The sequence below is a fragment of the Cricetulus griseus genome, chromosome 4 (genome assembly GCF_003668045.3).
Source record: "Cricetulus griseus strain 17A/GY chromosome 4, alternate assembly CriGri-PICRH-1.0, whole genome shotgun sequence".
In the NCBI taxonomy this organism is placed as follows: domain Eukaryota; kingdom Metazoa; phylum Chordata; class Mammalia; order Rodentia; family Cricetidae; genus Cricetulus; species Cricetulus griseus.
In genome coordinates, this window is record NC_048597.1 from 229,175,847 (window position 1) to 229,320,025 (window position 144,179).

General features: G+C 47.1%; 1 protein-coding gene across 9 annotated transcripts; it reads right to left on the reverse strand.

Annotated features, from left to right (window-relative positions):
• Positions 1-5,295: 5,295 nt before the first annotated feature.
• Ano10 (anoctamin 10) lies at positions 5,296-116,318 on the reverse strand. Of its 9 annotated transcripts, none has more exons than XM_027415467.2 (14): positions 116,163-116,318; positions 107,396-107,555; positions 104,194-104,391; positions 103,080-103,214; positions 94,286-94,405; positions 90,906-91,475; positions 88,086-88,141; positions 87,482-87,556; positions 85,874-86,056; positions 81,516-81,707; positions 79,262-79,390; positions 30,455-30,571; positions 6,015-6,108; positions 5,296-5,853 (listed from the first exon to the last, which is right to left on the reverse strand). In XM_027415467.2, the coding sequence occupies exons 2-14, from the start codon at positions 107,532-107,534 to the stop codon at positions 5,564-5,566; spliced, it is 2,298 nt and encodes a 765-aa protein (XP_027271268.2). In that variant the 5' UTR covers positions 107,535-107,555; positions 116,163-116,318; the 3' UTR covers positions 5,296-5,563. The 9 variants fall into 9 exon arrangements, with proteins under 9 accessions (XP_027271268.2, XP_027271269.2, XP_035299966.1 ...); XM_027415468.2 differs by having other exon boundaries at positions 116,080-116,222; XM_035444075.1 differs by lacking the exon at positions 116,163-116,318 and adding an exon at positions 115,225-115,372 and having other exon boundaries at positions 90,906-91,301.
• Positions 116,319-144,179: the final 27,861 nt, after the last annotated feature.

Below are 144,179 nucleotides of genomic sequence, written 5' to 3' on the forward strand. Positions count from 1 at the left end.
AGGTCTGCTCTCTCCCTGGCAGCCATAATGCCTTTGCCTCAGTCACTGCCAGCCTCTGCGCTCCTGTAGCCTCTCTCTCTCTCTCACTGGTGGTGCGTTAGGTCCCTCTCCACACTCAAACCACTATTGCTGCTGCATCCAGGGCAGTGACTTGCAAAGCCCAGGGGGCAGACCTTAGGCGGCTTGAGAGGCTCCTCCCTTGGCATACGTGTGACTCTTAACACAACACAGTGAGCCTCGGAGCACTCACTGGATTGTGTGAACCTCCCCATAACCCGTTCTCACACATCCACACAGACTCCCCATAACCCGTAATCACACATCCACACAGATGTCTTTTGCCAGTATCCTCCTACCCCCCCCCCCCCCGCAGTCTTCCCACTGACCCTTAGGTAGTCACGGTTCTCTTTCAGCAACCCATGCAGGCTCAAACACATGCTTGCAAATCTTCCAAACATACCCCTCTCTCCCAGGAACATGTTTCAGTCCCCTCTTTGACTGAACACCTATGTACATCCATCTAGAGAGTATCACAGTCTCCCAAGCGCCAAACACAGACTTTCCCTTGAAAATCTTCCTGCCCATCAAATGGCAACTGCAGAAGTTTTGTGAACCAGAATTCCTGGTAGCAGCCTGCATTAGTGACTTGTCTCATCCAGCAACAAAATACCTGACTGGCAGCCTAAGGAAGGCAGGGTTTACTTTGGCTCCAGTGAAATCCACCATGGCAGGGAAGACAGGTGCTTGAATTGCTGGTCATGATGCATCCACAACAGGAAGCACAGTTGGATGCTGGTACTCTGCTCTCCTTTTATTTGTCCACAGTTGGGGGGGGGGTGTCTTTCCACTTCAGCTAATCTGAAATCCCTCACAGACCTCCCCAAAGGCTAAGTGTAGACAATCCCCCACAGATATAGACGGAAGACTGTCTCCTAGGTGACTCTGGATCCTGTTCCAACATTATTCAAAAGTCCAGAACCTGTGTCTCATCTGAGGCTCAAAGCCATGTCTTAGCTGTGAGCACCTATACAACAAACCAATTACATCGTTTCAACACACAGTGTTTAGAGTGAGCAACCCCATACCGAAGAGAAGCATGGGTGTATGGTAAGGAGGACCAGACCTAAGTGAGACAAGCCTTTGGTCCTGCAGCTCCATGTCTGGCATCTGGGGCTTACTATGTAATCTCTGGGCTCCAAAGGGCTTCCAGCTCTGCCCTCCTGCACACACAGCCTCCGTCTTGGGCTACACTCCATTCCTGCAGCTTTGACCTCTAACATCCATGGGTCTCCACCACACATTGGGTTTTATCTTCACAGCTTTGCATAGTAATCTTTCAGGACCTTCCTTCAGGGACACTGACTGCTACAGACTGCCTGGCCTCAACAGTACAGTGTGGACAATGCTGCCAAGTTCTGCTGCCAGCTAGGTAAGCCGCGTGGACCCCTTGGACCACTGGCATCAAGAGCTGACCCTGAGCAGGGAACCCCTCCTTTATGCACAAGACAGATGCTTCCATGGGTGGGGCTTTCCCTAGGGCTCCCTACCCGGAGCACCAGCTTCTCCTGAATGCTCAGCAGGTTGCTGTATGCATGCTCTTTCTCTGAGACTTTCACATTTGCTCCAATTTTTCCTCATGAAACTGTGACTTTTTAAAATCTTTTTGCTATGTTTTTGCTTGTTTTCTACTCTGGGTGTCTATTAGCTGTGGTTAAGTAGCCATAGCTTGAATGTTCTCTTCAACTTTCCTCCATCAAGCCCCTCAGTCCATTTCCTTCAAGTTTGGCTGTATTCAAGATCTTGGGAGATGGATAGAATGAAAACGGATTCTTAACTAGAATATAATTTGAACGGTCTCCAGCCCGGTCCCTAAAAGTCCTTGTCCCTCTGGAACCTCATGAAGGGGCCTCCTCAGCCCTTGTCTCTCTCAACATGTGTCTTCCAGGTTAACCTCCAGAATGTCCATTGATCTCCGCTTACAGGAGTCAACAGATTTTTCTGGCCCAGAGTTCCAAAATCACATTTCTGTCACAAAATTATCCCAGAGACCCAAGAAACAGAGTCAGGTGGACCTTGGCAATGAGCCTGCTTCTCAGTACCGACTTCCTATAGTTACCTGTGTTGTTGCTGAGATAAAATGTCTGACAAGGACCATTTTAGATGGAGGCTTATTTTAGCTCATTGTCCTGGCCATGATGTCATGGCCCCAGACACTTAAGCAAGCAGGTACATTGGGTCACAGTCAGGAGGCAGAGCGATGAATGGTGGCTCTCAGTTTAGCTTTAGGATGGATTTTCCCAGGCTAAACAATCCCTTGAAGGGGAGGTGGTAAGATCACCCACATTCATTGTTCTCTGGGCTCCTGGGGACTCATTGTGTCAAGTTCACAGTCAAATCAGCACCGCACCCCCCCTCCTCTGCACCCATCCCAACACTCTACCTGTGAGTCCCGAGTTCTCGCCCTTTTGTTGTTCCTCTGGTGCCTCTCTCTGGTCTGGGACTCCACCTTCACTTACTGAGTGTTCCTCATTTCTGTTGTCTGTTCTCTACCCAGAAATGTAAAAGATACTTTTCAACTAAGCCACAGTGATAGAGATGGCTTTATGGTTAGAGCACTGGCTGCTCTTGCAGACGCCCGGGCTTAGTTCCCAGCACCCACGTGGCGGTTCAATCAACAATGACTCCAAGTCTAGGAAGTCCAATACCACCTTCTGGCCTCCTTGGACAAGACAAACACATGGTGTACAGATACACATGCAGGCAAATACTCCATACACACAAAAATAAATCTTTAAACTGTGATGTCTTACGGGCTGCTTAATTTCTGAGTATGGGGATGAGTTTTCTAGCTGGATTCTTTCTATCTTCATTGGAATGCAATCACTTCAGTCTTTTTAAATGTACAAAGCTTGTTTTCTGGGACGATGCATAACCTATGTTTTGGTAAATGTTCTGTGTGCACCACTGGGTACCCACACCTCAGCTGGTTCTTCACCAATTCTGTCCTCTGTCAGTCCACTTATGCCGCTTTGGCTCCTTACCTTGAGACACTCGGGGACAGACCTCCACGCACAGCCCTGGTGCCCACTTGGAAAAACCTGAACAAACCTCTTCCCTTGGCTTCCTTCCTTTTTGTAGTTTGGAGGGAAATGTGCTCCCAAACTGAAGGCATAGAACCTGAGGATGTGGCTGCCCTGATAACAACTCCAGATTATCAGGTCCCCGTCTCCTCAGACCACCCTTGAGTGGAGCATGAAGGCAGGCATGGAGTCCCCAGGGCCCACGTCATCTGGTCATTGATGGAAGTGCTGCATCCGGCCTGGTCCTCATAGACTGCAGGGCCCTCATCCTGTGACCTTTCCCCTTTCCTCGGGGTGTTTGTTTCCTGCTGGAAGGGGGCAGGAACTGTGGGGCTTAGGGCTGGATTCTCAGAAGGAAATCTGTGAAGTAGAGTGCTATAGGCAATGGGTGCCCTCATGGCAGCTGGCAAAGGGTAGGTCACTTAGGTTCTCTGTACCTGCTTCCTTCCCATCGAATGGAGCCAGCGTGAGGAAGCTGGGGGAACCCTGGCTTCATACTTTGAAGCCTGGCTGGGTTTCTTTCAACATTGCTCTCATCAAAGTTTGTTCAGAGTCTGAGATTTTTAGCTGCTGTGGGGGGAGGGGGTTTCACAGTCTGCCATAGACAGACAGTCAAATAAAAATGGGGGACACATGCCTGATACCCTTCCCACCCGAGGGCCACCTGGGGCTGCCTGCACAGGCATGGTCTGCCAGGAACCACCACGGGGTGCTCTGGACTGGCACTGAACAACCCAGCAGAAAGAGCTTCAGGGAGGGGTGTGATGGGAGGTGCCCAGGTGTGTCTGTGGCTCGGAAACACATCTATCTGTCCGTGCACATGGGGCTGTGGAGGTTGATGTGAAGTGATTTGGCCTAGGGCCAACCCCATTGCCATCCAGTTCTACTGACCTGTGGGACTTGGTGGCAGTTGTATCTCGAACTTGGAGGTGGCATGTGGTGGGAGGAGGCAGTCCTCCAAACCTTCCTTAGTTAGGCAAAGTGAGGCCTGGCCTCCAGGGCCCCTGGGACAGGGAGTTAGGTCTCCCTTTATCTAGGATCCAGAGCCTAGGACCCTGGGATACAGCCCTGGAATCTTCTGGAACCTGCTGGAGCAAGGACTTGGACACTGAGGTAGCTGTCCCTAGGAGCACCTCCCTCCTGGTGAGGGCTGCATCCAGACTCAGCTGCTTCATGTCACGTCTTGCTGGGAAGTCTTCCAGGCAGGGCCTGTGAGACAGGCTTGTGTGAGAGACTGAGCTGACACTTGCCTCCCTTGGGCCTGGGGCTCTTGAAGCAAAGGCCTTTTTCCCACGGCTGGCCTACATGGTGACTTTTGTGGCAGCCGCTGGGTGGCTAGGAGAATACGAGGTATGGAGTCCAAAGCCCCCCACTCACATTTCCCGGGGTGTCCCTTTTCCTCTTTGGGCCTCAACCACCCTGCTCTGAGAAAAAAAGGTTTGAACTTTATTCTAGCCTTTATAGGCCTGTCCCTGGTCCTGTCCTGGGTACTGACTCATGGCACTCCTTATCCCAGCCAAGTGGGGGGTGGACACCATATTATCTGAGCCTGTTGATGAGAGCTGGGGGACTAAGGGGAAGATCTTGGGGTCCCAGGGCTCAGGTCGTCTTTGGTGGCTGCCATTTACTGGCTGTTTAAAACATGAGCCAGATCTAGAACGTTCCATCAGGAACCCAATAAACCACTGCAATAGCGTTCCCTGGACTGTCTCTCCTTTCAAGGTAAAGGACAAAGGTCAGAGTCAGGGCTCCTAAAAACAAGTGATACCGAGCCAGCTGCCACCACCTATCTGGGTAAAGTGGAACATGCAGGTGCAGACCACTGAGCTGTGTGGAGCAGGCTATCAGAGCTCATGCTGGGAGGAGCTAGATGGCTAGCCTGCTGCCAGGAGAGCTCACAGGGTCCAGCAAGGGCATCAGCTCCCACCCTTATAGGCCTTGCTTCCTGGCTGGGCTGTCATACCTCAAGACAGTGAACACTGTAGGTTCAGGTGGGAGGCAGCCAGTACTGCTGGCAGTAACACCACTCTCTCTGCTGCAAGTTCCGGCCCATGTTGGGCTTCCCTCAGGTGTCAGCAGCAGCAATGTCCCTCGAAAACCTGGGCCTGGCTGCGAGCTTTGGGACTTCACTGGACTCCTGGGATCCCCACGTCACCACCTAGCTCAGGAGGCAGCTGAAGTGTTTGTAGAGTCTGGGAGGAAACAGGAGTCGGGGGGAGGGGGAGGGGGTGTCTTTAATAGCTTGTTTAGTGCCAGTTAACACAGAACCAGGAGGAGTCAAGGTGTGGGGCCCCCTTAGCATGGCCCATGTGAATCAGCATAATAGGCATAGACCCTAAGCCACCACTCCCTCTCGGGGCCCTGGTGGGGTTGGAAGTGACTGGCACCTACTGTGACTGCCATGTGGAAAGCTGGTGACTCCTTAGGAATGAAGTTCAGGGCAGCGGGGGCTCTGGAGCAGTGAGGTGGCTGCTGGGGTGTGTTCACCTAGGAGGGGCCAAATGAGAGGGCACCATGGAGCTACCAAGGGTCCCAGCCTCTCTTCCCATGGAGCGGACCTTGCAGGGTAAGTGTGCCCCCTGTGTGTCAGCCACTTCACACAGCCAAGCATCTGGCCTGAGTTCAGGCTGGTACCCCCACCCTGTGCAGGTGTGAGGCGGGTATTCCTCAGCAGAATTTGGGGATGGCACGGCCAGCACACTGGGGCTCAGGGAGCTTTCTTCCCATCTTCCTGGGACTCCTCCTTCAGGTTTTCTGCCACCATCTTCATTTGCTGTTGAGAGAGCACAGGACAGCCAATGAGTCATGCACGTCTAAGGAGTGGCATGGACAGGGCAGAGGCCCCACTCTGCAGATTCTCAAGTCAGAGAATTGGAACTCCAGGAAGGAGATGCCCCAGGCTCCTGCCCACAGCCTACTCCCTGAAGTCCTCACCTGGCTTGGAGAGAATGTCTAGTCTGGGTGGGGTCTGCTGTGATGCTGGGGGCCTGAGAAGCCTCTGGCTTCTCCCTGGATGGAGTGGGAGGTCCTGGGCCCAAGAAAAGACAGAACACCAGAGTAAAGCCAAGTCTTTACTCTGTCCCTATGAGCCTAGAGACTGTACAGCTTGGCCTCATGAGCCCAGGCACCACATCTGTGCAGAGAGCACTGTGCCCCTGATACAGGCAGGTCTCTCCCCTTTCTCAGTTTCTGCCCCCACAGTAGCCATAGCCTCCCTGGGGAGCACCTCTTCCTGCAGCACTGGAGAGTGTGGCCATCTCTGGTCTGCTGATTAGAGAACACATGGGAATTCGGCTTAAAGCAGAAGCTGCTGGTAGCAGGCATTTTAATACCCATGGTAACCAAAAGTCTTCAAGGATGAACAGCACTGGACCTGCACACACCAGGCTGGCCCCTGGGCCTGCACGCTGCACAGGCAGAAGGGACTCCAAGGCCATAAGCAGTCTGTCCCTGCTTCGAACATCTTCGAAATGCATGCTTCTCTGAGGCCTGCAGCTCCTCATAACCTGACAGAGATGGCTCTGGGGTCTCCCTCGCCCTGTTCTACATCCACACAGGGACAGAGTAGCTTTTGATGGGGGAAAGGCAGGTAGAGTTGGGTGACTAGTGGCTAGTGCAGGGCATATGTATTGTGCAAGGCTGGGGCACTGGGTAGACACAGGGCTGGCTCAGGGCCTAATCCCTGCCCTGTGATGCAGTTGGTTTGAATTAATCCACAAACCTTCAGAAACAAACCACAATGTTTTGTGCACCTTCCCCAAGGTGAGACCCTAGTTTGTCACCTTTTCTATCAGCATCCAGCTTCTCACAGCCCTCCATGACTGTCGGTCACCGATGTGAAACTGCCCCAGTCATGGAAACCAACACTACAGCCCGGGTTCACCATGGCCCTGCCAGCTGGTGTCACTAAATACCCATGAACATTTAAATTGTCTTTATGACAGAAAGAATGAACAGATGGGTGGAAAGCATCTACTTCCAGGTTGACAAGTGACCCCAAGAAATGGAAGACTGTTAATTTAGAGCAGAGTAGTGTTGAATCTAAGCAGACCCTGGCATTTCAGGTGAGGGGAAGCCCCTGTGAGGTGCAAGCTGCTCCTTTTGTATCTGTGGCTACACCGCAGCCTCATAGTGCAGATGACCAGACATACAGTAGCAGGACACAGAGGAGCCCTCAGCTCACTTGCAAGGAGCCCCTGCTGGGATTCAGCCCAAGGCAAATGGGATTTCCCCCCTGAATGACCACACCCTAAGTGACCATGTCCCCATTTGACCTTGTAATTGCTACACCCATGCGGGTTATCCCCCAAGGACCACAGTCCCTCTCTCGGGGTTCTCCTACAGCCTGCCTAGCTCAGGACTGTCCTAAGGGACCGGTGGTGTCTAAGGTCCCAGAGTCTGATGCTCTGCTGTGACAGGGTTTCAGGGTGCTCAGGCTCCACACAGTCTGGCCTTTATTTGCCCTAGAGCAGGGCCATGACCAATAGATCCTAGTGGCTCAGCCAGCTGAGCCAATGTCACCCCTGTGCCTCCCTCTGTGGCTGGTCCTTCAGAATTAGGTCACCCTCACTGGAGATTCCTGATTGAGTTGGGCCCTAGCTGAAGGACATCTCAAGGTTATGCTTCAGCTCTTCAGTTTCTCTGTAGCAACTCTGGCCCAGGGTATATGGGGAGGAAGGGAGCAAAGCCACCCCTTTAGACTCTTTGGAGACCCTGAAATTAAAACCTTCGTAAACATCAGGGAACTTAAGATAACAGAGTTAACCTTTCCCTATAAAATAGCAACAGAGTGAAGAAAGATCGGAGTTATTTTAACTTGTGATTCATTCAAACACTCATGCTCCCAAGCTTAGCCTGGGGGAGGTGTGCATCTGGGTCCTCTTCTCCCTGTGAGGAACTACAGAAAGATCTGGGACTGTCCACATTTCCCCCAGACCTGGGACAGCTACAGTGGACCCTGCTGACCCGGACAGCCCCTCTGGCCTCTGTACTCACAACACACTCTTCCCTCGCTCAGCCCACATTAAAATGTCAGGAGACCTTCCCTCTGTTAAAAGCACTTGGAAATCTTCCCATCACAACTACTGCCCAGCTTAAGATTTCGAAGCACCCTAACACCTGGCTCCCAACACTCACATTCTGAAGGAATCCGAGTGGCCATAGGCTGGCAGGTCAAAGCTCAGTGCTGTTTAGTGGAGAGGAACCCTCCTGGGGTTTCAATCCCTTGGAGCACAGAACCCTGTGGCTACAGGGCGCTGGGCATCTGGTCTCCAGGGATTTGGGTAGACACTGAAAGGGGTCCTTGAGGTAGTTTGCTTAGTTGAGCCATAACATCTGTCTCCTGAGAGGCTTCCAGGAGCGCTGGCCTGGGATAGTGATCCTAGTTCACACTTACTCAGTGCTCACCTCAGTCCTGATTTAACTGACTGGGGCAGGGCAGTTATCTGGGCTTCTGACCATAACCCAAAGGCTCCCATGAGTCCTTCTCAAATAGGTAACACAGTGTCAGCCAATTCAGCATTATATAAGACATCACATACCTGCCTTTGCCCACCTGAGAGAAACAGGAGTGTTGGGACATTCCTTATGCACAGTGAACACATATGATGCCAGGATCACCAGATTTTGATATATGACTTTAAAAAAGTATTATAAATTCATATGGACTACATAGCATGGCCCTGCCTCAAAAACAAAACAAAAAAACAAACCAAACCAACTAAACACACACACACACACACACACACACACACACACACACACACACACACACAAATCCAGACCAATATTCCTAAAGTCACTCTGCAGAAGAAGAACCCAGGAAAACTGTGAGTCCCTAAACAGAGTTCTCCCAGTGAACTGGCTGGAACAAACAGGATCCCCTGAGGACTGGTCCCCACAGCTAGGTCTTAGGACAGGGCTCAAGCGTCCCTCATGAGTCTCATGACCATCATGACCCTGCCCTGGGATTCAAGCCTTTGTGGACCCTCCTACCCTGCAGTGTGAGCGAGACCAAGCCACTCACATTTAGCCAAAAGGAAGTGAGATATGACACTTGCCGGGTTCTGAGAGCCCGGGCTGTGTTCTAAGTCCCTTGCTATGTTCCTCCTGTCTGTTCCCTTTCTTCCCAGCCAACACACAGATATTTCTGTCTACTTGGTTTACTTTCTTTTCTCTAGTTCCCAAAATCTCTTCAGATCAGCTCCTGGCCTTATTAATTCAATGAAATGGCTCCCTGTAAGGTAACTCAACCAACCATGGCCACACTAGTACAAACAAGGGTCATAAAAAAGTGACCTTTGTATGTTACAGTAGCACTTAGCATCCCTTCACCCTCCACCCCCCTTTGAGATTTACTTTGCAATCTGGGCTGGCCCCAAACTCGAGATCCTCCTGCCTTCACTTCCTGAGTGCTGCTGTTACAGGTATGTGCCAGCAAGCCTGTCCATTTCCTTGAAATTCCTTCTGCCCTGGGCTGTGTGGCCATGTCTTTCCGGCTCACACTCCTCCAGCAGGCCCTCTGAAGATGGCATCTTTCAAAATTCTATTCTAGGCTTCTCTTGTCTCCATCAGAACTCTGATGATGGAATGTTCTGGTAAACACCTACAACTTGTATAATACAACTGAGAGCCTGGATATCTAGTATGGCTCCATCCAAACTAATTTCCTTGTCAACAGTTGTAGACAGTTAGGGCTCCGGACAGCAGCAGCTCTAGATGCTGAGACCACCTGTGTCCATGGCCTTGGCCAGCACTGATGTTCATACCCTATGTTCATGGCTATCTGTAACCTGGACTTCTGGGATTGACAGCAGCCTGTGCAAGGCTGGCCTCTACTGATCTATGCTGGCCACCTTGTGTTCCCTGCAGCTACTGTGGAGGGATCTGACGGCCTCCTTTTTGGTCTCTCTACCAGTTTCCAATGCCCCCTTTATATCCTGGGAAGCCAACAAAGCCTGCTGTGCCTACACCATGGTGCTTCCCAGAGAGCTGCTGAGAGTGAAGGACACCAAACAATAAAGCCCTGCTCATTACCTCGTCCCTATGCATCTGACAAAAGACCCTTCCATCAAAAAGCAGAGTCGGAAGGGACTTGAAACCTGTTTTGCACCAGCCCTCCTGAAGCATGTATCCTCGAACGTTTCCAGTTGAAAAGAAATACTATCCCAAAGTAGGACCACAACCAGAACCATCAAAGTAGGTTCCAGTAAGAACGGTATTCATTATTTTGCCGTATGTCCCATGAGCTCCTGGCTATCGGTCCCAGATTTGGTGAGAACAGCTCCCACTGACTGTACTCAGCCCTTTCCTGAGACCGCTGACCCCCTTCCTCTCCTAACTCCATGGTGTGGGTGCCACCATTGTTCCTCTGCGTTACAGGGGCAGTGTTTGCCCTCTACTCAGAGCAGACCCACCTCTCCCGAATGCCTCAGTGGGGAAATGCATGTCTGGAACTCACCCACCATTCAGGGCCTCACTGTGGGAACCTGTCACATGCAGGATATGGAGTTCACCCAGACCCTGAGTCAGAACCCCCATTTAAACAAGATTCCCAGAGCTGGGACATGCTCTACTGTCCTTAGACCGGCCAACCAAAGGGCACTAAGTAGCTCCTGCTTATACCCTGCTCTGTGAGCACACCAAGGCCCCCACGTCCCTCAGTGTGGAGTCTGGTGTCCAGCAACGAGGAGGGAGGCTAAGGGCCTGGGCCCAGGAACTCAGCGGGAACACAGGGAAGCAGAGCTCAGCTCAGTAGGAGCCAGGCAGCCTGGAGAAGAAGAGCCTGGGGTAGTGGCCTGAGATGGGCTGGCTTTAGAGTTCAAGGCTAGCCTGGTCTACAGAGTGAGTTCCAGGACAGACAGGGCTACACAGAGAAACCCTGACCAGAAAAAAAAAAGGGGGGGGAGGGGAGGGGAGGTGAAGGGAGGGAGGGAGGGAGGGAGGAGGAGGGAGGGAGGGAGGGAGGGAGGGAGGGAGGGAGGGAGAAAAAGCAAACACAGACAGGCGAGCAAAGAGTGTGTCGTGCAGCTGGGGAGGGTCTGTAAGCAGTGGCCTGTGTAGAAATGAAAGGAAGCCATGATGCGCAGGCCTCCCCCGTCTTTGTGGCCAAGAACCTGCTGTCCCCATGCCTGCTTCCTGCAAACCCTCCCCTTCCTCCTTCCCGTTTCCTGTCCCCTGTCTCCTCTCCTCCCTTCCTTTCTTTCATTTAACTTTTGTGACTGATGAAAAAAACTAAAATGAAATGTGAGATGTTTGGCTGCTCCTAACAGATAACCTATTCTGTTCTGGCTCTGGAGCCTGCCAGCTCTTCCTGCACTCTGCACGCTCCAGCATTCCCTCTTCAGGCCTAGGCTTCTCCTACTGGGTGCACTATTTTCTCTGGAGCCTGTAAGGAGGCCCCGTCCTTCACTCTGGGCACTGGCATTCCAAAGTCTCCCCTTTCCCGCTCTCCCTGTCGGGTGTGATTCGCCATCCTGTCTTCAGTTTCAGGTTTCCCCACTGTGTGCACACTCTCCTGACACCCACAACTTCTGACCAGCTTGCACCTCTCAGAACAAGAGTGCCGCTCCTGCTGTTTGCCCTCTGGTGGTCATACTTCCACTCCAGGGCACATAGTCAAGTCATCCTCCCAGTCTCCCCATAGTCACTGGCTCCTGGATGGTGATGTTTAAGTGTGGGTCTGCTGGGTTCCCTTTTTTCCCTGACTTTGCATATGAGTATGTGGTGTCTGGAGCAGTAGCAGCCACCTTGAGACCATGAGGAAATGAGCTCACCAAGGATGGCTGGCTGTGAAAACAGAAAAAGCCTGCCTAGGCCTTAAATATTGCTCAAGTTCACATAATGATTTTGACTCTTTAAACCACCCAGAGCTATTCTAGGCCATTAAGCCCTAAAACCTCTGATTCTTCTGGAAATTACTGGGTGCTCTCTCCACTGAGCCTGTGGGTACAACTCCATGGAGTAGGCAGGCCTGTCCAGACCTTGTGCTGTCCCTGCCCACATCAGAACTTGAAAGCCCTCAACCACACTGCCAGTTTTTAACGGGCTTATCCTGGGGACTTTGAGATACTTTCTACTCTCAGTTCTAAGCCTGGCTTGGAACACTGAATGTGTTTTGCCGTCCACCCCATGTAGCTGGTTCCCCTGCAGATGGTCTTGACCTGCACTGCTAAGTACTTCAGGTCCTCAGGAGTGAGCTCGCTGCTCTGGGGCCCCAAGGCTCTTGTGCACCTTCCCGGGGCCCCCATCAGGCTCCCACCTGCTGGAGCTCCTCCATCTTTGTTTCCACTGCTAGGAGATGAAGCCTGACTCAGAACCCTCCCCACTCCCATCCAGCCTCTCCAGCAGACCAGGAAGTCCCCAGGGATGGAGCCAGGCACAAACTTTCTACCACACTTCAATGCACAAGATGGGAGTTTGTCCTGTGCTTAGGTGGACTGGCAGACTAGCTGTTCACTCAGGAAATCCCATCCAGGAGCCAACTGGCTTCTCACTGGGCCTCTCGTGGTGGAAGCCTTTTGTCCCTGTCCCCACATAGGGGTGGCCTCCCCAGGTTTCCTCCAGCAGGGTTGTGATCCTCTCTCTGTGTGTTCAGCCTTCCATCACAGAGCCAGCTGCTTTCCTCACAGTATCTAGAGCTTTCACTTCCCTATGTACAATTCTTCTTCCCTGCCTCTCGACTCTCAGTCTTTTCCTGCTGTTTGTTTTCCTGGCTTACTTTCTGAGCTTTTTCCATCTTGCAAAGGAATCTTCTCCAGTGAGAGGCTGTGCACCCTATTCTACCAAGATTGGCTACAACTTAAGGGAAATAATAACCAAACCCTGCATTTCCCACCCTGATAATTTCCCGCTCCCAGCTTCCCCACCGACTGCACGTGCATGCACACACGTGCATGCACACACGGGCATGCACACACGGGCATGCACACACACACACACACACACACACACACACACACACACACACACACACACACGGTATCACACACACAGGCACAGTGTGCACACCCACACACACACACACACACACATACAGAGTACACAAAACACACACATGCGACAAAATGCTCCTTCACCATGAACATGTGGACCTAGGAAAGCAGGCTGCCTTTCTCTTTCTCAAGAGGCCTCCATGCTTCCCAGCCACAGGGGGACAGGGCGGGGACAGATGTTCAGAGAGGGCCCTTCCTAGGAGCTCCCTTGCTGCCCACGGTTTCCGGCTTTGTGGATTTCAGGAAATGGAAATCTGTGGGGAGTCTTGACAGGGTTTCTGTTCCCACCAGTGTGTAGAAGGCAGTGGTGGGACAGAAAAGGCACAGAGTGCTAGGGCCGGGCACTGAACTCCAGGGGTTAGGGGTTCTTCTGTTTCCCTCCCTCCTCCTCCTCCCCTTCTTCCCAATGGGATCTTACTCTGTAGCCCAGACGGGCTTCAAACCCTTGCTCTTCCATCTCTGTCTCCCCAGTGCCAGGATCCCTTCCTTTGCTTGTGGCTTCTCAGCACACAGAGAAGATTTGAAGTCTCCCTGTGCCTGACACCTGTTCCTTACTTTAGGAATTCTATGAATCTCTGCTGCCTCAAGGTCTCCAAAATTGGCCTTATTTCCCCTAGGACTTGCACTCAGGCCATGGCCTTCTTGGGGATCCAGTGTGGGTCTGCACTGATTTCCCTGCCTGTTGGCATACAGCCCTTCTAGAGACATATGCTACAACCCTGCGCCCCTGCAAAGCTGTGTACAGAGCCAAATGCAGCACTGTGCATGGATGGGTGGCTCCCTGCTCTGCCCTGCTTCTCTGCTCCATGCTGTCTTCACTGTGGCTCTACCACACCCTGACAACATTAGCACGAGTCTTCCATTTCCTTCTTCTCCTTCAGAGCTTGGCTATCCTCAGGTCCTTTATTTTTCATGTCAATTTTAGAATCAGGCTTATCAGTTTCTACAAAAACACAGATCAGGGGCTGCCACAATCCTCACGATAAGACAGTCAACGCGTTTTTAGTATCTGTCACAGGCAGACCCTGCTGTTCTATGAAGGCGCAGAAGCATGACCTATAATGGATGGACAGTCATATTCCAGGCTCCTGGTGCTCTCCTGCAGGGTTAGTTTCCAGACACACGGACTGTGTGTCTTTATGTAGGGGATTTGTGTGTCTTTTTCCTCTTCATTTCTTAGCTTGACTCTGCCAGAGTCTTTAGCACAATATTGACTTTCCTCCTGTTGGTCCTCACAGCAAGGGGCCAGCAGTCACCCACGCAACGAGATCATTTCCAGATGCACCATCCATGTCCTTCTCAGGTTGAAAAAGTTCAGTTGCTGGGAATCCCACAGTTCAGTGATGTCATTCCTTGTCTCTAAAATTTGTCCTGTCTCTGGTCTTCATTTTATGTTTATTGATAAGTCCTTAAATTTACTAATTTTTCCCTAGTCTAACATATCATCTGCCGTTAATTCTACTTACTGTGTTTTCTGATCTAAGGCTTTAATCTTTAAAAAGCAGATGCACATGTTTAATCATTCATGTCTTTGTGTAACTGTTAAAACACACAGAATATAGCTTTAATGACCCACTAGCATTTTGCTGACTGATTCTGCCACATGCTTTAGCTTTGGGTCAATTCAAACTGATCACCGACTCTCCTCACAACTGTGTATGTGTGTGTCTATATTCAGGTAAATTTGTGTATTGTTCTGGGATACGGTTATAAGGTCATGTCTCTGTGGTTTGTCAGGTGGGTCCACTGGAGAGCTCAGTTAGGAGTTATCCCCTACTAATGGGCAGGCTTTCCCGAGTGTCCTCCAAGCTCCCCTCAATTCTGAGTTTTCTATCTGCTACAGGCACAGCACTGCCCAGCCCTGCACACCAGGCTTAGTCCCCTCTACTCCTGATGGTTCTTCCCCTCTTTCCCTGGTCGGTTTGCTCACATGCCCTGCTGGTCTTTGGTAGACCTCTGGGGCTTTCTATATACCTCACTCTTCCCTAGTTCTGTCTGTCCTGGTCCTCAGCAGCCTTGGCCTCCCTGACTCCTCATGCGGCAAACCTGGGTTCAGACAGATTAAGGGGCCCACTTGTCCCTGGAGCACTGGGCAGGTGTTAAGTTCTATTTTTAAGCTCACGTCAAGATATTTAAATTATTTCAGTACTTCTGATACTCACTCTCCTGTAAATAAGTGTCTAATGAGTAACCACTGCCCTCTCTCTTCCTTGCGGTCCTAGCTGCCTTGAACAAATGGACTGTCAGTCAAAAGCTTGTGTCATCACCAGACATCTTGAACATCCCACAATGGTTTGATGACTACAAATGAATACAGTAGCCACTGGCAGCACAGTCTCAGCCAGGTCTGCCTCAGTTTGTACTAGACATGTTCGGGGTCACACTCTTCAGTGACATTGGGGTGACTGCAATCATTTCTACCTGGGGGCAAAGTGGGAGCACTTCCCCTGGTGGCCTGGAGAGGCCTGGAGAGGGGTACTAAAGGCCAAACACAAACCATCTGCATACCATGTGTGCTACGATTGGTGCAAACACAAACCTTTATTTGCATATGAGTTGAGCTCTTGGTGCCGCAGCGCCTGTGAGTGCTCTGTAGAAGGTTGTCTCTCCGCTCCCAGCAGCTCAGGCTCACTACTCCTCAGCTCTGGTTCTCATCGGCCCTATGCTGCTTTCCATTTCACAGAAACTTCTCGATTATTTAGGTGGTTAGCTGACATTCTTAGTGGATTTATGCTTTCACACATTTTCCCTTTTAAAACAGAATGGTTTATGGAGGAGGGCCCTCCTTCCCCTGCCCAGGAACAGCTGAGGGTTGAACTTGTGGAAAGAACCCAGCAGCTTATACTACAGGTTTCTTCTAACTGAGGAACACTGGCCCCACAGAAGAGAGAATGGGGAGGTATCAGGCCAGACGAAGGCAGAGATGGAACTACAGTCAAGGCTGTAACCACAGTCAAAGCTGTAGACGACGATGCTGAAACAGCTCCACTCTCTTGGGCCATCTTTCATGGCAGCTCAGCCTGCCTGCCTGTCTCTTGGAAGGAACCTGGGTATGCATCTCTAGTATCAAGCCTGTTGCTAGTTGAACAAATTTAAAGTCAGACCCAGACTGTCTTGTTCTTTCACTGCTCTTTCCCCATCTTCTTCTTTCTTGGTTTTGGTTTTGGGGGCAATGTCTTAGTCGATAGCCCAGGCTGGCCTCATACTTGTGATTCCCCTGCCTCGGGCTTCTGAGCGTTGGCAGCCTGTGTTGCCATCCCCAATCCTTCACTCCCATGCAGCAAGCACATCAAATGCTGAAGCAAACATTAGCTCCAAAGTTTCTCATGGTTTTAAATAAATGAAGGCTTAAAAAAATGGTTAAGATTTGTACTATAGTTTTTAGCTGCAAACTGAGTTAATATGTCCTAACCCTGAACAAACTCCAACTCCCTTGTGTTGCTTGGATCTTCTGGCAAGCTGTTTCTAGGTTTTCAGGATTCCAGTGCTCTCCTCTCAAGAAACCTGGCCACTTGGTGAACTCTAAACACCTAGGCACAAGCTCTCTCTCATGGGGTGTGCATGTGTGTGCGTGTGTGTGTGGGGGGGGAGGTCCTAGGGAATCAAATTGGCATTCTTAGGAGGATCTGTGTGTGGGAGGCGGGGCAGAGGTGATATGATGGTGGCCATCTTTACTCAGGAAATCTACAAGGGCTGAATGTTAGTGACCCACCATTCAAGTCGGAACCCAGACATCACTGTGGTGCACAGAAAGGTGGGGCTTTGGGAAGTGGCTGAGCCATCAGGAGTTAGAACTTCATTAAAGGGATTAGTATTCCCAAAAAACAGACTTGATGGGCTGGGAACACTGCTGAGTGCCAGGGGCAGAGTACTTTCCAAGCATGTGTGAGGACTAAAGCCCTGATTCATTCTCTCTCTCTCTCTCTCTCTCTCTCTCTCTCTCTCTCTGTTTCTCTCTCTCTCTCACACACACACACACACACAGAGACCTGATCAAGCCTCCCCCCCACCTCCAACTATGTGAGCTTGCAGCAGCAAGGCCATCTTTGAGACTGTGAGCAAGGCCTCTCCAGACACAGAGTCCAACAGAGCCCTAATTCTGGCTTCCTGGTCTGCACAACTACACGTGACACACATATCGCTTGTATTCAGACTTTGTCACAGCACTGAACGGACAGAGGTGGCATCCTACTGACTTTCCAGGAACTCGTCATGTGGTGACTTTATGGGCTCCCAGCTTGCTTTCAGTTCACAAGAAACTGGCAAATGATTTCTTATCACATTTTAATCTCTAGGCTTTTGTTCAAACTAGAATTTCAGCCTAAAATATATGGTTCTCACTGCCTAATTAGTGACAAATTCATAAGACACTGTTGAGTCTCACTAGCCACTTTGCCAGGGGTAATTGTCTACTTCTTTGGAACTGGAGAAAAAACAATTTTCTTTTACTTACTTCAAGTAGCATAGTAGTTAAGATGAAATATCTAATTGAAGGTGTGATGTGAAAAAAAGAAGGAAAAAACAATGAAACCATAAACCAGAACTGGCTCCCTTGTCAGCTCCCCAGCCCTAGCCCCTGCCCCGCCCCTAGCCCAGCTATGCCTAAGGCTACAGGGTGCCCTTGGGGATCATGAAACAGCCTCTAACTGGGCAGATAGAGAGAGTCTAAGGAGGAGCCAGACTGAACCAAACCCATGGGGTTTATCAGGAGCAAGGGAAGGAAAGGGGGGCAGGGAGGAAAGGAGGGAGAGTTTCTTTAAGTGAAATGCATTGTTTGAATTCAGGGATGAGAGTGGGGTGGCTGCAAACGTTCTGGCACTGAGTGAGCACTTTGTGTTTTCACGTCCTTGGTGGTGTTTCTGTAAGAAGAAATGCATTGGCTGCACAGTCAATTTTCATTTCCTCAACTTTGCTAAAGACCCAGGCTCTGGCTGAATTCTGGAATGAGGGGCTTTTCTTTCCTATGTATCCCTAGTTCCCTCCTCCACCCCCCCCTTCGTTCCTGTTCCCCTCCCATTTTTTTAGACAGGTGCTCACTCTTTGGCCTGGACTGGCATGGAACTCACTATGTAGTTCAAGCTAGCCTGAAACTTTCAGCCATTCTCATGCCTCTGCCTCTGGAATGCCCTACTTGCCTATCTTTGGGTTCTGCCTTACCATCAGGATAAAAGCAGGCTAACCCCACATGTATCTATGAAGAACATGAACACAACACATTGAGAAATGCAGCTCTTGGGTCCCAGGACAAATCCCATCTTCTTGGAAACTGCTCCATAACACCTTCCCAGGGCTCCTGTGCACCCTGGGGTGGCATGGGGCTCTGTTTCCGGCTAAGTCTTGAGGACTTTTGTGGTCTGTGCTGACTCAGCACACAGGACATAGCCACCACACATCAAAATCCAGAACGGAAGGTACTTTCACTCCCCATATGCAACAATTTGCGAACACTGGAGTCAGTTAGAACTGACTGTGACCACATTCTTGGGGGCTGGGGACCTCAGCTGCTACGCTGACGAGTCAACAGCACTGTGTGAGAGCTGTGTGCTGTACACAGCTTGTGGCTGACAAGGATCAGCTATGCTTGATACAGGTGGACTTACACAATCTGGAAACCTCTTCTTATCCTTCCTGACCAGCCTAGAAAGTCAAGATGCCAATTCCACCACAACATTCCAACCTCCTTCCCCACCTTTGGGAACATGGTACCTATAAGGATGGTGCTGGCTTCTCCCACGGCGAACCCTCCTGTGACAAACTCTGGGTCACCCCACCCTACAGTTCATAGGCTGAGTGTAGCCATGGGGATTCTTCAGGGATCACCTGGCCAAAACCAAGGCTATTGGACTTGTCACCGTTTGCCTGTCTCTCCCACACCATAGCTCAGATGTGCCCCAACCTGATGGAGTGGCCTTTGTGTGTGCTGTGGATATGTCTCATTACCATTGGTTAATAAAGAAGCTGATCTGGCCAATAGCCAAGCAGAATAGAGCCTGGTGGGAAATCCAAGCAAAGGCGTGAGGAGAAAGAAAGCGGAGCCTGGGAGAAGTCGTTCAGCTGCCAAAGGAGAAATATGTCTGGGAACCATTGGTAAGCTACGGCTACATGGTGATATACAGACTATACAAATGGGTTAATTTAAGTTGTGAAAGCTAATTACTAAAAGCCTGAGCTAACAGGCCAAACAGTTTGAAATTAACATTAAGCCTCAGAATGGTTATTTGGGAACTGGCAGGCAGGAGAGAAACCTCCAGTTACACAGTCCTCAGAGTCACAAGCTTAAGAGCTCTCCCAGAATGCCTTGGCCTAAGGATGCTGCCAAAGACTGCTGGTCTTGCTGGGCGGTATTTGTGCATGCCTTTCATTCCAGAAGCAGGCAGATCTCAGTGAGTTTGAGGCCAGCCTGGTGTACAGAGCTAGGAGAGGCCAGGACAGGCTCCAAAGCTACACAGAGAAACCCTGTCTCGAGAAACACACACAAAAAGAATGCAGGTCTTTTTCTCTGACCTTCCGTGCAGGCCTGGAATCTCCCTGGAGAACAGGACTAGGCTGTGGAAGCAACAGTTATGTCACCTTTTTGTGGGGGTTCACCTCAATAGGTCAAGGGGAATGATGTCATCCACATATGCTTGCATGCCTCACGTCTCATCCATAGCTGGAGGGTTCTTTGAGGAAAAAGCCACACACACTTAAATTTTCCCTTCCTTGTTTGCACTTGTTAAGAATGTGGCCAAGACTTCCAAACCTAACTGCACAGTAGGAGGGAAGGCACAGCACTCCCTCAGAGTAGGGTAAGAGGGAAGGTGCTGCACTCCCTCAGAGTAGGGTAAGAGGGAAGGTGCTGCACTCCCTCAGAGTAGGGTAAGAGGGAAGGCGCTGCACTCCCTCAGAGTAGGGTAAGAGGGAAGGCGCTTTTGTGATCCTGTAGCACAGCAACATTTAAAAGTGACCTAAGCCAGGGGAGGCTGTGCACACCTAGACACAGCTACTTTCATTCCTGTGGCTGAAGGATCTCGACTTGGCCAGCACGGGCAACTTAGCAAGATGCTGTCTCAGAGTGAAGAGGCCCCGTGTAGCAGTTCCGTCCCTAGTATCACACGCCCATGTACATATAGGCATGCACACATACCTAATACACACATGCAGCACACATGTACACACACATGAACATACAACCATTCACACATGCACTCACACATAAACACAGGTGCATGGGTATGCACACACACTTGTGTACGCACACACTTGTGTACGCATACAGGAACACATAAACACACAACACACATATATCTTTGTCACTTATAGAGGAAGAATGCTTTCTTTTGAGAACAGTCATTCAAATCCCAATTGGAAGATCAGGGTTGACTGTCAACCTTCCCCTTGCCTGCTGTTACCAGGAGAAAAAACCACCCATACATTAACATACAAATAAATAATGCACAAGTTTTGTATGGTGCATACTTGATAAAAAGTCAATATATTACTAACATTTCCTCATGTCCCCCCCCCACCAAAAAGCAACCTAGATTTAATCTGTCTCTAATCAGAACAATTTTTCTCACATGTGAAAACAGAGTAGGCGCTGCCTCTCAGACGTGTGGCAGTTCGTTTTCTCTAATGCTGCCAGGAAATCCAGACTTGCAAATTAAAAAATATGCCTGTCAGTTTCTGCCAAGACAATGCAAACAGATGAGTAAAAATTTCCTTGCAGGAGTGAGGCTCTTGGAACCCAAGTGAGGGATGGAAAGACTCTAGACAGCCACTTACTTTTCAAATCACACAATAGGAGCTGCCTCTCCCCTACACTGGCTTGGGGTCAAGACCAGCACTGAGCCTACACCTTCCTGGCAGAACTGCCCTGAGGGCTCTAAACCAGAGCCAGCAAGAAAGCCGGACAAAACCACTCACAGATGACCAGTAAACACTGGCTTTTTCTCAGTCACATTCAGGGAAACAATACTGAGGAGAATCTTCAAGGGAGAAGAGTGGGCTATTGCAGCAGCACAAGAGAGAGACCAGTAGAATTAGTGGTCTGGTTTTCTGATGTCTGCTCTCCCCACTGTTCCCTAGGATCTCATTCACATTCCATGTCCTCTGTAAATGGTATTACCAAGAACACCTGGGTAACTGTGTTACAGTGAAACCACCCGAGTCTTTCTTCATTGTCATTACAGAAACCACAGGCTCTGAAAGACCCCTGGCCAGTCTCCTTGTCTAACTGGGATTCCAGGTTTAAACAGGGCAACTCACCAGGCACTCATGGGCCAGTCCAGGGAGCTGGACGTGGGTTGATACAACAGATCAAAAGACAGATTACTTCAAACACCCATTCTGTGTACCTGATATGTGGAATTTTATCTGCCCATGTATGTCTCAAACCCAGGACAATGGCTGAGTTGTCCATTTAACATATCAAAGCAGACACTGGCCACCAAGCTCTCTCTGGGTCCCTCAGTCTCCACCTGTTACAGGGCCCTGCTGACTGGCACCACCTATCCTAAACTTCTCCAGCCCTTCCCCCAGATGCCCATACTTAGATAACCCGGCCATTTTGGTTACCTGGCCCTTTTTGGTTACCTGGCCCTTTTTGGTTACCTGGCCCTTTTTGGTCTACCGTTCACCCTCTTGGCCAGTCTCTTAGCTCAGGCTGCCCCTCTTGGTTCTCGGCTCCTCTCCTCTCTCTCCTCACGTGGTCCAGCTCGTTCTGGTCTCCCCCAGGTGTCCCCGCCTCTGGCTATGCTCTCCCTTTTATCTCACAGTAACCCTTCTCCACCATACCGAGGAGCAGCCATGCTGTTCCTTTTTCATTCAGTTCAGTATAAAGCTAGTCCCAGTACTCCAGAGGCTAATGCAGGAAGGGCAAATTCAAGGCCAGCCTGGGCTACAGAGTGAGATCGTGTCTCTAAATAAATAAATACGATGGCATAGGATGAAGTGAAGGTTGGAATGAGCAGGTCTGTCTTTCCAAGCCTTGTGAGGATTGAGATGCACGGCCAGGAAAGGAAGCAACTAGACTGTAAATCTCAAGGCATCCAAGTAGCAAGCAAGCCCCCACCTCTTGGCCCTGACTAACCCAGTACACAGCATAAAGAGGCAGACATAGCCCGAGATGATTTGAGAGCAACACTGGCATCTAAGTTCAATGACCTCCACGGAATGGATAGGACAGTGGAGGAAACACAGCCAACGATCCTGTCCCAGCTCGTGACTTCCCGGAGTAAGAGCACACCTCTGGCTGGGTGTGTCCACTTCCAATATGGTTCCCAGTCATCGGTGCCTCTTGGTACTTACGCCTCGGGGGGTGCCTGCTCAGTGTGAGTCTCTGTGGTCTGTGTATTCGGAACGCTGCAGCCATGATAGGATGCCTTTATGCAATCTCTATGAATATCAGGAAGGGAGGGGAGCTAAGAGAACACAGGCCTCACAGCCCTTTTCCTTGAATTACAAGGAGAAAGAAACTTGGTGTGCCCACCGTCCAGCTTCATCAACGGTTAACATGGCCAAACTTGGGTCATGGATCACCCAGCTAGCCTTTTTTTCTGGTTTGCAAGTATATAAGAGATCAATCATTACCTCACACCTAAGGTAGGTCAGGAATGTGGGAGCAGCTGGGGGGCTTTGGTCAGAGCTCCCGAAAAGCCTCTGAGAGTGGAGTCAGACTGTGGTCTTCCAAGCTGGCATGAGACTGAAGGAGGTGACCGTAAATGGACAGACACGTCAGTCAGCAATCTGCTTTTATAAGTGTACCATTCTTTTCTGTTGACAAACTGTGTGCAGAACTCAGTACTATGACAGAGGCTACAGGGTCCACACATCTGGGACTTTACAGAGAGTCTGATATGCTCGGGGCTGTTGGCAGCAGGCCATTTTCCTTGTCATATGGGTCTCTGTTGACTACTTGAGTGTCCTCAGGACATGGCAGCTAGCATTTCCCAAGAGCAAATGGTTTAGGCGGCAGAAAGCCTTTGTTTTAATAACCCAGCCTCTGAAGAGACATTTCCATTACTGCTGCAGGGTTGTTCTGGGACAGGGGAACCCCACAGAGGTATGATACTGGAAGCACAGATGATTGCAGGCTCTCTTGGAAGCTCACAGCACAACCAGAGACGTGTTCTCACGCTGTAAAGTCAGCGGTGGAGTCATGATCATCTCAACAGGGCTTTGTGCTATTCCCACTTGCCAACCATACAATGCAGACAGTGGCTGACCTACGTCATGTTTAAGCTTTGATCGACACATGTGGTCATCCCTCAGTGTCAGTGAGGGGTTGGCCCCAGGGACACTGAAGTCCTTGCACCAGTGAGCCAGCATCTGACCCACATAGCCTCCCTCCCCTGGTCAGCCACCGGTACCTACTATAACGAGGACACTACGCAGACAGCTGTGTGGTATAACCCTGCTTAGGAAACAATGGCTAGGGAAACACATTGAACCCACAGACACAGAGGGCTAACTGAAGTATTTGTAGGGATGAATTTTAATTACCAGTATTTTCATTTTGCATTACAATATTGTCATTTATGTCTTTAGAACTATTATTAGCGTGATTGCTTCCCCTTAATTAGGTGGTTTTTCAAATAATTATTGAATTCAAACATTCCCTGTGTTCTGCCTCCTATCCTTGGGTGTGTGTGTGTGTGTGTGTGTGTGTGTGTGTGTGAGAGAGAGAGAGAGAGAGAGAGAGAGAGAGAGAGAGAGAGAGAGAGAGAGCAAATGTGCAGGTTTCTAGAGGTTCCTCTAGAACCCCGTGTCCCCTAGACTATCAACCTTGACATTTTGTCACACTCTCGTCTGTGGCAGCACATGTCATATTATCCAGTCATCTCTGCGAGATTCCCAGGCAATGTGAATCAGTAGTGAAGCTAACATAACCTATTCCGTTTAAAAGGATCTCCGGTCTCAGTAATTAAAAGTTTAAAAATGTGTTTTTCACAGGGTGTGTTGAGTCCATCTGTAACCCCAGCCTTTGGCAGACTGAGTCAGCAGAATAGTAAGTTGGGGGCAGCCTGGACTGTACCCCGAGACTCCTCAAAAGAACCACAAGTGTCTGTCTTGTGCATGTAGAGTGTTTACCAGTGGCTATGATGTGCAGACATAGAGGGTAACTCAGAAATCAAGGACTAGCACTGAGTAGTTTATAAAACATACCCAGGCATGACCCTGCCCCCACTGGTGCTCACTTAGTACTCTGCTCCTTGAGGGGACACAGCCTGTGTCCAGGGAGAACCTTTCTGAGGAAGACTCAAGTCACAGGCAAGTTATCCCTGAACGATCACCACCAACAGTAAATCTTTTCTTCAATAATTTCCTTTTACCACTGTAAAATATATGTAGCAAAGCTTTTCACCTTGGCCGTGTTTCTTCTGTCTCTTGGGATTTTAGATTTTGTTTAGGAAACAATGAGATCAATGGCTACTGACACAGGCTGTTTACAGAGAAAAGCAAACACAGTCCTTAAGCTCCTAAGAGCTGCAGCCATATTTGAAGGAATGTGTGCACTTTGAAGACTTCTCTGGTGAGAACGGACAATACAGAGGGAAAGGGGTCAGAGCAGGGTATGGGATGTTCCAGAGCCTGTGTTTGCTGGTTTTCAGCACAAGGACACAGGGCAATGCTTCAGAACTCCACCTGGCTTAACTCGGATTATACTGTAGACCTCGTGAGTGCTCCTTACTGCTGATGGGGGCGGGAGAGTCTGAGTTTTATCAAGCTAGCACTGGGGTCCTTCTGCAGGGCTCACGTGGGAGTCCTCAGAGCACATTCTTTCCCCTAGTGAGCCCAGAAAGGCAAATGACTTGTTTCCATTTTTGACTGTGTCTATTTTAAGACTCTTACTTTGTCCAAGGACATTGTCATTTATTTAATACACTGGCTTCTGAACTATGTGCGTGTCAACAAAGTCTGAGATATTTATCAAGAGGCTACTGGATGCCAGCCTTGTACTGTGTAGTTCACTGCCTGAACTGGAGAACTTGAGAGCTCACAGAAGAGAGGCAGCCTAAGTACAGTGGTCCACATCACCGTGGCAGGAGACAGAGAACGAGACTAGACCCCAAAGTGAGAGGGGTTTTGTCGTGGCCCTGCCAGTCTCGGCTCCAAACCACAAGGGCCATGAGGTTCGGCTTGAGTGGGGTAGTGGCCGTAGGGCTCGGGTGGCTTTTGGTGGAAAGATTTGTCGTAACAGAGGGGTGTGGCAGAAAAGAAGAGAATGAGATGCCCAGGAGCCAGGGTCTACTGGAGCATATCCCTTCCCCTCCTCCCCTCCACTCTCTTTATACACACACAGAGGTCAGAGGAGGACACCTATCACTTCTCTACCTCATTCCCTTGGGACAGCATCCCCCACTGAACATGGAGGTAGCCTCGGTGATCCTTCTGTCTCTGTACCCCACGGTGCAGGGACAAAAGCCTGACATGGTCCCACTCTGAGGACCTCTGTGAAGTCACTGGTGTGGGAAGGCTTTCATTAGTGTGCATTTCATATTCTCCCCAGGACACACCAGCTGCCAGAGTCAACACCTACAATTTCCCCAACTGTGGAGGGCCATGGAGTCAGGCGCGGCTGCTTCTAAGGTTATATCCTATTTTCCTGTCTGCTGGGAACAGGGAAGCTCAATTGAGAAAATGCCTCACCAGACTGGCCTGTGGGCAAAGCTATGGTGCATTTTATTAGTTGATGATCATTGTGGGAGGGCCCAGCTCTATGTGGGTGGTACCACCTCTGGGCTGTTGGTTCTGGTGCTGTAAGAAACCAGGCTGGGAGCCGGGCATTGGTGGCGCACGCCTTTAATCCCAGCACTCGGGAGGCAGAGGCAGGCAGATCTCTGTGAGTTCGAGACCAGCCTGGTCTACAAGAGCTAGTTCCAGGACAGCCTCCAAAGCCACAGAGAAACCTGTCTCGAAAAAAAAAAAAAAAAAAAAAGAAAAAAGAAAAAAGAAAAAAGAAAAAAGAAACCAGGCTGGGCCAGTCATTAGGAGCAAGCCAGTAAGCAGCACCCCTCCACAGTCTCTGCACCCAGCTCCTGCCTCCAGGATCCTGCCCTGACTTTTCTCAGCAATGGAGTGTGACCTTAGAGTTGTAAACTGAAGTAAACCCTCCCCCCCACACACACACAAAATTGTTTATGGTCATGTATTTTTATCACAGAAATAGAAACTCTAAGACACCACCCAGAAGTGCACCAGAAGTCATTTTATCCTAGAATTCCTTGCTGGGTGACCCAAGGGCTCACACATGAGGAGGCCTTGCTCTCACGCAGCGCCCCCGTGCTCCTCTCACCATGACATCTCATTACATCCTCACTGTGACATTATGACTGGCAGGAGGCACCATCTCTCCTAGCTCCAGTGGAATAATGAGAAGACTGTAACACAGGTAGGTCGAGCTGCTTGCCCAACAGCATCACAGGGCTGTGAGATGAATTATGTGACCCAGGAAGAGAGGGATGAACTGGCTCAGATGGTGCCTGAGCTCTTGAGCCCCATAACGCTAGGATCACCTACTGGACTTGGCCTTTAGGCCCTGCCAAGGCCCTGGCACCCGGCACTCTGAGTTCCAAACTCTCACAACTGCCTTTTCTTTATTTGAATCAAAACAAAAAATTTCAATGAAGAAACTTAAAATTTTAGAAGTCTTAGATTTACAGAATGATGCAACAGGCAATGCAGAGACCCCTATACCCCGCTTCAAACATTCCACTCTGAATTTAAGAGTCTAATGCCCCCACATCCTCATCCTCTGCTGTGAAAGCTTACATGCTCCATTAAAAATGTGAGGACACAGAAGTGGGGAATGGATGCATTCAGAAGCTCTCAGGAGATGTTGGAGAAATGGTTAAAATGTATTTAACCCCAGAAAACCAAGACAATGTCTATTCTTCCTATGCTGGGGAAGGAACCCACACACACCACCACACATGCCTGGCAAGTTCTCTGCCTCTGAGCTCTATCCCGGCTGGACAGGCAGTGTCTGGTGAGGACTGACCACCAGCCCTTCTGAGCCATATACCTGTGCTGAATATTGTCCTTGTCTTGTTCTTTGAGCTTATTTCAGAGGCTACCATCTTTCTGGGAGGCTCTAGGAGTCTGTCCCTACTCTGTGGCTCATGTATACGCGCTGGACTCAGCAAGGTCTGGCCACCCAGAGTGGCTATCTAAGTGGCTTCTGACTGCTTGCTCCCAGGTATGTACTGGACTCAAGTTACCAGATGGTTCTTGGCTAGTACTCCTTTCTATTTTTAATTGAATCTTAAGATTACTGGGCACTGCATAAGGCAATCGGTAAAGACCCAAGAGCATCCTGTGGTGGTGGTCCCCATCCAAGCTCTTCCTGAAGACCTCGTCTGAGCTATTGCAACACCAGAGCAAACGAGCCCTCCCTGCTAGCTCTCACCTCACAGGAGTCTGGTCTGCCTGTGTGGTTAGGAATGCTACACTGGGAAGGACAGAGCTCCGCTTCTGGCACTTTTCCTTCCCAGTTCACTGAAGTGCGGCTCATCCCCGGGAGATGTATCCAGGGCTCCAAGTCAAGGTCATTGGCATGCTGGTTAGAAGGTAATCCCAAAAGAGTGCAAACGATCACCTGATGGGCATGGTGGCAGGCGCTGTTTAAGCTTGCTCATCAAGGCACCACTGTGCCTAGCTCTGGGGTGGGAACCGGGGAGGGGCTTTAAAGTGTAGGTCCTGAGATGCTGCCCAGGCACACATGTGTTTTTAAAGTCCTATGCCTAAAATGTACGGCCTTATTTAGGAATAGATGACTTAAAATTTTAATCCTAGTTTGTTCTTAAAATGGGAATTAGGTTGATGTAAACTAGACATAATAGCCGTCTGGATGTAGCAAAACTTTTATTAGACACTAACAACCTCTCTTTAATTTTTTTATTTTATTGTTTTTCCTGTATGTATGTCTGTGTGAGGGTGTCTGATCCCATGGAACTGGACAGTTGTGAGCTGCCACGTGGGTTCCAGGAATTGAACCCTGGTCCTCTACAAGAGCAGCCAGGCTCTAAACCGCTGAGCCATCTCTCCAGCCCTAACGACTAACTTCTAATCACTTCACAGGGGAAGTGAGGGATGGTCAGATGTGAATGGGTTCTTAGACACACTCTCCATAGCTCCACTTTTAACCTGGGCCCAGAAAATGGTCATGTGACCAAAAGCGCCTTTATCTGTGGCAAAGGGCAAAGCATAGAGTTGAGGCCACCCTTATTTACAAGGCAGATAGATGACAGAACGCCAGGCTGAAGGAGGCAGAAAACTCGAGCTCTGGGAGAGGCCCTTGAAGACTGAAGTGCTGAGAGGCACACACACACAGAGTGATCTGAAAGCTGCAGGGCAAACCCCTCCCAGGCTGAGGGAAGGGTGAGGGAAAGCCGGGCTCTCCTTCATGTTTGCTCCTGCATATTTGACTGACTTCATATTTCCACAGTGCTCAATCCTTTTTCCTTTTTCTATTTTCAAGTGTGTGTGTGTGTGTGTGTGTATGTGTGTGTGTGTGTATATGTGTGTGTATATGTGTGTGAGTATGCGTGTATGTGTGTGTGTGTATGTGTGTGTGTGTATGCGTGTATATGTGTGTGTATGTGTGTGTGTATATGTGTGTATGTGTGTGTATGTGTGTGTGTATGTGTGTGTATGTGTGTGTATATGTGTGTGTATGTGTGTATATGTGTGTGTGTGTGCGTGTATATGTGTGTGTATGTGTGTGTGTATGCGTGTATATGTGTGTGTATGTGTGTGTGTATATGTGTGTGTATGTGTGTGTATGTACCCCCGCACTCAAGTGTTTGTGCACGTGTCTGTGAGTGTGCATGTGGAGGTCTGAAGTTGATGTCAGGATCCACCCTTCTACCTTATTCAGAAGCAGAATCTCTCAGTCAAACCCAGACCTCCTTGGCATAGCTCACACTGTTGGCCAGCTTGCCCTGGGGTCTCCGACCCTGCCTTCTGAGGCTGCTCACACTGCTGGCCAGCTTGCCCTGGGGTCTCCGACCCCGCCTTCTGAGGGTGAATTACAGGTGGCTGTCATGTGGATCCTACTGACAGGAACTCTGGGTCTCATGCTCTAACTACTGAGCCATCTCTGCAGCCCAAGATACAATTTTCTGATTCTGAGAGAGTTTAATAACACTCTTCATGAAGATTATCCATATTGTTTAATAAGTTACCATCTAAAGACTTTATATTCTAATTTTTTCTGTAAATGGGAAATTTTCAATATTTAAAATTGCTATTATTTCTTATGAAAGAAAACAAATGGTTTTTATATAAAATTTATAAATGCCTCCTAAGTTTTTTTTGAGACAGGATTTTATTATTCTGTAGCCCTGGCTGTTTTAGAACTTATTCTGTAGTCCAGGATGGCCTAAGACTCACAGATACCCGCCTGCTACAATGTCTAACTTCCTATTGCTTTTAATATTTATCTTACTGATTTTAAGTATGTAAGCCTCTATGTCTGCAGTCGAGATAAGTCTGCCTCTCCCAGTATGTGGCCTTCTTGGTTCTCCAGAATGAAGCTGACCATCAAAGGGCTGCTTCACATGGAGCACCAGGGAGCTTGGAGGAGGCGGGGCTTCAGGCAAATGCACATCTGTCTTGTTACCTACCACGGGACAGTGAGCCCAGCCGCCTGGGGACCCGATTCTCTTGTCTCCTCTTCTGGGGTGAGCCCCCCACATCAGTCACAGCACTCTAATATGGGGGTCTCCATCTGCAACACTGCCCTGAGAGTCCTCACTCCTATCAGAGGGCCAGCTAGGGTGGGGCCTCTTCACATTTCCCCCTCCAATTCCCCAAATACTGTGGGCCCAAGAGGTGCTGAACTTAAAATTAGTCCCTGAAAAGATGCTGCCCGATTCATGACCTGGGTGCTTAAACTGAGTTATCTCACTGGAGGTAAATCACTCTGAGCACCTAGAAAATCAACAGTGGTGAAGTATAGCATAAGCATCCCTACCCCCTATTCTCTCTGTCTCTCTGTCTCTCTCTCTCTACTGGTAGAACATGGAAACCATCTTCAGGGCATTCTCTGTGGCGCTGCCCACAGGTTTTCCAGCCTCTCTTGGTCTGGAAGGTACTATTCAGGATTCCTTTTTTCTGGCTTCTCCTCGATAGTGTTTCTATGACAGGCAGCTCTGGAATGATTCTTAGAAACCTGTTTTGTTCTTTTGCTCCATTGCCCGGATACTTCTGCTGGCTTAGCCTTGCCCTTTAAACCCATTTCTTGCTGACATTATAGGACCTGAGTGGGGCCACCCCATCCTCTAATGGAGTCCTCTGTGTTTATTTAACTGGCAGTTCAATGCTGAAGGAAACACAGAGTGACTTGAACCCTGTGCTAGAGGGTCACTCTGATAATGCTCCCAAGCTCATGGCTCTCACCTGCTGCTTGAGTGCCTCCAAGGATTCGAATTCCAATCTGGCCAGTTTCATCTGGATATGCCGTGGTTTATCAGGGATGGCAAATGCAAGTATGAACTTCAGAGCCAAGAGGGCATGCTGCAAAGACAAAGACCTCACGTTGATACCATCACCCACATGTTTTAGCAGACAAGTTTGATCCTAAAGAACTGGGAACTCTTTCTGTCAATTTTTAGAGACTCTTGAATGAGTGGCCTCTGACATATCAAAGGCCAACAAGGCCAGGAGTTGTACTGGCCCACTCTGGTGGGGTCCATCCAGCAGTTACTAGCGTATTTTGCTTTACTCTTTTAAAATAAGTTGTTGTACACACATCGATACCATGTGCCACTCTTGGTGCTCTGTAGAAAAGTAAAGTCTATTCCAAAGCCTTCCACAAAATGTTTTGACCTGTTGTGCATTAATGGGCAATGTGTTTAGTATGTGGCATCCCTCAGCAGCTACATTTTGTGGCCACCACCACACAGCTGTAAGGCAGCCTGAGTCACAGGCGTAAGTGCCTTGGAGTCTCCACACCCCCCTGGTGTCTGCTGTGGTTTCTTTCACGACAAGATAATCGTTAAACATTGATGGGCTGATTGCAATCTTAAACTGTTCTCCCTGCACACAGCAGCGGGGGCAGATTGCCGTGTGCCCTTCCAGACACTAGCAATCAAGGACCATTCTCCTTCTCCTCTAGCATCATTCAGAAGTGGCCCATACACACATGAGATTTACAGTCAGGTGGACAGACAGCATTGCCTCTCATGGATCCCACACAGCAAATGCACAGCCCCACCCAAAAGACTTTCCACAAACCCAGCAATGCCTGGTGTCTTGTGAATAGGTTCAACACCCTCAGATATCTGAATCATCAAAGAACAAAACCTGTGTGGGGAAAGCATGGCTAACGACAATCTTTAAAGGTAAGAAAGAAATAGAAGGTGGTGAAGACATCAGCAAGAGACAGACAGCTTAAGATGAGTTACACTTACTGTTGACAGGAAAACAGATGGAGGAAAATGAATTCCTTACTGCAAGATTTCAAAAGATGGAGGAGACATAAACAGTGATAGGAAGGGGAGGAGGGTGGGGAGCACAGGAGGGGGAGGAGGGTGGGGAGCACAGGAGGGGAGGAGGGTGGAGAGCACAGGAGGGGGAGGAGGGTGGGGAGCATAGGAGGGGAGGAAGGTGGGGAGCACAGGAGGGGGAGGAGGGTGGGGCACAGGTGGGGGCACAGGAGGGGGAGGAGGGTGGGGAGCACAGAGGGGGAGGAGGGTGGGGAGCACAGGAGGGGGAGGAGGGTGGGGAGCACAGGAGGGGGAGGAGGGTGGAGAGCACAGGAATCAGCACTGTGCTGGACTGAGCATGCAGAAACTGGAAGATGTAGAAACGACTGGTTCCCAGCCAGATCCTGCACTGACAGTGATCTGGATGACTTGGGACAGGAGGGCTGGGCGGCCTTGACCTCACTATGGCTGCCTAGGTCAATACCATCAGATGCTTAGGCAGACAAGAACAGAAAACAGCACTGGTTGTTAGTTCTCATGCAGTGTAGAGGAGTTGAGACTGAATATAATCTACAAAGGGTAGACCAGCAATGAGAAGAGCCAGGTTGTACATTGTTCTACATGTGGACTGGGGTACATCACACAAGAAGCAAGTTAGCAGATGAGGAGGACCATCCTGGAGTTTGCAGCTGGAGCCACACCTACCCCTAGTCCATCCAGCCTCTCCCAACAAATCCCCACACTTATTTGTGTCCCTCAATTCTTGGTAGGAATCGAAACAAAGTTCCTCTGAGGCCTGAGTTTCCCTTGGGTGCACAGCATTTGGGAGGGACATGGAACCATCTCCGGTTGGTTCCCCGTCTTTACAGGATATACTCTGCCAGGCTCCTGGCCTTACTGATCAAGTCTGACCATTTGCTCAGAAAACAACTTGTAACTTGGAGAATCTGGAACGGGTCACCTGGCTGGCCACTGCTGAGCTAGCAGCCTCTAGCCCGGCTTAGTTCCTAGTCTGCCAGGACTGACTCCCTGCATCAGCACCCAACAGTCTCACTCACTTAAAGAAGAGCTGATGTGGAACAGGACATATCTGAGGGAAAATGCACTCCAAATGGAGGGTTGGATGGAAGGAGCCTGTCTATGAAAGAGGTGGTGTTTTTATGAGCCATGACCCTAGCTATTCATCATCGTGGCCCTTTGTTTTTAAGTTGGGTGCTTTGATGTTTTAGAGACAAGCTTTCACTATCCAGCCATGCTGGTCTCAGAACTCATGACTTGAGAGTTCCAACCGTCCGTGGGGTGACAGCTGTGTGCCACCAACACCAGACTCCAGCAGCATTTTCTAAAAAGTAAAACTCTCAAAACTGTATCCTAAACAAAAGAGAAAAGAAGTGGTGTGTGAGGGGGTCAAGTGGGAATTTTAAAACTAGTAAAAAGTTGGTTCAGCACAACAGTTTGATTAAGCAGTGTTTACAGAAAAGAGTAAGAAAAGCAGAAAGACAGGGCCACAGGAAACCGAGCTGAGTCCAACACCTCCCTCTGCTGACCACCAGCAAGCAGGCTGTCTCATTTCACTGCAGGATTGCATGGGGAACCCTGGGAGTCTCCAGCCGGGAGCCTAGGGAGTGGGGCCTTTTTTTTTTTTTTTTTTTTTTTCTGTGAGAACTACAATTTGGGTTTCATCAGAGCAGTAGCTGTATTTTCCTAGCAGCGTGTGCTCAGCCCCTTGGCTTCTGAAACAAAACACAAATCAGAGTTGAATTCTTGGAATCCTGAGAAGGGAATTTGACTCCTACAGGGCTTGCCGTGTGTGCAGCAACCTCAATCCAACCCAAGAAACTTCCTCAGAAAAATAAAAACCTTCTTGATCATCAGAAAAATTACCAAATGTAGTCAGATATCCACCCTGCATATACCTGCAGCACTGACCACGCCCACTTGGGCATGGTCACAGGTGAGGATATGATGGAGAGTGAGTTTAGGTTTGAGGTCTGGGCAGATGGCTTGCTCTTGCCTGTGCAGATCCTGAAAGTGGGAACCTGCAGCGGCCATCTGCTTTTTGTGTAAGAGACTTCTCCCCAAAATAAATTACATTTAACCTATATTTGAACCTAGTCCTGTGAATCACCATCTATGCCTCCGAAGACAGATGCTAATTTATAAAGAGCTTGAAAAATAACAAATGGGTAACTTCCTTTACCCATTGGTAATGTTCTGTAGTCATTTTTATATTTTTATCTTTTAATTTCATCAGATTTATTTTAATATGTCTAAGTGTTTTGTCTGTATAAATGTCTGTGTACCACATGCAGGTCTGGTGTCCTCAGAGGTCAGAAGAGGGCACCAGATGTCCTGAAACTGGAATTGTAGATGGTTGTGAGGCACCATGTGGGTGCTGGCTGAGAACTGAACCCAGGACTTCTGCAAGAGCAGCAAATCCTCTTAACTGCTGCTCCATCTCTCCAGTTCCTGCTTTTAAATTTTAAATTCCACTTTCCTGTACCCCTCCCTTCATACTTCTGTAAGTTACTTACTTATGCACCTATAAGTTACCCATACACTCGCCGGTTCATCAACCTAGACATGGGTAGAACTGTTGTTTTGCTTGCTGCTGTACCACATATGGGGTTAGCAGAAAGTCATTTGTTCTCATCCCCCAGGCGAAAGTCACAACAAAATGTCACACAGTTTGTCTTTGTGAGATAATGAACAAAGCTCCTTTGGAGTTTAAAGGGTGTTCATGGTGTCTTCTACCTGGTTAGAGATGGGGCAGGGGCCAGAGGCTAGGGGCCAGGGCAGGGACCAGGGTGCAAGGGGAGGGGGCCAGGGACGAGGGCAGGGGGCAAGGCCAGGGCAGGGGGCAGGGGCCAGGGGGCAGAGACCAACGGCCATCAAGTTGTGTCCATGAAACCTGTTTGGTTAGCAAATCTGTTAGGGACAACTTGTCATATCAAACTTCCTGGGCCCTAATGGGGCAACACAAGGCGTTCCTTCTCTCCCTGATTGTGGGGCACATGGACTTGTCTGTCCTCTGAAGCAAACTAGGTGCTATGACTCCTGCTCCATCTCCCTTCACTCCCAGTGCGTGACAGAGCCCAGGAAGCTCAGGGGCATGCAGGGAGGGAGGCAGGGCAGCATCCTTTCATGCAAAGCATGCTGCTGCACGTCTGCTGTAGGATGCAGTGCTGTCAGAGCTCGTGGCTTCCACAGGCTGCACAGTGGGACGTCCATGGCCCCTCACTCTCCCATGCTTCTATGTGAAGCCCTCTGGCTGACACCAAGTGGACAGTGACCAGTGACCAGTGACCAGAGGAGAGCAAAGGCAGGTACAACAGCGCCCATGCTTAGACATGGACACGGCAATCCATGAATCTTCTTTTCCTCAGGTTTCTGTCATTCCTACAGGTGTAAGATATAGAGGTGGTCATTTAAAAAGTCACCCCCATGGCCACCTCAGCTCAGTTTGGGCCTCCAGGTATCAGTTAAAGCAGTCTACCTGCCATCTATTTTTCAGAAGAAAAATATTACTGGGATGAATGCTTATGTCCTTCAGTAGCACACCTAAAAATCAGACCAGGTCTGTTTATAAACAAAGAGAAAGTGGGCCAGAGACACAGCTCAGTGTGCTTGTCCAACACGCACAAAACCCTGGATTTGATCCCAAGGGCTGCAAGGAAATAAGAGGAAAAATCTTTTCTGAGTTTTTGTGTGAGGAGGGTGCATGTGTGAGCTTGCTTGTATGGGTGTATATGTGTGCTCATGTGTGTGTGCGTGTGCATGTATGTGCTGGTGTGTGAACACGTGTGAGGGATAACCTCAGTGTCTTCCTTGGACTGTATCCACCTTTCTTTTTTGAGACAGTATAGCTCACTGGCCTGAAGCTTGCCAAGTAGACTGGTCTGGCTGACAAGGGAGCACCAAGGATCTACTGGATCCCTCCCCACTGCTGGGATCATATCATACCTACACGCCTGGTTCTCCCATGTGGGCTACAGGGAGCACCTCACTGACTGGGCTGCCTCCTAAGCCCCACCTTTGAAAGTCTTCAATCTAACACTGGGCATCTGCATAGACAGATGTTTATTTATTCATTTCTGAGTCCCATTTGGATCCTAGGTCTTGAATGAAGGTGAAACAAGCACAAGAATCACAAAACCCTGCAGCATGTGAGGAGTGTATGCCCAGGGGTCCTCCAGGCACTGCTGCAGCTGCTGATTCATGACACGGAAGGGGAAAAGCAAAGGGGTGTGTCTAACATTTTAAAAGCCACTTAAATGTGTGCTATACATCGAAGTAATTAATTTCTTTAAATAGAAATGGATGTGCATCACTTCGCCTGCTCCTCAGATAACTTAGTTGGCTCTCTCCCTGGCAACCTGGTGCTCAGCAGATGCAGAAAGCCACCAACACCTGCAGAGTCATTAGGAGAAAAGGAAAGGACACTATAAAAATAGATTCACAGACGCTAGGGTTTATAATTAATGGCAATTTCCACCTCACTTCTGAATGCCACCTTTTAGTTAAAACATGAATATTTTAAGGCTCCAAAAGTTGCACACACAGATTTGCCTAAAAGTCTGCTCACTGAGAGCATCTCCTCACCTGGAAGGGCATGGGGCTGTGCCCGGGGGCAGAAAGGGCAGAAATGATGCACTGTGTGCAACCAGGAGAAGCAATGAACCAGATGTATACACAGGGATAAACATGATACTGAGTGAAGAAGAGTGAGCCATTCAGAACCCCAAACCCTGATCGTATATCCAGTCTTCCCTGCCTCTACAGAACTTAAATAAGTGCATGGGTGATGGACAGACAGGACATACACTACAGGCACTAGTGTGGTGCCCGTACAGGAAGAGGAAATGAGTGAAAAATGCCTGTGCCATAGATCAAGGAGCAGAGCCAGAAGGGTCAGCAGACCTGAGGGGGTGCTGGTCTAAGGGAGAGATACACACAGCATTCTTGTGAATGGAACAGCAGCGTCAAAGCTTCCTAGTATTTGTTACTTGTAAGTCTTGCTTAGAGCCATTTATGACATTCCATGATGAGGCAGGCACACAACAGAACGTCACCATTTTGTAAGCCTGACATCTGTTGGCACCATCATTATCTCAATTTGTGGATGGGATTTAATGGGAGCTACGATAAGCCGTCAACAGTGAAACCAGCTAATGCAGAATCTGATGAGGGTGTGGCTTCAATCACACTGATATAATCCAGAGAGAAAGGGGCCAGGCAGATGGCTTAGTTGGGGAAAGTAACTGCTGTGTGGAGATGAGGATCCAAGTTCAGGACCCCACATCCCATGGTCCTGCATATCCAGGTGCAGCACAGATCCTGGGGCTTGCTGAGCAGTCAGCCCAGCTAAAACAGCCAGAGACCCTGCCTCAAAGAACGAGAGAAAAAGAGTTCATGACCTTGATGCGCACACACAGGTGGATGCACCCACAGACACACGCGCACACACACATACACACACACACACACACACACGTACCCACAGACACACATGTATACACACACATACACACACACATACACACATGTACCCACAGACACACATGTATACACACACATACACACACACATACACACATGTACCCACAGACACACATGTATACACACACACACACACACACATATCCCACACACACACACATGTACACACACATACATACACACATGTACCCACAGACACACATGCACGCACGTGCGCGTACCCACAGACACACATGTACACACACACACACACACACACACACATACCCCCCCCACACACACATGTACACACACATACATACACACATGTACCCACAGACACACATGCACGCACGTGCGTGTACCCACAGACACACATGTACACACACACACACACACACACACATATCCCACACACACACACATGTACACACACATACATACACACATGTACCCACAGACACACATGCACGCACGTGCGCGTACACACACACACACACACACACACACACACAGGTGGATGCACAGGCAAATGTGCCACAAACACACACACACAACATATTATCCCCCCCACAAACACACACACAACATATTATCCCCCCCCACGCAAAAGCCAACAACAACAACAAAACCCTCCATAGTTCAGTGTCATATAATGGCAAATCCTCGCTGTGTTTCCTTTAAACCAGGAGCAAAGCAAGGGCATCGCATCCCCTAGAAGCTGTAGCCAGTGCATCCAGGCCAGCAAAGACAGACCTGGAGAACAGGAAGGAGAGATGGTCTTCATCTGCACGTGGCTAGGCAGTGGTGTGCGTAGAGGCCCCTAAGTTTTACTGCATGCAGATCACACTACTATTATTGACCGGCAGAGCCAGCAGGGTTGTGGAATGCAAAGTCAACACAAAAATAAAACCTTCAGCCAAGCAATTAAAATTGAAAATGAGTATGTGCTCATCTATGAGAGAAACTGGTGAGTTTAGTACAAATCCTGTAGAAAAGAACTGTAAAGCCAAAGGAATGGCTGGGTGGACAAGGGTGTCTGCCACATTGCCATGCAAGCCTGGCCACTCAGGCTGGAGCCCCAGGTCTCACAGTGGAAGAAGAGAACTGACTCCCGAAAGTTGACATCTGACCTTCACAAACATACTCACCCTTTCTTTCTCTCTCACACGCAAACACAACCATAACAATGAAAATCTATAGAGTCCTGCTGTGTGGCTAAAAGAACCCTATGGAAATAGGCACACAATCTTCTTGGATTTGGTATTGTTAAAAAGTCAATCATCTTCTTCAAATGGAACTACTAAAGCAATGCAGTCCTAAAAATATTGTGGGGGTAAAAGTGGCATATTAATTTAAAAAAATAATATGAAAATGCAGAGGATGGGAACTAGAAAAACAACTGGAGAAAACAGCAAAGCATGGGAGGGTTTGTACCTTTGAAATGAATGCCAAAAGCCACATCAATTACAAGGTAAGAGTCAGAACAAACAGAGTATGGTATTCAGTTCTAAACCAGGGCTGGAGAGACTGCTTAATGGATGCAGAGATCACGGTCTGCTCTCCCTGAGGACCCAGATTTGACTCCCAGCACCACACTGCAGCTTACAACTGTCTGTGACTTTAGTTCCAGGGCATCCAACACCCTCTTCTGGCCTCCACAGAGACACATATGCACACAATACATAGACATACATGTAGGAAAAACACCCATATACATTTAAAAAAAACTAAAAGAGAGAAAAAAAGAAAGTTCTAACATTTAAAATTATTAACACATACTCAGAAAAAAAGATGTCAAGGAATCAGTGAGTACAAAGGGTCTTTCTAACAAATGGTAGAGAAATAACCAGATAAAACACAGCCCTACTCCTATCTCAGCCACAAGCAAAGTTAACAGGAAATGGCTCATAACAAAATGACACCAATCCTGGGGCTACTAGAAGAAAGTCTGTGGGAGGGGTAGTCAGACATTTCTAAAGCAAGATGTAATAAAACAATAATCACACACACACACACAATTGATGGGGAGTGGTCTTCTGTAGATGCTTCTCTTATTGGTTGACGAATAAAACACTGTGGCCAATAGGGCAGCATGATAGGTGGGTCTAGGAGATGAGGAGGATCTCCTAGGCAGAGGGAAACTCGATGTAGACCCACAAGGGAGTAAGAGGCCTGAACCACATGGAAATACTTACATTGATAGAAATGGGTTAGAAATTAAGTCAGAGCTAGCCAATAAGAAGCCCTAGACATTGGCCAACAGCATTATAATTAATATAGTGTCTTGTGTGTTATTTGGGGGCTCTGAGGTGGCTGTGGAACTGGGCGGGAACACTGTAACACACAATGACAAATTAAGGTTTACTAACAATTAAATTCTTGTCTTCAAAAATTTTTGTCTTTTGTCTTCATCAAGTCCGTGAGAAACCAGGCACAGACTAGGGACACACTTGCAACGTCTGCTTTGGGACTGGGCACATTAAAGAACAAACAAGAACTCTAAACCTCACCTATGGAAAGAACAGTCTAAGACGATAACATTGTTTTAAGACATTGTTCACACATACAAAATGCTAGGGAGAACATGGAGAAACTCAAAACACTGCTGGTCACCAAGTCAATGTAAACCAACTACAAGGAAAATCACCCTGTATCCACAAGAAAGGCTGAAACCCAAACAAAGCAAAAGAAAATGATGAACAAGTACTGCAAGGCTTGGGGCACGTGGAACTCTTGATTACTGGTGGAAAAATGCTAAAGTCACCCTGGGAAGCAGTCTGGCAAGTTCCCATAGAGCTGAAGGAGTATTTACCATGAAGTATGGCAATTCCCCTGTGGTGTGTTCTCTGCAGCCTCATCTACGGTGGCACGAGCATCTGAGCGCTATATGGGATGCATGAATAAGAAAATTATGGTGTATTCATACAACACCATAGACTGTTTAGAAAATAAACAAACTACACACATTGATGGATTGCCAAAGCCTCATGGTGAATAAAAAAGTCAATTATAAAGACTATATGTGTTGATATTCCATTGATAAGTAGAAGCGATTGTTTTCTACAGCATTTAAAAAACAAAGAACCAAAATGGACATCACCTGACAGTGACAACCTATGCTGAGACTGTCTGGGGAACGTAGGTAATCCCTAGAGTGATGGAATGTTCTAAGTGTGTCTGTGGCCAGGGCTGCATACAATTGTCAAGGCCAGTCAAACCAAACATCCTATTTATTCTATGTGAGTTATTACCCCATAAAACTGGAGAATGTCTCAGGGAAACAGAGTGACACAGTGAAGCTCAGCTGGTCTCATTCAACAGCAATCGTGTTAACCACATTGCCGGGATAACCAGGGTCAGAGGCAGAGGAAATCTAGGGCTTCACCATCAACATGGTGTCATAAAACTCAAAGGAGAAACAATGGTACTTGCCTATTTTATCACAGTGATAGCACTCTGCAGTTCAGTTCTCATCTGTGCACAAGGAGACAGAACACAAGCACTCTAGGTCACACCTCAGGCTTTATGAACCTTTTCCATCCACAGCTGCGATTCTTACAGTAGAGTTAGCCACTTCCCTGTTCTGGCCATAATATGCCCTGTTTTTTACATTTGCAGACATTGTGTGTTGTTTTAAAGTACAGCTGTAGGCTGCACTAGTGGCAGGTAGTTCTCAATGATTGGAACAGTGATCAATCTACTCCACAAGTTGGCTCTCCAGCTCCTCTACTGCTCTGGTTACCATCATGTCCCAGGGCGGGGTTCTGTGCCAGATCATGGGCTCATCTTTGACCCAGATGCTGGCCTGCTGCTGCAGAGTCAATTCTGGGGGATGGGAGGTACAGTGAGGGGGCACAGGCTGTGTGGAGGACCTGAGTGCTACCTGGCTTATTTGCATATAGAAGAGTCTAGAATTCTGGGAACTTGTATAGCTAAAAGCAGCTGACAGTATCTCTGCCACAGCCTCAACTGTGTTGATGTGGGATCTCCTCTGCCAGATCAATTAGCCCCTTAAGTTCCAATTCATTTCCCACAAAGTTTCAGGACATGCACACCGTAGAGACAGATTCTTGCCAAAGCACTTGCTGTAGTCCACCGGCTGGCAGTCCGTAGTGCAGTCCTGAGTGTCTGCACTGCCCCATGCACTGGTTTTCTCAACTGTCACTGGAATCACCTATTCAGGGCTCCTAGCATCCTAGGCTTTTTCAAAAACACTTCCAAATTATCCCAGTTTCTCCCACAAAAAAGCTTAAGAACCACAGTGTCTCAGGTTGGTCACAGAAATGAGCCCCTGAAGCCTGTTTTCTGTATTTGTTACTTTTCTGTTGTTGTGATAGATACCATTTAAGTGAGGAGATGTTTATTTTGGCTCATGCATTCAGAGGCTTAGCTATCATGGTTGGTAGCCCATGGTGGGGCAGCTCAAGCCACATCACAGCAAGCTCAGAAGCAGAGAGCGAGACAATCAGCAGCCAGAGGACACCAGGAGCTCCCCCCCCTCATGATCTACTTCCTCCAACACGGCACCAAATACTAAAGTTTCCACAACCTTCCCCAATCCCCATCACTTGCTGTGAGCAAGCATTGAATGCAGGACCGTGTGGGTGACATTTCATATTTAATACACAGCAGAGAGTGCTATCAATCTTCACCCACTGACCACAGTATCCAAAAATCCCTACGGCATTCACATGTCTGCTGATGTCGTACTCTCTGTATGGCACAAATACTTCCCATATCACACTAGGAAGCTCTGAGAAACCAACCACCTGATGGCTGAAAGGTGATGTGCAGAGGTTTCTTCTGCATAGATGGGCAGCAAGTCAATGGGGCTAACAGACGTGGTTGGTTCCCACCCTAAGGGATATATCAGCTGTCACCACAGACTTCAAATTAAATCGTAGTTGATGACAGCTTTATTTATGATTATTACCAAAACTAGAAACCACCAAAAGAAAACCTTTCTAACAGGTGAAGGGATAAACAAGCTATGTTATGAAATATTGCCTCAGTGAGACCAAGGAGTGAGTTACTAAACCATGACAAGCCACAGAAAGTCTTAAAGGGTGCTGATGTACAAAAGTCACAAAAAGTCTACATGGTTCCAGAATTCCAGCTACACAACACTCCAGGGGCAGCAACAAGCAAGGTGGTGTGAGGTACTTTGGTGGGTTGGAAGGGCAGTGTCAATGGTGAACCATAGAAAGCTGGAGAAGCAAGCATCCTGGTGCTATCATAATGGTGGAATGTGGCATTCTGAATTTGTCAAAATCCAGGAGATAAACGATTTAACAAATGAACTCCACTGTAAACTGGACCTTAGCTGATAACAATCTGTCAATGGAGGTCATCACTGTTGAAGCAGACACCATTTATATAAGATGCAAACAGTGGGGCAACTGTGTGAATAGAGAACACATGGCTAGTCTACTTTTCTGTACATTTTTGCAAAAATAAGTTTTCTCTAAAAAATGCAAGCTAATTAAGTTATTCTGTGAGTCAAGATGGAAGAATTTTAAAGGTTACTTCTTTCAACAGACATAGTCTGATTATACAGTAATTTTCATTAAGTGTTTTTAGAAGCAGACACTAATGACTTCTCTTACATAACACCACTGAGATGACCTGCAGGTACTCAAAATAAATAAATGCTTTTCCCCAGTTGGAAACCTATTTACAGAAACATCAACCTCAAGTTTAAATAACAGCAAAAGTGCATCCAATTGAAAAGGACATTAGGTATAAATACCCCCCACCAGCTTACTTTCCCAAAATAATCTCTCTCTCTCTCTCTCTCTCTCTCTCTCTCTCTCTCTCTCTCTCTCTCTCTCTCTCTCTCTCTCTCCCTCCCTCCCTCCCCCCCCTCTTCTCTCTCTCCCTTCCTCCCTCCATCTACCCTTTTTCTTTTTTCCTTTTTTTTTGGTGTGAGTGCTCTGTTTGTATGCATGCCTACACACCAGAAGAGAACATCAGATCCCATTACAGATGGCTAAAAGTGAGCCACTATGTGGTTGCTGGGAATTAAACTCAGGACCTATGAAAGAGCAACCAGTGCTCTTAACCACTGAGCCATCTTTCCAGGCCCAATATTTTAGATTTTGAAGCAAGGATAAAGTTTCAAAAAGATTAAAATTCAATGTGTAGGAAACAGAATATTGTTTCCAAATCTCAATATTTTTATACTTGATCTGAAACTCATCATGCCCTCGCTGCAAGGGCTGGGAGACTCGGGGCCTTCGAGTGCACATAATGGCACAGTCTATCTGCGATCAAGGTTCTTGACATTTCTATGCTGATTATGCCCACAAAAGCCTGCAGCTGCTAACATTGTTCTATTTAGCAATGATGTGCCGACAGCAGTGCGAGAGAGAGCTGCTATGTCCAGTACTGCACTGAAACTCAGGCTCCTGTGACCTGCCCTGTGCCGTCTTCCCCTGCTCTATGCAATTGTCCACTCTGTCTCCACTTCCTGCCTCATCCATGATCTTGCTTGGCTTCCTACTAGCTCCCCAGTCCTTGAGGAAGCCACTGCCATGCATGTGAGTGACACCAAGGGAGCTTTACTCTGGACCAATGCATTCTTTCTATCCCCACACCATGTGTCACTCCCTAAAACTTCTCACTCAGACACAGCATAGTATCAACTTACAGGGAAAGCAACCCAGACTCTTCAAATATAAACAGTCATTTTACTCAAGAAGACTGCAGATGACAAGTCACTTGGTCAGTACTCAAATGCAGGTAAATTCAGTGACACCTAGTAGAAAGCTCAAGTAACTGACAGCACCAAGTGCTGACAAGGACTTGGGTCAACTGAGTCACACATTGCTGGTGGGAACACAGAACACATGCCTGGATGAAAAGCCACTGGAAGTTTATTTAAACATCAAATGTCCCTTCTATCTGACGTGGCAATTCCACTCTCACGGGTTTACATGAGTGAAATGAAAACCTATGTTCATAGAAAGTATATTGATTCAAAGTCACAAATAACCAAACAGAACTAAAGCATCCCCCGTCTTCAGAATATATAAACACATGAGAAACCATCTCCTATCCACCAACAAAAGACACCAACCATTGATAAATGTAGTGAAGTGCAAAAATGAAAATGCATTTGCCAAGAGAATTAACAGCCATATCTCCCCAGCAGGGCTCTGAAAGTACAGAGACCGCTCGGATCTTCGGTGCTGCGTTTTCTTTACCCAACTTAAGAAGACACCTACCAGCTAGTATTAGCCACCCAATACATTCAAACCAGGGCATCTATGGTAGGTGGGAGAGCTTACCTATCGCACAAATTATTACAAGATAACTGTGGCTAACAGAGGCCACTGGTCTGTATCAAGGGGATCTCAGCACCAGCCTAAGTCAAGGGGAGACAAGAGTCCAAATTCAAATCCCAACCCTACCTCATTTCCACCCAGCAGACTCCAGCTTGGAAGACTCAGAAGCAAGCCACCCCAACATTTTCATTTTATTCAACTCTACTTCTGTTTTCCCCTTTCCCTCTCCACTTCTTGTATCCAGCTCACAGACTATTTATTGATGTATCCAGCTCACATACTATTGATTGATGTATCCAGCTCACATACTATTTATTGATGTATCCAGCTCACAGACTATTTATTGATGTATTTACCCTAAGTGATCTCTAACTTCATAGTACACTCCACTGTTGCTGGAGTTTCTTATCCTGCCAGGTCGAACCACCCTTCTTAACCCCCAAATACACACATGGATGCTACATTGATTATTAAACTGTTGGCTGATGGCTAGGGCTTCTTATTGGCTAGCTCTCTCTTAATTATTAACCCATTTCTGTAAATCTATGTATTTCCATGTGGTCTGATCTTACCAGAGAAGGGTCTGGACCTATTACTCCTTCCTCCACCAAATGGTGTCTCTTTGAGGTCTCTCTCCGCCTACCTTTCCCAGAATTCTCCTCATCTCCTAGCCTCTATTGGCCAAACAGTGTTTTATTCATCAACCAAAAAGAGAAACATAGATACAGAAGGACATTCCCCACCACTCCACAGTCCTGTTGCCATTTTCTGCTCTGTGCTGGCTGGTGGTGTGCTTAGAGGATGGAAGAAACTTTAAGTATGGCTACGCCTTGTTCCGTTGGGTGCCATTGCTGTTATTTCAGTTTGTTTCGTGCTCTGAGTTGTACCAGCAAGTGAACCCTCAAGAGTAAAATGATTCCTAAATAAAATGGGAAGACATATTCAAACAATCAGATGTACCAAACATACGCAGGAACATGAGAAACATGAAAAGCATGGCAGCAGAATTCCTCTAGAATATAGGAACTCCTCAGTATACATCATAAAGTCAGCCACACTGAAACAGGCAATGGGCCAGACGATGAATTCAAAAACCCCACTTGTAAAATGGTCAACAACTTCCTGGAAGATAAAAGCAAGAAAAGGAAGGAAATAAGGAAATTAACTCAGAACCCAGAGAAGAGCATAACATGGATTAAAAAAAAGAAAAGTGTCACAGATAAGGTAGCTGCAATATGGATGAAGAAGTCAGTATCGTGTGAAAGAAATTCATCAAGAAAATTAAAATTTTGAAAAGAATAAAAAATATTGGACATTTAAAGCTCACTGAGCCAAATAACACAGAGAAAGCATCAGCAACAAACTCAATCTAGCACAAGAAAGACTCAGGGAAAAGCTTAAAAGCAAACAAAACTACATTTAGGCAACACTTTCAATCAAAAAAATAGAAGACTATGCATACCCACATGCTCAAGAAATCGGGGATATGATCAGGGAGCAAACTTAAGACTTCGTGGGATACAAAAAGGGGCCTAAATAAAAACTAGATGCTCAGAAAACCAACTCAGTGAGCCTGCAACAGCAGAAACCTCCAAATCCAAGGGAAGCAACAACCAAGCAAACACAAAAGGTATTAATGACCCCAACAAACACAACTGAGAACCTATGCATGACATCCCAGTCAAGACGCCAGGACACCAAGCAGAGATGCGACACTAACTGCAGGAGGGAAACACAGTGTGTGCAAAGTCAAACGTCAGCCACCACCAGACTTCGCAGCAAGAGTCAGAGCTATGAACACGGACTGTATGCTTAAGACTTAAACAGCTCCCAGTAAAGGCTGCCTTATCCAGAAAAGATAGGTTTTTAAGCTGGCACGGAAGTAAAGCCGCTGGACAGGGTGATGACTACATGATTGTGTAATTATTGCGTATTGTGACCATCAGTCGATGATCTCAGAAAAGCGGCCCCTGCCTAATGCTCCCTGACTCAGTTGCAGTAACTGCAGTAGCATTTTCACTTCTGAGTACTCAACTCCTGCAGTGCCTGACTCTTCTTAGAAATCTTCTGCCTCGTTACTGTGTAATTAATCATAGAGAATCAAAAAACAAAGTTATTCAAAAGAAAGCACCACAAAATAACTTCCAGTGGCATGAGGGCCGTCTTGAGCTGCAGTCCCTGCTGTAGCATCCCACTACACAGTCTCTGGGTACCACTGTGCCCTGGGAAGGGTCCTTACTTCCCCTGGACCCATTTTGGCTTTCCAATGAGCAGTCTGTGGCAGTCTGCTCATATTTACTACATTTAATTCTCAGGACACAGATGCAGCTTTCTCAGGATGGGAACATGGCTTCGTTCTTAGTGTCCTCCTGAAGTTGACCTGTCTTGTCTTTCCCTCTTTTGCATGCTATCCCAGGTAAATGCCTCAGTATCCACAGGGTGTGACAGACACCACCTCTACAGGTGAGAAGTCAAAACAGCAGGGGATTTCGTGCTCAGGAAAACTGTGCCTTGGACTCAGAGAGCTCATACCTGTGCTGACACGGGGCCCTGAACCACTGGTCACACACTGTCATGCTTTGGCCTGCTCAATGCCACTTCAAACACATTCTTCACATGTACCAGACAGCACACTGAATGAGATCTGACATTTGGCAAAGGAGGGAGAAATTAAGCCATTTTTTTTTTAAGTTTAATAGATCATTAGGAATCCAAATTCTCCCCCCCATCCCTCAACATTAGAGCATTTAAAAGCAAAGCCAAGGGCCATGTAAGGCTGCCACAGCCTCTGCTGCCCAGAAACATCTGACTGACTTCATCACACTTGTCTAAGGCCCCTGACAGCAGATGTCAGCATGCAATCAAAGCTCCCACCCAAAGGATTATATAAATGCATATTTGAGTTTAATTTTTAAAAATGTACTTCTGGAGGTAGGAGAGGCAGCTCAGCAGTTAAGAGCACTGGCTGCTCTTCCAGAGGACCTGGGTTCCATTCCCAGCAACCACACAGCAGCTCACTTTGACTGTCTAATTCCAGTTCTGGGGGACATGACACCCATTGCAAAGACCAATGCACATAAAATAAAATAAAAATTCCTTTAAAAGATTTTAAAATGTTCTTCTAAAGATGAATTTTATGGTCCAGAATAGGTGTGCTGCTCTCACAGAGGACCGGCGTTCTGTTGTCAATATCCACTGGGGGCTCACAACTGTGGGGGAAATGTTACCCACCCGCTCTTGGGGGCTGGCACAGGTGACGCTGACCACGCACACCAGGGCATGGTCAGAGTGATGTAGCATGACCTTACATATGAAGGTGGCTCTCTGGTTCACTGACCTGCCTGGTGGTACAAGACTGACTCTGTGAGTACTTTTCTAATAAACATCCGCTCATCACACTTGCTCGGACTCCATCGCCATCCGCATTTATTGGTTTCACTTTATTTGGTGGCAGGTGGGGATTTTTATTCTGAACCCGTGGGCGGGTCGTGGCTTTTGGCGGGATTTATTCCGCTGCGGCATCGGCGCCCAGGTCACTTGTCATCTTCACCCTGGCACTAACCGCCAGAGTGTTAGTGGCACCGTTTGCGCTGCGAGGAGCCCACGCGGCCCTCGCACCCGCTGCGCCCCGGCTGCCTAGAGACTTTATTCCTCCTTTGGGTCTCTGAGCCCATTCCAGCCCGGCCTAAGAACCTGCTTGGGCTCCAAACACCGTTTGGCCAGACTGCGGTTTCTACACCGTGGCTTCTGTGACTCGGGCCTGAGACTAGCCAGGCCCCTGAGCCTTCAGCGGGCCTCCTCCACTTTAGAAACCTAAGGCTCCTCCCCTTCCATGTTAGCCATGTTCGCCCTCACAGACACCGCAGGCTCGGCCCGCACAGCCCCTTGGCCCCCGCATAATACGGATAATGCTCGCTGGCAGTTGACTCCCTCCATGGCCTTCTTGGTATCTATAGTCATGTCACATGCATGTGCACACATGTAAGAAGAAATATAATTAAAATCTAAAACAAAATCCCTCAACAGAAACCAAGATACTCTACATTCCCCCTCTGAGCTGAAAGGAGAGCTGAAGACGGAGGCCAGGCCCAGCCCCAGGCAGCGCTCCAGGGTATGCACACGGCAGCCTTGTCACCTCTGCCCTTCTCTGCAAAGCCCTTACTAAGTTACCCTGCTTGTATTCATCCTTTACTGTTATTTTCATAATGGAGGGAAAAACAAAAGTTAGAAATAAGTATTTTCCCTATGACCTTACTTCAGATGTAAAAGTCCAACAACCCACAGAAATGATGGAAGTCATAAGACTCAATGACTGAAACAGAGCCAAGCAGCCATGACCTCTGGTCAAGTATGAGCTGCACCTCGAGAAGCCGTCTCTCAGGAGGGAGCCAATGTACTGAGCATCCCATACACAAAGTAGAAGAGATTCATTGCCAGATGCTTACAGGAAAATGTGATTTGGGGGCTTGGGATGTTGGGATACATAGGCAAACTTTGTCTAAAGCTCACTGAGATGGGCCCCTTTGCTGCAATAAAAGGACTAGGGATGGTGAAGCCCAGGCTGGAGGATTGGGTGCTTACTACCTGGCAGGGAACAGAGAGGGCCTAGGACACAGTTCCCACAGGAGCCAGGAGCATACCCATTGTCATCTGCTGGGTAATGGACCAGCAATCCAATCAACAGGACGCCAGTGTCGAAGACAGAGACTGCTTATTAAATTTGTCTCCTAAGAGATCTGATTTTCAGTCATGTTTAGGAGCTATTTAATTACATCGTCTCCTATAAACTAATAAGTGTATGCAGGCTGCTTCCTGTGCAGTAGGACCCTGACAGTCGTCAGCACAGGAAGCATAGAGAGAGGGTCTTGTGAGATGAGTCACTTTCTCGGTCACTCATCTGTGGCTCTGTGTATCTCAGCACGGCCTCCTGTTCTCGGTGAGTTTGGTGACTGCACAGCTTTGTGGTGCTTTGGTGATCTTATGCAGCCTTAGCTCAGCTGCCATGGGTTTGTTCTTGCTGTTTGTACAGTGGAGGAGCCATGCCCTTGTAACAGTTCTTGTTGGTGTGGCCTAGGATAATGTACAACACTTGCCTGGGTTCCTAATTGTGCCATACACAAGGAAGATTAAAAAGCAGGCTAGAGAGATGGCTGAGGGGATAAGAGTGCTTTCTGCGTTAGCAGACAGACTTGAGTTCAAATCCCCAGCAGCTATGTAAAAAGCCAGGTGTGACCATATGCATGCATGCTGTGGCAGCAGAGACAGGAAGTCTTTCTGGAGCTTGCTGGCTTCCTGCCCAGCTCCACATTCAGTGAGAAAAGTACGTGCATAAGCTATACACACGTGCATAAACTATACACATGTGCATAAAACAAAACAATTGTTAAAAATTAAAAACAGAAAAGACTAAACGCAACCAGCCCAGCATGCCTGTTGCTTACAACATGCAGAAGCTAGAGCTTTTCCCCATGATTGTCAGGGGCAGGGTGCCAATCAGCCATGCACTTGTGGTTTGTGTGTTTATATCCCACCACATGCTGAGGCAGGCCTATATGTGCTGATGATGTGCACTTTGGGGTGACCACCACGGAAGAAGGCACTATGCGCTCAGCAGTTCTCGTCCTAAGTGTAGACCCGAGTCTGGCAGAGAGGTCTTCAGGTGCAGCTCAGTTAGCTGGAAAGGAAGATGCATGTTGCATCAAACTGGTGCTCTTTTCTTTTGAGGGATAGTCTACAAAACAACACATTGGGATACAATGTAATGGCCTTAAAATTGAGGTTGCCGAACTAATTTAGAGTATTTTCTCATGGTCCTGACTTGAAGAGCAAGATGGGTAAGGAAGGGAATGGAGAAAAATCTCACAATAAATCAACAACTGCCTAACACTTGCGGGTGAGACTGCTCCTCAGTTGACTGGGTTTTCTGCTATAGCTCACCATTTGAGGGGAAGGAAGCACCCTCACATCCATCCAGCTCTCCAGATGGTGGACTAGCTGTAGGCTCATTTACCAACACAACCAAAATTTCTTTTTTTCCTATTAAAAAAAAAAAAAATCCAGACCACAGTGATACTGCAGTGGATGGGGAAAAGACAAACCATTCAAAAAGGAAAATGGAAAAATGGCCCCTCAGCCTGACAGTTCATTCTCCCCACAGGACACAAAGTAAACCTAAATGAGCATCTTGCCATGCTGGTCAGTGCTGTGCTTCATAGATATTGTAGCCAGGTGGGACTATTAACTGCCTTCCTCCCTTGGCAGCTTGTATAATATTCTCTGGTACCATGGAAGCCAGGGTACAGGAAGACTGTTTCAAGTTAGATCTAGCCCCAGCCATCTGAGACATGTGTCCTAGGTGTGTGGTGTCTTCAGCAACAGGGGCTTGCCTAAAGTGGCACTCGCATGCTGGTGAGAACCAACAGTTGTCAATTGGACTTACAGTCCACTCAATAGGAGGGAAGCCATCTTGGTACTAGAAACAGCCATGTCCTAGAGGTAGAGAAGTCAGGGCTCTCAGAAGAGAACATATTACCACCACTTTGCTAGACCAACATAATCTAACTACACTCTGAGTCTTGTCCTTATACCCACAGATAAATATAGTTACCACCTTACATCAAAGTACAGCAAATGGAGACAACCTCAGAAAACCACAACTGGACACAAGGCAGAGATCACCAGACTGTGGGGAGCCCAGCCCCAGAGGACACACCTCTACGTCACAGCTCCTGCATCTGTGGCTCAGGGAACACCCAGAAGATGGGGAAGAAAGACTAAAAGAGCAAGAACGCCAGGAAGTCCGCTGTGAAACTGCGTCTCCTAAAAATGGCTCATAAACAAGACCAGAACAATGGATGGGTGGATCAACAGATATGCTAAGGTGGGAGGGGCCAGTTCTCGATGGGCCCCCTCCTTGAGACAAAGAACTACAGGCAGCTGGTGTCTGCGGGGGGGGGGGGGGGGATCGGCCCCTCCCAGGGATGAGCCTCCCTATTCGGTATCCAAAACCAAATGGTTAGCCATGAAACCACTCATAAACAAAGAAAAATGCACTTAGTGTGATCTATATATTTGTGCATACATAACGTGTGTGTGTGTGTGTGTGTGTGTGTGTGTGTGTGTGAGAGAGAGAGAGAGAGAGAGAGAGAGAGAGAGAGAGAATGATAAAGAAAAGGGGACTATTGATTTAAGGGTGTGGAGGCATGGACGGGGTTGGGAAGAAGGGACCTGGGAAGGGAAAGTATATATGGTATATAGGGTTCTGACCAGGGTACTTTGTGTGCAATTATCTTGTTGTAGCCATTACAGTGAAGCTTGTGCTTACTCTCTGAGCCAGTGATTTTGGGGAATGAACACCCTTTGGGAGAAAGAGGAGGATGCAGAAGTTAACACTGGCGGTAATTCAAAATACCTGAAAATAATCCAAATGCCTGACAACAAGGAAGGTAGGCTCTGTGGAATATCCTGTAGTTCTGAGGAGGGGGAATGTGTGTTTCTATGCAATCTGACATGCGTGTCCCAGCCGTAGCCATAACACGACTTCCTGCTTGTCTGTCCCTCAGGGGTGCCAAACTTCAGAGGCACAGGACAGAAACCAAAATGTAACTCATGAGCAGTCCTACCCGTTGTGCACATTTCTTGCACAATATTAAATGACTGCCCCATTCCCTCCCTCATCCCTGACTCCTCTGACTCCCCCTTTCTCCCCTCTGGCATCAATGGCAGCATCTGGCAAACACAAGCCCAACTGAAACCCAGACCCTACCCTGGGTTCCACCCTCCTCTTCACCCTGCATCTGAAGACACATGGCTCATGGTTCCCTTCTCTGGTTCAGGCCCTGGCCCTTCAAGCTCTGCAGTCCCACACACTCTCCTGTCCTGACTTCTGGCATCAAAATCGAAGAACAACCCTGCTTCAGTTCAGATCCACGGGTAGGAGCTGAGAGTGTCCTGTGGCTGACTTATGGGATACAAGGTTGCATATAAGCCGTTTGCTTCATTGTTTGCAAATCTGTCACACTTCAAAGAATTCCCATGAGTTTGAATGAAGTGGGGACAATAAACCTACTGTGGGTCGATGTGAGAGACAACTTCTGTCCCCTCATCCTGAAGAGGGAAACGGGACCTGTCTATTAGCCCGTGTCAGCATGTGCCCATGATGCCTGGGAGTCTCTGCCTGCAGTCAGCAGGATAAGTTCGTGCAGATTGGGGACCTCACTCAACTCCTCCTCCTATGGCACCTGTCTGCCACACCATCCCCTGGAAAAACCTTCCTCGGAATCCCGGCCTCTGACAGAGTGTATGTGCTGCTGCTCTTTATCCTGAAGCCCTGGCTGGGACAGGAAGGAGGGGTCTCCCTTGCAGACTGAAACGCCCTGGGCAGGAGGTAGAGGGGCTGCAGCTAGTTAAGACTCCCTTTCACTAGACCCCATGTGACTATGTTCCCAGACTGATATCTCTGGAAGAGCCTAGGAGGAAATCCATTCCTCTAGAGGACCCAGGTACCAGGTATCAAGCTTCATAGCCCATGTTTTTGTTGGAATGTGGCCATGGCAGAGGAGAGTGGGAGGGCTGCCTATGGACTCATTGGTAGAACCACAGACTTCATTTAATATTTTAAAAACGGTTTTTATGAGGATATAATTAACTGATAAATTGAGTTGATGTGAACATGGGCATCTTGATGTTCACTAATTGCTAGTTTTGCTGTACAATAGCTGTGCTTCTTTTTTGTTGTTGTTTTGTTTTGTCTTATTTTTGTTTTTCAAGTCAGAGTTTCTCTGTGTAGCCCTGACTACCCTGGAACTTACTCTGAAGCCCAGGCTGGCCTCAAAACCAGAAATCTGCCTGCCTCTGCTTCCCAAGTGCTAGAACCAAAGGCACGCACCACCAACACCTGTGCCATGCTTCTTATATAGAATGACTTGCTGGGAGCCTTTATCATGTATTACAGAACTATCAATATATATTCTAGTTATCAACCCACTAGAATTAACTTCTGATGGAGAAAACTTGCCTTGCAAAATCTGCAAGAAATACAGACTCCAGAATATCTGCTGCTGTGAATCTGGCTGCATAATCTTGATATATAGAATATATACTGTGTGCTTTATATTCTCAAAAAGGCCCCAGAGAAAGGAAGCTCCTTCTTACTGGGATGTCAGTGTTAAGACCCCACTATTTGCCGTGAGGCTGGAGGCAGTAGCCTCTGGATCTCACACTACATGGCCTTAGGTTTTTCCTTTGATTCAGTGCTGAAACGTGCCCTTTAATCAGTTAACAGAATGTTTTACAAGACAGGAGATGCCTTGCTTTTGTCCAGACCTTATCTGCCTTCCCAACTTAAGAGATATGCATGCCTGGTATCTCGCTATTGTCAGAGAATTTTTAATTGTGTTTGTGGGTATATAAACTGGAAACCCTGTGGGCTCTGTGAGATTTTTTTTTTTTTTTTTTTTAAGGAGGAGAATTTTTGAGGAGAACTTCAAAGGGGAACTTTGAGAGCTTTTAGAGAGAAAAATTTTAGAGAGAACTTTTGAGGTGAAATATTGAAGAGGGCTTTTTGAGACAGAACCTCTGAAGAGAAACTTTTGAGTAGAACTGAAGGGGAAGAACTTTCTGAAGAATAAAGAGCCATGAGAGAAATGTGTGTGTGAACTGATTGGTTCGCCCTCATATCATATTAGTCAGCCTCAAGCCACCTGCTGTAAGCTCCTGCCTTAACTCTCCATAGTGACTCACAACCCATGGGCCTCCAGAGTAAATTCCCAGTCATGAACCAGGCATTAACAATCTGGCAACATTGTAATGGGTTTACACTTGTATTTTCACAAGGAATGGAGTGTAACAGCCTTGCTCTGAGTGTGAGCTGCAGAAGGCATGCAGGGCTGGCCCACCATCGGGTCAGCTGCCTATATGCAACAGCAAGATGATGGGATCTCTCTTCCTCACAGGAAAGCCACTGGGCACGCTGGCCAGAGCGGTTTGCAGCGCCCCTATAGAAGATCAGTCTATCTGTCCAAATCTATCTGATTAAAGGAAAGTGCACAGTGGGGACAAGGGGACCTTCCTGAGAGGGAGTGTATCTGTAATAAGGCCAACAGGAGAGACCCGTTCCTGTGTCCTGGGAAGTAACATGAGCTCTCATTGGATGCACAGAAGGTTAGGAGAGGGACAAACACCAGACCTGAAAGATTCCAGGGCCATGTCGTGGCACAGTGGCTATCACCTATTTTCTACCCTGAAATGTCAGCCTGGACTATATGACATTACACTGGCAATGTCTGCTGACACCATTCCTCATTTTCCATACATGTAACCCTCACGCCCATTCTTGTGTATCTTCAGGGAGAAGAAGGAAAAAGCAACCAACACTCAAATCAGGCATTCTACAGGAAAAAATAAGATGGTGTTGCATCTCTGTACTCATTCCTATGTAACTATTTCATCCTTGCTACATGTATGTAAGACATATACATACAGAACACCCCCCTGCACACACACAGCAACACACACGCACGCACGCACGCACGCACGCACGCACGCACGCACGCACACGCACATGCACAGGCACACGGTGGGTACTCATTCACCACCAAGCTATGCAACAGTCTGGATGCTGGGGCAAATCCCCAGAGCTGAACTCTGTCAGGTGTGGAGAGTCCTTCGCTAGAGCCTGACCTGGCAGCATAGGTGTGAGGTATAAGCAGGGACCAGCTCTGGCATTCTCCATAGACTCTGATCTCACTAGACAATCGGCTGGAGAAGGAGCTAGCCTGGATTGCCCTCACCTTTCCATATGCTGTGTCTTCATACTCCCAGCTATGCTTCAAGCCGCGTCTGGCAACAGGAAAAGTAGAGCTAAACTCAGCACATATTACCAGGGATTACCACCACAGGATTCAGAAGTCAGAGCAACAGGGCTCCCTCTAGTGGTGTAAAACACACTGACTCTTGCCTCCCAGGCCCTCAACCCTGTCTGTGCATTGAAAGGTACTTGCTCCTGACTTTTCATTTTAGGGAGAGCAGGAGGCAGAGACCAGTGGTGGCCTGGTTCTCTTCCTCCTGAGAGATCAAGTGTTACAGATGGGTGGCTGCTAACTTTCATGCCCACATCTGAGGAGCAAGGATGAGCAGACACACAAATGTGAAGATACAGAGCCCGCAAACCTGCTTCCCTCAAGAGCTACGGAAAGCCCATCCAGCAAGGAAGGAACAAAGGGGTGAGACAGGGCTGGGACAGCCAGTGATCCCAGTTTTTGGAAGAGGAGGAGGAGAAAAAGGAGAGGCTGGAGGCAAAGGAAAAGCGAGCCTCCAACCTGAGGTAAGAAATCAATTTTCTCCTGTGCTTTGTTCAGGGGAAAAATAATAATTGGATTCAGACAGTTTTAGGCCAAACTCTGCCTGCCTAGGACTTTGGGCGCCAGGGTTGCTCTGCCAATGACGACCCGTTGAGGCCCTACAGCTTCAGTCACCTTCCTACTAAAACTGCTTTCTGCTCAGATGTTCCTACGGCCCGCTGAGGAGGATTCTGTGCTGCCAACCTGACAAGGCTGCTGTTCACACCACAGCTGGAGCCTCATAGACAGCTGCAATCGAGCATTGAGGATAGATGGGTGAACAAAACTGATAACTCACAACAAGGCAGCCAGGGCAGCAGCACCATGGAGAAGGGTGGGATGGTGCCACTAAAACTGTAAGCACAATTATGACAGACAGGCAGAGAGACGGGTTCTAAACTGTGGCTGTGATGAAATATGTATTTTTATTGTCATGCATAGAGGTAATCTTTTTTTTAAAATCAGCTTAGTTCTCTCAGTTTAGAAGTATAAACAAGAAACGACAGAAAATCATTCTCAAGTCAGAGTCTTAAAAGTGTGGACTAAGGTAAACAGCTCACTATGCAAGTGTGGGGACCAGAGTTCAGAACCCCAGGACCCACAAAAAGCCTGGGGCTGCCGTGTGCATCTGTAACCCCAGTGCTGAGAAGTGGGGCAAGCAGATCCTGAGGGCTGGTTAGCCAATTGATTTGCTCAGGTTAATGAGAGGCCCTCTCTCAAAGACTCCAAGCATTTGTCCTCCAAACATTAGACACAAGCGAGTACAACCACACACATGAGCATATACAAACACAAAAACACAGACTGCTCCCCCAAGGCTCTAACACACATAATAGTAAAAAACCTTTTCCATATGTGTGTGTATGTATTTTTGCATGTACAGGTACATGTGTACGTGCAGGTTTGTGTGTGTATATACGTGTATGTATTTTTGCATTTATAGGTACATGCATATGTACAGGGGTGTGTATGTGTGTGTGCATGCATACATGTGTGTAGAGGCCTAACGTTGTATCAGGTGTCATCCTTATTCACTCTCAATTTATATTTTGAGGCAGAGTTTCCCATCGAACACAGAACTAGCTGTTTCAACTGGTCTAACTGGCCAACTTGCTCTGTGAAGCTCCTGCCTCTGCCTCCATGGCACACAACTACGGGTGGACCACCAGATATCCCTGGTCCTCATGGTGGGCAATGAGGTTCATCCACTGAACCATCTCCTTGGTCCTGATGATAAAAATCTTAATGAAATTCCTCCAAACTCCTCAAGATTTGCTCTGACTTGCTGTAGTAAAAGGCAGGCAGAACACAGCAGAACAAAAGCACTATCTGGGAGTACACTGCATGGCAGGTCCTTCACACTCACCGATTACTAAACGCAAAGTGCACGGAGAGCTCTGCAAAAATGTTAAGATTCCAACTGGAATCTTCTCTCACACCACTTGTCCATGGGAAAATCAGAGTTGATGCAAAAATTTATTGAATTTTTGAGCATTTCTCCATTCAGGATAAGGACTTCCTCAGAGCCAGATCCCCTGCACTGTTTCCTGAATGACATGGCTGAGCATAAAGACGCCACTGTCTCCAGAGATTTGCTGAGGTGCTTACGAGACACAGCCACACCCTCCCTTCGAGGTCTTGTATAAGTCAGCGCTCGCACTCGTCAGGGTGACATGGCACATTTCTCCACATGCTCTCTTCAGCGAGTTCTGATCCCAAGAACTCAAATGCTTCCGATCACAAAGTTGAAACACTAGTCTTGTGATAGGCATCCCAGGGGATGACAAACACACTTAACAGGCAAGAAACCTGGATGCATCCGCCACTGTGGCTTGCTGGAGCCTCACATGGCACTCTACTTTTCTTGTTGTTGACACACAACTAAATGATATGGTCCCAGAGATTTTACCATTTTGAATGTGTGTGTGTTGGGGGAGGGGGACAGATACCCTCAGAGTCCAGAGCCAAGTTAGGAACTGAACTTGGGTCCTCTGCGAGAACAATAACCCACCCTCCAGCCCCCAGGTTGGACTCCCTGTTGGAGTCCTCAAAACAGACAAGAGTCTTGTGGAACATATGAACACCATATTTCAGTATGTAGCAGGCATGCCTTCCTTCTCAGAATAACTAGAAGTTGTAAGAGGTTTAAGTTGTCAGTACTTAAGGAAAATGGGGCGGTGGCAGTGGGGGGGGGAATGTTTTCCAAAATTGGGTAATAAATGTATTTCAGTCCCAGTGCTCCTGAAAAACTGTCAGTTAGCAGTTGAATGCATGTGATACCCCATAACCTTCAACTTTCAGAACTGGTCCAGCATGCTCCCAGCATCATCCAGACCATGCCTGCTTTAGATCATGGGCCGTGTCATCTCAGAAATAACTGTTTTCATTCATTTCCTCCACACTCTTTACAGTAAGAGTGACCCCATTGACATAAAGACATGCACACTGAGACACACAGACACAGATACAGGGTGACCCATTCACATAAAGATACACACAGACATACAAACACACACACACACACACACACACACAGAGAGAGAGAGAGAGAGAGAGAGAGAGAGAGAGAGAGAGAGAGAGAGAGAGACAGACAGACAGACAGACAGACAGACAGACAGACTCGCATGCACGCACACACAGCTCAGGTCCCTCAGCAGGCTGCCCAGAGTGAAGCCATGACCTGAAAACACACAATTTGAGGTCCTACTCCACATGCTTTACCTCTCTTCTCAAAATGCACAGCTTTTCAGCACACCCCAGGCCTGGCCTGCTGAGAGCTGGCTGACTGTGCTGCCCTAACTCCAGTGCTCTCCAAATCCTCTCACTCAGATGCTCATCTCTGGGAAGCCCTCTCATCACAGATTTCTTAGAACTGTCTTGCTACTCCCATGACCCCTCCCTTCTCAGCCCTGCATGTGACTTCTCCAGAGTGCTTGTCGCTCATTTGTGCGTTTTTTTATGCAGCTGATTACGGTGCAGCCCTCCCCAGAAGCATATGCTCCTCATCAATGCAGACATGCTCCTCCCTCGCTGCCAGATCACCACTGCCAAGAATGTCTGGCCCCAAACAGGGGTCGATGCATCAAATCCTTACAGAGGGACCAGAGAGAGCGCTAATTTCTACTGACTGGTGGATTCCATGGGCTACTTCATTTTCATGAGAGAACGAGTGTGCCTCAGGACGTTCTTCATGGGTGGACCTGGTGTTCTTTCCTTCTCACACCTGAGGGTACATGGATGCTGGAGTGGCACCTTGCCTTGCCAGTGAACTTGTAGTGGTGGCCACACCCTTTGGGTGTGGTTTCAGGGGCAGATGTGACCCATTATAAGGTAGACGAGGGGCTGGCAGCTCTCTTGGGTTGCAGAGAGCATTGGAGAGCAGAGACCGTACCTTCTGGAGCAGGAAGACACTACACGTTCACTGGCAAGGCAAGTTGCCACTACAGGACGTGCTCTACATGCATACAGCAGGAAATGTGAAGGAAGGCAGGCTGGGACTTACCCTCCCCAACTCCTTCTTCAGATGAAGGAAGCCAATTTGGGCCAGAGCTCTGAGCTGCCTGGTCTATTCCCCCCTCCCATGGCTGCTTCTGCCAAAGCCCAGCAGGTGCAGGTGCAGGTGCAGGTCCATACCCTAGCTTCTGCCGCTGGGGCTCAGCACTACACCAGCCAGGATGCCTCACTGCCAAGGCTACCCTGTCACTGAGGGACAGAAGGTGGAAAGGGTACCATCTCACAGGAGGGGAGCTCAGGAGGCACTCACACAAAGACATTGAGCAAAGACGAGCTTGGCACACTGACAGCTGAGGACAGCCTTGTCAGAACCAGAGAACATGAATACACAGTCTCTGGGAACTCCTGTAGTGTCTACAAGAGACATGCTAGCACCAACAACCATGATAAAATATAATGCCACCCACATGTGGCTCTGGGTATGAAGACAAAAGGAGATTACAATTGCTACACAAATGCTGATGAGAAAAAACAATTACTAAAATCACTTTGGAGTCATGTGGAGAAGCAGAACACAGGCTCTACAGAACACTTACTGAAGAACACTGGAAATTAATTATAATTTGGATAATCTTAATATTTCTCACAGCTAAGAAACCATCCCTTATTTCTGAAGAGGGAGTAAAGGGGGAAAGGAAGCAATGATGAAAAAAGTATAAAAACAATTAAAACGGAACGCTGCCCCCATTTTATCAAAGGTCCACCACACATGACCAAGCCATGAAGAGGGTCTCAGCGAAACTCATGACCACTGCAGCTGTGTCAATCTACAGCTGACAGATCACCCATCCTGCAAAGAGCTGCTCCCCAGAAAGCAGAGGCTCCCAAAACACAGGGCTAACGAAATCCAGTTAGAAGAGCGGGAAAGACACAGGCATTCTACAGAAGAACTTATAATGGCAAGCAAACATCTGGAAAGATGCCAACATCCCTGACCACCAGGAAAAAAAAGTTAGAAACACAGTGGAGGGACTGGCTTGACACACCACATGACAGATGCATGCTTGTGTACTCTTTTCCTAGTGCTCAAGTGACACTGCCCTGAAAACTGCCTGGCAGCTTCATGTAGACGTTTGGTCATGTGCACCAGAGAGATGAAAGTTTATGTTAACATGGAAACCTGTACAAAAATGTTCACAGCAGCTTTTCCTGTAATAGTCAAGGGCTGAACGCAGCCCATGTCTCAAGTCAGTAACGTTTAAACTTAGGAATGAGTTAGTGTAGTAGCCCACAGGACTCTCCAGGGCAGTGCTGCAGAAGGACACTCATTCTGAAGGTTATACCCTGTGTTTCATTTCTACAGTATTGCTTAAGAGACAAAATATTTGGAGATGGAGCCCAGAGTGCCTTGATTCTGGAAATCACACCTTGGCCCCTGCCTCTAAGGCTCATGGGGAGGCTGCAGAGCCTGTGGGAAGTTCCCTGGGGTAGAGCCTGGCCCTACTTCTTGATTCACCAGAACTGCCCCAGCTTCCATGTTTTCTTGCCTCCAGTCACCATATACCTTAAACCATGAACCAGAATAAACCCTTCCCCTACATGATGCTTCAGTCATGGGCTTGGCCACTGTAACAGGAAATGTAACTGTCAGTCTCCAGGCAGAGTCTTTAGAGCTGAGCCCCAGGGAGGAGGCAAACATGAGCACACTGGATAAGGCTGTAGATGAGGTCATAAGTGGGTGGGGTCTTAGAGGGTGCAACACAGGGGTGATTCTTACTCCCTTAGTGCCATCTCTCTGCTCCATGGCCATTGAAGGGACCCATCATGTTCTGCCTGGCCTAAGGCTAAGGGCAGCAAAGCTAGCTGAAACCTCAGGCCATGAGCTAAGCAAACCTTTCCCACTTCAGCTGTTTCTCTCAGACACTCCCGCCACAGTGATGAAGAGATGACTGGCATACACCTCGTTTTCAGTTTTAGGATATGCAACCTGAACTGACCCTGATTCCCAAAGGGATCATGGAGGCGACATCTATCACCTGGCAAAGAGACTGGGGACAGAGTTACAAGTGGGACCCTTTGGCAATGGAACAGTGCTGGATCTCCACTGAGGCTATGGGCATGTGGACCTAGCCACATATGCAGTGACACTAAAGAGAACACCACACATGCACAAATACACAGACAGACAAAGACATGCACACAACTCACACACACAAAGACATTCACACACACACAGACCCACACAGATACACAGACACACAGACACAGACACAGACACAGACACACAGACACAGACACACACACATACACACACAAAGACACAAAGACACACAGAGAAACACACTGAGTACAAGGTCAATGGATTCTGTGACTGACACTACAGTTCTGTAAACATTCTCATTAGAGGAAACTGGATGAAGCAGTCCATGAAATCTTGCATATATAATTATAATCACATGTGAGTCTATAATTATTATAATAAAGAACTCAATTTAAAAACCAGGAGACTGCTACACTGGCACAGATGAGGGAGATACCTTTCTCCAAATCCTTGATGTGATGCTAGCTGCAGGGAGAGAGGGAGGGAGGAAGGGAGGGAGTAAAAAAAAATGTACTCGGTTCAGTGGGTGCTTAATTAAAACCCATCAAATTTACATAAAAACCTGCCAATAACAGTTCTCTTATTATGGTGGCAGTTGGTTGGGTTTATTTATTTAGTATTCTGTACGGTAGGTAGACAAAGACATAGGCAAATTATCTTTCTTATAGTAGGAGCAATTAAATTTAGGGTTAGCATAATCATACCTCTCTCAAGACAAAATCAACTACTATTCTATCTAGCTTAATTTGAAGACTAATAAGAAAATAGCACTATTTGATTATTGTGACCTATTAGTGGATTTTTATAAGCAACCTTCAAAATTTCATGAACTCTTTACTGACTTCATTTGTAGGGCTTACAGCTTTAAATCATATGAGAGACTTTTAAAGCAGAGTTGATTCAATACAGTAAGGACTGCGACACACACAAAATCAAAGTGCCTCGCGCCTCCAGCAAAACGACTTACATGTCTCTCTAACTTCTTTCTCACTGCAGCTCTCCAGCAACAGAGAAAATAAACAAAACAGAGATCATACGTCAATGTGTGTTCACCTTCTTGGCAGTATGGGAGATTTTAGGAAGGTGCCTTTAATGGGGTGCCCTGCCTCCAGGCAGCACCTCCTTCCTGTTTGGCTGTAGAGTTTTGTCCACTCCCCCTTATGAAACTGACGTTGGTCTGACACCAGCACCTTCATATGCCTGGCAGCCGCCCTGTCCTTTATAAAGCCAATCACCTATTTCCCTTAGCATACACATCACTCCTGAGACGAACGGAGGCAGGAGGAGGGTTTCACATTCTGCTCATGTCTTATCCTCCTATGAACCAGGCCCATCCATGCTTGGCTTCCAAGTTCAGCAAAGGCTGTATGTTCCATGAGGTGATGAAGGCTATATACATTCACAATAGTACAGCCCTGATTCAGGATCCAGTTCCTAGTGAAGGAGCATCAGGAAGCTCGTGCAACTCAGTTTGCTCTGCGTTTGTGTGTGCACAGAAAGCCAAGAGAAGCACAGGACTGACACCCACTGGACCAGCATTTTCATCTTGGACTTCCAGTCTCTGCAACAGTGAGCAGACAGCTTCCTGAGGGCTATGTCCGTGGGCAGAAGCATGCAGCTCATCGTACAGGCAGAGTGGTACCTAATGGGCCCATGGGCCAATGTGCTAAACATCACAGCAGTATCAGACTTCAAACGCTCAGAAGATGCTCATCTTCAGCCACGTGCTTTAGCTCAAAGCACTGGACACTAACACTTCCTGTATTATGAACCTGTCTGCAGATGCTCCTGCAGCAAAGATGGCATTCAGTCCAAGGATAGTCCATGGTGTCTTAGAAAAAAAGCAACATCCAACACTGAGCAGACAACCCCAAATAGAGACATTAAACACTAGGAAGCAGATGCAGGCTGCGGGATGAGGGGTAACACACAAGCTCTACTCTTGTCATTTCTGAAAGAATCCCTTGAGACGATGCAGAACTATCAGCCCTGCGCCTTGTTTATGGCATCTGTGGTTCTGTTTCCCTTCAGCCCCTCCTTTAGCTCTGTAATGACAGCCAATGGGCACACAGCAATTGGATTACAAACTCACAACTGGACAATTACTTCTCCTTCAGTCGAGACAATCCACTAAACTCACAAAACAGACTCCCTTAGGCAGGGTTCTCAACCTTCCTGATGCTGTGACCCTTTAATACAGTTCCTCATGCTGTGGTGACCCCAACCCTAAAATTATTTCATTGTTATTTCATAACTGTAATTTTGCTAACGTTATCAATCAATGTAAATATCTCACATGCAAGGATATGGACCCCCAAAGTGGGTGGTAACCCACAGGTTGAGAATTGCTGCCTTGGAGCTGCCACAGTCAGAGGAACAAAGCCACTTTGGTCATCCTGCCACAAGGGAAGACCTTCTGGTCCATATGAGAAGCTATCTGGCTTCTTGCTGGTTGCTTGGGAGAACCTCCCATGGATCCTGCCTTTGGTTTCCGCTCGAGTCATCATGGTGTGCCTCCATCTTCCCATAAGGGAGTTTGTTCATCTTCAAAATCTTCATGCAGTGGGCTTCCCAGTCAGAAAAGAACCACGGCTACCCTGTCGACTCACATGGAGATGGCAGATCGGCAGAGCTCTTTGGAGTAAACTGTCTGGAGGCTGTCGAGAGTCATTTCTCCTTCCTTCTAGATGAGAACTAGATTACATGTCAAGACTCTTGGGTGTTGTGTGGCTGATTTCCACAGTTGCAATTACAGTTCTCCAGGCTAGCCTTGGCTTTATGGTGAGACGCCATCTCAAAAAACCCATACAGAAAACAGAATGAGGTGAAGAACTAAGGGGGTGCTGCTGGCAGACCCAGGGTCTGGTAGGGTCTGCTCCTTCTGAGTCCTCACATGGGCAAGGGGCAAGGCAGCTTTGCTGACTGTCCGTTGGGGTAATAGACCCACTCAGGAGGAAGAGTCTCAGGACAGTGTCTGCCCCGACTGCCCTGCTTCTTTTATGTCACACTGGTGATTAGGTCTGCAGTCACTGCAAGCTGCTAGGTCCAGGTCCAGCCTCACCCAGCTGCTCTTTCCCCAGTGAACTAACTTCATACTCTTGTGGGGTACCAGCCTTGTTTCTGAGCTCTGAGCCCTGCCCATGGACCTACCCATCTTTAGGTTAGGCCAGCATGCAGACAGCTTAGAGTTGGAAAACACAAGTCTATGACTTTGTTTTCTTCTGGGTTGTTTTGGCTGTTCTGGGTTCCTTTTATCTCCATATGAATTTGGGATGCAGTAAGTTAGCTGACTCTACAGTTTGCCCCCCGCCCCCACCCCCACCCTGAGAGACCAGAAAAGGATCTGCTCCAGGGTGTTTCTATTGGGAACAGTGGAGCCCCTGCAAGGTGCAGTCCTGTAGGAGAGCTGTGGGATATTGCCAGCGGGTCCTTAAAGGTGAGGATGGAACCTGGCTGCTTTCTTCATGCCACAAGGTGCTTCCTACAAGCCCAAAGCCACAGGGACAACTGACCCAGGACAGGATTTCCAAACACATGAAAAGAAGCCTTTTCTCTGTGTGAGCTGATTATTCCAATTCTGCTGTAGTGACAGAAAACTGACACACAGGTGGCTCAACAGGGATTGTGAGGACTATGACCAGCAAGGTCATTTCAAGAGCCACACTGACTAAACCACAGAACTCTGTCTGGTTCTCACCTCCTGCTTTCCTTTCCTCTCTCCTTCCTCTTCTTTCCTTCCTGAGATAGGGCCTCATGCAGCCCAGGGTAGCCCTGAACTCAGGATCCATCTGCCTCAGCTCCCAAGTGCAAGAACTACAGGCATGAATATCACCACTGGCTGTTTCATTCTTTCTAATGGCATATGAAATGGAACTGTGTTCTTTTTTAATCTTTAAACATTTATTTTTATTTTCATTCCTATTTTATGTATATGGGTGTTTAGCCTACATGTGTGTCTGTGTACTATGTGTGTTCAGTGCCATCAGAGGCCAGAGGAGGGACACTGAGCCCTCTGAAACTGAAGTTACAGATGGTTGTCAGCCTCTGTGTGGGGGCAAGGTACTGGACCTGAGTCCCCTAGAAGGCAGGCCAAGGCTTTTAACCACTGAGCCATGTCTCCAGCCCTGGAACTGTGCTCTTCATTTCACTCAGGGTCTACTGACAGATGCCACAGAGAACCACAGCTCCTGTTCCCCAAGCTGTTCCTTGGTTGTGTAAACTTCCTGACATGAGACCTAACATTTGCAGGCAGAGAGTTGTCCATTTCTGTACAGTGTAGGTGTGATCTGTTCTAGTTCCTTGATCGGATGCTGTTGTGTGATATTTTGTTTGTTTTCTGACAAATAAAGCTTACCTGGTGATCAGAGGGTGGAGCTAGCCACCATTTAGCCATAGAGGCCAGGCAGTGGTGGCTCATGACTTTAACCCCAGTGCTTAGGAGGTGGAGAGGCAGGGCAGAGACAGGACCTCAGCTTTTCAGACTGAGGACTGAGAGAGGAAGGAATTAATTGGTGGTCATTCCAGGTTCTCTCATCTTCTAGGACTTTACCCCAATGAAGACCTAGCTTATTGGCCTTTATTGATACGACTAATTAGGATCACACTTCAGAATGCCTCACTAACCTTCCAGAAGAGCTCAGCCTTGAGGCACCATCCTCCTCCTGTCCCTGACCTCAGTGCCCAGCCTTTCACCACTGATTGTGACCTTAGGGGCATTCTGGTTGGTTTTTTGTTTTTGTTTTTGTTTTTGTTTTTTTGATAGAGAAACCCCTCTGTATAGCATCCTAAAAGCAGCCTTGCAATGGTGGGAACCGAGGCGCTTTTCACATCCACTCCTCACTCAACAAGGCAGACACCCACACAGCTTGGTCACTTCAAGCCTCAGCTTTTTAAAGAAATATTTCCTCCTCCAGATCAGGCCTCTTTTGCTTGCACAAGGTGTCAGCATGATCTCTCCACCAGCAGCAATTTATTTTATAATGAAACTACTGCTCCTGTTTGTAATGGACACAGTCAGTACACACTCACAACTCCACCCAGGGACTAGTAAATAAACAGTCATGAAAACCAGCACCTAGAGGAATAATGGTGAATCATGGAGTGTTGGCAGGCCTCACCAGTCAGAGATAATGGATACATGGGCTGTAAAATCACCTCTTTCCTTTGAGGTTCACATTCAGAATTAGTGATATAGTCATTGTCCCAGTCAATCACCAAATCTTTAAATATCTTCATATTTTATTAGTCTCACTCATTAGACATCACTTTGACAACTTATGATGAACTTAAACCAGCCAGAAGAAAATCCACTCAGAGCATCTTGGTGGGTAAATAATTCCAACATGGGCTAACTGAAAAACCACAGTGCCAAAAACCTTAAAAAGAACTCCCAAAATGGCAGAGTTTGGGACAGAAGTTACTCTTGGGTGGTGGTGACCAGCAAAAGCACACAGGGACTTTTGGGAAAATATCTGTTGAATGAATGTGGCCACATCTAAAATTTATCAAGCTTGACATCCACAATTAGTATATTAGCAGATATGTATGTGTGTATGCACCTATGACTGATCTATCCATCCATCCATCCATCCATCCATCCATCCATCCATCCATCCACCCACTAATCTATCTGTCCATCCATCCATCCATCCATCCATCCACCCACTAATCTATCTATCCATCCATCCATCCATCCATCCATCCATCCACCCACTAATCTATCTATCCATCCATCCATCCACTAATCTATCTGTCCATCCATCCACTAATCTATCTGTCCATCCATCTACCTATCTACGCTGCACTTGAGTCCAAAACAACTTGAATATTTACTTAGATTACCCCACAAAAGTTACAAAATACAGCACTGCATTCTTTTCCAAGCTTAATTTTAAGTAGTGATAAAAATCTTTACATTCTTTCAGGGTCTAATATAAATTCTGATATTTTACTCCAACAATGTGAATAATCTATTTCTAAAACACACAGCTGCATATGCAGGTGTGTACACATGTCACATACAATGAATATACATGCATGCACATGTACACAGGACACACTCAATGCTGCTCTTCCATGGCTTGGGGGCACACATACAGAATTTAAATCACAGACTTACGAACTCATCTATGTGGTAGATTTTGAGGGAGGGTTTTTACATTTGCCGATGGCTGTATATTTACAAAAATTTCAATTTCAGAATAATTATATTTATTCAATTTCAGAATGCTCTTTTTATCCAGTTAAATTACTGCACCATGTCTGGCATGTGCACTGTGGACAATATATCAAGAGTTACTATGGCATTAACAAGAACAGATTTTGAGGAGACCTAGGCATAAAATAGAGTACATGTAATTCATATAACATTAAAAATATCATAAACTAAACAAAAAATGAAGTGCTTGTCTTCATCTATCAGTGAATATATTATGTTGAAATTAAAGTTGTCCAAAACCACCTAAATAAATACATTTTTTCCAGACATAAAAATATTGTCACAGTGCTCTGGATTCCAGTGAGATAAGGAGACAATCATATAACTCCAAGTGTACAGCCTCTAAAAACAGAAACTCAGAAACAAAAGCCAGATCCACAGGAGGGCTGAGAAGGCCCCACCCCTCAGCCTGCCACAAGACAAGAGACAGGGTAGCCTTGCACTCTGGCTCCTGTGACAATAGAGATAAATACCCCAGTCCAGCAAGAACAGCTCTGGGCCCACATTTAATCAGGAACTCAAATCTGATATCAATAGCTGTAGAAGCAGACCCCAGCAAGTCAGATCCAGATAGTGAGGTGACAGACACTGGGAACCACGGGTCACAACTTCCTGGAGACACCTGCACATGCAGTGTGACTGACCAACAGCTCTGGGAGAAGGGCACACAAATGCATGCAGTCCCTCTCACTCTCCCTCCCTGTCTTCCCCATCCCTCCTCTCCCTCTCCCTCCATGTCCCCCATCCCCCATCCCTGTCCCCCCCCCTCTCTCTCTCTCTCTCTCTCACACACACACACACACACACACACACACCCCTGTGGCCACAGGATAGGTTTTAGTTCTAACTTCTGATACACCCACCATATTCCACTATTTTGAAGACAAAACCAGATGACAGATTCCTGGGACCAACATCTACGGCAAACTGTATCCCTACATTGAGAAACTTTTAACTTCCTTTTCCTCTCTCTACCCTTTGAAACAGGACCTCATTTTGTGTGGCGCAGGCTAACCTGGACTCAGTGTCTGGACCAGCCTGGCCTTGAACTCCCAGCCTCAGATTCATCCTCCCCTGTGCTGGGCTCAGCAGTTTTTAGTGTGGTTTAATGAGAACAGGGTGAGGGGGGGGAGCCACAGAACAAGACGTTCACAGCTCAGATACCCTTTACCTTTTGATGCACATTCTAAGGCCTTTTTCTGACATTAATATTTTAAAATATGAAATCAAAGTTACTGTATGCTGCTTCTGCTTTCTAATTTGTATAAATATATATAGCAGGTCTCAGAAATAAAAAATATAATGTGTGATCTCAAAATTCTGTCGTTTCCATGGTAATTAAAATATAACGAAGGAGTCAACAGCTGCCCAAGTCTGGTGATGTTTCACCCAGGAAACCTAAACGTTCACCAAGTCACCATGGATGTACCCTGTAAATTCATATTTGCCAGCCCGATGCACCGGGTGCCTTGCCAACAGGACAGGGGTGCCATCACAACCAGCCAAGATCAGTGTGAATATTCAACCCAGGTCCAGTGCAGAGGTGACAGACCCCACAGAGGGAATGGGCTCAGCTGGTCACCCTTTGCCCTCACTGTTAACACCCAGCATTTAAACCTCAAATTCTAGCAAGGAGTTGGAAAACACAGTGACAACCATCACTGCTTTGCCATCCGCGCTGAGTTCAGGATGGATCTTACACTGAATATGAGAAGATGAGTGGTTTGCACCAGGAGAGGAGTAGAGATGGAAGGGAAAGGCCTGCTCCTGAGCAGTCTCCACTTTGTAAAGGAGGCTGTGGAATTGCTCACTGGGTAAACAACATAACATCCACAGATGTGTCTCTATTGTCAAGAAACATATACGATTCTCAAAGTTCTTTGGTTTTGATATTCTTTTATTTATTTAATTTTTTGTGTGTGTGTGTCTTTGAGTAGTTTTGAACCCAGATCCTCTGCAAGAACAGCCAGGGCTTTTGACCATCCCTCCAGCCCCCTTAATTTTTAAAACACACAACAGAATTAGCTTTTCATGCTACCTTACGAGTCTGAACACACAGAGTCTTAGAAACTTCTCTGTAATGGGTGTACAGTGTTAATCACCTGCAGAAACCACCCAAGGGATAAGAAACAAAGTTTTCATTCGTGTTATCTTAGTGCTTTTTACTCATGAAAGAAAAGGAATGACAACCCATTCCTCCCAACAGCTGCAATCATGGAGCCGATTAGACAGCCCAGGGCGTACTGGAGCTTGTGTATGTTCATCTTGCTCTTGGTGAAACCCTCACCGCACTGTGTCCTGAGTCCTGTGTCTTGCTGTCCCATTCCACTGGACAGCCATTCTCTGTATTCTGCCTATGTGCCCTGTGGTGAGGTCAGGCGCCTTTGATCATTCCCAGGCCAGGTCATCGTCAAAATGCCTGAGAACAGAACAAGATGGGGGTCCACAGCAGGGACGCCCCCGTGGGAGCTGGATGGTTTCAACTAAGAAGTGGATATCAGAGTCAAGAGAAACAAAGTAGGGGGTTTCGGACAGGGGAGGTGCGGCAGGGAAGGGGGTGTGTGGCTAAAAGCCGGAAGGACAGGGCAGGGTGCTCCAGGGGCCACCCACATGAGCCCCTGGAAGAGGGATCTGCAGGTCAGAGTGGACACACTGCTCATCCACTTAACCTTGAAGCTTATTCATAAAAGCCTCGACGCTCCCTAATCCAGCACCTTTGCTGAGCTATACTGAAAAAAAAAAAAAATTCTTGGAGACAGTTCTAACTGGCTCTTAATGTTTAAACCTAATAAATCTACAAACAGACTGGTCCTTTGCTTTGACCGCAGCCCAATCCTAGTGCCAGTGAAAGCAAGGCAGACTATTTGTTGTCTATAAGCAATTTCTGCTCTTGTCAAGTTGAAAGTGCAACCGGCCCAGACTTGAGATGACAAATATGTCAATCACCTTCCTTGGCCTGTCAATCATTCATGGAACATAGGTTTCTTAGAAAAGGTCAAAACTGCTTTGTACACCACCATAGACTGCACGTGATAACAACTGACAGCATCGGATCAGCTGACATGTAAGACTGTCATGTGTTCTAGACAATTAAGTATAAAGCAAACCCACTACAGCCCATTCTCCAATCATCATGATTAACCGTGCTTGATATTTGTACTTTAAATACCACAAAAGCCCAGACAGGGAACCAATCACACATGCTGTGTGCAGCAGGGACTCTGTAGCACAGACAAACTCCGTGTTTGAGCCTTATGAATTCTGAATCATGTGGCTGCATTACTATTCAAAGATGGCACACAGGAAATTAAACAAAGGAGAACACCCTACTGTAGGGAACTGCCTCTCCAATTTCCATATGCTGTGGACTGACATAAAAATGAAATGGTGTCAAAAGACAGATATCAAGAAACAAGGAAATGAAGCTCCCCACAGCTGTGCAAGTGTGAGCACCTGCGTTCAAATCCCCTAAAAAAGCTAAAGACACCCGGGAGCACACACCTGCGACCCTGCACTCTTACAAGCAGACAGGTCAGCTAGCTCGTGGATGAGCTAACCTGGGTACACAGCAGTGAACCCCACCCTGGCTCAAATGAGGAGGAAGGTGATGACTGACAGCCACATATGTGCGATGGTGTGCAAGCGCCTGTGTTCATACACACAGAGGTTTTCTTTTAGGAACACAGTTTCTCTAAAAACTAGACTGAAAATATGTTTAAGACAAGAGAGTTGAGAAAGAATGCCTGGAAACAGTCGTTTCTCACAGTGGATAAAATGACCAGATACCCTCTGTTATTTTCACTTGTGAGTGTGAGTGAGTGTGTGTGTGTGGGGGGGGTGTCTGTATCTGCGGGGTGAGGGTGTGGATGCATGAACATAGCTGCAACATAGACAACACTCCCAACCATGACGTGAGTTTTCTGAAGGAGGGTTGGGAATGGGAGTGACACAGCAGCCTCCAAGTCCGGGAACTGTACTGGAGACCCAAGAATAGGGTGCTCAATGGTAGCACTGCCAGCCTGTGTGGGTCACAGTGCTGCTGGCTGCATTACCAGCCCATGGTAAGAGAGGCAGATGGCAAATCATACCAGTCAGGAGCACTGAAAGAAGAGGCACCCAATTCAGGCAGAGCAATATTACTGTAGTCTCAGGGCAAGTCTAACACACAGCAGACAACGCAGATGGGAAGTGCTCTGCTATATAATCCTGACCACAGGCCCTTATGGAGCTCTCAGCATGGGACAGTCCCTGGCTACTCTTGCCCTTTCAGTTCCCTTTCTATGGCTGGTTAGCAGAGAACATCCACAAAAAAGCCCTCCCTGCTCCCCTCGCACCCTGATGGTCAACTCCTTCAGAGAGTGCCTCTCACCCGCAGCCACACCATGGACTTCATTATCAGCACAGATGGTGCCAATTAGCTTGTTGGAGGCACTGATGTGGAAAGAGCAATAGAAGCCTGTGTGTGTGGTCACTTGGGCACTCATGCTGGTCGGAAGCTTGGGGACAGCAGTGCCTTACCTTCTGCAGCTCGTCATCCACCTGTACCCAATCTGCCAGAAGACAGTTTTGACTTTCAGGCTCAGCTTGAGCCCAACTTACAAAACACAAACACACACACACACACACACAGAGAGAGAGAGAGAGAGAGAGAGAGAGAGAGAGAGAGAGAGAGAGAGAGAGAGAGCAGTTGGAACATTTTTTTTTTTACCAGATATATGTAACACTAGAAATTCAAACACTGCGCCCCGTGGCGTTTAACAACATTACAAAGACTAGTTTCTAATCACACTGAATGCGTTTTACTAACTAAGGAGAGACTGCAGTTGCAGCACCATTTTACACTGCCGCTCTCCCTAGCTTCTGGGTTGATCCTGTCTGCACTGTGGCACCTTAGGAACCACAAAAGAAACCAAAGCCCTTTTGAAGCTACTGACTGATCAGCTGGAGGAGCAGAAGGACAGACGGCTCAGCAAAGCAAAGCAAATCTAGCATGTTAAAGTAACAGGGACTATCATGAGTTCCTGAAGTGATGTCTGACTAGACCTGGACAAACCCAGGTTTAAAGAGCATTTTACACCGAGATGAAAGCCTCAAAACAAGCCCCGAGACAACAGTTTTAAAGTGCCAGCCCTCCTGGAAAGGGAAGAAGCATAGTTCTGTTCTCTCCTCTCCTCCAGAACAGAACCTCAGCTGGGGCTGTGGTGAAACCCCACAGATTGTATAAGAGCAGAAGGCTGTGGGAGGAAATCACCGCTCCTGACTTCCAGGAGCCAGTCCTGGTGATCACTGGCTACCACAGCAGCTCCACAGCTCTGCAGCATGGGAGGCAGATGCCAAAAGCTGATTCCACAGAAATGGAGCCGCCAGAGGATGGGGAGTCTCCTGGCCTAATACAAAGGAAGGGGCAGAACTGGGGAGCAGTGGGGCCAGACATAGGGAGAGCCTTGTGGGGCGGATAATGGCTGTCAGCCTGCACTGGCTGCATCAGGGATGAGCTTCATGCTTGTAATGGGAAGGTAAGGTGCTGAGCTCACATTTACAAAGGAAAATGAAAAGCGAAGCTGTGAGAGGTCCTTAGCCCCCAACTCACGCCTTCAGTGACCTCAAGAAAATCCCCAGCCTCTGATGCCATCATTCTCCAGCCCTTTTCAAAGTGTCTCTGGCCACACAAAGCCTCTTACTATTCCAGCACTACTGTAAAGGGCAGAAAATTCTTATGGAACTCAAGTTTTCTGAAATAAAATGTGTTTTCTATCCTCGAGGGGGGGAAAAAAAACTGAAACTCAAAATGCATTCTTTCTCTTCCATTCCACAGAATAAGACAGCAGGTGAGCATGGCCTAGAATCATAAGGTACACGAAAGGGAAGCTGGTCAGGCGCTCAGCAGAGGGCTGCTGCCCTTGTCCTGGTACTGAAGGGGGCTCACAACTAGCGAAAGAGGGGACACGCTGACAAAGGTGCTCAGAGAAGGCTGAGACGTGAGTATCCCCAGAGCCTGACAGCCCAAAAGCTCTGTGGCTCTCTGCAGATCCATCTAACATCCCGCCTGTGACTCTGACACTGTGGGCTTCGAGCTTCCTCATTTACTCCGCCTTAGTATTTTCTCAACCAATACTACTGTGAATGAAGATGCATCACCTCCACAGTGGGCACCTTCCTTTGCCTGTATTTTAGTGCAAGAAATAGGTTAACCACCATGATATCTTAAAAACGCAAAATAAACTGTAAAATGGTTGTCATCAAAACCATACTTAAAAAGAACATGCAAAAAAAGGAAAAAAAATGCACTGACCTAAGTTCCAAGGTCTGTGGATATTGGAACAGGGTAAAAGCAGACATCTGCCATTCACTGACAGGACAAAAGGCCAACCCTCGAGGAATTCAGCAGTCCCCAAGAAGTCCATTCAGATGATTCGAGGAAACAAGTAATTCCTCAGTGAATCCAAAAATTTACTCAGGAGTCACAGAACTGTGTCCCCCTCTGTGTTGTATGGCACACGCATGAGGAAGTGTCTTCCTGTCTGTTGTGCACAAATGAGACCCCTGTGTTAGTTACTTTTCTTGTGACAAAATATCCAAGAACAGCAACTAAGGAAGGGTTTGTTTTGCTGTTTGGAGGGGCATCCATTATGGTGTGGGTGGGGGCACATGGTGGGGGGATTGGTGGTAGAGAGAGGCGTGGCAAGGGGTTGGGGGGAGACACACATGGCGCAAGAGCAAACAGCAGCTGGCCACATGGCCTCTGGAGTCAGAAAGCAGAGAGGAATGGCTCTGCTCAGTGGCCACCAGCCCATTCAGGGAAGGTCCTCCTCAGCCAGGTGGCAGTCAAGATTTAACCACCACACCCCAGGACAATGACTACATTTCCCAGATTGGTTTCCTCTGAAGAGTGAAAACTTGAAGACACTTGGGAAGCAGGGTAAAAGCCGTATCTGGAACATGCCCAGATTTTTACGATTTCCCCCTCATCACTTTAACTGCCTCCTCCTTATCCTGTCTGATACCAATTTGTCTTCATGGAGTCTCTCCAAAGGTTTTCCCAGAAGCGACGGCTCTGCCTTAGCCCGTACTGTTCATCAGATTTCATTTCATTAAATTACATCAATTGCAATAACAAGAATGCCATACATAAACAAATTTTGGGGGGAATCTCTCTTTATAAGCACGTAGCAAGCAGACACTGTCCACAGAGCCTACATCCCAACCATTTCCAGAAGCTGGAGGAGCCTGGACTTGACCCTCCAGAGGGAAAAGCAATCAGGCCATCTAGAGGATGAGGTTAGAGAAGAGACCTTTTACCACACTGGAATTTCTCTCTCGGACAGGTTTGTAGATGCATGCAAAGCTAGAAGCATATCTTACTGGTATCTGGTATGTTTCAGTATAAAATAAACACTTATCTTATGCCTTTAATTATCCCTACACCATCCATAGAGCCACATTTAAACTGGATAAGAACTGAAGATGAGGGCAGCCTAGAGTAAGACTAGGAAACATCAAAAAAGACCAGCAAGAATAAATAAACACAAATAGGAAGACAGGCTGAGTGTGGCTGCTCATACCTGTAACCTAGTCCTCAGGACGCTGAGTGAGGCATGAGGATTCAGAACTGAAGCCCAACCTGGGCTCTCTCATGGCCCTGTCTCAAAACCACAGGCACAGATGTGTGGGGAATCCAGCCCATGATCTCATCCAAGAGGACCCAAATAGAAGAGCCAAAACCCAACCCATGCAAAGCTCTGGAAGGTGAAGACCATGGACAGCACAGTTGGCTGTGGGCCCCTTCCTGGTCAAGCTTGGAATTAAATTCGAAGAATCTGTGTTTCTGAAGAGCATCAGCCAACAAGCACTGAGTGGCTAACCCTGCAAGTAGTTGGGGTTCAATTTCTCACAAGCAGGGGATGCATTTGAACACAGTAAAAGACAAAGAACTGTGGATAGACGGATGCCGTAGGTGGCTGTGAGCTGCCCAGGGTGGGTGCTGGAAACTGAACTTGCGTCCTCTACAAAGGCAGCCTGTGCTCTTAACCTCTGAGCCATCTCTTCAGCCCCCATTCCATATTTCTTAAATAGGAAGTTATATTCTTACAAACAATAGAATTCTAAGATTTTGCTGAGGCTTTTTATTTATTTTTTTAATTTTGTCTGAGTACTCTATCTGCGTGTGCACCTTTATGCCAGAAGAGGGCATCAGATCCCACTATAGATGGCTGTGAGTCACCATGTGGCTACTGGGAATTTAACTCAGGACCTCTGGAAGAGCAGCCAGTGCTCTTAACCTCTGAGTCATCTTCACAGCCCGCCCCCCCCCCCACGCCAAGGTTTTCTTAATATGCTTCCGAAAAGTATAGTCAGCAAGCATATTAACTATAACTCTGAAATTCTCAAATAAGTGTCACAAAGAGCACTAGGGGAAAACATGTGATTCATTTGCTCATGAACAAATCTTTAGTATGAATTGCTTCATCACTTGAAACCACTCAGGAAATGACTCAGCACACACCTCTCAGCTCCTGGAGAATCTACGGTCATTGCCCAGGCTCGGAGCTCCACTTGGAGAGGAAGCAGTGGGGACCACACAGGTCTGCAAATGTCCCTGCTAAACGCATGCAAGACACTGGGGCGTCCTGCACAGAACGGGAAGCGGGACGAGCGGAAGGCTTTGTAATCCACTGGGGCACCTTTCCTGACACAGAACATGAGCATGGTCAGAATGTCATCCTGAGGTGACACCAAGAGCAGACACACGGCGTGCTGCTGCCTTCTTTCTCATGGCCGTGATGGAATGTTTGCGTACATGGGTTAAGAGAGGAAGGATTTGCTTTGGGGCTCATGGTTTGGAGCATTCGGGTCATGGCTCCTGAGTCCATGAGCTCAGGGAGAGCATCTTGGCAGCAGGAACACAAAGTAGAAGCCGTTCTCCACTTCTTGGTGAACAGGAAGCCGAGAAAGGGTCATACAGTATAGGAAGAGGCTACAACAAGCTATTGCCCAAGGACAGAACCCCAGGGACCTACGTGCCCTAAGTTGGCCTCATCTCCAACCTTTCACCACCTCCCAATAATGCCAAAGCATTGCAAATCTGTTCTTTACACCAGGGCCCTCCTGATCTCGTCCTGTCTGGAGACACACACCCAGGAGTATGTGTCACTAAGTCCTGTTGAGGTGACAATGAAGTTAACTATTACTATGGGTCAAAGAAGAGACAGCAGGAGAGCCACGCGCCTAGTGAGGGCTTGTTGTGAGACTCCAGGTGAGAACACTGGACTGCACACTTTAAAGAGCCAGGTGATACAAGAATCACACTCAGCACAGTGTAGGTGAGAAAGGGCAGGAGCCTGGGCTCAGGCCACGCCAATGCTGAGAGACTGAACAGAGTCAGTGATGGGGCGGGGTGGGGAGGATTGGACTGAGGTGTGGAAACAAACCCAGGAGGAGAGGAGGAGCGGGAGGCTGGTGTGAGGAGTGAACTGTGACACAAACGGAAGCATGTGAGTGTTGTCTATGGAGGCGCACAACTGGGGACACATCCATGGCCATGCAGGCACAGGCACTGACCGCTAAAAGATGAGGCCGCCAATGTCCTGTTGTGGGTCAGGCTCAGCGCCTGCCACTTTAGTTCATCGCCAAAGTTCTACCTTTACCCCAAGGACTGGAACTCACAGAGAGAGAGGGAGGGGGAGGGAAACTGATTCTCACTCAGCTATACTTGGCCATGATGACCTTTGGAAGAAATGATGGCAAGAGCGTCATGGTGCACTGACCAGTTGGAATCACACCCGTGGGTCCTGTGACACACCTTGGTTCTATGCTAGCTGCCTCACACAGGCAGCCTCACTCAGACCTCACCTTTGGCAGCAAGCCTTGCTCACCCCTGATGCTTGTGGGTTATTTCCCAGAGTGCTCCTGCAGGGCATGCAGCTGAGGACAGGGTGAGCGAGCGCTCCAAGTGGAAGCTCAGGGACAGACTCCACACTAACCACAGTATCAAGCGATCTGTTACCTCAGCCCACTCCACTCCAGAGAGGGAGAACACACACAACAAGAAAGTTTTAAAGTGAGGAAATCCTGGTATAAGGTAAAGAGTAATTATCTGCACTGAGCTTACAATGTTTATGTCTGAAACTAGGAAAATAAGCCCTGAGAGCCCCATCCACTCTCAGAGGGCCTGCAGTAAGACACACAGATGACAGTTCCATTTCTAACCAGTAAGGGCGCGTATATCATATTAACTTACTCTCCCCTCATCCATAAGAAATGGCTTTTAAGGAGTATTTTTCAAACCAGTAATTAAATGTAAACAGAGACAACAGACTCACTGATCACTAGAACCTAAAAACTAGGAATGCAGGCATGCTCCCAGCGTGAGTAGCCAGCTTACTTCCACCTTAGGGGGAACCCCCGGTGTACAGGGGAAACTGTTAGCATTCAGCAGGCTGGAAAACATGAATGTTACCCACACTGGATGTGTGGACTGTGTGGCCCCTTAAAATCTTCACAAACTGCACTTTCACTGTGATTCTGCATTTCTGAAATGACATCAGAGACGGAGGGGACGTCTCAGAAGCGAGGTGGCTTCTGAGGGAACTACTGGATGCCGATTTGATCTGTGGGCTGAACTTCATGGCATTGTCAGCCTCTAACCTTTAACCCATAAAAAGGCACATTCAGCATGCTCTCGAGTCTGTCTGTCCGCACAGCACCATGTCCATCTGCACGCTGCCATGCTTCCCACCATGATGGACTGAACCTCTGAAGTGTGAGCCACCCAATTAAATGTTTTCCTTTTTAAGAGTTGCTATGGTCATGGTTTCTCTTCACAGCAATAAAAACCCTAAGACAAGGTCACAACTTCATTTACTTGTCAGTCCCCAATCCAGAAGCCTTGGGTGTACAACATGCTACTCAACAGTCTCACCAAGTTCTGTCTCTATACATTTCCACAAGTATGACATTTTTAACTGCTCACGAAAAGGCACAACGTTCACTGGTGTTGAAAATCATCAGCATGTTCCAAAACATGACAAACAGAAAAGTGAGACACTCGAATGTGGCCAGAGTACCTGCATCTCATGTCAGCCTTTGTACAAATTAGCACAGAGCCTGAGTGCTTCACAGTGAATATAGCTGCAGGCAGAAAGTGAACCAGGCAGAAAGCCCCAATTGTTGGCTACTCATGCCAACTAGGGTGGAGGGGACACAATTTTCCCTGCTGAGTTCAAAGATGTTCATTGTAAGCCCTGCCCCTAGAGACCTCCAGCCAATAGGCTGCACCCCTAGATTACTCTGGCAGCCAGGCCTGACCCCTTGAGGCTCAGGCCTAAGGAGCTCCAATGGCTCAGCTCTAGCCCCAGACTTCAACTCCTACACGGCAGAGAGGCTAGGCCCCACCCTACATCTTGTGCTCAGTTCTCTGCCACTGCTCACCCAAGCAGAGGCAGCCACCCTCCTGGGTTTTTCTCTCCCAATAAATCGCTTGTGTGAGGTTTGTTGTGTGGTATGACTTTATAGCATCCCTTGGCTCCTGGCTGCCTGCATACCTTTCTCTTCTGAACTGTAACACTTCCATTGGGGAAGCCTTTCCCCTCAGAGCTGTAACACTTACACCAACAACAAGAGTTTCTTAGAGTTTGCTTAAGAAAACAGAAGGGACATTTTCCTAGAACAAGCTAAAAACACACGTTAAATCCACAGACGCCTATTCCAATGAATGAACCTGGCAGTGTCTAGAAGGCTCCTCCTGGGAGCTTGGCAGGAAGCAGCAGGGCACAGCCTGCACTCTGCAATCTGCTGTCCTGACAGGCTTTGCCTTCTTACCACTCAGGCATGCTCGTCACCACAGACTGCAGCTGCAGCTCTGCAGGAGGACAGCAGAGGCCTATCTTTGGATACCTTCACTCACCTCCACAGCCACCACGATCAAAACCAAGTCTGTTTTGGATTCTGGAAAGACGGCGTTCACTTGTGGTGACATTCCAATCAGAGCACAGTTAGTGACCACAGATATAACACTCATCGTTTCAAAAGCCAACTGAAAGGGGAAAAAAGGCGTGGCATTAATGGTGGCAACAGCCATGTTCATGTTACTTGGACCCCTCTCCCCCAAGGGTAAGCCCTTCCCTGGGATCTACAAAATCCACACACATTTTAAACCTCTTAAGAAAGCTGACCCATTAGTGGACATCTTAGCTTGCTGCAGCTTGACTACACCTGAGGATGGCCTGGCTGAGTGTGGCACACCTGCAGCATTCTTTATCTCACTCACCCCTGCTTGTTTATGAGGGGAATTAAAGACCATCTCAGAAAAGTGCGTCCCACCCCAACCAGGCAACGTCTCCAAGACCAGCAATTTTACAAGTCTGTCCTACTTTGATAAGTCACCCACCCCTCTTGGCTTAGCTATATATAACCAAGCTCCAGATAGGCCATGGTCCCTTCCTGAGGGCATGAACCAAAGTCCCTGTAGAATGTCAGCAAATACAGAAGCCAGGCTTCACTGGGACTTGCAGAACACTGATTGGGGTCCCACCAGGAGGTCCATGTGTCCCATGGTGTGTCAGTGAGTGGTGATGGGGAACCTCTGTGCTCTCCTTTCTGTTACTGTAAAGCTCTTGGTGGCTGCCACCTGATAACTGAAGCCACCCCTAACAAGTACAAGGACTGCACCTCTGCTTCCTCTTCCAATGGCCAAGGGTGTGCACAGTAGTCACTTTATCCCATAGAGTAACTTTGTGAGTTACTGTGTTTTTGCTACTTGTGGCAATTCTTCAGTTAATTCTCTGGGTTTTCCCAGGGACACGATTCTGAGACCATATTTTCTCCAAACACAATTTTATCTGTCCCTTCTGGTTTATGTTTATAGTCCTTACCCTTCTCTTATTGGTTTAGACAGTAATTCCAATCCTAGTGAACACCAAAAGTGATTTTACACATCCCTTAGCCAATGGCATTATTTGAACTGTTTGGCCTTAAGTCGCTTGGTATTTTCAGTGAAACCGATCTACAGTCTAAATTTTGTGAAGTCATATCTTCATGAGGTATCTAAGTTCATGCATAAGGTCTGTGCATCTTGATATAAGTCCCCCTCATCTTTATGCCGTCCTCACATAGGAAACTTGTCTGGAAACTGCAGTACAGTGCCACAGACAGATTGAAGACACTGGTGCTATGCACCCGTCTCAGCTTGACTTGTCCCATCTGTGTGCATGAGCTGTTCCACAGTGGGGGGTTATTTTCTGAGACAGTTTCTCTGTGTAAACAGCCCTGGCTGGAACTCACTTTGCAGATCAGGCTGAGCCATCTCCACCCTTGGTGACTTTCTTCTTCTACCTTGGGGAAGGGAGTGCTTTCACCTCTAACTATAGGGCTCCTCTACTTCTCTTTTCTGTTCACGTTCTCTCCTCATCCCACTTTTAAAACTGTTGCTTGATACATACACACTTCAGTCTGATGTTTCTCTGAGAATCTGGCCCTTTCTCATGGCAGACTGCTCCTCTCCTCTGCTAGCACTTCCCCTCTTTCCTTCTCATCGAAGCTTCCTTATTTTTCCTGTGACTTTCACCTGTCTATATTATCCTTTGTGAATTGCTTCTGATAAACAATGCATATCTGGTCACATTCTCATCCATTCTGCCAATCTCCGTCTTTAATCCATAACTTTAGGCCATTTATAGTTAGTGTAATTGTTGGTATGTTGGAACTTAAGCCGGACACTTGTTTTCTATCTGATCCCTGTTTTTAGTGTTTTTCTTATCGATAATAATCTTGAGCTTATTTTCTTGTAACTTTTAGGGGTGCTCTGGGTTTTATACATTTTCTGCTTTTAGAGTTTTTCTTTTCCCCAACAAAGGCTACTAGCTTTTTACATTGTTCTATAGGGAGACACTGTAGCCCCGCCTCTAAGTAGCCTGGACAAGTGTGCGGGGACACGCCCATGAGGGCGTGGTGAGGGGAAGTCTAAGGTGACACAGGAATGGTTCTTAAGGGACCGCACATACGTGGAGACCCTCTTCTCCCTTCTCCCTTCTCTCTGGCCTGGCTGCCTTGCTGCCCCTGTCCCACTTTGGCTTGCACTTGGCTGGTGTTATCTGAATAAAGAAAACCTTAGCGTTATGGACTGTGGATTGATCTTTCTTCATTGTTCTTCATGTAGTTACCTGCCAAACACCAATACTGGCTGAAGGTTCTGCAAAAGGTCGTTTGAAGACCCTGCACATTTTCAAGGCATCTGAGTTGACTTCCGTGAAGTTATTTAGCACAGCAAAAGTAGCTGCTAACGGGTAAACGCAGGAGAAAAGGCTCACATAGCCAAACTGCAAGAACAGCTCCAAGTAATCATCGAAGGTTCCCTGCAATGTAGACAGAAGGCAGTGCTCATGTCACATGGAAATATGCAATGCTTGCAAAGGATGGTTTTTATCTACTAAAAACTCAGGGTCTACTCCAGTCCTTCCTTCTCAGCCACAAATTCATACAAATTTAAAGATGAAAACTCAGGGTCTACTCCAACCCTTCCTTCTCAACCACAAATTCATACACATTTAAAGATGATTTTGAACTAAGTTGCTGAAATAAAAATAAAAAATTATTTAGTTGCCTGTTTTCCTCATATACAAATCATTGAACTGATACCCACCCCACCACCACCCCACCACAAGGCAAACAACAGAAAATGTGAACACGGCTGCTCTTAATAATCCAGTTAGGAGATAGCCTTGACAGGCAGTGGTGGCACACACCTTTAACCCAGCTCAGGAGGCAGAGGCAGGTGTATCTCTATGAGTTCAAGACCAGCCTGGGCAACAGAGTGAGTTCCAGGACAGCCAGGGCTACACAGGGAAACACTGCTGGGGGAGGGGGTATCCTGATCCACAGGCACCCAGGATGCTCTGAACTTGAACTGCCAAGATGCTCCACTGGGTATTGGAGACTGCTACCAAGCTTGAAGACCTGCATTTGATTCCAAGATCCATATGGTGGAAAGAGAGAACCAGCCAGGTGTCCTCTGGCCTCCAAATAAGCACACACATGCACATACAATAAAGTTAATAGATTAAGAAGTTAGAGTGACTTTTTAAACTGATAATGATGACGCCAGTGAAATCGTAACAACTCTCCATCGGAGCAGCAACGGTTCACCATGATCAGCTTTTGCCGTGGTGCCTCCCTGGAATCTAACTGTAAGCTGACAATGTTTAGCTAAGAGAAAAACAAATTGTGTAGCATTTTAGCTTTATTTCATCCCGTACTCTAGCATGGGGCAGCACAGCTTGCATCGTTATCGGAAGGAACAGAGTGTAGCTAGAGATCTCCCAAAGCCCCGTCTCAAAGGGAAGCCATTATCTAACCTGGCTGGGGTGCCCTGGAACACCCCACATAGAACCAAAACACTTGCCTTTTGTTGGCTTCCAGAATTCCTTCCAAGGCTAAAAAGCTCCTCCTGGGTCTTTGTTGAGTGTTTTTACATCATGTCTGTCTTGAACAATGGGTCCAAGGCAGGCTGAGTAGCAAGACACCCACAGGCCATCTGAAACTACAGCATTCCCGGAGCCTACACTGTCATATGCACCAGGAGCTGGAGCACAACCCAAAGGGCTCTGTCATCCCACCGCTAGCTGAGCTTTGCAAACAGGAAGCAAAGGCTGAAGAGGCAGAGCTGCCGACCTGCTAAGCACTGACAGCCTCAACCCAAACCAAAGACAACACACCTCAGAGAAGAGGTAACTCAACTACTGCAAGACATCGTGTGCGTGTGCGTGTGTGTGTGTGTGTGTGTGTGTGTCTGTGTGTCTGTGTGTCTGTGTGTCTGTGTCTGTGTGTCTGTGTGTCTGTGTGTCTGTCTGTGTGTCTGTGTGTCTGTGTGTATGTGTGTGTGTGTGTCTGTGTGTGTGTGTGTGTCTGTGTGTCTGTGTGTGTGTGTCTGTGTGTGTGTGTGTGTGTGTCTGTGTGTCTCTGTGTGTGTGTCTGTGTGTCTGTGTGTGTGTGTCTGTGTGTCTGTGTGTCTGTGTGTGTGTGTGTGTGTGTCTGTGTGTCTGTGTGTACATTTGGAATCACGTTGTTATGATCACAACAGTCAAATCCATGTAGACGTGCAATTTCCCTCACAAGAGGTGAGTAGGTAGTTTCTGGTATGTTAGGGTCCCCCACTAAGGGAACCCCCTCCCCATACCACAGTGGCTGATCCACTGCAGGGAGCTCTCCATCATACCCCAAAGGGCTGGATGGGGAGCCCGTCCAGCTCTTTTTGCCTCACAAGGTGACTCTAGGTGACCATACCCTCACCATCAGTACATTTTACACTGGAGAGACTGTGAGAAGTCAGTGAGAAGATGGAATCACAGAGAAGACAAGACAAAGAAAACAGACTTGGCTGTCTACACAGAAAGTCCAGCAAGACCAACAGGCAAGTGCTGGACACTAGGGAGATTCAGCAAGCCTGCTGTAAAGACAAATCCAACACTGTCCACACATGTCAGCAAAGGCAGAACTGGACCTGAAGCAGGTGCCAGGCACAAGGGACAGCTTCAGAACACTGACCCACAGGGACAGCCCAGCTCAGCTGTGGCCTGACATAGGCACATCAACAAATCACACTGGGTCCTGTCATAAAGGCCAGGGCCTTGAGAAGTGAGGTGAGGAAGAGTCCACACCCGCTGTTCTTAAGAGTTCTGGTCCCAACTCTTAAGTGTTCTTGCAGATGCTAGGACCATCATTACATAAGTCCTACCTAGCGATGCTTATCATACTAGAAATTAAGACAGAAAAACACTTCACTGACTCACTGAAGTAATGATACAGTAACAGAGTACCTTTAAAAATGGTTACATTGTCCAAATCAGAAAACCTCTAAGTGTAAGAGAGACATCCAGGCACAATCCTGGCAAGCCTTGTCACTGTCCTCTTGGTGATGATGACTCTCTGGCTGGGTGGCATCAGCAGCTGGGGGGGGTGGAAATCCTTATAGATATGTAGATACAAAGCAGCAGGTGCAAGAACAACAGCAGGGGACAGGAGTCAGGGGTCAGGGGTCAGAACACCCAGAGACTGCCCTTGCTGAGGACACAGAGACTTATTTTCCTCGCCTCCTCTATCATTTCTCTGGTTTTTTTATAGTGAAGGGAAAAGCTGTGTTTCACAATAGTTTTAGAATCTGACAAACTGCCTTCTTCCAAAATTTGGCAACAGTATTTCAGACTCATATGTGGCATCCAGGGAGCATGCAGTCCCAAACCTCTGACTTCAGGGAGGAGCAAAGGTACCCAGAGAGGGCGGGTCTGAATCTTCCCTTCCCAATGCCTGCAGACAGTTCAGAAGCCTGCCCGGCATCACCTCAGTGGAGACAGTCAACAGAGAAGCTGGATGGGGAGGAGAAAGTGGCTGCACTGTGTAGGCAACGTAAGGGGGAGCCCTGTTATCACACTATTCACCCATGGGAAAAATGCTCACACCAAGTTCTCGTGTCGCTCTCAGAACACAGACTCTGGACCATGAAAGTAGAGTCTGGAACTCCCTCCTGATTTGTCACTGACCAATAATAATGGCACTGTCCAGTGCTCAGGATAACTCCAAGGCTGTGCTGTCACACACGAGAGGGGACTGTGGTCACCATGTTGCCCCAATCATGCTCCATAAAGGAAGAAGACATGAGAGTACCAGAGAGATCAGAGCTAAGAATCGGGCAGTATCCCCTCAGTGGAAACCATTTTCAGATGAGATGAGATATTGGGGGTGGGAGCTACACAGTACATGGGGAACAGGAAAAGCAAAAGAGAGACCTGGGAGATAAATTTGGTTTGGAGTTCATCAGCAGGTAAGGATTTTATTTTTAATTACAAGCAACCAAACCTTTAATAATCCATGTGTATTTCCTCAAAATAACTGAGGAACCCTCCAGTCAAAAGAAATGTGTTGGGGCAGAGAAATGGCCCAGCAGGCGGGAAAGCACAGGCTCTATGACCTGCTCAATCCCCAAACTCAGCCCACACAGAAAGCAGGGTGCCATGACAGGAATCTGCAACTCCAGCACTCACACCTTGAGACAAGAGACAGAAACAGGAGATTCCAAGCTCTTGGCCAGATAACCTGGGGTCTGCAGAGCAAAGGATACAAGACACTCTGCCTCAACAGAGGGGGAGCCGAGAACTGACTGACTCCATGTGCATAGGCTCTCTCACACACAACAAATAAACCATTTTTAAAGGAACGGCCTTACAGATATAATGGCAGTAGTCTGACAGCGGTCGTGAGTGAGCTGCCTCAGGGACCATCTCCCCTGTGTCCTGTCTCCCTGGAGCACATGTCCCTGCACTCCTCTCGGTGAAGCAGCCAAGGGATCTCCCACCCTTGCCCTCTGGTGTTAAAGAGTCAGGACAGAGGCATCTTAATGTCAAAGTGGCTCCTGCAGGGAACAGCTGTAGAGCTCTAACTGCGAGACACACATCAGAGACCATGAGCACACAGCACACACTCATGAACTTGTGTGACGGTTACACACCGTCACTAAAGTGGAACTCACCAGGTAAGTTCCCATTTCCTTCTCCAGGAGGACTTTCTCATACAGGGTTGTGTCAATATCCACCTTTAAAGCCTGCACCTTCCTCTTCACCTTCAAGAAATACTTCCGTTGGAGCCAGTAAGGAAGAAGAGATTCTACGACTTGGTTCAGTATCTGGGAGGTGATCAGGAGTGTGGCCAAGCTCTGAGGAGACACATAGCATCATGTTTAGCAAGATGGAGACGAGACCACAACACAAACGGTTCTTCAGTGCTCCAAATGGAGTCGTACGATGTCATAAACTCAGCATTAGAAGGCTGTGTGTGATTCATGAATAATATCAGAAGAAATTAGCTGGGCTGAGTGTGTTGGTGAAACACCTTTAATTCCAGCACTCCAGAGGCAGAGGGAGGCTTGAGCTACATAGTGAGTTCCAGACCACCCAGGACTCCACATGGTGAGGAGAGACAGAGACGGAGGAGGGAGAGAGAGAACAATCCTGTCCTTCCGAGAGAAAGTTAAGCTGATATTGTGACTGTGATCAAATCATCCTACTATATCACATATTTTACTTACTATATTATATATTTTATAGCATGTTACTATAAAATGGCATTGCCAGGTTGGGGCGGGGGGAATCAGTGTGACAAATATTCTACAGTTTCCAGCTGTGGAGATGACTCAGTACAGTGCCTACTGTGGGAGCATGAGGACCCGAGTTCCCTACAGCGCCCATGTAAAGACATGGGCATGACAGCTAGTTCCTGCACCCCAGGACAGGGGAGGCAAACACTGGGCAGCCAGTCCCGCTGAACTGGCAAGCCCCAGGTTTAGTGAGAGACCCTATCTCAAAAAATAAAGTGGAGAGTATAATCAAGACAGACACCAGCATCAGCCTTGCCTCTGTGCACATGTGCGTGCACACACACAAGAAATCAGGACTTGGAAGGACTGGAGAGAAGGCTCAATGGTTAAGAGCACTAGCTGTTCTTCCAGAGGATGAGGGTTCGATTCCCAGCACTCACGTTAGCTCACAAGCATCTGTAGCTCCAGTTAAATGGGATCTGATGCCTCTTCTCCCACCCATTGGTATCAGATACTTGAGACATGTGGGCAAAACACCCATCACATAAAATAATTTTTAAGAGAAAAGAAATTAATAGTCTGAATACAACTTATTGGCCATTGGTTTTATATGATCCAGACATGATGGTACAACAAATGCAGGCAGGACTTTCTCCGGCATTTCAGACATGAAACAGCACCACATAAGACCTGCTAGTCTCTCAAGTGTAACGTGTTACTAAAGTCAAAATGAAATTTGCAAGACCTGTTAAAGGTTATCCTAGCCACCCACGTCACTGACAGAGCTCACAGGCTGTGGACACCTGCACCATTAGCACTGCCTTGGTGAGCGGGACCAGCTTTGCCACCTTGCATGACTCATTTTGCAAGAGAACTCAAGTTAACTAACTTCTCCATTGAGCATAGTACATTTGTGCAGGTGCTAATGCATATTATTTAAAGGGGGATGGAAATTTGCCAAGTAAAGGCACACAGCACACTCATCTCTAGGGCAGGAGGCCATCTGTGGGGCCCTCTCCCCCAGCATTCTGCTAGCTCACTCACCTGGCGCAAAAGCTTCATGTCCTTCAGGACAAAGGCAATGTAGAAGAGCGAAGCAAAACAATTGAGAAAGTTGAACTGCCAGAGAGGAAGACAGTGTTAGCATCTCTGCATCGCAGCTGTAAACCCCCCTTAAAAACAGGGACCCCTGCGGCAGACAGTAGCTTGGGACTGCTTCCCCTCACCCGCAGGTAGAACTCAACTACCAACCCTGGAGGTGAGTAGAGACACAGGAGCCAAGAGGAGAAGGAAGGGCACAGAGTCCCACACATCTTACAGTCCCCACCCGCAGGCAAGGGGCCTGCACCCTGTCTCACACACACACCAGACGGCCAGGCTCCTGCTCTTATGTGTAAAGCCCACTTGGACCAAGAATCCCCTAGGCCAGCAGCACATGCAAGGGATGGACAGCCTCTCCTTTTCCCTCCGTGGAGCCTAAGGCTGCTGCCCCATGGAGATGCGGGGGCGGCCCAGACCGCACTACGCTCAGCAGCCCAGACCTGGGAGCTGTTTTGTGCCCACAGACTTGAACTCTCACCCCACACCAGGAGGCAGCAAGGTGGCACTGGCCAAGAGATGCTGCCACAGCACAGAAGATGACACTTACCACCAACACTTTCAGAATTAGATGATTCTGGTAGGCAGATTCCAATCTGTGATTTTCTGCAGTATTAAGAGGGAGAGGAGACATTTCTCAGACATGAAGCGATGCAGATGTGGGGTCATGGGATACTCCAGCGGGACTGTGCTCAGAGCAGAGGCACCCAGCACCAGAAGCCCCTGGACGGCTCAGCTGTTAGGCACAGACCCCCTTGCTACCGAGAACACCAACAATAGTGCATTCTCATTCACTGCAATAGCATTGTGGTTGGGAATGATTTCTGTTTCTAACTATGGGAAAAATAAATCTGGGAAGTGTCAGCAAATGAGCCTATACCCAGCCACTCCAAAGAAGAGCCTACACACTATAACAGTAAAACGGTTAAGGGGAAGCAACACAGTTTCTATACAGGGGCCCTTGGACAAGGACTAGCTTCAAGAGAATTCAGATTCTAGTCTCATCTAGAAATGGGGACACAGTCACAGCACAGTGACCCCAAGACAGCAAGAGCAGAAAACACTATATGGGCCCCTGCAGTGAGGACTGGCCTGCACTGGTGCACACTACCTGACCTCAGGCCACCCATGCTACCCCTGCTACTCAGCCTCCTGCCCTGCTGTAAGGACTGGCCACTGCCTGGGTGGCTGTGGAGATCACAACATATGACCCAGGACAAAGAAAGCCCTCAGCAAACTGGCTGCTGCTACTACAGAACAAATAAAGACTTCAAGTTTTAGATCCATGAAGTAAAAGCCCAGACTTGTTCCCACAGGATAACACAACTTACTTGTTTGACTGTATAAGTATTGAGTGACCTGTGAACTCCACTGTTAAACTCTACTCTACCCAGGTTCTTTTTTTTCCACAGATGCATGCATGAGCAAACCACTCTTGCGCCATCCTCAATGACAGTAGGACACAAACCTCAGTTCCCCTGAGACACTTTCTATATATTTTACCCTCAACATGAAACAATGCTATGGTACTGACTTTACTGTATTGGTAAGCATCACTACCTCCTGTCCATAAGAGAGTGGGGGAGCTGCTAATTCATGGTGCCCAGTGGTGAAAACCAGACACTGAGTAGTGCTCTGCAGGGTGCCCAGAACCTAGACTGTTGCGCTACATAGCGAGCTCTGCAGCAGCACAGTGGAGATCACAGGAGATCAGTGGAGATCACAGGTCTCCTGAGCTGTATCTCTGGAAGGCAGCAGCCATGTGTGGTGTGCGTAAGCGTTGGGTATGTGTGCATATGAGTACATGTGTGGGTACATGAGCTCCGCTCTGTGTGTGTCTGTGTGTGTGTGTCTGTCTGTGTATGTCTGTCTGTCTGTGTGTGTCTGTCTCTGTCTCTGTGTGTGGGGGGGTAGGGATGTGCATAGGTCTGAGCTGGTTGTATGTGTATGTCTGTGTGTCTGTCTGTGTGTCTGTCTGTCTGTGTGTGGTGGGGATGTGCATAGGTCTGAGCTGGGTGTGTGTGTGTGTGTGTGTGTGTGTGTGTCTGTCCATCTGTGTGTTTGTCTGTCTGTGTGTGTCTGTCTGTCTCTGTGTGTGTGTGTCTGTGTGTCTGTGTGTCTGTGTCTGTCTGTGTGCGTGTGTCTGTGTATGTGTCTGTCTGTCTGTGTGTGTTTGTGTGTGTGTCTGTGTGTGTCTGTCTGTCTGTGTGTCTCTGTGTGTGTGTGTGTGTGTGTCTGTCTGTGTTTGTGTCTGTGTGTGTGTGTCTGTGTGTCTCTGTGTGTGTCTGTGTGTCTGTGTGTGTCTCTGTCTGTGTGTGTCTGTCTGTCTGTGTGTGTCTCTGTCTGTGTTTGTGTGTGTGTGTCTGTCTCTGTCTCTGTGTGTGGGGGGTAGGGATGTGCATAGGTCTGAGCTGGTTGTATGTGTATGTCTGTGTGTCTGTCTGTGTGTCTGTCTGTCTGTGTGTGGTGGGGATGTGCATAGGTCTGAGCTGGGTGTGTGTGTGTGTGTGTGTGTGTGTGTGTGTGTGTGTGTGTGTGTGTCTGTCCATCTGTGTGTTTGTCTGTCTGTGTGTGTCTGTCTGTCTCTGTGTGTGTGTGTCTGTGTGTCTGTGTGTCTGTGTCTGTCTGTGTGTGCGTGTGTCTGTGTATGTGTCTGTCTGTCTGTCTGTGTGTGTTTGTGTGTGTGTCTGTGTGTCTGTCTGTCTGTGTGTGTCTCTGTGTGTGTGTGTCTGTCTGTGTTTGTGTGTGTCTGTCTGTCTCTGTGTGTGTGTGTGTGTGTGTGTGTGTGTGGTGTGTGTGTGTGTGTGTGCGCGTGTGTCTGTGTATGTGTCTGTCTGTGTGTCTGTGTGTGTGTGTGTGTCTGTGTCTGTGTGTCTATGTGTGTGTGTCTGTCTGTGTGTGTGTGTGTGTCTGTGTATGTGTCTGTCTGTCTGTGTGTGTTTGTGTCTGTGTGTGTGTGTATCTGTGTGTCTCTGTGTGTGTCTGTCTGTCTGTGTCTCTGTCTGTGTATGTGTGTCTGTCTGTCTGTGCATCTGTCTGTCTGTGTGTGTCTGTCTGTGGGTGTGTCTGTCTGTGTGTGTGTGTGTGGTGTGTGTGTGTGTGTGTGTGTGTGTGTGTGTATGTCTGTGTGTGTCTCTGTCTTGTGTGTGTGTCTGTCTGTCTGTCTGTGTGTCTGTCTGTGTATGTGTCTGTCTGTGTGTGTCTGTCTATGTTTGTGTGTGTGTGTGTGTGTATGTGTGTTGGGGATGTGCATAGGTCTGAGCTGGTTCTCTCCTTCAACTATTTAGGTCTCAGGGGTAAACCTCAGGTCCTCAGACTTGGGGGCAGGAGTCATCTCTCCTGACCCATGGGTGCAAGCAGTACTTCTTACCCCAAGACGTCAGGAACTCAGCAGCATATCGATAGAGACGGTTCATGACCTCAATCACGATGGCATACACAATGCTGGGCATGTACAGCAGGAGGCCGGTCCACACAGACTCATTGTCCTCGTGGAGACCCAGGGCCCAGACCTCCAGGTCAAAGTAGATCATCATGACGTAGAGGGAGAAATAGAGGCAGAGGCACACGAACGGCAGCGAGACCAGGTAGATGCGTAGTTGTCTCTTGTAGCTGGAGTAGAGAGGTTCCTCCCTGCCGGTGACAGAATTGATGCCCAGGACCCCATGAAACCCTGGCCTCGGCTCCTCAAACTGCCTCTTCATGACCAGTGTCCCCCAGCGGTAGGTCATGTTGGCACAGCCACGCTTCCACACCTCCAGGATCACTGTGGACCAGATGAGATTGAACGAGGCGAAGATGACATACTTGTCGTAGTCTTCCCACACAAAGAGGTAGTAGGGCAGCCCGATGATGGCCATGGGGATTAAGGCAAAGGTGAAATACTCCAAGAACCCAAAGTACAGAGCAATTGTCTCTCCAAAGTAACCACGAATGCTGTCTACAGCAGAAACAAGAATTGAGGCACAGGTTACCAAAGACTGCCATTTAACCACGGCACAACAGGTGCATGTGTTCAGTGGCTGGGGATCCTTAGCACCTCCACAGCCATTCTGTGTGGGGTAACAACCCTTTCCTGTGTACATTGTGAAGACCCCATCTGTCAGCATGACAAGCCTTCATTTCCCCAGGTCCCAGCTCAGACCTCAGCTGCTGGGGTGACTGTCAGGAGCCTCAGCTCAGTTTTCCCCTTACTGTCCCTTCACGTAAGAGATCATCTTGGGATTGGCATGCTGTCTAAGGTTAAGTTCAGACATGGACACTGGGCCACTGTGTGGGCATCCGTGAATGCCCTGCTCTCCTCCCCATCTGTGTCACTGCGCGAAGCTCTTTGTAAAGATGGTCCATGTCCACAGCATCTTGATCTCCCACCTAAAGTCAGACATCGTGAGATGCGACAGATTTCCCAGTGCATTCAGCACAGGTCATTTGCAGATTTGAAACAAGACCCCACAGTTCAGTGTCCATCTCATCCTACTGAGGACATCTGTGCACTGGACAGGACAAAGTCCAAGCAGCCCGCTGACAGCTGTGGACTGCAACATGCTAAGAACCAAAGAGGCCATTCAGTGTCATGTGGGGACTTCCTGGGCCTCAGGCAGCTGGGCTGGGACAGGGGACTAGTCAGAGTAACTGGTTCTTAATTATACATTAGATTTTAATTAATTGATCTTAGTTTGTGTCTATGTGTGCTCCTAAGTGTATGCATGTATTTTACATGCATACAGTGCCCACACATGTCAGAACAGGGTATCAGCAGATCCCCTGGCGCTGGAGTTACAGGTTTTTGCAAGTCACCATGTGGGTGCTGAGAACCAAACCAGGGTCGTCTGCAAGAGCGGCCAGTGCTCTACACTGCTGAGCCATCTCTCCAGCACCACTGGTATTTAAAAATACTAGTATTTAAAAAAAATGTGTGTATGTGTGTGTATACCTGATATTTGTGTGTGCCATGTGCATGCAGGTGCCACAGAGCCAGAAGACACTGGGTGCCATGGAGCTGGAGGTACAGGTAGTTGTAAGCTGCCCAACATGGGTGTTGGGACTGAACCTGGGAGTTCTGCAAGAGCAGACACACCCTTAACCAGTGAGCCATCTCTGCAGCCCCTTCATTCCGTGTTTTTGAAGACATTACATTCAGATCTGCCTATGAAGACTTGGGTTGGAGTGATTAGGGTGAGCTATTTACTCCTCCCCTGATTCTCCTTGCTGACCTGGAAGGGCATGAACACAGTGGTATGATTAGGTCGTCTTAAATCTGAATCAGGCTGCTGCATGCCCAGTCCACACAAAACACAAGGGCTCATGTGTGCTGGTCTCCAAGCTAGTGGCTTTCCCCTTTGCCAGCTCCTCTCAGTAGGCCCAGCCCTCCCCAGAGGCTTAGTATACCACAGCCCATGCCCAGGTTTCTCCCTAAGCTGTCTTTCTCTTTCTAGGAACTAGTTAATAGAGCCAGTTCCCTATAGTCACACAGGCAATATTTAAATTATTGACATTTAAACATCAAACAGTGAAAAACTCTCTTAAGTATAACATAAAAATGAGTACTGTGTACCTGGAATTTTCAGAACAAAGTTTTTTCTTTCAGAGACAAGAAAAACTTTAAAATATAATTTCAAAGTTTGATATTAAAAACTAAAGAAGGAAATTAAACTTTAATACTTTATATTTTTGTGTGTGTGCATGCACATGCAAACGCCCTCAGAGCATAAAGAGGACGTTATATCTCCCGGAGCTGGAGTTGTAGGGGATTGTGAGCCCCCCAGCATGGGAGCTGGGAACTGAACTCAGGTCCTCTGCAAAATAGTAAGGGCTCTTAACTGCCAAACCCACTCTCCACCTCCAATCTTGCTTCTTGTTCAACATTATAACATTTCCATTTCCATAAACAATATGGAATACAGAAAGAATTCTTCTCTTAAAATCAAAGAAAGGAGAGAGAGAAAGAAATGTGTCTTTTAAAGAAAAATATGACAGCAACACTTAATGAATTTCCAGCTTGAATATCATCCTTATGCTTAAAAAACCTAACAAAGGGCACAGCGGGGCTCAATATTAGAGCACTTGCCTAGCATGCTCAAGGTTTAATCTCCAGCACTGACCGAAAAGTTTTTTTCAAACACATAACCAACCAAAAATGTTTGAACATTAATATTGACATAACTTCCCATAAAGTAACATTCAATACATACCAATACACAGTCTCTCATAACTGCCCAGAGAAAATAGATGGGTCCCTCAGATCAGATGTTTAGGCCAGTGAGTCTGCCTCAACTCAATCTTGGCTTGGCCAGCTCCATAGGAATAGAAAATTTCAAACACAAAATATTCAAGACAAGCTACACTCCTATGCAGACATGGATTCACCTGTGCTGGACAGATGGCTCGGCAGGTGAGAGCACTCACTGCTCTTGCAGAAACCACATCGAGCAGCCCAGAACTGCTTGCTCCAGGATCTGATGCCCTCGTCTGGCCTCTGCAAGCACTTAGACTCGCATGCACAGCCCCCTACCCCACCGCCACACATGCATACATACATAGAACTAAAACATGTATTCACAAAGGCTACTCCAAACTGCCTATGTAGATCAAATTTACCCAAAGCCTGAAGGATATGTTAAAAGGAACAAGGCCATCAAGCTGTCCTCTTGCCCTTGCAACTGCTAAGCACTGGCCAGGAGAGCACTATGTCACAGGACAGTGGCTTCATCGGGGCTCTCTCTTCAGCAGGACATAGGCAGTGACACATACCTATGGGCTGATACTTCAGAGCAAACCGAGTATACCAGGTGTCCTCAAGCTTCTTTAGGGCCTCAGTGTCGTGCAGTGGGAACACCTGGGTCACGATGCCAGACGTGAGCAATCTCCTCACTGCGGAAGGAAGCATGAGAAGGGCCTAAAACACCGGGATGGTTTAGGATGCCGACAGCTGAAGGATGCCCCAGGACAAGGGAGGTGGTCTAGCATGCAGGGCCACGTCACAGCTCCCTGCCACTTCTGAATGTGAACAACTTATTTCAGAATATAAATATCTTTACTACTTTTCTTTCACTATGAAAGCAGTGCAATTTGAGTAAAATCCTAAACCATACAAACTGTGTAAATCAGAAGTGTGCAAACTTTCTGTTCTTCTCTCTATATAAAAATAGCCACTATAAACAGCAATTTAATGTATAACCAGATGTCAAAATATACACTGACATCCGTGGACAAATACACTGAGGTGAAAATCGTCTCATATACTTCACAGGGCTCTTAGTCATGTGAGCCGTGGTATCTACAGCTTTTCAGGGTTACTGTGAATCTAGAGGAATTCTCCTTCTACAGCTGTAACATCTCCCAGCATACTGTGATTAAGTCTGTGCTAAAGAATAATTGTTTCTGGTTTTTGCCATTATAAATAAATACTGAAATTCTTTTTTCTTTTTCTTTTTTTTATTTCTGTGTATGAATGTTTGCCTACATATTTGTATTGCACCACGTGAGCACCTGGGACCCAGAAGTCAGAAGAGGGTATTGGGTTCCCTGGGACTGGAGTTACAGATGGTCGTGAACCACCATGTGGGTGCTGGGAACCGAACCCAGGTCCTCTGAAAGAGTAACAAGTACCTTTACTCTCTGAGCCATTTCTCCAGCCCTTCCAAATCCTGAAATTATTACACACATATATTATCTCACCTCTTCACTCTGTCGTCATCCAGGGCCAACAGCAAATGAATTTTAAGTCTGAACACATCTTACATAATTGACCCCCACCAGTATTCTACCCTCCCCTCACTACAGTTCTTTTGTTTCTGCTGACAGCAAGTATTCTCACTCATTTTTATCTTTCCAACCTAATGACAAAGACATATCCACAAACAGGGGCTTCAAAAATCACACTGAGTTCCCTCCATTTCCATGCAGTTGGGTGACAAAAATGTTCAAGACATTCACACACAACGTGGAAAAGACAAGCTCGAGCAAATCAGTGCCTCCTGGCAGTGCCTGACAGACCCAGAGTGTCTTATCTGCTTCAGGTACTGAGAGTGACCTGCTAGTGTGGAGAGGTCTTCGGTCCTAAGGGCCATACTGGGGAGCTGGGGTACTTTTCCCATGAGTCCAGGAAAGATAGGCTGACAACAGAATCTCAGCTGACCTAACTGGAGGGAAAACAAAGCAGTCTTCATCAGCAGTCCTCTCACGATTACGTCACTCACACAAGCTCTACACAGAGGAGGTAAGGACTGAAAGGGCAGACTTCATGACTGGAAAAGGTTTGAGTTGCATCAGCTTGGGTGCTGTGGAGACCGCTTTGTAAGTTCTAGATGCATAAATTCCTGAGGACTTTGGCTGACGTGACTTAAGTTAGTTGTACACAAGCCCCCAGTTGTGGCCCCCGGTGCGGGATGCACAGCTGCAGAGGCCTCTCCATCACAGTTTTTTCCCCACTGAGGCACGGGTGTTTGAACCCTGGGCTGGCCTGTGGCACTGAAGTTCTGGGTTCTTCTGTAAGAGATGACTCCACTGTGGAAAGGCTCTCCAGCAGACACAGAGAACCTGCTTGTGTGTTTCCAAAAATAGGACAGCGAATGGAGCCTCTCGAGAGGCTCCGAGTCCCAAATTACCGGCTTTCATCACCTACAATGCCAGAGCCCGGTTCTGGTTTCAACTCTAAAAATAGAGGCTGGCTTCTTTAAAATCCTCCAGCTTCCAGTGTCAGCTTGACTGTAATTACCAGGAAGGACTCTACCTTGAAAGGGAGATAGGAGGGTGCTTGGGCCTAACAAAGGAAGGCAGGGACTTCAGCCAGATCCCCTCCTTCCACACCACGTCCAGAGCCACTGAGTGATCAGCAAACAAATAAAATCTGACCCAAGAGGAGCTATGGATGGCCTGGTCTGCAGGACACTTTAGCTAGGGAAGGCAGCAACACTGCTAACGGCACAGTTGCCTTTGGCTGATCAGATGTGTTCACCTCTAAAGGAAAAGGAGTCTCAGGACCTAGCTGGGGGCATGGTGGGGGGAGGGGGACAGCAGGCCACTCCTCCTGAATCTGACCAGAGAGCAGATGCCAGAGGAAGAGGGTGTTCCATGGCAATGGATAACCAGCACAGCCCTCACCCCTGTGGCTGCTGGGCATCAGGGTGTGGTAGTTTCAATGTAATTGTTCCCCATAATCTCACAGGGAGTGGCACTATTAGGAGGTATAGGTTTGTTGGCATGGGTGTGGGCTTGTTGGAAGAAGCGTGTCACTGTGGAGGTTTCCTATACCCAGGATATCGCCCAGTATATCAGACAATTTCCTGTTGCCTGAAAGCTGTAGGACTCTCAGCTCCAGGACCATGTCTGCCTGCATGCCGCCATGCTCCCTACCTGGATAATGGACTAAACCTCTGAAACCATAAGCAGCCACCTCAATTCAATGTTTTCTTTTGTAAGAGTTGGCATGGTCAGCAGGGCGTTGGTGGCGCACGCCTTTAATCCCAGCACTCAGGAGGCAGAGGCAGGCGGATCTCTGTGAGTTCGAGACCAGCCTGGTCTACAAGAACTAGTTCCAGGACAGCCTCCAAAGCCACAGAGAAACCCTGTCTCGAAAAAAAAAACCAGAGTTGCCATGGTCAAGGTATCTCTTCATAACAACAAAAACCCTAAGATACAGAGTAAGTAAACAACATCCATCCAAACTGGAAGAAAGCTACTTGAAGAGATACCTATGTCTCCAAAAAACGCTTTGATATTCCTGTGTTTCTTATTTGATTTTCTCCCTATTTAACATAAAGACTATAAATGTGTGTGGTCAAGCACAGTGTGCATGTTTGCTGTATGTTACAAAATATAAACCTACGTATCAATGGATGAACTTTCTTACATACATTCCTGATTGTGGTATTTGAAACCTATGTCATTGTTCTTATAACGCTGACCAGGATTTTAGAGACAGACTCCCTCTACTCCCCATGTCCATCATACACACAGATGGCATCCTAAATAAGCTGCTGCTGCATTTGAAAGGGCAACCATGCAATAGTAAAGATGTCAACAAGAAAGAATGCACATTAATCTGCTCGTTTGTTACTGTAATGGAGGGCGTGAGGCCCTGATTTTGTAAGAGAAGAAATTTCTTCACATCACAGTTCTGGAGAATCACAAGCCTTGTACCATCTCTCAGCTCTGGTGAGAACTCATGCTGAATAATCTAAAAACACAAGGATCTGTGATCACATCAAACAGGAAGCCAGGGGTGGGTTAGAAAAGGAGCTCTGCCAGAGGATGTGTGGAATCTCCAGGAGGCTTTGGTGATGTCTACTTGGAAGACTGATGGGTACAGGTGAACAGAGAGAGAGAAGTTTCCAGCAGCACCAGGACCAAGCTTCAGGGGGTCTGTCTGTCCTGCAGCACTACCTAGAAGTATCTAGAGCATGCCTCCCAACCAAGAGAATGACGATTACACAAGCCCTTTAGAAAGGACATCAATCAAGGGTTGATACAGAGCATGGTATGCCTGTGTCACACAGTAAAACAGTGTGGACACTAACACCTTATTTGTTCATGAGACTAAATTAAAATCAAAGAAAACTAGAAACATAAACAAAAAGTGTTTCATGAAACCAAATTTACAAATCCAAATCACAAGCCATGAAACAAAACCTTTAAGGTCAGCAGAGGGTAAAACTGAAGTCTCTGAACCTGGATGGGGAAGGCAGATGGTGGCCTGGTATTCTGTAGTTACTGAGACAGAGAGGAGACAGAGATGAGCCTCCAAGACTCTGTGCACATCTGTAGTGTAACCAGTGGAAAGGCCATCAGCTGTGGCACCAAGTCAAGGCCTTGCCCCACAGAACCCCTGCAAAGACAGGGCTCCCTAGAGAGAGAGCTGCCTCAAGGGGACATCACTGCAGGGAAAGATGTAAGCCTCTCACTAACGCTGCTCCTCAATAGAGATGGTCCCCTTCCTCCTGCGTCCTACCTCCCCAAACTGCCAATCTGGGTAGAAACGGGACTTCACTTAAAATGAGCTAGTGGTGGCTCAAACTTGTAATCCCAGCATTAGCCAGGCTGAGGCGGGAAGATTACTGCGAATTTGAAGCCAGCCTGGGTTATAGACCAAGCTCCTGACTAAAACAAACAAACAAAAAACCCACAATAACAAGTAATAAGCACAACGGAACTAGTAAAATAAGACTAGAAAACCAAGATTGATGAGAACACAACACAAAGGGCATGGGGGTAGGAAATCACAGTGCCACACAAGGAAAAGCTGGTTATGCCAAGAGATCTGCTCACACATATCTCCAAAATTCAACTCCCTAAGAGAACAGAAGGGATGGGCTCCAAAAAGCAATGTGAGAAAAAGTGAAATGACTACAAATTCCAAACAAAGAAAGTTACAAAGAAGGGAAGACAAAAAATCAGGCGGGGAAAATGACATACAAGCCTAGGACAATCACATCAAAGGAGTGAATGTGTAAGACCTGGCACACACATAATCCACACCCCCAGAACAAAGTAAATACCACCAAGAGACTCCTCCAGGGCAACTGAGGAAATGCTTCCTCAAATGATGGCTGTCCTTCCCTAGACAATGATAGGACAGTACCCAAGAAACACAGTGACAAAAACTAGTCCCAGCCTTTTCCCTGGCTGGCAGTTCTTAGGTCAGACAGTGTAAACCAGTAGGAATCTGTTAGAGCTCTGGAAGCCGGAAGTCCCTGGATGGGTGGACATGGTGGAGCTGGCCAAAAACAAAGAGCTTGCTCCCTATGAGGAGAGTTGCCCTCACAGCACTGCACCCATGCCTCCAAGGCAGTGCTGGGGCTGGCTCCATGGCCCCAACCTACAGAGGACTGCAGAGAAACGGCATCAAATGCAGACACTTCAGTAGATCCTCCAAGAGTATGGCCCACTGGATCCCTCAAGCCGTGGAGTCGGGGTGGGGCGAAAATGGTGAGAAAGGACCCAGATGGGGTGGGGGGCACAAACTAACACTTCATGGACAGGCATCTGGGCAGGATTGTCAGACCTGTGACAGCTACCAAGAAGAAGCAAAAGAATAAAGGACTAATAAATTGCTTCATTCAAAAAAGAATTTAAAACAAAACTTAAAAAGCACACACCATCAGACTCACAGAGCCAAGAGTGGCAGTGTGTGCTTCCAGTAAGCAGGAGAGGAGGAGCCGCCACACCCTGCACAGCAAGCTCTAGGCCACCTGAGAGTACAGAGTGGGATCCTGTCTCTAAACAGAAAAAGAAAAACTGAAGCCAGAGCAGGTAACTGACGTGTGGATGAAAAGAAGGAAATGCCACATTTGATTCCTAAGAAACAAGAGCAAGGACATGCATCTGTCACGTCCACTCAGGGCCAGTGCAGCTCAGACCAGACCAGGAGGCCCAACAGGACACAAAGGAAGGGACCATGATGGGGGAGGGAGGGAGGGAGGGGTCCTCATGGAGAGGGGACAAGAAAAGGTCATGGAGTCAGGGGATGATGACAAGAACACCTCCTATCTTCTCTCACACACAGATGTAAACTCAGTGAGAAAGTGAAAGGGGCATTTCAGATTCAGGTGACGAGGTGCCACCCACCGGAGGGGCTGGCAAAGTTCAATTGTAGACCAGAGAGAAATAAATGGTCAGAAGCACAATAAAATTTAAACATTCCCATCATTAGAAAAAAGCAACAGGAATATTAATTAGACAGGCAGAGTTCACCAAGAAAAGTTAAGAACAGGCTCACACTAGAACAGCACTGGCTGAGCTGATGGCACAGAGACAAAACTACAAAACCTCACAGACACTCCAGAGTCTGATAAAACTCAGCCCAAACACACAATCTGAACCAAGCAGAACAGATGCTTTCTCAGTCTGATGGAGATGACCGCCTGTAGTTGACTCAGAGACAACGAGCATAGGAAGGACAGCTTGGCAGTGTCTATCCCCAAGACATAGACACCTATGATCTAACAGTCACTCCGGGGCGTCCCTGTTCTGGCTATGATTAAAGAAATGGAGGAAACATACGAGACAGTCATCGTTACAATGACAGGCGGAACACCAAGTGCCTACAGAAGGGACACACTTGAGTCAATCTAGATGAGCAAGCATCCGTAACCACAGTAGAGGTGTAAGATGGTCGGTGCAGCTCAGCATCCCCATTGTGTGAAGAGCGTTCTCTTGAACGCTCCTCTCTGAAGATGTATAGTAAGGAAGAGAAATGCTGGAGCAGCTGGAGCATGAGAGAAAGAATAACAAAAGTTCCACCAGTCCTCAGATTCGGACACCAGAAAATTATGTCTCTCCTCTTTTCATGATCTCCCTTTACAGAAAATAATCATAAGAAGTGCAAATTGCCCCCCGGAAGTGTTTTCTTGTTTTATGGTGTGCAAACTTTAAAGGATTGTTTTAACACTTCAAAAGTAAACGCCATGGGAGTCTGAACCACCAACCTGGAGCCTGCACTGCACAGGCCCAGGCCCTCGGCATATGTGGGACTCCTGGCGACAGGAGCAGGGCTGTCCCTGGTGCCTTGGCTGTTCTTGGGAACCCTTTCCTCTTATGGATGCCTTGCCAACCTGAACACAGAGGGAGCTGCTCAGTCTCATAGCAGCTTGATGTGCCAGGATTTGCTAAAGCCCATGGGAGGCCCGCCCCTCTCCATGGAGGAGGGGTGGGTTGAGGGGAAGGCAGAGGGGAGGAGGGGGAAGGCAATGAGAAGAGAGGGAGGGAGGGAAGGCTGCAGTCTGGATATAAAATTAATTAATTTTCAAAAAGTTAAGTCACAATGACATAGGCATCCAGAATATAATTTAGAAGATACAAGAGTAACTACTGTAGCTCGCTTTAGGGAGAACAAAAACAAAACAATATTTAAAAAACAGAAGTCAAGATAATTTATCCTAAGAAAGTACTCCAACATTTAAAACAAAAGGTTAATAAATACTCAGTTTTGGGAAAATGGCATTAAACCAAGGCAAATCTGCATCCCCGGGCAGAGAGATTGGGAGACAGAGCCCTGTGGGCTCAGAATACAGAGAGGGGCCAAGGAGGAGGCAGGCAGAGACCCAGCCCCTGATACAGCATTAGAACACACAGATCGGACACAGAAATCAATGCTGTGGAAAAATACAAATGAGAGAGCGTCCTCTCAAAGAGCTTGAAGGCACACAGTGGCAAATGGCAAACACGGTGGTAGCCTTTGCCTGGCCTTGCTTTAGGCAGACAGGCTTGAGAGCACACCTGGAGGCAGCTGGCAACTGTGGAGTGGTCCTTGAGGCTCTGTGCTCCTGCAGTGAGGCTGAAACCAGCCCACATGCAAGGACACGCCTGTAATCCCAGCTCTCATGAGACAGAGGCAGGTGATCTCTGTGAGTTTGAGGCCAACCTGGTCAACAGAGTGAAACTCTGTGTTGAGGATATTTGTGGGGAGGTGGGAATAGAGTTATTTAAAAAAAAAGCCAGATGCGGGAACCCAGAGCTGGGAGGTTGGAACCAGAGTTCCAAGGCCTTGCTGCTGTAGACACTGGAGCGTTTTCACTCTGAAGTCACCACCACCATCAAGGGACCCTACACCAATGTTCATCCTATTGCACCCTTCGTTAGGATGTCTTAAGTTACTCTGTGTTTGTTATGGTCACCTCAATGAGGTCCCAGGGAACAAGAGCAGGACTCCAGGATAGGCCCTGCCTAGCCCACCCACTCTGTGTATCTCAAGTTCTAATTGGTCTCATCTATAAAAACCCAGGGTCAGATATCAGGGGGTGAAAGCTGAGAGATCAGAGAAGCAGAGCAGCAGCCACTACTTCTTATCTCTACCTCAGTCTGAAAGGGTGATACTGGCTCTACGGAATCCTCAGACTGAATGATTTGAGCTCCTGTCTCCTCCTGCCTTCTATTCCTCTCTCTGCCCAGGCATATCACTCCTGTCTCCACCTCCCTAGTGCTAGGATTAAAGGCATATGACTCCCAAGAACTGGGATTGAAGCTGTAACCTTCTACCACCTGGCTCTCTTTCTTTTAGATTGGATAAGTCTCATGTAGCCCAGGGTGACCTTGAACTCACAAAGATCCCTCTGCCTCTATCTCCCAAGTGCTGGGATTAAAGGTGTGCACCACCACTGCCTGCCCTTTATGGCTAACTAGTATGGCTAAGCTCCACACTCTGATCTTCAGGCAAGCTTTATTTGTTTTTTGTTTGTTTTTTTTCTTTTTTTTCTTTTTTTTCTTTTTTTCCAAGACAGGGTTTCTCTGTGTTACAGCTGTGGTTGTCCTGGAACTGACTCAGGTTAGCTCAAACTCACAGAGATCAGCCTTGTTAAAGCACAAACAAAATATCACCACAACTCGATTATCACTGGGTATAAAGTGAACTTTGCTGACATGAAGTGAACAATAAGAGCCTAATTTACACGGGTCCTTCAAGCTGACTGGATGCTGCAAGAACCAGGTGAGCATGAAGGCAAAGCGGGAGAGCTAAAGGAGCAACAGGAGGCTGTGGATTCTCTAAATAACCATGGCTAATAATGAGTGTTAAGAGTAGGCCTGTGAGAGCTGGCTGACAGAGACTTACTCAGTGATTTCCCGGGGTACAGTTTGGCCTGGGGATAACCAGGGATCATCTTCTCATCTTTAGCTCTAAGATTCTCAAGTTCGTGTTTGATAATGAACTGACACTCAGCCATAGTGAGGAAGTCATCGTTGTTATCTGAAACATAACAAAATGTCTGGTTACTTTCTTACAGCAATATAAAATTAATAATGTTCAAATCATCATGCTTGTGATTACGGAAATGCCATAAACATAACCAACCTATGGAGCTGCCAGAGAACAAACTGGAAAGTTAACAGACAGCAAAGCATTTTAGATATGAGGGTGTCGCGTCTACTCCGATTGCTGACTCTGCCTCCAGTCATCTCAAAGCTTCTCTGGCACCAGAAGTCCATCAGCACACACTGCCCTGGCTTCACTTGGAGCCAATGATCAGAGGCTGCGCTCTGAACTGTAGGATGTTTTTAATTGGGGGGTGTTAGTATGGGGTGATGCTGTGAAAGACTGCACATTCTTCAACTGTACCCATGTTTCTACCTCAGATGGACAAGCTGACTTAAATGGGGGACCCCCACCAAGCTGTCCCATCGGCCTCACTCCCTTCTGGAGCCATGGAGAATGAACCCTACAAGAAAACAGAAGTTCCGACAGACAAATCTTTTTATTGAGGAAATATTACCCAGATCACCGTATCAGTGAGATAAAAAAATTCTACAGTGAGTTGGTACTAAGAGGCCCAATTCCATGTTCTAACTCCAACAGTGCCACCAGGAGCTCACGCACCTGCAGCAAGTGCCCCTCCTTCAGAGAGCCTGAGACCCCAATTCTCTTCAGAATATTCTCTTTGAGATGCCCTGGCATTTAGAACAATGTAAATAAAGCACACGTTCTAACTTGTGTTCATCTACTCCGGGGAGGGTAAGTTATGGCCCAAGTCTCCACACAGACAGTCCATCCGTTGACTTATGGTCAAGGGCTACTGTTTTGCTCCAAACAGCAGAACTGAGTAACTGAGAGTAGACTAAGGCCCATAAAGCCTAGATATCAAGTAGACATTGGTGCTGTGTAGACCTCTGATGTCAAACACTTCTCTGCAACAAACACATTTGGGTAGAAAAAAAATCACGTTGCTTACCATGGAAACCTTTGAAGTTGTGGCGCGTTCCGTAGGTGAAGGCCCGCATGGCAGCATCTGTACACTCCTTCACCAGGCCTACTGCTTCTGCCCCAAGTAACAGTCTTATGTTGGAGGCTCCAACAAGGTATAAATTTTGGTTTTCTATTGTTTCTTTCTCATACTTATTTAACAGTGGTCTAAACAGCAGCTGGGCACCTGCCAAACACAAGATAGTGCAGTTTAGAACAAAACAGACACAAACTTTCAAAAAACAAAAATCTATAAAAATGCAATGTTTCTACTTGGTATACGGAAACAAGATTATAGTAGCAATTTAAATCTACTATTATCCAAGTGAAAAGAAAGATAAGGAAATTAGGAATAGAAGTTAATGCTTGTGCTTGTGCATATGTGTGCACGAGTGTACACACAGCGACGCAGGCCGGAGGTTAATGTCGAGTATCCTCCTCAGTCCTTGTCCTCATTTTTTAAGACAGTCTCTCACTGAACGGAAATTCACCAATTTAGCTAGATTGTCTGGCCAGCAGCTCACAGGAATTCTGGGATTACAGAATTTCCCCTATGTCCCTGGGTGCAAATACTGGAGATAAAAAGAGTCCCTCCTGCTTGCATTCCAAGAACTTTCCCCACTGACCCATCTCCATAGCCACCCCTGATCTGCCTCTCCATCCCTCCTGATCCTTCTCCCTTGTCACCACTAAACCAGCTCTCTGTCAGCCACATGAACCATCTCCGTAGCCCCTACGAAAAGCAGCGCTGAACTGCAGGGTGGGCAACAAGGCCATTCCTTTGAGCGGGAGTTCCTCTGCCTGACACTTTTTACAGAGGTGGACTGTGGTCAAGGCTGTTCCTTAGACGAGTGTCACACCTTCACCAGGCTGCAGCGGCCTGTACACACTCCTCTGTGCCCCTCCCCCACCGTGTACCACTTATACCTTCAAGTCCCAGCTGAGTGGCATTTGCGTGTGGAAGCTGATATTCTGCGTGTGAGGAAAGCCCCTCTATGGGAGGAGACCTGGTGTAGCCTCCAAGGCATCTGGAGGTGACTCTCATCACTTGCTTTCACTCACCAGAGTTTCTGTCTGACTCATTGCCTAGTCCACACTTAACAACTCTAATTTCTGTGCCCTAGGTAAGTCTCCCTGTGACACACTGACGACATAAGGGACCCGTCAGAAGCTTTGTAGGAAGAGCCTCTCTGTACTCTGCCCTCTCCACTGGCTGGCTGTGTCCAGAGTTCCTTCAGAACTGAAGAGGGCCCCACAGCTTCTACACCAGACACTTTGGAGAAGCTCTGGTTGTGGCTTTGCTGTCCTTGTTCCTGCAAGACTGCTGTATCTTAATCCCCAGGGTTCTGGAACTTCAGCTGCTCACAGGGCACTCTGTCCCTGAATGCTGGAATGGGTCCTAAGATCCTCTCTTCCATTTCTCCTCAGCTCCATCCTTCTATGTGGTGTGAGCCTCCTGGGCCGGCCATGCTTTCTTTGCCCTAACACTCTGCTCTGTGTTCTTGGAGGTCTTGCTAATGTTATCTCAACCATTTTGGTTTTTCCACATGGGATTTTACGTTTTTGCTCTGTAAAAGCTGCTTTTCCCACAGAGCTGTCTTTTAATGCATTCTTCATGTGTGGGTGAGGGCTGAGCTCTTCATCCTCCTGACCAGTGCTGTTCTTCACCTGCTTCCCCATCTCTCTTGTATCAGACTTGTGACAATCTTTTCTCTTTGGGCTCTTGGTTAAGAAAGGGACCCACATGGGCTGAAGTCCCGAGAACTTAGGTGGATTCGTCCAGCATGGCTTTTAATGGGTAGAGACCTCAACTGGTCTCTTCCTGGACAATCCCTTGGTTTTCTACAATTAATTCTTTTGTCCTAAATGGGTTAGATGCCCCTGAGAAGTTCTATATGCCTCCTGGATTATTAGCAGTCTTGTTCATTTATAAACTGAACTGGATGTGAGCCTTGGAGTGGGAAAGGAGAATGTTGTCTTCCTTCTCAGTGGGATCTCTTCCAGCCCTCCACAGAAGCCTGGCCCCAACCATCCCAGCACCCAACCCTCCACCCAGAGCGAGCCTGAGGCTCCTGGGAATCACCTGGTGGAGTCTGTGGAGACTCTATGTCATCTTCAGGAGCTCCACTGCCCTTCCATTCTGCGGTCTCCAGGGTGCTAGCCTGCCTCTCAGTCATATCAGATCCAACAGGCCCTTCAGTTTTATATTTTTTAAAATAGTTCTGCTTGTGTTTGTTTTTGTTTTGTTTTGTTTACCACAGTTTTAACTGGAGTTTAGAAGTAATAAAATCAAACAGTGGTAGTAAACTCACATTCTCTCTCTGGGGGATCCAGAGTACTTTCTCCTACAACTGTCCCTCCCTTCTCCCCAGTATCCCTGGAGATACAGGGCCAGGGCAAAAGCTGTTGGAAACTCACTGGGGTTACTCTTAAGTCACAGAAACATGAAGAGGAGGCCCCAGTCCAATCGAAAATATCTCAAATTTCAGTAAGCAAATAGTCTTCCCTTTTGGTTCAATTACTGTGAGAAACATGTTGTATTTCTACTTTGATTTTAAAAGTCTATTCTTAAGATATCAGTTTCCAGTCAATTAAGGGCCTGACTTCAGCCCTCGGCTGCACAGCTACTGTGAATACACTGGCCCTGTGTATTCCAGGGGCTGTCTGGCTATCCAAAGCCCTCGACTTTTTCACCAGCCCAAGCTCCTGCTGCCCTTGGTGAGATGGCTACGGCACAGTGTCAGAGGCTATCTCCGCCATTCCACAGAGCACTGTCAGAGTCACCCCCAAGGCTCTGCTTTCCCTTTACAGCAGCCACAGTACGGTTCACAGGGTTCTACTGTACAGTACTCTGACAGCAGTGTCTACAGGCAGAGATCAGATGTCTTCATCCCTTGGCATCGAATAAAACCAGGGTGCTCAGCACGTTGGGTCTGCTCACATGACAAGTACTTACGACACTCCTAGCACACATGTGCCAAGCTCCCTCTGGGTGTTGTGTTAGGCATGGCCTTTAGAAAGGACTCACATAGCCCATGGTCTAGTAGGGATCTCAGTCTAGTGCTAATTTAAGATCTCCTTTCAGGCCCCAGACAGGTAATACAGAGCCAAGAGACAGTGTATAAACGCATCTGATGACACACATCAGTAATTCGCCATGACCAAGCTGGTAGAGCAACTATTTCACTAACCTCCATCTTTCTTTTTAGCGATAATTCTGCTTTTGAGCCATTCTTTGGTTTCTTCTTTGACATCCTGGGCGAGTTCTATGACCACTAGAGGTGTGAAGGAGCTCTCACAAGTATCCAAACTTGATAAAGTCACTCTCATCTTTGGCAAACTTACTGGAAACTAAAACAAAAAGCAAAAGCCAGTTATTGTAGGAAGAAAGCAATATTCTAGCCACTGCACTACCCCCATTAGGCAGAGCCACTGCAGAAACGTTTGCTCCAACTACACATGCTAAAAGTGACACACTGAGTAAGAACACAAGCCAGAACTTCTACTTCCAGGACAGGAGACAAGGGACTCAGATAAACCCTTCTGAATATAAATATAAATATCAATTCTGACACAGGTCCACTAGCCAATTGTAAGGAGCAGCCTGGCCCAAAGGGTGGAGTCTTTATTGGATATGTGACCCAAATAAAACAGGGGCCTGCTCTTGGAAGATGGAAAGACTGGCAGTGAGCTACGGCAGCAAGCATGGCTGGCAGCTTGGTGGAGGGTCCCCATGCCCCTTGGAAATGAGGCAGTGACAGCGGCAGGAGAACACCAGAGATGTTGGCCTGCAGGGGGCAGCACCTTCTGTCTGCCTTGTGAGTGAGTCCACCGATTTTACCTTTTATTAAACTGTAATATGATCCAACTAGCCTCCCTCTTTAATATGTATGTACATATTTTGTTTTTTAGACAAGGTCTCACTATGTAGCCCTGGCTGACTTGGAACTTGTAGATAGCTGGCTTAACACTCACAGAGATCCCACTGCCTCTGCCTCTGCCTCTGTCTCTGCCTCTGCCTCCTGAAGGCTAGGACTAAAGGTGTGCACTCTATGTCTGTGCACATATAATTGAAAAAAATGTCTGAATTTCACTGCTAATGATACAGTGAGAACAATGGCAACCACAGTCCAAGAAAACAGGGCAGCGCTGTGTTTCCTGAGAGAGTGGAACCAGATTAAGGACACAGAGAGAGGCAAGCAGGGCTTTTGTCAGCAGGGAAAGGCTCACTTTACTGACTGCCCACTTTACCCACAGTACAGGCCGAAGTATCTATTGCCTAGCTCCATTAAATCCTGCTAATAGATACACAATTTATTACTTGTTCCTTCTTAGTTTTTAATAAAAGAACTGATCAACTTGTATCTGTATGAATATATATGCACATGTGTGCATGAATGCAGGTCTTCCAATTCTTCAGAGTTACAGGTACTTGTGGGGCCCCCAGTTTGTTACATTGCAGATGCTGGGGTCTGACATTTAATCCAACAAAATTAAATGTTTCAAAGATAAAATAACAAAAGCTACCAAAAACAAAACAAAACAAAACAAAACAAAACAAAACACTACTCATCAGCCACAAAGCAACCTCAGAGACAGAAGCATAGGAACCCAATGGAATTAGAGATTCAACAGAACCAGGGGATTCCAGGGGAAGGGCTCCCGGGGCTTCTCTTGAAGTTTTTATTGCAAGATAGGGACAGAGACGCAATGACAAATTGCTGAGTAGTTCTCATCACTTTCACCAGAGGTGATGAGAGCACGGGGCTGAATGGGGCTGTTTGCATAATATCTTTGAATGTGCTAAACTAGGGAGGGGAAGCATCTTGCCTAGGGCATTCCCTAGGCAGGAGGCAGCATTCTTTCCAGGGTAGTAAACAAAGGTCTGAGGGGCACAGCTCACACACACAGCAGAATACTGTAGGAAAGCCTGTGTTTTATACAGACTGCACCCAGCTCTCACAAAGGACCAAAGACCAGGAGAGTGCAGCCACTGACAGGCCTGTCTCAGCAGTTAAGGCACTGAATGAACACTCCCTGTCTTCACCCTTGTACATACCTGGACTAATGTACAGTCTGCTTATGTTACATGGACATAGACTAAATTCCAGTCACTAAATCCCACGTATGTAAGAATCAGGAATGCCAACTCCAGGCTAGTGCCCTCAGGGGAGGAACCAGCCCTTCCCCACACTCCCCCCCCCTTTCCAGGGCCCCCTGGGATGGTAGAGACAGAATAGTCTGGTTTCCTAAACCACAGAGAAGAACTGCACTGCCCACGGGACAGCTCCCTTGAGCAGCTATTGATCATGGGCTCTTGTGCACAAGGAGCCCTAACAGGTAAAGCGCCTGTGGCTCCTCTCACTACCATAACCCTCGGCTTTGTCTCTATAGCTGGGGCTGTGGTAAGATGAGGCCTTCTGTTACATTTCCTCATCACTGTGACCAAGTGTCTGGCAGGAAACAACTTAGGAGTGAAAGCATTGATTCTGGCTCACAGTCTGAGGAGATAACAGTCAACCACGTTGGGGAAGGCGGGGGCGTCAGTGGGTTCCATGGGAGCAGGAGCCTGGATGAGTAAACAGGAGAAAGTGAGCTGAAAGCCAGTCAGTCTCTGTGTCTTGACATGGCACATGACCCACTGCCACACCTCCCAACAATGATGCATCCTCTCCCTTCTTAAACTGTGAACTAGACCCAACAGCACTTTCCACAGGAGCCTCTGAGATGGGATTTTCCAGGGCCAGCCTGGTACTTTACTTCCTAATTCTGAAGGCTGTGTGCCTCCATCAGTGTCAATGACTCCAAAGTCTGAAATCATGTCTGCACATAGCACTGATGAAAGGTTCAGGCATTATGCTGGCCTGCCTCTGTTACCTGTCGGAATCTGCTCAGGCAGTACCCAGGTCAGCCCAGGGCTCCATGGGAACTAAGTCTGCACGCAGGTGCAAAGGACCCCTTTAAAAGACAGACCCCTGCCCGTGTACTCTCTGCTCTCCTCCTCTTCCTCCCTTCACTTTACTTCCTCTCTCTCTCTCTCTCTCTCTCTCTCTCTCTCTCTCTCTTTCTCTCTGCCCCCCTCCCCCCGCTGGCCTATAATAAACTACAGTTAACGTATCTCTTATTCTCATGTCTCATCTTTTGCCTTCTTTAAGCAAAAGACTAACAACTAGAGCTACCTTCTCCATTTATGTCTGAATACTAACTTCCATAACAATGTCTTAGATGGTTTTTTTTTTTTCTTAAAACAGGATTTCTCTGTGTAGCCTTGGCTGTCCAAGAACTGGCTCTGTAGACCAGGTTTTTTTTTTTTCTTAAAACAGGATTTCTCTGTGTAGCCTTGGCTGTCCAAGAACTGGCTCTGTAGACCAGGCTGGCCTTGAACTCACAGAGATCTGCCTGCCTCTGCCTCCTGAGTGCTGGGATTAAAGGTGGCACTACTGTCTGGCTAACGATATCTTGGAAACATGTGTGATAGTTAGATTTAAATGTCAAATTGCCACAACTGAGAAGCCCCTTAGAGAAGAGCCTCAACTGAGGAAGTGTCTGGGTAAGGCTGGCTGGCTATGGTGGTGGGAGACTTGTAATTGTTAATTGGTGTAGGAGGATCCAGCCCATTGTGGGTGGCACCTAGGCTGGCCATGAAATGTGCAAGAGCTGAGCTTAATTTAAGCAGCTAGCAGGCAGCTTGGGCACATTTGTTTCTCCCTGCTCTTGGCTGTGGGTGTCATGTGACCAGCTGTTTCAAGCCCCTGCCGATGTCTCCCGGAAATTGCTGTGGTCAGGGTGTTTTATCCCAGTGGCAGAAAAGAGACTAGAACACTATCCCCAGATGTATCCAAATGCTATGTGAGGAGCCATGGAAACCTAGGGTCATCATCACACCAAGTCCTTTCATCCAAGTCTGGACCTGCTCAGTTTCTAAGATCAGACCAGATCGGGTGTGTAAGGAATGGTTTAGACCAACAGGCTGAGTTCTATGAAGGCATCAGCTAGTACCTTCCAAACAGCTACTAATGGTGGCTGGGGAATGACAACCTTCTGGTGAGTGAGAACTTTCGGAAAAGAAAGAGCAAAGTGTTCCGAGTGTGTGGACATGCATCAAAGGTCAGCACAGACGAACATTTCTGCATTGCTTGATGTGGTTAATAGTCTACCTTACTCATAATTATCAGGCCATAAAACAATCTTTCGGAGAAAGCCAGAACAGGCTTCTCTTCAAAGCAGGTATATAAGAACTCCTAGAAACCCATAATAAACATTGCTTACTACTTATTCTCACTTAGGAGACTCTGCCACTCATTATCCAAGGCAGACCAGACCCTTAACAGTGTTGGCAGCACACGGCAAGCAAGTGTTAATATCCCTCACCTGCAGAGCTCCTAGAAGTTAACAGGGGACAAAAACAAAACAAACCACCAAACACAAAAACCACAACTCTCAAAGGAGCACACCAGCCACATCGGAAAAGATGTTCCAGGCCACTGATGAAACAAATGAAAATTAACAAGATACATCCCCATTTCCACTCTGCCAACACTGAAAGATGAGATCTCTGCTTGTGTACTCGTATGGGAAATCAGGCATTTCCACACACCATGGACAGACTCTGTAACCTTCCACCTTCCAGAAAGCAAACCAGCAATAAGACATACAAATGTCAACAAATTAACATCACAGTATTGTTTCCATGAGTTTACCCCAAGAAGAAAATTAAACAAAATGTATCTAGATGTTAATTACCACTATATTAACAAAATTTGTCTCTAAAGGATCTTTTGAATCAAATGTGAATTTAAAAGTCTAGATTGCAGATTTTACGGTATTTATTTGTATACTTATGCAAAGAAACAACAAAAGGAAATGACCTACTACCCAAAAATCCACCAACAGACGACTATATACTTTGTAGTATGACAGGGCTATTCACAATAGGATCCAACTATATTCATTAAAAATTATAATTTCACCAAGGGTCGTAATGGGCATTTGCTCCACCATTTCCACACAAAGGGAACAGAAAGGATGAACCAAACGTGAGGACAGGAACGTGAGGCTTTAGTGTGCCACGGGCATGGCTGTGGCAGGAGCATTCTAAAAAGTGCCCACGACTCAACAGACCAACCTCCAGGGCACTAGGGAAAGGAGGCACTTCCCTTCTTTCAGCTTCCCCTTGGTCAAGACTGCAGGCCAAGGGGACAGTGACCAGAAAGCTGAGCAGCTGGGGTTTCTCAGGGGCCCTGTGCAGGGCTCCAGACAGCTGTGCTGGGCTGTGGTCTCCTCCAGGGTGTGCTGAATTACCAACAGAGCACAGACAAGTGGATACACCTGGCTTTCACATTCACCGGAGGATCTGAAAGGTGCTCAGTATTCAGAGAAAGACAGAGTTGAGGGGGGAAGGGGGTGGTGAAGGAGTGTACAGATGCTGTCATGCGGCTTTCACCTACAGAACTCGCCACAACTTCAAAAATTTCCATGGTAAGCACTCTAAGTAAGCTACGGTCGGTGGCACAAACCTGTGATCCCAGCACTCTGGGGGCTAAAGCAGGAGGAGAAGACAAGTTTGAGACCAGTCTGAGCCACAAACAGAACAACCCCGGGTTACAGAGTGACAGCCTGTTCTAAACAGACACACAGGCATGCACACGCATGTAAGAAAGGCTGCAATTTTCATCTTCAGGGCTGAACAGATCTGGAGAAAGGAGGTGGCACTTGGCACACTGCTTTGAAAGGGATTTCTGTTGTAAATCCTATCCTAATAAAAAGTTAAGACACCTGGATTACCTGATCAGTCCTTCTATTCCGTAACACGGTGGTGACTTGGAATTGATACCTGAGTGTAATTAACCCTGTATGGTAGGGCTGGGGAGGCGGCTCAGGCAGTGAACCCATTGCCATTGCAAGCCTGAGGAGCTGAGTTCAATCCCCAGAACCCAACGTTAAAATGCTGGGCATTGAAGCATGAACATGTAATCCTACAGCTGGGCAGGTGGGCTGTGGGGACCTGGCCAGCCAGCCTAGCTAACTGATGAGTTCTGAACCAATGAGGGACCCCGACTTAAAAAACATGGTACAGAGTAACTGAAGAAGACACCTGAGGTTGACTTCTGGTCTTGAAACATACACACAAGAAAAGGTACCCTTCAGTGTGTGATTTACTCAATCACACACTGTGTGCACAGGAAAGAAAGCAGCTGTGTGCACAGGAAAGAAAGACGTGCGTCCTTTCGGAGACACCGTGTTCAGAAGATGAAGTTAAGAACAGTCGTTGGCTTCCTGTCATGCCTGCTCTACGGCACAGCTCGTCTTGTCTGGGAGGACACCTTTGTTAACAGCTAAGGACACAGCACATCTAAATACATTGGGTCCTGTGAGTGGGAGACTGGTTTGCTCTAAGGTCTGCAGGTCACAAATGGAACTGTGTCAGTGTTGGTTTCCATGTTCAGGAATTGCACTAAGAACATACGAGGAGTTAGCATCAGGGAAGCTGGAACATAAGGACTCAGTATTTCTTCAGATTTTTTAAAACCCAAATTATTTCAAAATAAAAATCTTATAAGGAGGGGGGCACACGCCTTTAATCTCAGCACTCGGGAGGCAGAGGCAGGCAGATCTCTGTGAGTTTGAGACCAACCTGGTCTACAAGAGCTAGCTCTAGGACAGCCTCCAAAGCCACAGAGAAACCTGCCTCGAAACAAACCAAAAAAATTTTTTTTAATTAAAAAAATCACTTAAGATATCTTTCCCCCAGCCCCCCCAAAATTCCTTACTTCCCCCTTTCTAACAAGTATACATAAAAACTCGTATGCATTCAAAACAATGGTTTCAGATTGCATGCAACACTGTCTTAAGAGTTTCTATCGCTCAGATAAGAACCATGGCCAAAAAACAACTTGGGGAGGAAAGGGTGTATTTGGCTTCAGCCATCAGGGAAGACAAGACAGGAACTGAAGTAGGGGCCATAGAGGAATACTGCTTATTGGCTTGGTCAGCCTGTTTTCTTATACAGCCCAGGGCCACCTGCCTAGGGATGGCATCACCCCCAGTGGCCTGGGCCCTCCCCCACTAATCATTAATCAAGAAAATGCCCCACAGACTTGAGTACACGTCAATTTGATGGAAGTATTTGTTCAGATGAGGATAGCTTGTGTCAAGTTGAAATCAACAACTAAAAAAAAAAAAAAATCAACTAAAAACAACAACCAAGTCCAACACTCAGCATTCTGAGTGTGATTATGTGGTTGTGTGCAAAGGCAGAAAGGTACAGATCATTTATGAATACACTGGTAAGAAACTGGCTCACAGTAGCATGGATGGCATTTAAACACTTGGCATGATCAGCCCTAATTCTTCATTTCCCATCATGTATGAAACACATAGCTGAAATACTAATATTATTTTCAAATGAATAATTGGTTTTTCAGAGTGAACTTTTAGTGATTAAGGAAAATGTTAAGTTGAAAGAGTTACAAATATTAGAACAGTCCCCCATTATGTAATGTGTGTATTTATATACACAAAAGTTGGTTTGGTGAGATGGTGGGATGTGGGTGGTGGTTGTGATAAAAGTGCTTGCCATGCAAACCTGATTGAGTTCTAACCCTCAGAACTTGCATCTCATAAAGATGGAAGGGGAGAGTTGGCTCCCGATATTTGACCTCTGACCCCTATACATGGTCCTAGGTATATGCACACCTATATTCATATACACAATAATAAGTAAAAATACTTTTACATACTCAAATTAGGAAGAAAGTCATCAAGACGTCAATAGAGGTCATTCAGTTCAGAACATTTTTACGGAGCATTTACATTTATCCTCTTTTGTGTTCCATCTTTCCCGGTTTACCCCTACACACAGACACACACACACACTCAGCACTTGTACTACTGTTACCCAAACACATAAACGAACTCACAAACACACGACACGTCACCAGGTCTTGTCTGTGCCCCGTCCACTATTCTGAAGCTCTCATTTCTCACCAAAAGGACCTAAATTTGGACCCCCAGAACGCACCTTAAGCCAGGCCATCCGGCGCTTCTGTGATCCCAGCTCCTAGGGTGAGATGCTGTCAGGCCGAATTGCTTAGGCCTAGAGCAGTGGGCAGCACAGCCGCAAAGAATGAAGCCGCTGCCGCACCCAAGGTGGAAGGCCAGGGCCAGCACCTGTGGTCCTGAGCGCCCGAGCCTGCGTGGTATCCTCGTGCGGGCACTCACACGTGAACACACACAAAGTTTAAAAACTAAACTATACCCCCGGCAAAGTCACAGCCCGTTAGTCCATGTGAGTACACTCAGTTGCTCACACATCAGGTAGAGACCCCTCCTCCAGCGAACATCTCACGGCCCATCCTGGTTGGCAGCTGCACTTAAAACTGTTTGAAAAGTTAAGAACAGAATGAGCCCTTAGAAACATCTAGTCCTCTAAGGTTAGTGTGACTTTCTAAATACAAAGCAGGCAACTCACGCTGCGCTTCAAACTTTGAAAACCCCCGGGATTCGAGTGCGCGCGTCCAGGGTTTTAGATGAGAGCACGACCCCGCTGAGTTTGGAGGGGGAAATGAACCTGAAGGGTACTTAAGTCAGGACACCTACGCACCGCCCCAGATCTGGTGGGAAAAACAAAACCAAAAAACGGGGTTTCTCGGGCGATCGGCCTGCGCGGACAGGGCTCGCTGCCCATCCAACCCGCCCGAGTCGTGCGACATCCATCACGGAGAGCGCACAATGGGCCCGGCCACCCTGGAAGGACTCAGCCACCGGGGTCCCGAGTCCTCCCCAAGTGTCAATCACAGGAGCGGCCGGCACCCCAGGACCCAGGCCTGACGCCCGCGAAGCCGGCCGCCATCCCCCTGCCTCCGCTGGCCCTCACCCTTGCAGAGCGTCCGCGTCTCTCTCCCCCGCGGGGGAGGCCCCGGCAGGCCCACCGCACCGCCTGCGCCCCTTCCCACTCACCGGCCGCCCGCGCAGCGTCCTCGGGGGGCGGCCCGAGCCGGGAGAACCAGGCCCGCGGCGCCGACGCGGGGCAGACTGGATGCGCGACCGGGGCGTGGCGCTCTAGGCCGCCAGGAGGCGTCAACGACCAGGCGGGGCGGGGCCTTCGGGCTGTCACTCAGCCGGGGTGGGCGGGACCAGTGGGAAAGGGGCGGTGCCTCGGTAGTTGTAAGTTGGGAGGAAGCGGGGCGGAGCTGTGCAGAGCGAAACCTCACTGGCTGTCGCTCGGGAGGGGGCGGGTCCTAGGCGGGGTGGGCAGGGCCCTGAGGGCTGTCACTTTGGTGGGGTGGAGCAGAGCTGAATGGGCGGGGCCTCGCCAACTGTCCCTGTGGTGAGATGGGGATGGAGCCGCAGCCACGGCATGGAGGCGGGGCCTCGGGGAGTGGGGCGGAGCCTCTCGGGGCGGGGCCTGGCCTGTTGTCATTGGAGCGAGCAGAGGTGGAGCCTGGGCGGGAGGGGCGGGGCCCCGCTGGCTGTCTTCGTGGTGGGATTGGGGCCCGGGCTCGCCGGCCAGCTCGGCCTGGCGCGGTCGCGAATGGAGGGGACTAGGCTCTTTCTTAATCTCTTAGACCAGAATCCAGTGTGAGCACAAGTCTGGTTTAGTTGTGCCAGGTGATGAGAAGCTCAGACCCGACTGGTAACTGAAACCTCACCCGCAGGGATCCATAGGGTTCCCGATCCCCTTGCACTTCCTAGAACTCTCAGACACCGTCCCACCCCTACCCTCCGGCCTCCACCCTCCACACCCTTCCGGTTTCTGGCCCTTGCCAAACAGGGTTGACTCCTGGCTTCTGGCAGCCGCAGAGGGGACAAGGCCTCCAGCCCCACCCCTGGAGGTATGCCGGGTTGGAGGCTGTTTCTCCCAGCCCCCTCCCTGCCTTAAGGAACAGTTCTTGGCTGTGTCTCAGCGGGGTCCTGAAGTTCTCTCCTCTCTGAAAACCAAGGCAAATCGTTCACGAACTTTATTAGAGCCAATTAATGATTCAGTAGACTTGTGGGATTATAGTTGCAGGGTTCCTGTTTTACTCACCCCCTGAACTTATATTCATCCTTGTACATAAGTTCATCTTTTGGTATTTTATTGGAAGTATTCAAAAAACATCGTTTGAATGGAATTTTTTAAAATCCTTTTTGCTCAGATGATCCTTACACTGGAGATTCAGTCCAAGACCTTGTGCCTGCTAAGGAAAAGTTTTTGAGAGCCCAACACAAGCTGCAGTTCCCTGGGAAGAAGGAGCATTAAAGAATGGCCTCCACCACATAGGCCTATAGGCTTGTCTGGGCATTTTCTTGATGATGTGAGAGGGCCCAGCCCACTACGGGTCGTACCGTGCAGTTTTAGAAAGCAAACTGAGCAAGCCAGTAAGCAGTGTTCTATGCTCTCTGCTTCAGGTCCTGTCTCCAGCCAAATAAATCCTTTCCTTCCCAAGTTGTTCTTGGTCCGTGTTTTATTGAAGCAGGCTAGGACAGGCATGAACCCCTGTATTAAGTATCCTTTGCTACATAACAAACCACCCAGAATTAGGCCCCTTCAACATGCCTTTCAAAGCGCCATTCTCTGCTGCTCCCAGGAGCCCCACTCCCCAGGGGCTCTCTCTAGAACAGTGGCTCTCAACCTGTGGGTCGCAAACCCTTTGAGGGTCAAAGGACTATTTCACAGGGATGGCCTAAGACCACAGAAAACACAGATATTACATTATGATTAATAAAGTAGCAAAATTACAGTTATGACATAGTAATAAGAATAAGCAAGGGAGTGTTTCCCCTCAGAGTCAGTACAGGACACACTCAGACACCAAATTCTATCACCCTTAAGGGGCAAGTGCACACATGACTGGGGCAGGGGTGGGGGAGGTGGGGGCACCAAGGCAGACACAAGCAACACCAGCAAGCAGGTGATTTTTGCAGGAGTGGATTTTTAAGGAGAAAGGGGATCTGTGCTAGGGTGAGCTGGTAAGTCCTGATTGGACATGTTAGCCAAATAATGAATTTTGAGTCTTGGATCTTGGCGTTTAGTCTCAGGAATGAGTTAATGACCAAATAAGGGAGTGTGCTGTGGGGACTAACTTTAGAAATGTAATCTTACAGTTTTTAGCAAGGAAGAGGGAAAGGGAGAAAAAGGCAAAACCCATCGGTGCCATGTTTGCCGTGCTCCAGCCTGTTAGAGCCTGTGGGTCACCATGTGAGGAACTGCATTAAAGGGTCGAAGCTTTAGGAAGGTTGAGAACCACAGCTCCAGAAGGACAGTTGTTTTTTTTGTTTTTTTTTTTTTGTTGTTGTTGTTTTTCCTCCCTGTCTTAGATGTCAGCTTCTTGACCAGGCTAATCTCGGAAAGGAAAACCATGAGTAGTTCACAACTCATGATCTTGCTCCCAGCAGCCTTGTGGTTGGATGCTAAGGTTTCTCCAACTTGTTTTCTGATTGTTTCTGGTTGTTCCCCTTTCAGCCAGCCTTCAGATCAAAGCCAGCAGGTAATTAAGAGGAAGAAAAACAACAACAACAAAAAAAAACGAGTCTCATTACTCCACACTGGTGTCTCTTCAACCTTTGAGTTCCCTGTCCCGTCCACCTTCTGTCACTCACTTTATTACTATTGTACTTTGCCAGATGTTTTAGCAACAAGGCACAGGTGTAGTTAGGTCAGAAGTGTGTGTGTGTGTGTGTGTGTGTGTGTGTGTGTGTGTGTGTGTGTGCATGCGCGTGTGTGTATTATGATTAGCCTACAACGTTCACATGTTGAAGGCTACAGTACTCAGGGAAGAACTTGAGGGAGGCCACTATGTCATGAGATTCTCACCTACGGCATGAATGACCCTAATGGTGGACTCATAACTTGGTGGCAGTGCTAGGAGAGAGACAAATTAGGAAGTGGGGACTAGGTGGAGGAGGTAGGTCACTGGGGTCACACCTTTGAAAATTCCACTGTGTCCCTGTCCTCCCCTGTCTCCTCTGTTCTCTCCCTCTCTCGCACAAGTCAGGGTTTAGGTGGTGATCTACCTTAGTTTGTACCATCTAAAGCCAAATTCTAGGCTACTCAATGGTTTTCTTGCTGGCAGACTGAGACCAACCTACAAATGTGTGTGATTCACCAAATTTTGTTTAGCCCTGCCCACATTCCTTCTGCCTCCAGTCTCTCTGCATGTCGGCCTCCCTCTGACTTAGACTTGGCTTGCCATCTCTCCTCCACGATCTTTACCATGGAATGTCCCTCAGCCTGATCTGCAACCAGGGACTGTGAACACACCTCTTACCTCTTGCAGCCCGCCTGTCCACTGGGACCCACTCCCTCTGCAGTTTGTGTGGTTTGAGTTTCACCTTGTGATGCCAAAAGTGGCGTTTGCTCGTCTGTTTGTTTCTCAGTGTGCTTATTCCCTCTGGATAGTTTCTAAGAAAAATGGCAAAACTTGTCTGACACCCATCCTTCTCAAGCTGCCATTTCCCATCTTGTAATGTTAGACCCCCGGAAAACTCAGGTATCCGGGGTCCCAGGCCACGACCGAGGTCACCCCAATCACCAGGCAGATTCGAGAGCTTGCTGCAAACTGCACGAGGCTTTATTGTTTTTTTAACGAGCTAACCCCATGTTAGCTCGGGTCTTTCACCCACCCACCGTGGTGGATGGCTAGCAAAGACAAGACCTAGGGCCTCCCAAGAGATCTTGTAGGGCAGCGTAAGGGGAGTGTCTAGGGGTACGCTCAGGCTCACTATTGGTGTGCCTCCAGGCTTGGAGGGTTTGCCCTGTGTTGATTGGCCAACTGGTTGTTATGGCCCATAGGCCCTCCCAGGGTGGTTGCTATGCTCCGCGTCATTGTTGTGTGCTTGTCCGTAAAGTATACCCAGGGTGGTAAAGCATAGCGCCACCAGCTAACTTCTGATTGGTTCCTTGTCACGAGGCAGGCATCTGACTTTCTAGTGTCTAGGACAAGGTCAGACAAGCATGTGTTTGGCCATTATGACTGCCGAAAGGGGAGCTGGTCCCTTCAGTAAGTTGGGGTTTTACTAGCAAAAATTGAGGCAGGAGTTCTGCATATACATTCATAATACATTTTTCCCCTGAGAGTTATTTTTAAAATATTCTCATCATACAAGAATGACTCACTAAATAACCTCTGGTTGTCTCCAGCATGGCAGCTCAGATTCTAGACGACTTCCAGCTCGCCTCACTTCTCATAGGGAGCCCTTGATTTCTTTCAGCAACAGAAAATGTCTCTTAAAGAAATTTGCAAAATTGAGACTACCCCTTCCTCATGTGCAGCCTGAATGGCTGCAATTTAGACAAGTTCTTCGTCTGTCTTTCTTCCTCTCTCTATGAGAAGCTGACTCACCCCATGGACCACAGCAGGAACTTCCTTGTCCTTTGCCACTGGATGGGTTTGGTTGCTGAGGCATGGACAGGAGACTGGTGGAAGGAAGAGGAGGTCACAGGCTTCATTGTTTGGCTCTCTGTATGCTGAGTCACCGCAGGCTGGTGAGTTGGCTGTCATCCATGAAGCTGTGGCCAGGAAGCCTTCCATATGTTTGAGTAACTCTCCTGCTCCTTAGCTCTAGCTCTAGCATGCTGGTGACTCCCAGCCATCACTAATATCTTAGTCACTCTTCTATTGCTGTGAAGAGACACCACGACCACTGCAACTCTTATAAAAAGAAAGCATTTAACTGGGGCTTGCTGTAGGTTTTAGAGGTTTAGTCCATTGTCATGTCACCACACTGGGGACCATGGTGGCAGGCACACTTGGTGTTGGAGGAGTAGCTGAGAGTTCTACATCCGGATCTGCACTTAGCAGAAAGAGAAAGTGGTAATGGACCTGGCTTAAGCATTTGAAACCTCAAAGACCACCCCCAGTGACACACTTCTTCCAACAAGGCCACACCCACTCCAACAAGGCCACACCTCCTGATCCTTTTAATCCTTTCAAATGGTGCAAGTTTCTGGTGACTAAACATTCGAATATATGAGCCTATGAAGGCCATTCTTATTCAAAACACAACTAGGCTCAGAGTGCCAACCATGCTATATGGTCTTCCCGCACTCCACCCAGGCCTTTGGAATAGTGTCTTTAGAACTCTGCTTAAAGCGAACATACCTCCATGTGCTGGTTCTTTCCAGGACTAGCCTTGTTTGCTGCCCTAGACATTTTCCAGCATCTCCAAGTAGCTCTAAAGTGAAACGCAATAAATGCAGATGGCGATGGAATCAGAGCAAGTGTGATGAGCAGATGTTTATTATAAATGTACTCACGCCACAGAGTCAGTCTTGTACCACAAGGCAGGTCAGGGAACAGAGAGAGCCACCCTCATATTTAAGGTCATGCTACGTCACTCTGACCATGCCCAAGTGTGCATGGTCTGTGTCATCTGTGCCAGCCCCCAAGAGGGTGTGGCTAACATTTCCCCTACATACCTCTGTGGTTTTTACAGATTTTCCTGCTGGGCTGAATTCTTCCCAGCATGACTAAGATATGATTTAAAATTCTGTTGGAGTATTTGTGTTTGAAAATCTTGGAATGGCATCAAGAAAATATTTTTAAAAGTGAAAACTGGAGCTGGGGAGATGGCTCAGTGATTAAGAGCACCTGATGCTCTGACAGAGGGCCTGAGTTTGGTTGTCAGTATCCACCCCAGGTAGCTCACAACACTGGTGACTCCAGCTCCAGGGAATCCAGTCTCCTCTTCTAGCACACCCCCACACAAATACACATACACTTAAAAATAAATACATTTTAAAGTGAAAACTTAGGAGTTAGGGCTAGGACATAGTCCAGTCAATAAAATACTTGACTTTGAAGTGTGAGGGCCTGGTTTATTTCCATAAATCACATAAAAAAAAAGAAGAAGAAAAGAAGGAAGGGAAGGGAAGGGAAGGAAGGAAGGAAGGAAGGAAGGAAGGAAGGAAGGAAGGAAGGAAGGACGAACTGGCCTGGTACTGTGAGTTTGTGATCCCCACACCAAGGAAGCAGAGAAAGGTAGACCCTGGCCCATGACCAGCCAGTGAAGTGTGATGGAATTCCAGGCAAGTGAGAGGCTCTATCTCAAAAAGAACCATTTCAGGTTGTGGCCTCCACAAGCACTCGAGTGTGTGCTCACACACACACACACACACACACACACACACACACACACACACACAGAGAGAGAGAGAGAGAGAGAGAGAGAGAGAGAGAGAGGTATCTGTGCACATACACGAGCACACATATAACACACAATGTAAAAAGTAAGGTTCTAGAGAGTGATGGATTAAAAAGTCTATATAAATAGCAATGTTGGTGGAGAATTACCATTCTGATTATACAAATTTACATTTAAAATGTAACACCTGACAGTAACCTTTAAACCAAATCAATTATAGTCAAATATTTTGCACAATGTTTAAAATGTCTCAACAGATCAAATAGAAATAAGTGGAAAGAAAAATGACCTTTAAATTTTCATTAAGTTTTTTTTTGTGTGTGTGTTTTGCATGTCGATATTGAGGAATGAAAAACAGAAGCTTATTTTCATATTTTAAAGATCTGTTCCATCTGTCTGGAATGAAGACTGTAAATTCTTTGCATCCTCCCTGTAGTGTGATATGCAAACCTCTCTTTGTTAGGATGGGATTGTATCATGTAGGTATCTTTAGTATCTGGCTAAATGTGCTACTTTAGTTCTGGTGTGTTTTGACTTAAAACCTATTACATAGAATAAGGACTATTTCTCATCTGTGGAATAACCAAAGACACAATTTGGTTCCAGTTGCCTTTTCGATTTATCATCTTAGCAGGGAACAGGCTAAAAGGATCATGGTTTTTTTTTTTGTTTTTTTCATTCTTCTGTGTATCTAATACACTCCTGGGACAGAGTCATTGGAATGATAGGATCCCCCTGAAATTGTTCACCTGAGAAGCATGCATTGCCAATGCTGGGTTTCGGTTCTGTGGGTGACTTAACTAGCAGAGTCTGTTATCAGTAGGACCAAGAAACACACACTTGAAATTTTATCCACTTGTGAGCTTGAAAGTTAGCCTGTCTCAGCACCATGGACTCTTCGGAAAGGCGTGAGCAGGCATCTAGGTCAGAGACTAAGGACACTCTCTCACTTAGTTGGTGGCAGTCACCATGGCCTTTGTGATAGTGGTCCCTGTATTGCCCACGGGGTCACAAGAGCATCTAGGCAGTTCTATTCATTCTGTTGGCTGTGACATGGACAGATGCTCAGTTCTGCTTGGTGTCCTCAGCAGGAGACTTTGTATTCTTTTAGGAACTGTATTATGCAAGCTAGGATTTGTGACTTTGAAACAGGAAAGAATTACAGAATTAGCCAATGGTTCAAGAAATGACTGACAGACTCTCAAGTCACACAGCAGACAGACTTTGGGTGTGTCTGTTAGGGAATTAACTGAGGTGGGAAAACCCATCCTAGTTGGAGACAGCACCATCCCGTGGCTGAGGTCCTTGGCTGAGTAAAAAGGAAGAATTGAGCAGAGTACCAGTAATCATACCCCCCACACCCATCCCCCCACCCCCCTGCTTCCTGACTACTGTGGATACACTGTGACCAGCATTCACACACACACACACACACACACACACACACACACACACACACACACCAAGCTTCCTGACTGTGGATACACTGTGACCAGTGAGTACCAGCATACACACACACACACACACACACACACACACACACACACACACACACACACACCCAAGCTTCCTGACTGTGGATACACTGTGACCAGCACCTCACATGCCTGTCATCACTTCCCACCATGATGGACTGTATTCTCAACTGTGATCCAAAGTTCCTTAATTTTGCTTCAAAATGTTTTTAATTATATATATTTTTAACCATAGGGCAATGTTCAGTAACAGGACAGTGTGACTGGGTGGGTGATAGGCTCAACAGATAGCAAGCAGTTTCAGTTGCTTTTGTGGGAGGGATTTTATCCCAGTGACAGAAGTAGCTGACATAGCTGACACCACACCTTTGTTATTTGTTTGTTTGTTTGTTTGTTTTTCAGTTAAAAGACGTGAAAAGGAAATCTGCCACCGTTTTCCTCTTGTGGTCAACCTGCTTCATTAGAGTCTTTTGGATTTCTTTCATTCCCAACTAACTAACTAACTAACTAAACTAACTAACTAACTAACTCAATGAGAAGAGCTACATCACACAAGCCGAGTCTAGTCTAGGGGTCCAGGGCACACACAGCCATTCCAGGAAGAGGAAAGACAGCATGTGTAGGGACCCACGGAAAAGTCTGTGGAGGGTGGGGAGGAAGGGAGGACCTCGAAGTGGGTGCTTAGGCCTGCGATACTCTTCTGGGGGTGTGTGCAGCATCCTGGTCTTCTGTACTTCTGCAGCGAGCAGGGAGCCTGTGTAGCAAGCTACTCAGACTTAGGGCAACCTTCTCACTGGGATCTCCTTCCTTGCTTCACTGAGCCTCACTGAGCATCTGAACCCCAGCCTAAAACACTCACAGAACAGTTGTGCTTTTTCTTACCCTGTCTTCTGTGCTGTCTCTCCCTCTCTACTGGGAGCCTCCGAAACTGAAAACAACTGGTTTCTGTCTGGCTTGAGAAGGAGCCTGGCCCAGAAGAGCAGCCAGAGCTAAGCTTAATCAGGGCTAAGGGTAGCTCCCTGGTAGGTGAGAGGTCCAGCATTTTATTCTCACTGGGCACCGGGGTGGAGTGGCTCCTCCAGTAGGAAGTACACTGATGTCAGAGATTAAGAGACTGACTCTTAGATGCCACAATTTATGGGGCTAAACCAGCTCAGCTGCTGCCTGCACCAACTGATTTTTATCATTTGTGCGAACAAAAATGACAGAACAAAAGATAAAATAAAATCAGTACCATTGAATGGTAAGCCTTGAGTTGCCATTGTTCTGATTACATCATACATTTAAAGTTATTAATGAGGTTACTTTCGGAACTCAAGTTCAAATTATGCTTGGTGAGAACAGTTTCTTTACCAAAATGCAACATTAAAGTAATTCTTGGCTAACTGGACTACAAAGTATTCATTCACAACCTTCCAGTTCTAACCACAACAGAGGTGAATTGAGAGCTCACTCCTTTTTCACCAGCAAGAAATTGGTGCATGCTAAAATCACATTTTTTTTAAATGTAAATCTTTGTTGATCACAATTGAGGGGAAAGTTAAGGGGAAAGCTTGCTTGTGATATTTTTATACAATGCTAATAAAAAGACTATAATTTGGAAATTTTTGAATCATAAGCACTCATTTGAAAGCATATGTCACTGTGGTGTGATTTCTAGCTGTCAAAAATCAAAGCAATTAACACATGTCATGTGGGATACTCAATCTGCTGGATGGATATGAATGAGACATTGTGACAAATCTTACTATTCATGAAAATTGAATTGTACATTCAAAAGGTAAAAGTACTTAACTCACAAGTGTCCACTCCGTGGCTGTGAGACCCATGGAAGTGTTTCTCCTCAGCCTGGTGAGGAGGGATTCATAGGTTGGGCTGTTGTACGATAGCGCCCCCAAGTGGGAGGGTGAGCAGAGTGTCGCTCCAAACACTTAACAGGGACTTTATAAAGCAACTAAACAGCACATATATGATTGCTTTACAGTGTTTCTGAGAAACAGGACAGGATGGCTCAGCCTGGTACTTCAGGCTGAGTCTTTCCCACTCAGATTGTCACCTAAGGCTGCAGTGGCAGGAGGCTGGCGGGGGGGGGGGGGGGGTTGATTGCCCAGTGAGTGGTGCACATGACTTGGCAGGAGACCTTAGTTCCGGTTGACAGCTCCACAGAGTGGCCACTGGGTACCCGTGGCCTGGCAGCTGCCTGCCTGCAGAGGGAGAAAGAAGCAAGAGAAGGGGGCAGCGCTGGCATACTTTCATACTTTTTAATCGGCTAATCCTCAGGACACGCACCAGGATTTCTGCCTCTTTCCCTTTGTTAAAAACACATCACTGGGTCCAGCCCACATTCTGGGGCTCCATTATTTGAAGACAGCATCAACGTCCGGTGTTTCAAATCAAGGCTGCCAAGGCAGTACTGCTAGACAAAGATGACTCAGCAGGCTCCATTTTTACACCCTTCCCTGGTTCACAGTGGTCTTGGTTCTAATGTTAGATCCCAAGGGCAAGCCTCTCAGGAAGCCAAGGAATCAGTGTGTGCTGGAGACACAGACAATTCTGCTTTCCGTAAAAATAGAATCTGATGTGTCCAGGGCATCCTTGAACAGGAGGAGGCATTGCCATGGCAGCCCTGTTCCTACAGGGAACATTTATGTTATTATCATTGGCACAACTGGCAGTGTTGTTGGCCTAAACAAGCCTTGTGCTGAGCTCACAGGAGTATGTGCTGGGACAGAGTGGAGTGGCAGGAAGACAGGATTTACAGGGACCTAGGAGCATTCCTGGACTACACCTCCGAGTAGCCGCTGGGTGGAGCTTCACCAACACCGGAGGCTGTCCTTTGACCTCCACACCTTCACTGAGGCCTGTGGGCATGGTGGCTAATCTTAGTTGTCAACTTGACATCCCTGAGAAAAATCTCACCCTAAGAACTGCCTCCATCAGACTGGCCTGTGGGCATGTCTGTGGAGCATTTTCTCAATTGCTGATTGGTACAGGAGGACCTGCCATCCCTAGGAAAGTGTGTGTGTGTGGGGGGGGTGGTGGTGGGGGGCTATACAAGAAAGCTACATAAGTAAACAAGAAGAACCAAGCCTTTCAGTTAAGCAGAGTTTTTCCGTGGTCCCTCTGCCTTCAGTTTCTGACCCAGTTTCCTTTGATAATGTAAGTTGAAATAAATCCATCTGAAAATTCCTTTCTGGTCATGCTGTCTTGTATGTTAACATAAAGCAAACTAACACACACACACACACACACACACACACACACACACACACACACACACACGCGCACACGAGTGTGAAAACAAAATGTAAGATAAAAGTGTACCCTAGCGTTTATTGTGGGAAGAATTTGCTTAACGCTGCCCCATCTGTTCCAGTAACTCTGCTGTGGTGTTTCCAAACCAGCATGGAACATGGCACAAACAGAGGCATCTGGTCACTGTTGACTGAATCAGAAAATCACCCAGAATGGGGGCAGAGTACTTTCTGCAACAGCTCCATGGCACTCCACACCCTGCATCAGCGACCCAGTGTACCAGGCTTTTTTCTTTGGGGCCACCAACCAGCTCCCAAATCATGACACTGGGACTTGTTAGTTATGAATGCTCGGTTTAACTTGGGCTCATTTCTGGTTAGCCCTAGTTAACTTAAATTAACCTGTTTCTCTTTACCTACTTTTTGCCTCTGGGCTTTTTACCTCTCTGTATGTCTTATTTTCCTGCTTCCTCCAGTGTCTGTCTGTCTGGAGGCTGCCTGGCTTTTGGTCCCAGGCATGTGCCTCTCTTTCTCCCTCGTTCTCTTCCTTCTCTCTCCCTATTTATTCTCTCTGCCCACCAGCCCCGCCCATCCCTCGCTTGCCCAGCTATTGAGCACTCAGCTTTTTAGTAGACCAATCAGGTGCCTTAGGCAGGCAAGGTGAAACAAATGTAACACACCTTTACACAGTCGTTAATGTAATATTCTGCAGCATAAACAAATGTAACACATCTTTACATAGTTAAAATAATATTCCATAATACACCAGTCAGCAGGCACCTCTCCTTCCAGGTCTCTGTACAGGAATTTGTGCAGACTGGCATAGATCCCAAGTCCCAAAAAGACTCAAGAAAGTTCACTTCCCATTTTTTTTTCTCACCACGAAGATGTAAACTCACACTCAACTCTTTTACCAGCAGCATTACAATGATAATTAATGTCCAAGTGATGACCTTGAAGGTCTGTCAGACTTGGAGAAACCTAATAAATAATTAAGACAATGAAATGGTTTTTCAATGAGATTTCATGCTTACTGAGTTTTGAATGCTAAGGTTTTTTGATGAATGGTCACGGATGGTTGCCTAATTCCCCAGTTATGCAAGTAAACAGATTTGCTCTGTTTCAGAGGCACAGCCACGGTGTCATCTGAAATGTAATATAAGTCCAGCCAGTTCTAACATGGTTATGCTGCCATCTCCAGTCACAGCCACACGGAGGTGGGGATGGCTGGAACCACCCAGAACCCACCTTGGCCCTGTAGACTGAAGGACAAATATTTATTTACAAGGCATAATCAAAAGCATATTTTAGTAGCAGTTGAATTAATTTACTGATTGAAATTAGGAATAGTTATAGATTATATACCAAAATATTACCCTTTAAAAAATCATTTCTATTTATTTGTACATTTTTGCCTATGCCTGTGCCTGTGCCAGGTGACTTGGAGTACAGAAGAGGACATTGGATCCCCTGAAGCCAGAGTTACAGGTGTTTGTGAGCAACACAATGTGGGGGCTAGGAAATGAACTCAGGTCCTCTGCAGGAGCACGGAGCTATTAACCACTGAGCCATCTCTCCAGCACTCTCTCCCCCAATATCGCTCTTTGAATCAAGGAGCCATGTGTTGAGCCCCCTGGACTGCAGGGCTCCTTCCCCACTGCAGCACCATCTCAGTCTTTCTTGCTGCTCTCTTACTGGCAGACACGTTGCCCTACTTGGAGAAAGCTTCAAATCACTGTTTAAAGAGGCAGAAAGTCAACTCTCTCATCTGTGTTTCACAGAGGAAAACTCAGATCCAAAAGGTGACAGGACTTGCCCTGACTCTCTATAGCAAGCCTGTGACAGGGTCACATGATACCTGGGTTGTTCCCCAAGCACAGAGCTCTTTGTGTAAAGTTCACCCTAATGGTCTCTGCATTTCAGGGATGCGGAGCTGGCTCAGTGGTTTAGAGCAATGGCTGCTCTTCCACAGGACCTTCGTTTGATTCCTAGCCCCCACACAGCAGCTCAAACCACCTGTGACTCCAGGTCCAGGTGATCTGATGCCCTCTCTGATTTCTGTGGACACCAGGCATGTGTGTGGTGTGCAGACATACATGCAGGCAAAACACCCCTACAAATAGAATAAAAATAAATTTTAATTTAAAAGATGTTTGTAGCTCAAGGACTGGGAGCACAGTCATTTAGATCTCCCTGTAGTGTTCTCCTGGCTTTACATTCAGGAGGAGGCCATGTGTACAGCAGAGTGTGGGCCAGCTCAGGTCACACCAAGCACAGGGCATGGGCTGGCTTGCTTGCTGCTCAACCACATCCACAGTGCATCTGAACCACTGGGAAATTCACACGTCTGTTAAAGGCAGGGACATGCTTCTTGTTGGTGAGGAATGATATCTTGATATTAAGGTCTGGAGTGAGGTGTGTTGTCAGTATGGTGTTATTCTTTTAGGCCCTTTCAGGGGACATCTAACCCGAGGAAAGCAAATAGCCTTTAAAGAAGATGGTTCTGTGCACAATGAGTCAACTCTAATTTCATCTGATAATGGTTTAACTTTGACTTAGTATCCTTTTTAACTTTTTCTTATACTTATTTATTGGGGAGTTCATTCCATGTGGGTTCCCTTGATTGAACTCAGACTTTAGCCTTGGCCCCAAGAGTCTTTACCTGCTGAGCCATCTCACCAGTCCCCAAATAGTTGTTTTTGGCATTTATTTCCTCTTACACTGATAATTTGTGTTTATAATTATGTAACATTTCTTCCATTTCTGAATTACATATTTCTCTACTAGTTTAGAACTTTAAAACTCTACTAACAATAAATAACAGAAATGCCATGGCTTCCATTTATTCTTAGATCATACCCTACTGAGGTATATAATGAGACTTCTGAAATAGCTCTTTTTGTCTGTTAACTGTTGCTGCCACGTTTGAAATGAAGTTAGGCTCATTTGGACCAATTTGTTTTCCATTTTAGGATTTTATTTTTATCTTTCTAAGCTGTCAATGTGTGAAATGTTTACACAGTGCCAAAGTTTAAAAAACTGAGCGCAAAGGTAACCAGGTTCAGAGATGTCACTTCCAACCCTCTCCCCCTCACATCCTCAGCTCCTCAGGGAACGTTTTCAGTGGAAACACCTGAATGTATTCTTGCGCCTCCTTTCCCTCTGCATCCTGCTGTGTGATCACATTTAAAGTCTAAAAGTGAGTTCTGGGAACGAGGTCATTCACAGACATGTTCCTGTGTGTTTTTCACTACAACAAACAGTATTGCCTTACTCAAATTTGTGCAAATAACTGGTATCTATTTATCTTTCTTTCCTTCTTACTCCATGACTGGCTGTGTGGCTGGGTGGCTGTGTAGCCCCTGGCATCTTCCTCTCCTCCTTTTCTCACTCCCCTTTCTTCTCTCCTCCGTCTGTTTATTCTCTCTGCATGCCAGTCCTACCTATTTCTCTCTCCTGCCTAGATATTGGCCATTCAGATGTTTACTAGACCAATCAGATGTTTTAGGCAGGCAAAGTAACACAGCTTTACAGAGTTAAACAAAGGCAACATAAGAGAATGCAATACATCTTTGCATCATTAAACAAACATTCCACAGCATAAGTGAATGTAACACATTTTAAACTAATATTCCACAACAAATTCCAATAGGCTTCTTTGAACTGTTTTGCATAATGGCTGGACTGGTTTACACTCCCATCAACCAAAGTGTCCTTATTTCTACATCTTTACCACCACACAACAGTCAACCATGTATCAAAAGAAGACCAAAGGTAGACGTTCACAGTTTCAGATTTCTAACTTTAGGTGGCAGACAGAAGCATACAGGCAGACATACAGAGCAGGGGAACAGAAGTGAGGCTCCAGAAAAAAAAAAAAAATCTGTAAACTTGGGAGCATCTGACTTTCAACAAGAACACCCACATGATTTAATAAAAGAAAGTAGGCTTTTCAACAAGCGATATTCAAACAACTAGATATTCATAAGCAAAGGGATAAAATTGGACCACTTCCAAGCATCATAAATATAAAACCCAAAATGAACCATAGATTTAAATGTATCATCTGTGGTGATGAAATTGCTCTAGTTAGTACTCACTGTCAACTCAACACAGCTTAGAGATCACCTGAAAAACTTTCTCAGGTTGATCTGTGGGCATTTCTATGAGGGGTTGTCTTGACTGATGATGTAAGAGGATCCAGCCCTCTGTAGGTAGTGCCATCCCCTGGGCAGATGGTCCTGGGGTACCTAAGGAAGCTGCACAGCATGAGCCTGGTCCAGGCAGTGACCAAGGCAACAGGCACCCTTCCTCTGCCACTTCCCTCTCTGTCCTTCTTGTGCTGTGAGTGAGTTCACTGGTCAGGGACAATGCTGTGGGAAATAGCAAGTAGACCAGATTTCAGGTTCCGCCTTGGCTTGCTTCAGTGTCGGACTGTGACCCGGAAGCATAAGTCAAGTAAACTTCATCCCTTAAGTGTTGCTGGATTTGATTTGTATTGTCATAGCATCAGAACAAAAATATTCTAGAGCAGTGGTTCTCAACCTCCCTAATGCTGTGACCCTTTAACACAGTTCCTCAGGTTGTCCTGACCCCCCAACCATAAAATTATTTTTATTCCTACGTCATAACTGTAATTTTGTTACTGTTATGAGTCATCTATTTTTCAATGGTCTTAGGTGACCCCTATGAAAGGGTCATTTGACCCCAAAGGGGACATGACCCACCAGTTGAGAACCACTGTCCTAATGTTCTAGGGCCAGGGAGATATATATATATATATTAGGGTTTGGATCAGCAGCAGCAATACTACATACAAATCTAAAAATGAGGCGAAGTTGACATTTGTGTAAGTCCATGGATAAACAAAACCACTGTGTATAGTACATTATGGGGAGATTTTGTGGCTTATAAATTATAATTCAATAAAGCTTAGAAGGGATTTAGGGATTTACAATAGCTCCTAGAAATAAGGAACAGTTGAATATTTATATTACCCAGCATCAAAGGCTTTTCTAAACAAGTCACAGAAAAAAAAAAGTGTTACAAAGACTATCAGTAAACTTGGCTATAAATTATGCCCATACTTTTCATATTAAAAAATCATTTAAAAAGCCTGCAATACATATGAAGGACTGTTCACAACATTGCCTTAGTTCATCTTCTAGTATTACAACAAAATATATGAGGCTGGACACATTAGGAAAGAATGAGATTCATTTTGGCCTACAATTCATTTTGGCCTACAGTTCTAGAAGTCCAAAAGCCTTGGTCAGCTTTTCTCAGCATCTAGAGAAGGCAGATAGGGTACTGAACAGCAGGGATAAGAAAGGCAGCCACTTTGCAACAACACACTTCAAAGAGACAAAGGATCTGGCTACTTTATAACAATATACTTGGCAACTAATTCTATTAGTTACTTTTCTTTTGGTTGTGATCAAATACCTACCTAGAAACAGCTGCCAGGAGGGTGGGTTTATTTTGGCATGTAGCCTGGGGTTACAGTCCATTGGAGAAAGTGAGACACAGCTTCCATGAGTGCTATCTTGCTTCCAAGGCACCTTTTCTGTTCCCCATTGCAAAGTCAGAGGCTTCTAACTGTGTTAATCTCCTTATGGATTTCAGCTACTCCATTCATACCAGCTCTGTCTTCTGCTTTAGCCAGATTTAGCTCCTATCCTGGATATTTTTCCCCTAACAGTTTTAACTGGATCACATCCAAAAGCTACAAACATGAGACACGACTGGTCCCAGGTTTCATCCCCAGATGAATAAAAGATAAACAAATAAAAAGGACATGGCTGTTGTTAGGTATGGTGGAGGAGAAGATTTATTGTAGATAAAAGGGAGAGCATAGCCAGAGGCAGGGACATCTGGGAGAGTCCAGAGTGGATATGGCCAGACTGAGCTGGACTATATGAGGAGAGGAGCTAGGAGGGAAGGGGAGAGCAAGACCAAGAGGCCAGGAAGGTAAAGGGTAGACAAAAGGGCCAGGTAACCACAATGACTGTATTATATAAGGGAAGGCCCCTGCAGGGAGGGAAAGCCCAGCTCAGGACCTGGTGTCTTAGTTAGGTTTCTATTGCTGTGCAAACACCATGACAAGGGCGACTCATAAGGAAAACATTTAGTTGAGGTGACTCGCTTTCAGTTTCAGAGGTTCAGTCCATTATCATGGAGGGGAACATGGCAGCGTGCAGGCAGACACGGTGCTGGAGGAGAAGCTGAGAGTCCGACATCTTGCAGGCAACAGGAAGTTGACTGAGACACCAGGCAGAATCCTGAGCATAGGAGACCTCAAAGCCCACCCCCACAGTGACACACTTCCTCTATCAAGGCCATACACACTCCAACAAACCCACACCTTTTAATAGTGCTACTCCCTATGAGATTATGGGGGCCAATTACACTCAAACTACCACACCTGAGATGGAGAAGTTTGGGGTAGTTGGTGGAGTATGCCATCCAGGAGAACCCTGTAACAGGTAGAGACTGAGGGATGCTGGGAGAACCTGGCAGCCAGGTCTGCTTAACGTGCTAAGTAGGCATCTCAGCTGTTTGTCCCACGTTTGAAACCTAGTAGTCAGGTACTAGGCTTACATTGCTCAAGTTTGGGATTTTTTTCATTCCATAATTATATGTGATTTTAGTGCTGGCTATTTTTTTGTTGAGACAAGGTCTCACGTAGTGCAGACCGGCCTGAGCCTTGGGTTCCCTGCCCCCTCTGCCTCCACATCGTGAGTGCTGGGATGATGGGCATGCCCCCACTGTACCATGCTTGCAATGCTGGATATGAGTTTGTTAGGTACCACTATTACAGAAGACAGAAGGGAGATGAGTATGGGTTTAAGTAATTTACACATTAAGGAAGGTTCATATTTAAAATAATAGCATATTTCTGTCACACAATTAGGAATTTTAATTCAAAATCTGATTTACATGCTGCCCAATGTGCAGTCTTCAGCTTTGAAATTTAAGCCGTATTTCAAACATTGACGATCATTCCAAAGGGAGTATTTAATGTCTGTCCATCTCTCCCTCTTCCCTTAAGCAAAAGCTAAGCTGCAGAGATGGCCCCAGAAAGCAGAGAAGGAAAGAACTGTTGTGTGGTGAGTGTTGAGCATGTCTGTCTGAGAGTGTAGCTGGCTAAACCGGCATCACTGTTCTGCAAGCTGTTGCGATGGCTAAAATTATGCCTATGTGACCTGATTCTTTGTGAAATTCAGTTTGCATGTGTGTGCAGGCACATAGACTCACACACACACACACAAGCAGACTGAATATATCTGTGTGGTGGGAGTTGAAGGTTGTTCTTTTTTTTTTTTTTTTTTTTTTCCTGGCCTCAGATTTGCCATCCCATGCCTGCCTCCTCCTCAGCCTCCTGATTGATGGGATGACAGGTGTACACCATGACACCTGGCTTGTTTTTATTTCTGTTGTTGTTAGACATATACACGTGCGTATGTTTGTATGTGGGTATGTGCAAAGTGAGTGTGGGTGTTTGCAGAGGATAGCGGTGCCGGGTCCCCTGGACCTGGACCTCGCAGGCAGTGTTGATCGACCCGAACACGGGTCTAAGAACCTAAGGCAGGTCCTCTAGAAAGCAGTGCGTGCTCTTAACTGCAGAGCCAGCTCTCCAGCCCCTCTTGTGGATTTTGAGACAGGAGTTTGCTAAACAGCTCAGGCTAACCTTGGATGTGCTCTGTACCCCAGAATGGCCTCAAACTTGCAAACCTTCTGGCCCAGGATTCTGAGTGCTGGTTACAGGTGTGTGGTAGTTTATATATTTTATCTAAAGTGATGAGTACTCTCTTCTCAATTGTTTGTAACAACAGAACCAGGATAATTAATGTACACCAATAAGATAATAAAGAGGAGGAGGACAGTATGTCAATCATTTTATAGCCCATATAATCTATCTTGCTCCATATTCTTGGTGCTGTAACAAAACATATTCACCTGAGTAATTTACAAACAACAGAGGTCAAGGTAAGAGCAGATGCATTTGTCTGCAAAAGCTACCCTCGGATTTCAACATGGCCTCTTCCATGTGCTTATGTAGCAGAAGGGCAAAAAGAGTCAAGTAGCTCCCCTTCAAATGAGATTCATTTTATGTTTTAGTTATGTGTGTGCATACAATAGCACACACACACACACACACACACACACACACACACACACACACAGTATCATGCAGCCCTGGCTGGCCTATAACGTGCTGTGTAGACTAGGTTGGCCTTCAATTCACAGAAACCCATCTAATGTGCCTCCCGGATGCTGGAACTAGAGGAGCACACCACCACGCCACATCCCTTAGCCCAGTTCATGAAATAAAAATGCTGCTCACACTCTGCTAAACCACTCTGAAAATACTCTCATAGGCATACCCAGGAATGATCCTAGCTGATTCTAAATCCATTCAAGTTGGCAAGCACAGACAGGAAGTTCCCACACAATTCGTCCCCACACTTGTGCTGATACTAGAAGGCACAGGGGAAGGCCGAGAGTGGTGAAGCTTCTCTGGCATGTCTTATTTGAGGACGGTGTGTTAACTGAAGATTCTCTCTGGCCTTGCACATTTATTGATCTGCAGAATCATATAGAATCTGTGGGATGTTACGATAAATCTTTCCGCCAAAAGCTGCCTGAGCCCCACCACCACATGTGAGCTTTATGCCAGCCGCCTGCCTGAGTTAGGGCCCAAGTAAATACGCAGAAACTTGTATTAGGTTCAATGCTGCTTGGCCAATGACTAGGATTCCTCATCTGTTAGCTCAGTCTCAATTATCATAAATCTATATATTTTATAAGACTTATCTTATCGGACGCCTTGTTGGCGTCCCTCCTGGCTGGTGGATCACATCCTGCCGCTGGAGGAGGAAGGGGAAAAGAGGGCCCTTCCTGTTTCTCTTTCGCTTAAATATGAGTCTCCTGGCTATGTCACTTCCTGCCTGGATCAGCACTTCTCTATTACATTTTCCAGAATCCTCTTTGACTCCTAGTTCCGTCTAACTTGCCAAACATTATTTTATTGGCCAAACAGTATTTTATTCAATAATCAATAAGATAAACATACACAATAGTACATTACCCATCAGTGGGATGCTGGTTTGAGACTGAGAGGGCACCTGTTTCCCTCAGGTCTGGCCTCTAACAAGTAAACTCCCAGGTTTACAGTGCAGCAGCAAGCAATAAAGCCACCAGGCTGGACATGCTGGCCCATGTCTTTAATACAAGCATGGCAGAGGCAGAGGGGCAGAGAGGGGCAGAGAGGGGCAGAGAGGGGCAGAGAGGGGCAGAGAGGGGCAGAGAGGGGCAGAGAGAGCGCAGAGAGGCGCAGAGGGCAGCAGAGAGGCAGAGAGGCAGAGAGGCAGAGAGGCAGAGAGGCAGAGGCAGATGGATCTCTGAGAGTTCGAAGCCAGCCCAGTCTACATAGAAAATTTCAGGCAAGCCAGAGTTACATAGTGAGACCCTATTTTGTTGTAAATTCTTCTTGGGGATGGGGAGATAGTTCAGTGGTTAAGAACACTTTCTGCTCTTGCAGAGCACCGGAGTTGGGTTCCCAGAACATCTATGGTGGCTTACTATCATCCATAACTCTAGTTATGCAGAATCTGTGGCCCTCTTCAAGCCTCAGCTGGCAATGCATGCACATGGTACAAAGACAGGCGCACACTCAGGCAACACACATACACATAAAATATGAAATAAGCAAACGTTAAAAACTAAAAAGAGAAACTTCCAATTGGGGCTTCTGTTTAATATGAAGGGGCAGACGCTGTCTCCACGCTGCAGTGAAGTGAATCCAGGTAACAGATCTCTGAGAGACAAAGCATCGTACGACTGCAAAGGGGACAATAAAGCAGAGAGGGGAGAGACAGAACAACATGGCTGTAGCGGCTTGACTCCCAGCGGACAGAAAGGCACAGAAGCCTCACTCAAAGCTAAGCTGGGCAGCTTGGGTGAGAAGATGATGGAGTTCTTCCCACAGCTTCTTAAGCCTCAAATCTGGATGTAGGTTTTGGTGAAGGAATGGCTCTCCTGCTGGGGTGAATCAACAGGGGAGAAGAGTTCTATTTCCCTACAACCCGCGACACACAGGGCAGTACTGTGATGCCATTTGAGTGAGAATCTTTTGTTTAAAACCTAGCTACCCTGACGGCCTAAGAACAGGCATAGTCACAGATGTCAGGAACCGGAGGTCAGCCTTCATAGGTCCCATGGTGAGAGTCAACCTCAGGAAGAAGGTATCACACTGAGACGCCTAAGAGCTCTGGTGGCAGCAGGCTCAGCTCAGGCAGTGAAGTACACAGGGGTATACCTTTGGTGGTTTGGGGCTGATTTCATCACTTGAGAGTAACTTTGGACTTTGATAGCGTGAGCCTGAGGTCAGCAGGTGGACTGACTGGAGTTGTCTGTCTGTCATGAGGCTCACTGATGCAGAGACAAAGTTCCCACATTCCAGAGAATCTTGGCATGCACGGCTGCATCCTTCCAGCAGGGTGTTTAATGTTTATCAAGTTCAGACAGGTCTCAAACTCTGTGGTTGTTTCTCCTACTATCAGCATCACCAGTCCGCCTCAAGCTAGAACACAGAGTATACAAATGTGGGGATCTTGGAAGGGGGGGAGAATCTACAGAGCTAAGACTGCAAAGCTAAGGATGGCCAGCAATGACCCCTGGTCCTCAAAGTAGAGAAGCTACTAAAATGAAGGCGCTCTGGAGGACGTCCGACTCTCCTCCAGTCCAGGCTCAGCAGCAGGAGCACAGACTATGTAGTCTGTGTAACGGGGTGTAGGGAGCCGTCCCTGCATTCTCCATTACAATGATGGTGCCTGCAGGCACTAAATGTAAATTATTTCGCAGGCGCTGGGTAATTTGCCATTTCTTTGATCTCTGCCTATCCTGTGGCTCATATGGCCTGAGGAGCTGAAGCCATTCATAGGGTGACACGTCCCAGGCGGCTGCTGCCAGCCTTTATTAGGGGACGGGATTCTTGGCTCGGGGTCTCCGCTCTGGTAAGCTTATGCTCTCTCTCTCTCAAGATGCATTAAAGCTTTCCTGCAGAAGGATCCGAGTGTCCTGTGTGATTCTTGCCGGTGAGAATATAGCGCGGGACAATGGGGTCTAATTATATTAGTATTTTCAAAGCACAAATGCCATTAATTCATTAGTTGTTGTTGCTGTTGTTGGTGTGTGTGTGTGTGTGTGTGTGTGTGTGTTGTACCAGAGTGTGGGCCTGTGCATTCCCTGGCTCACATGAATGTGGAGGTCAGGGGCCAACCTTCAGGAGTCGTTTTTCTCCTTCTGCCATGGGTCCCCGGGATAGAACTCAGACCATCAGGCACATGGGACGAGCACCTTTATCAGCTGGGCCATTGCATGGGCCGCAAACTCCCACTCCGGAGGACCCAGAGAAGAGGCTCTTCCAAAGCTTCATCTTTATTTTTTCACACCGTGCTTTCCTGTCCTTCCTCTCTTATCCTTTTCTAACTTTACTCTTAGTGGTATTTTGACTTTATTTTCCTTTTTTTTTTTTTTGAAGTTTCCTTGTTTTTATTACTTACCCATACTCTTACATTTACCTAAAGTTGTTTGTGTATTTCATCGTTATTGGGGAATTCTTTTCTTCTTTTGTGGGTGATGATTTTTTACCACTTGATTGTCTCTTTTTCATTATACTTTCACTGGGTTTTGTTTTTGTTTTTTACATCATCCTATTTTTTTAAGCTTCTGTGTTTTGGATTTTTTCCTCCTCTAACAATCTAATTTTGTCTAAGCACCTTTTTTATTATTGGGGAACCTTTTTTCCCCATTATTTCCTCTGCATTCCTCTCTGTGCCCCTTCTTCCCTACCCTTTTATTACTTTAACTGTGTTTCTTGTAGCAATATTTTGCCTGAGAACCTATAGCAGTGACCACACCGTTTGGGTGTGGCTACAGGTTTGAACACGACCTGTTTAAGGTAGAGAATCAGAGTATGGGAGCCCCTTGGGTTTTGGAGAGCTCGAAGAGGCAGAGTCTGCATCATTCGAGCAGTCACTTACTGTTACCTGTGTAAGTCCAACCCCAATAAAACACCATTTATCATTTATACTAGGTCTGGTGACTTTATAACTTCCATGCCTTCAACTGGCGCCAGACGGGAATCCTTCTCCACCCTTTCTGCTTGTGGATCAGATGTAAGCTCTCAGCTACTGCTCTAACTCCATGTCTGCCTGCTGTCATGCTCAAAGCCATGATGGTCATGAACTGGCCCTCTGGGTCCATAAACCCTAACAAACACTTTCTTGTAGTGGATGAGTCCATAAAAATAGATCAGGTAGTGAAAGTGTTAAACCCAACAAGAAGCTTTCAGAATGGCTACTCTTAACTATATAGAGGGTCATCAAGGGCTGGAGAGATGGCTCAGAGGTTAAGAGCACTGCCAGGTCTTCCAGAGGTCCTGAGTGCAACCACATGGTGGCTCACAACCATCTGTAATATAGTTAGGCAGGATACATGCAGCAGAATATTGAATACATAACGAACAAATAATTCTTTAAAAAAAAAAAGTCATCAAGTTTTGTAGACTCTAGGCCTGGTTAATTTCAATGTTTTTTTGTTTGTTTGTTTGTTTGTTTTTGTTTTTGTTTTTTTTTTACTTGTGAGTTCTTCGAAATGAAGCTTATTAAAAGTAAATAGTGAAAAAAATCCTGAAATTCAGGCACCAGGCACCAGGAAATGCAAGTTAAAATTACATGGAATGTAGCATGAATAATAAAAACCCACAGACAGATACTGGGGTTCAAGCTGAAGGTCAGAAAAGCAAAGCAGTCAGCCACTACAGAGTTTTTACCTCTACCGAGGCTGGGGTGATCCTGTCCTCAGGGTGACTGCAAACTGAATACCCTGCACTCCTGTCTCCACCTGCCTTATAGTCCTCTCTAGTGCTGGGATTAAAGGCTTGTACCACCACTGCCTGGCCTTTATGACTGACTAGTGTGACTAACTTTGCACTCTGATCTTCAGGCAAGCTTTATTTGTTAGATCATAAACAAAATATCACCACAATGGAGAGTCTATCTCACCAGTCAAGAAAATAAAAAACAACAATTTCTGGCCAGGATTAGGTGTGGTGGGAGAGGAAATCCTTATCATTTACTGGTAGGAATATAAATTGGTACAACTACTATTGAAATCAGAATGGAGCTTCCTCAATAAACTGAAAATTCAGCTACCACGTGAACCAGCTGCACAGTCCTCGGTACACACCTGGGGAGTCTAAGTCAGTCAGTACACATGGAGACCCTTGGCACATTCATTCTTGTGCTTGCTTGCCATCTGGAGGTCTTTTCTAGTAAGATGTCTTTTGCCAATATTCAGTTGGGGGTTGTTCATTTTCTTATTGTTATGCTCCAAAAGCTTTCTTAAAAATTAAATATGCATATTACCTCTTTTTAAGTTTTTAAACAATTTTTGTGTGTGTGTGTGTGTGTGTGTCTTAGCATGTTCTTAGCTATGGAGTACATGTGGAGGTCAGAGATCAATTTGCAAGAGTTGATTTCCTCTTCCCACCAAGGCAGCAGTAGCCTTGGTCATCTTTCTGGCTCTTAGGAGATAATTTTTGTATCTTGGATAATAGTTCCTCTTTCAGACATGATCTTCGCAAATATTCAGTCTGCCCTTTCATTCTCTTGATACCGTGTTTTGGAATTCCGAAGTTTCTGATTTTATGGTAGAATTTATTTTTAATATAAAAAACATCATCACTTTTGTTTCCTATTCCAAAGAATCCACATGAACATTTGTTTGTATATTCTCATAACCCCTAAAATCTGCCTTAATGTAAATCAAACGCTTTTTGATCCATCGCCATGCTCATGATCTTAAATGAGATGGGAGTGAGAGACCCGATTCCAAACTCCAAGTTCACTGTTCAGTGACTTGGGTAACCTTTACGTCTCCTGAACTAAAGTGACCATTAGGCTTCCTGACCTTCCTTTTCGAAACAAAGATCATGCAGTCCCCTCAGTGGCAAAACATGTCCTGCCCATCTCTTCAGGCTGCTGGGACATGTGACAGTAGAGCCCAGGAGGTACAGAGATCAGAGGGAGCCTCAGGAATCATGGCTTGGGGTAGTGATGTTTGCTTTTAATTTTAATACAGCTAATTATGTATGGACTGTGTGTCTGTTTTCTATACTTGTTTTAAAGAAGTACTTAAAATATCAATGAAGTAAGCATTGACAAATTATTGATAAATATTGTCATCGGAAAAACTGGGATCAGTAAGGTATTTACTAAGCTTCTATCTTCGAATGACAGTTTATTGACTATTTCTGAACGTCACATAATAGGTAATCCAGGGAGTGTCTCGGAGTCCCTGTGGAATGGCTGTTAGTGGCAGTAGAAGTTTACCTGTCTGAAGTTATTTAGGTATAATTCAACATGAAATTTTGACTTTTAAAGCTTATTCATAGGGCTTAGATTTGACCGTGGACTTAGACTACTTTGTTGTTAAATAGTCCTTAGGAAGTATAAAATACGTAAGGATTATAATTAACAATAAAATATAACGAGGATGTCTTTAAATGAGTAACCCACACCCACATTTCCATGGGAGGCAGTAACTGTGAGGTGACTGACATGTCCGTGTGTCCCATCTTCATACCCATGTCACTGCTCGTACATCTTGTCAAAGTAAAATAAATTGTCACTATGATCTTCAAAATAAAAGTCGAACTCTCTTGGGGGAGAAAAATATCTAATTGACAAATAGATTCCAGGTACAATGGTATGACTTGATACAAATACATTGTGCGATGATTTGCACTGAAATTACTCACTACACCAGTCACCTCCACACTGATCATTCAGTGGCTATCAGAGCAGAAGTTTTAGATTTTCATTAAATTCAGCTTCCCAATTATTTCATGGATTGTGGTTTTATACTGTGTCTAAAAGTCAATGTCACATACAACGCCATCTAGATTGTTATCTTTCAAGAGTTTTTTGGTTTTGCATAGCATATCTAAATCTATAATCCATTTTTGTGAGTGTGAAGGGATTAATATCACACACACACACACACACACACACACACACACACACACACCACTCAGGTGCTGCCTAGTTAAAACACCACTTTTGTCCTGTTCCTTTGCTCACTGTCACCGTCTTTCTTCTCTGTCCCTTTAGTCGAATTGTCTACTTGTCTATTCCTTTGCCAGCACCATGCTGCCTTGAGAGTGCAGCCTCTTTAGACCTCCACAGAGGTCAGCTAGTACCAGCTGCTCCTCCCCCACTCCACTCTTTTCCTTCCATATGGCACTCACTCACAGGGTCTTTGCCTCTCCCTATAAACTATGCTTTATTTTAGGGTGGTGCCCTAGTTTTATTGCGGCTGCTGTGATAAAATAACCCAGGAGCTAAAGACATGGATCAGCAGTCGAGAGCATAGATTGCTCTTGCAGAGGACCAGAGTTCAGCTCCTAGCACCCATGTTGGGCAGCTCACAACAACCTGTATCTACAGCCCCAGGGGAACTAATGTTCTCTTCTGGTATCTTCAGACAGGAGCAGTCGAGTGCACGTACCTACACAGATATACATGAATACATAGTTTAAAAAAAAACAGCAAAAAAAAAAAAGGCAACTTATCAGGTAAAGGATTTACAATATAAGTTTACAGTACATCCATTATAGCGGACAAGTCGAGGAGCTGGAACTTAAAACATCAGCCCACAGTCAAGAGCAGAGAGAAAAGGGTACAGCCATGCTTAGTGCTCAGCGAGCTTTCTCCACTCTTGTGCAGTCTAGGAGCCAGACCCAGGGGAAGGTGCTGCCCACATGCTGGCTGCATCTTCCCTTAGGCGTGACCACACAGGCACGCCCCCCCCCAGCCCCTCTCCCCCAGGCCATTCTCCCCTAGGCAATGGCTCTTTGAGACTCTTCGTCTTCCCAGGTAACTCTACCTTATGTCAAGTCTAGAGTTAGAAAACTAACCATCACAGATGGGTTCATTACCGAGAGCTTAATTATTTTGGAAAGTTGTTTTGGGATAATTTCATGTTACTGTGTGAAATTAGTTTGTGCTAAAAATGAACTTTTATAACAAATGAAAATCTAATATAACCACACATGTTAATCATCGCCATAACTGTACTTCCCTCCAGGCAAAGCACGCACACGTGTAAAGAAGTAACGGTTTTAAATGCACAGGCTTAGGAGACTATGGAGTTAATGACGCAAAAGTAACAGCAATACATATCCTGTTTACGCTTCTGAACCTAAACTATCTGACAAGAGCCTGCTCCTCGCACCTGCAGCAGAAGAAATTACATTAGATCACAGACTACACTAAGAAAAGGGGAAGGTAGCTAAGCAACACCTTCGAGTTTCAAGGAAGAAAATGTTTAAAATAAAAGCCCTAAATTTAGCTACCAAATGTATATTCATCAGCACAGCTAAAAATGTCCTCATGACTGATTTGCAGCATCTAATAGAGAAAACAAAAAATCTGGCTGCGGGCACATCACACGCCTCAGTGACAGAAGGTTCTTCCACTGAGAGTCACCCTCCTCTTACACACCTGCCTGGACCGACACACCAGCACTTTCTATCAGTCTCTTTTTCTCCTTCAAAACCAGCTCAATGTTCTGGATGGTGCTTAAGTGGATCCATATGATTTGTACTTCATACTCCAATTAGAAAGGAAACCAAGCTTCATTCGAGGCTTGCTTTCACAAAGTATTTACATAAATGTGTGGTGTAATAAAGTCTCGATGACTCTCGAATCTGGGAAGATGCTTGTCCACACCTTCATAGAAAGGTGCCCCTCATGGTCCTCAGGGTTTTTCCGATGTGTTTTCTGTTTGGCCATTTGCTCTTCACTCCTCTCTCTCTCATATCCCCACCTCCGTTTGTGGTGCTGAGGAGGTAACCCAAGGCCTCAGGCATTCTAGGCCAATGTTCCACAACTAAGCTGCACCTTTGGTTCCTGGCATCTTAGTTTTCCCTGTAAAACCTTAAGGTCTTTGCCAGTCATGGCCTGGGTAATTTTATATCTATATAGAGCAGACAATGGTATTCAGCAATCAGGCCACAAAGGAAAACTTTAAAGGCAGCCCTGGTTTGAAATGAT

Bases quoted from the DNA above. Each gene is read 5' to 3' on its own strand.
- Ano10 (XM_035444074.1), bottom strand. The intron at 30,572-79,261 runs GTGAGTGAAGGT...TTGTCTTTGCAG, and splicing joins TGATCGTGGTGGCTGTGGAG to CATGCCCTCTTGGCTCTGAA. The intron at 6,109-30,454 runs GTGAGAGCCATG...TCTTGGGCCCAG, and splicing joins TGGAGGCACTCAAGCAGCAG to GACCTCCCACTCCATCCAGG.